General features: G+C 39.7%; 1 protein-coding gene across 1 annotated transcript; it reads left to right on the top strand.

Moving 5' to 3' along the window:
• The first annotated feature begins 80098 nt into the window (after positions 1–80098).
• CCDC68 (coiled-coil domain containing 68) lies at positions 80099–129885 on the top strand. Its single transcript, XM_042962100.1, has 12 exons — positions 80099–80215; positions 91515–91610; positions 94561–94691; positions 95798–95884; positions 99378–99518; positions 100725–100850; positions 102666–102794; positions 107894–107976; positions 115406–115511; positions 116823–116906; positions 126389–126465; positions 128771–129885. Exons 3-12 carry the CDS (start codon positions 94575–94577, stop codon positions 128826–128828), a joined length of 1008 nt encoding a protein of 335 aa, XP_042818034.1. The 5' UTR covers positions 80099–80215; positions 91515–91610; positions 94561–94574; the 3' UTR covers positions 128829–129885.
• Positions 129886–133592: the final 3707 nt, after the last annotated feature.

The raw sequence follows: 133592 nt of genomic DNA, 5'->3' as shown, positions 1-133592 counted from the left end.
TATTTTACCATCAAAAATGAAAGCAGAGGGTGGCTACTTACTGATGAAATGTACAAACACTGTCTGAAAAAAACAATGATTTTTGCAGCTGAGAAATCTAGATGGAAATGGGCAGCAGTTTGTTTCAGTGGCTGTGATTTTATAACCTAAAGCTGTGTTTTCTGGCAGGAAAATTCAGTGTCTGGATCAGAAGTGTGAAAACATGAGGTCCTCTGCAGGAAGTGGGGAAATGAAGCTGGTGATTCCCACAGCCTTTGAGGCCAGGCACCAAAACGATGGCTAGTTTAGGAAAAAGAAAAAAAAAAACAAAAAACAACCCTTAAGAACTAGTCTAAAAACCACACTGTCATTTGTCTCCTCACATATCTCGATGGTTTATCTCAAAGGGAAATAAGGGGGCTGTTTTGCTCCCTCCCCTCTGTGCCTACGAGGTTTAGGGGTTGGGAGGGTAGCCAGTGGTGGGCAGAAGGGGTGCCGATCTATTCAACACAGTACAATTCAGCTAGCTTCTGTCTGCGAGGCCAGGATCTCAGGCTTCCACGATCCAGCAAAAGAGACAATCTGGAAACAGACTAGACAACAATTTTGTTCTAGTCGAGAGTGAGCAAAATATCACGGAAGCACAAAGGAGGGAGTCCAAAGCCGTGTGCGGTGGGCTGTGAGGTTTCTCAGAGATGCTACTCGGTTTCCTTTTAAAGATATGTCCCCGAATTATTTATAGATAATATGACATGAGATCTGGGTCTTGCTTCGCAATGGTGTGAGAGGTGTGAGAGGGAAAATGGATGGAGTAAGTTGGCCCTGAGTTGATATTACCTGAAGCTGTGTTGGAGTACATGGTGTTCAATGATACACCCTGTCTACTTGGTATATTTGAAATTGTCCAAAATAAAGAGGTGTGCGTGTGTGTGTGCGTGTGTGCACATCTGTTGTGTGTATGCGTATATGTAGGTCGAGATAGAAAGAGAGAGATTGAGATCATAAGGCAAGGTAAAGGTGCCTGGGAGAGAGCAGTAGAGTAGCCAAGAGAGGACAGCTTGTTTCAAGGCATCAATTTGCAAACCGGAGGAGATTCGGTTCTTGCTTGGTGACCCCAGGGATGCGAAGGAGGCAGGCGAGGGAACAGGGGAAGCTCCTGGCACTGCCCCTGGCAATCTCCGAGAAGGTCTTTGAAGGGTGGAATGGAGTACAGCCGCTCTACTCACCAAGGCGGCCAGCACTGCCCACTCCGGTTCACCTGTAAGGTTGGCATACCTTGACTGTCCACTTCAGGGATCTCCTGCCTGGGACTTGGCAAAGACAGCTTGGACAATCGATGCCAAGCAGACCGGATGAATTCATTCCGCAGACACTATCTAGAGCGTTGGAGCCCGGAGGACGGCCTCCTCCTAGAAAGTCGCAGGCCCACCAGCTCCTGGGACAGTTTCCTTTGTCCTCTGTAGTGCCAGCACCCCTTGGTCAGTATGGCCAGGATCTGCCAGCCCTCAACTGTTTGTGGAGCACCGTGTTGGGTGTGTGCGGAGGGACGCAGTCATCACTGTCCCTGTCTCTGGGGACTTTAAAAGTTTGCTGGTGACCTTACCGTCCTGCATGGAGTGAGCGAAGAAGCCGATGGGCATGACCTCTCAGGGCGCAAATCATGTACTCATTTTCAAACGTAGCCAATTAGTCACAAAAGAAAGCCTGGTTTGAAACCGGTCCCTCTCCGTCCTTCCTCGGCTGGGTAATCTAATTTGAATGCAAGGAAGTCTGGCAGTTGCAAATGCTAGCTGGCAATAGAAGCGCATTTTCATTGACTTCCTGGGATTCTTTGCCTCCCTCAAATATTTTGGATACAGAGAACATGGCACAGATTCTTCAGTCGGTGCTAATGATGAGAACTGCATAATGGAGAGCGCGCCTCATCCAGACAGAGAGAAGTCGTGCAGATGAACGCAGCCCGCCCAAAATGGAGGCCGCTTGCAAGGCTGCCAGGCTGGCGACCACGGGCGGCAACGACTGTGACATCCAAGTGTCGCAGTCCCGTCAAAGTCGGCGGAGTCTGCCAATTGAAGACAATTAGCAAGCGCGACTTCTCAATTGTGTTGACAGATGAGGGAGAAAAATCAAATAGATGTGAGAGCTGTGTTTATCCTGCTGCAGTGTTTTGCAATATTATGTCTATTGATTTGCTTTTTGTTCCTGAGTTATTGGGTGGATGATGCTCTGCTCTGCCTGTCAACCCGGCGAGCTTGCTTTCACAGCTGCTTGTCAAGTGAGAATTTCTACACAAATCACCCCAACCCGTCTCACAGGGGACATTAGGCCAAAGATACTCTGTTATGATTTAATGGAAGGGGGGGGGGGGAACCAGCAACCCGTAGCATGTGGCTCAATTTTCTTTTTATAACAATTGGTTATAGCTTTTGAATTCTGTAATGCGGCGCCGCCCGCCGTAATTGGTTTTGCCAGTGTGCTTTGCAACCCGGGAAGGTAGGCTGGGCTGTGTGTGGCTGTTATTTGCTGTCACGGCTGACCCTCCTACTCCCATGTGATGTGAATTCCCATCGCTTCACCGTACGTTGTAGCACCGCTCAAATTAAGATACGATGGGTCAGTCCTCCGAAGGGTGTATCGTTCTTTCTAAAAGGCAAACCCCCCTGAGCCAGCTACGGTGGTTAAAGAAATAGAATTGTCTTTGTTGTTTTGACTTTCTCCCTCTTGTTGTACTCCCCCCTCACCCCCCACCCTTGCACACCTGGGCACAGAGAAGCTGGATGTGCGGCCAGGGTGGGATGCTGTCCCCAACTGGGTTGGTCTCCTTGAGCATGGCCCCCTGATCCCACATCATTTTTAATTTTAAACTTTGGTGTAAAAATGTATGGGAATCTTAGATGTATGGGATTCAAATGTATGGGATTCAAAGAGCCCTGTGGGATACCATAGAGGAAGCGGATTCAGGATAACTGGGGACTAACACTAACTGATAAAATCTTCACTCAGCCCTTTGCGTCCCTTGTGTTTGGCAAGAGGACCTTATATAAAGGCATGACATTCCTGGCAGGAGATTTGGAAGCCATGGCAAGAGCATAGAGAGAGGATTTGGGGTCCCAGGACTTGGGGGCATCCCCCAAATCAAATTTCATGCCCAGCTCCCCTCTTTCACATGGGGTCCCAGACGTGCAATTCATCAGAATTACGAAACAAATCTTTACTCCCTGCCTCTGTATGCATGAATCTGAGTCAAAGCGTTCCACACATGGGAACCGTTGGGGAGTCTCTGGGGTGTTCAGCATCCTCGTCCCTGCACCCAGACTTCAAAGCACCCTCTCTGTGGAATGGGTGTTAAGCTGGGTGGAGGGGCTCTAGAAGGAAAAAGCACATACATCTTGTCTATAAAAAAAAAAATCTGCAATGTCGGCATATGTTTCATGTGTACAGATTTCTTCTCGGTATCATACATCGAGGCCCCTGTGTCCGACTCACTCGCTGGTACAGAGTTAGGTGCATTTAGGGAGATGTATTGCTTTCCCGCAAACAACACAGGGACTGTTAAGCAAACAGCAGGAAGACGGCTCAATTTTAAATAAAATTTACAGGCCCAGAATGAATGCCCCTCCCTAAATAACTAACTTACTACCAGAGAATTTCTTAGGCACTGGGGATTAGAAACGCCGATTCTAAAGTTAATTACAATACATAAACATGTATTTAAGAAGATACTTATTTGACATTATTTTGGAACTTGACTGGAAATTGCTTTCTAAGGACAGAAGCTCCTTCTACAGGGTCTCATATGACTTAGTACACAATGAAAAGGCGTGTATCACACAGCAAGTGGGACTCTTTCACGGCCACGCATTCTGTAAAAAAAAAAAAAAATCGGCTCTTCCAACTCTTTGTTCTGTCTCATGTGCCGATATTTCCTCTCTCCAGAGTCTTCTTCTCCTGCTACCTAAAATGTCATAAACATCATCATGGGAGAGAATGTGGTCTAGTGCAGTTTTATTAAAAAGTCTCACACTTTTTGCAGCCAAATCGTCACCAACATATGCTGTTCCCAGCCTATCCTCTGTTTCAACAGGTTCACAGGGAGTAACATCAGTAGCATTGAACACTTCACAACTTTTCAAATGCTTTTTCATTCCTTTAGACAAATATCCATTCAGTGCCAGCTATGTGCACGGGATGCTATAAATGTTCAAATAGATCCCAACGACAAATCCCTGTCCTCAAAATGCTGACCATCTAGTTGCCGTTGTACGTGCACAGAAACCCGGAAAACATCTCCGGCTGTGCTCTGACAAAAGGCAGGCATTTCGAGAACTGCCATGGGGAAGAGGCTAATTCACGGCAAGGAGGATGCCTGCCATGTCTACAGATTTGGAAGCTTGTGAAGTCTGGCCACATTTAATCCTCCTGGCAAGTCGGTGAAATAGCTGGTGTTTTTACAGAAGTAGAAACAGAAACTTGTGCAAGCTAAATGATTTGTCCAAGACTGGTAAGTGGCAGACCCCAAACCCCATAAAGACCACTTGGGATAACGAAAAGGCAAGACTATGGGGTCTAATTTCTTCCAGCTGAGCAGTCTCTGCTGCTTCTAAAAGAGAACAATGAGAACAATAAAACTACTTCATAGGCTTAGTGTGAGACATAGGGGAGGGGCATTGTTATTTCCCCAAATCTAAGATATAACTTACTGTAAATGGCAATATTATTTAATGTTTCACTAAAAAGAGAAAAATATTGCCAATTAATCTACAATCTTTCTTATTACTTAGAATATTTATTTATTTATTTACTTATTTATTTATTTATTTATTCAAAGAGCTCTTTCAAACTTATTTAGATATAGGCTTTCTTTTTAAAAATCAAACACGGGGCGCCTGCATGGCTCAGTCGGTTAAGCGTCTGACTCTGGATTTTGGCTCAGGTCATGATCTTGCGGTTTGCGGGATCGAGCCCCACATTGGGCTTTGCGCTGACAGCACCGAGCTTACTTGGGATTCTCTCTCTCTCTCTCTCTCTCTCTCTGCCCCTCCCCTGCTTCAACTCTTTCTCTCTCAAAATAAATAAATAAATGTTAAAAATCAAATATGACTCTTGGGCATACATGAAAGGGGAAATATGAGAGAAATAAATGAGCTACATATTTCTAGACTTCTTCACATCTGACCTTCCCGTAGTTAAGGATAAGCAGAGAGATTCTGGAAATACAGAGGCACTAAGAGGTTGATTCAGTGGTACTCTGAATCAGAGATCTTGATATCTATGCTTTTCCTACAATATCCTTCTCCGGGCCTGCAGGAGCAATGCTGATGCAGCCTATGTCCTATAAGAGCGAATGACTCTTATATCTGGGATTTCAGCCGTGATGCTCTCACTCAAGGGCAAGCTTAGACGCTGGGCATCAGGTTTTCAAACACCAGCTGAAATAGTCATCCATGTTCAAATGGTCCTTAAGTGTTTTGCTGACTAAAGTGTCAACAAAGGGTTGGAGTTGTCTAGTCATTCCTTCAAGGGGCTCCTGGGTGGCTCAGTTGGTTAAGCAACCGACTTCGGCTCAGGACATGATCTCACTGTCTGTGAGTTCCAGCCCCGCATCAGGCTCTACGCTTATAGCTCACAGCCTGGAGTCTGCTTCAGACTCTGTGTCTCCCTCTCTCTCTCTGCCCCTCTCCTGCTTATGTTCTCTCCTCTCTCAAAAATAAAGAAATAAAACATATTAACAAAAGAATAATAACTGAACAATGATAATTGTGTCATGACTGCTGGCTGGCCAGCAGTGATGATCAGACACAGTGAATTGTGAGGAGCATCCCAATTTTGGGGCATTAATATGTGAATAATATTGTATGTTTCAGAATCCATGAGATACAGATCTATAGAGTACAGTGCTGTCACCAAAACTTAGTGATTTTAAAATAATGGTTCTTTCTCCTCTGTTTTAAATGTTTATTTTATTTTTGAGAGAGAGAGAGAGAGCAAGTGCAAGCAAAGCAGGGGAGGGGCAGAGAGAGGGAGAGAGAGAATCCCAAGCAGGCTCTGTGCTGACAGCAGCAAGTCTGACGTGGGGCTCGAACACACAAACCTTGAGCCCCATGACCTGAGCCGAAGTCCAACACTCAACCGAGCCACACAGGTGCCCCTCTTTATTCTTTTTTTGCATACATGATAGCTATCAAAATGGTGGAGGAGGAGGAAGAGTAGAGAGATCGAAATTGCTTCATGGGAGAAATGCCCTCAACTGGAAAAAAAGGATAAGCAAAGAGATTCTGGAAATAGTGTCACTAACAGATCACTTAACCTCCACCCTTCATAATCACCTCCAGCTCAGCCAAACACAATGGGTTTGCTATACAAATACGACTTTAAGAAAAATTCTTAGCACCCCCCCCCTTCCATTTATATTGCCAACTATAGCTCTAAGAATCCTACTAAAATTTGTAAAAGTAAGAATATGTATGGCCAAAGTATATATTGGGGGAGGGTTAGTGAGTGGGTAATGATTGGGAGAACCGAGAAATTGGCTTGAGCTGCAGGACTGGGAATCAGGCTGACCTTGGTCCTAAATCTGGCTCTTGTCCTTAGTAATCGTGTGATCTTGGGATCATCTCTTTATCTTACTGTACCTCAGTTTCCTCTTTTACAAAATAGAACATTTACCCATCTTTGAGGAGTATTACATTTAAAGAGAACGTGAAATAATGTATCTAAAATGTTTAAAACAGTGATTAGTTCATAAAAGCACTCATTCCTCTATGATGTAATCCTAATTAAGGTTCTAGTGGCAAGTGTTGGGTCTATATAAGGTCTTGGCATAGTGAAAGCTGCCTGCCTTCAGGTATCAGCTTCAACGTGTACTAGCTGTATGACTTTTGACAAATTACTTAATCTCTCTGTGCTTCAATTTACTCATCTGGAAAATAGAGTTACTGAAAAAACCTATTCCAAAGTAAAAGACTAAATGAGTATATTGTTTTTAATAATGTAGACATAGGAAGAAATAGTAAGTACCAAATAAATGCTAGATATTACCATCTATCATAGAGGTACATCCTGTTTGCAGGGGATTTCCGGAAATGGTAATAGGTTAACCCAATCACTTAATCGATATTATAAAATACATTATGTAACATGGTAAAAGGCTAGGCAACAGAGCAGGGAATTCAAGGCTTTTGGGGAATTCTTTGTGCAGAGAGGGTTATATAAGTGATTACCTGCTCCACCCATGGGTCAAACTAGCCTTGAACCTTAATCAGCTTTTATAGCTAGTTTGATGGGTCTCTCAAGGGCCATGTACAAGTGTTAGAGCTAACACCGGATTTTTAACCTGACTTAGAACAGGATTTGCTACAGGACCTCTCTTTAAAGTTATAAATGAGAGTTTTGGATGCAAGAACCTCTCCCTCAGTCTCACTATGCTCAGACCACACATGTTTCCTGCAGTCAAGAAGACAAGAAAACAGGATCTTCCCCAACAATCAAAATCAATCTGGAGACTTCCCTCTTCTTCTGTGCTGGGCAGCAACTCAGATCTCCATAATATAGCACTAAACCTTTATTAGCTTTTCTAAAATCCTAAACTGAAAACCAGGGAATTGTATTGCCCTCTGCTGTGGTGCAAAATTAAAATATGGCTCAGAACAGTTGCCATGCCACATTTACCAAAATGTTGCATGCTCAGTCATTTTCAATGAGTCATTTATTTAATTCATCAATATTTTTTCCCCTTCAGTTTGGGTGAAAAGAAGCTAATCAGTGATGTGGCTCAGATGTTCTGATCCTCCAATATATTTTGTTGGTTGCACTCCAGAGTCACATTTGAATTTAAAAAAACCACACACACAAAACAGAGCAAGTCACTTCTTTTTAAGTAGTGTTTGTTCTTTTTTGCATTCAGTCTGCTTCTTTCAGGAAGTACAGATCTAAAGGATTTAATTTTACCATCTTCAATTCCCCACGAAGACAAATGAAAATAGTAATTTCTCTAAACAACAAAACCGTTTCAGGAAATGGAGAAAGGATAACCTTTAAAGTCAAGTTTTAATTTTTTTTTTTTTTTTTTTTTTTTTTTTTTTTATCAGAAGGCCTTCCATCTGGCTTCTAGCTACCTTGGCAGTTTCTAGCATCCTGGAAACACTGGCCCTTCAGTCAGTAAGTCGTTATTTTTAGGACCTTGACCCTTTGCACGTTCTGTACCCTCAGAGGGAGGACCTTTCACTTCCTGTCTTCCTGGAAAACTCCCAGTCATCTTTCAAGATGCAAATAAGATGCCACCTTCTCTTCAGAACCGTAACCACCCTCAATCCTCTCTTCTCCAGGGCCCACTTAGCTTCTCCTCTGTGCTGCTTGGTCATCGGGCATCTATACCTCTGGTAGAGTGCTCAGCCCGTTGCATCCAACCCCTGATTCATTTACTCTTCAAGTGTACGATCTTTTATGGCTTGGATTATAATTTTTTTGTCTTTTCCTCCTGATTTTTGAGAACACAGCACTCACCAAGGGCACTCGGTAAGTACTTGTTGAATGAATGGTTACAAAAAGGCTTCCAGGTAGATTTATGGTGTTGCATAGAGAAATGGACAATTATGAAATTTGCAACCGTGACGAAGAGCCACGGCACACTGAAGGCATACTCACAAACACCGAGTGTGCCAGTGCTGATGTATTACCTCTTAGCTCAAAATATGCCCTTCTTAGCCTGCTGCTCTGTAATAACGGAGGCGGCCTTTGTGAATACTTCTTTGCCAACTGGCACAGTATTAAATGTTGTCGTTCTAGAGGGTGTTGGAGGGACACTGGAGGAGATACGGATTTCTCTTCCGTGTTCTGGTGTGCTTCACCCGCCAGGTTCCTACAGAGCACAATTTCTCTGGTACCTACCTGCTCCCGTCTCGGAAGGCTGCTGTAGGTCCCAGTTCCGAAAGCTCAATGGGATCGACAGCAGCCAGCAGCTTCCCCGGAACCTCCTCGGAAGGCTTCAGAGTGGAGTGCTGCCAGGAAGGCACGGGCCCATGAATACGCTCTCCCACTCCTCTCCTGGGTGACCTGGCAGTGAGTTCTGAGGCACAGCACCTGCCTGTGGATGGCTTTCCCCAGCATCCCAGAGGACAGATCTCCTGCATGTCCTGACTGCATGACCCCTCAGCTGCTTCTTGCTGTCCAGTGAGCTACAGTCATGCCTTTTTTAATGAAGTCTATATCTCAGCTCTGTTTAGGGAGGAAGATCTCTCTTTGGTGTTCTATTTTGGTCCGAGGCCTAGAGGCTGCTCCTCATATCTGCTATTCTATATTTTTGTGTTGTTTTCTTTAACTAACCCAGTACTTGTTACTCCAGCCCTAAGTTAATTGTTCTTTCTATTGTCATCTATATAATCTGTTCAAGTTACTATGTGGCTTTTGTTTCTTGAGGGGGCCTCCACTGATACATCAAGTGCTAAATGAACAAAGGTGAAAGGAGAATTGTTTATTTTGGAACATTGGATTCAATGTCAGAATACAGTGAAGTCTGTAGAGCTATCTATCTCTACATTTGACATTTCATGTTAATTATACTAAATTTTAAATATTGAATTTGGACGCAGCCTCTGCTCACACTTAACGCCAGTACAGGAACAATAGAAAAAACATGAATTTACGCATTCTCCATTTTGAATTCAGATGGGGGATAACTCAGAAATCCCCTTAACAAAAATTTCTTCTCACTATGACAAATGAATAGCATGATCATATCTGCAAAGATAAAAATTTTAAAGTATCATTCTGTACTCAGATATATACACCATTTTCCACATGGTAGGCCCTTATTAAATGTTGATGATGCTATAACTGATGGGGTGAATTCAACTAAATCTTTCAGTTTATTAAAAGAGTTTCCCTAATATCTTCTTCTAAGATACACCCAGCCTTCCCAGCTGGATTTACTACACCTATACAGAAGTCAAATTTCCAGTATCTCTAAAAATAACTCAGTCTTAGTTAACTAGTTCAAATTAGTGGAGTGCCTGTTACCTTTGTTGTTGCGGATGCTATTCTTAACAGTGCTTATATGGTGATTTTACGAATGCATTGCATGATTAAATATTTTTAAAATGTTGGTGAAATAACACACAGAAGAAAAACTAGTGGGAGTCACCTCCACACTATAGCCTCTTCTGAGAAATCAGAGTCACATTAGAAAACTAAATACCACTTAGATTACATTACTGAGCTTGGATTTCATATCTGAATCAATTAGTTGCATTAGTGAAGACATCCACCATTATTAAAACCTGCTTAAGGATCTCATTCACTGCCAACTGCTACTTTCAGACTTCCAAGGGAGATGCCCACGTGATTGAGAGCAATTTACCCTTATATTAGTTTGGATGATAGCATGTGTTTGTAATGGCCCATTCTGTTTGACTAAGGCATCATTCGTGGGCTTTTCTCCTTCATGTATAATTCTCTTGGCTATGAAATTTAACATGGGTCTGCTTATTGATGAGATGGACCCCTCACTCTTATCTTAGATACAGTGATAGCATGCTTTGTGCCAATTTTCATTGTCTTCACTTTTCTAAACCTTTTCCAGCTAAATAGCGTATTTTAGGCTGACTGCCCAAACTTAGAGCATGTGTGCACTCTGTCTGTCTGTCTGTCTGTAATCTGACTATTTACAGTAGTTTTATAATATCTAGAATGTGAATGAGCCAACTTTTCTGTAAAGGTCCAGATAGTCAATATTTTAAAATTTGAGCACCATACAATCTGTTATAACTACTCAGTCCTGCCGTTATCGTGTAAATGCAGTCATAGACAATATGTTAGCCAATGAACGTGGCTGTATTCCAACAAAATTTTATTTACAAAAGCAGGCAGCAGGACAGATTTTGGTCCATAGGCTTGCTGATCCCTTATCTAAACAACAGTCTTCAATTTGGGGGATACACAAAGACTTTCCAGAGGGTGCCCAGGCATGGATAGCTTTAAGGGAATTGTTTTCCCAGTTATGATCTTCAGTCATATTTTCCCCTGCAATAAATCTGCCTGAGGTCTGTGGTGGGTCAATGCTCCGTCCCAGCCTCCTTTTTAAAAATTGTTCCATTTTACCAAAGAAATCACACCTTTCATCATTCTTGCCCCACAATGTAAAATCCTCAAGGGCATAAAAATCATTGCAAAGGATATAAAAACACTTGTCACATAAAACAAAGAGTTCCTTAGGAAACGACTCACTCCTAAGGGACAGTTCTTTGAGATCCAAGCCAAAAAAAAAAAAAAAAAAGAAAGAAAAAAGAAAAACTACTGTAAGAAATCTTGAAGGATGCTGTACCTTATTTCCTCAAGGTGAAAAACTCAGAGCAAAATTATTATTATCTCATTATCTCATTATATATCTCATTATCTATCTATCATCTATCTATCATCTATTCTATCAATCATTTATCTATCATTTATCTACCCATATAGATATAATTAAAAATAGAATTCAGAAACGAAAAGATTGCCATGAGGACATTCACTAGCATGTTCATTTGAATTAAAAAAAAAATAAAGTCAGATTTTATTTTTCTAGCATAGAATAAGTTTGATTTCTTTGAGAATGAGGACTGACTCGGGGCGCCTGGGTGGCTCGGTCGGTTGAGCGGCCGACTTCGGCTCAGGTCACGATCTCGCGGTCCGTGGGTTCGAGCCCCGCGTCGGGCTCTGTGCTGATAGCTCAGAGCCTGGAGCCTGTTTCGGATTCTGTGTTTCCTTCTCTCTGACCCTCCCCCATTCATGCTCTGTCTCAAAAATAAATAAATGTTAAAAAAAATTAAAAAAAAAAAAAGAGAGAATGAGGACTGACTCAGCCCTCCTGGTTATGTGACAATTTTCCACAAATTAAGTGAGCTAAATTTGCAATTCAATATATTTTGACAGGTCAAAATATACTGATAAAAGTATATTCAAAACACTTACAGTATATGTAATATACAGCAAAACACAGTTTTGGAGCTATAAATATACAATTAAATTTGTGTATGTATATTTAAATGTTTAAGGGGATGCATAATTCAAAAATGTATCAGGCATATAAACAAAAATTTTAAATTTCTGGACTAGAAAAATCTTTGACAAGTAATCATTCAGTACTTCATCAGGCTCATATTTTAGTCTTGAAGCTTATTGAAGTCTTATATTGCTATGTAATTTTTCATGTATGTTGGGTATTTCTCCTAAATGGATTAGAAGCTTCTTAAGGGCAGTGTCTACAGCAATTCTCCGCACCTCCCGCCGCTTTGAGTACATGTATGTATATATGAAAAGTGGTCCATTTGCTGGGTTAATCTGATTTGACTGTAGCCTATCCATATGGGAAGGTACTGTCCTTGGCTTTTCAAAAAAGACTGATAAGGTGCAAGAATGTGTTAAGATGCACAGATCAATCATTGAGCAAACATTTAACAAAATCCTGGTGCTAAGGAATTTAGCTGGAATCAGAGTTTGATGGTAAGAAAAAATATACTTTGACTCTGCCTTCGAGTTTGCCTTTACTGGATGGAGACAGACATTAATGAAATGATCCAACAAGTAAATACAACTGTGATAATGTAAATATTTGTTCCTCAGAGAGGTTTATCAACTAGGAATAGAATGACTTGTATCTTTTTTCAAGTTATATGCAATACTTTGAACAAATCTGAAGTATTCAGAGAACAAAGTAACAAAGTCCATTTTGGGAATTTTAAATTAATTTTTACTCTCTGTTTTCAGAAGATGATATTCTGCCACTTTGTTTTCATTGTTTTTCCTTTGTTAATGCATTGTCACAATTCAAATTTTTAAAAGTCACTTGAGACTTCATTTTCACTCTCTCCTTTCGTTTGGTTACTGACATCATGGCTTTTGGTCCTGAAATCCCTCATCTTCCCCATTTTTCTACCCATCACCATACAATCTCTAGCATCTTTTACTTTCCATTTATCTTTCTTCTCTGTCCTCTTTTTCACCTCTCCCTTCTCTCAGGGGAAATTTCCTCCCTTCTAAAGGAGCTCTTGTATGTTCACTCCATGTTCCATCATTGTTCCTTCTTCTTGGGGACTTTCCCCATCAAATTATCTCCTCTCTGGCTAGCGTCTTCATCATCCTCCTTCTCTTGTCTCTTTCACTCTTTTGTTGAAACCACTTCTCTACCACTTTCTTGAACTGTGATCTTGTCTCTTCGTTTCCATCTAGTAACAAGTATCTATAGTGCCCATGACCACCACGATCAATCTGGTATCTGGTCCCAAACTTCACTGAAATGGTTTCCAGAAGTCCCCAGTGTTCTCTTGTCCCACGGATCTAGTAATCTTTGTCCATATCCCTTCCAACACTTTTGAAGCATTTGATAGTCTCACCTCCTTTATGAAAGTCTTTTCTCTTGTCATGGTAATTATGCTCCACTAGCCTAGTTGATCAACAAGACTTTGAACACCTCATTCTCTTTACTCCGTCTTCTGACATCTGTCTTAGTGTCTTGCCTTTTGCTCAACTTCTCCACTTCAACTAAGCCTTGACTATAAATGATAGAATTTTCTATCCATATTAGAAACGAACAAACGAAAATCAGCAGCAGCAGCAACAGCAACAACAACAAAACCCACACCAAAACCCCAACATCTTGAGAAAGCTCAGAGTAGTCCTTATTTTCAATTCATGATAAAATATTTAAATAAGTGTAAACCAGAATCTAAGCTCCTCACTCTTCTGAAAATGACCACAGCATATTTTTAAAGTTTATTTTCTCCACTCAAGTAATCTGCCGTTCCTTGGAGTTCCAGTTTCCTTTGGAAGAATTGTGAGGCAGAGATAGGAGAGGGATATAAAAATCACAGGACTCGCAGTGTGCTTAGAATTTGGGACGGATGATTTATTTAGTTCTGAGATCAAGATAGATATTATAATATGGTGCAAATTAGAATGAAGATACTAAATAATTTACGCTAATGCTCTCAGTTATAAAGATAACTGCCTCACTTTGCAACTGATATAAATTAAGGGAATATATTTAAATGTATATTTTAATCAATCAAGAAGGCTCGTCTGCCAGCCGGTGTCAGATGCTAATGCGCGCTCTCAATGAAACGGTCTGTTTATTAACTAATTAAGTGCCAACTGAGGCTTCACTGAATTCAGACACGGAAATGCTGGCAATGGACTGTTCTGGTCATCGGGTATGCTTCACCTTATGAAGTCCAGCCTCCCGTTCACCGTGAAGCATAGTTTGTTGCTAAATGACCTAAGCTGCCATTTCTCCAAAATGTGAGGTCCCTGCTGGGATTAAGAGAAACGAAGTGTCAGAATGAGAACAGCAGAAAGTGGCAGTAAGGACAACCTGTCCGTGTACTGACATCCGTGCTTCCCCGCTTTGCTGCCCGGCTGCCCAGCACATAGTAGGTTGCTCGGCGAAGGCCTGTGGAACTGAACTGAATGAAGCTAAATGTGCTATTAGATATGCGGATGAGCTGGAAGAAAGGCGTCCTTTCAGGGAATCTTGGGGACTTGATAAAAAGCATATCCAGACAACTGTGAGCATCAAAAGATGTCGAGTAATAAGAGAGCTGGAGAAGTACAGGTATAGGTAGTGAATGTCGGAGTTAAAAACAGAACCAACAAATGAGGGTACATTAACAGCTCCGGGAGCATAAAACATGGAAGAAAAGGCTTTTGAAAGGAAAGCCAGAAGAATGAGATGAACTGCAAATTCACAATCAGTACCATTTCCTTACTAATCAAAATCCATTTTTTCAGCTTTTGATTTTTTTTTTTTTTTTCTGCGCTGGCATTTTTCTCACACATCATGGGCATAGAAAAGAAAATCAGCCGGGAAAACGGCAACTCTGCCACAGCGCCGATGAGTTGCTGTCAAACTTCTCTCATTTTCAGGTTCCTTCTTGTTTTTAAATTTGCCTGCTTTATTTTTTGAAATTAAACAGGAAAACCTGAGGGTGATTCATCCTGAATCTAGCCTGCTCAAATAATGTCTTTACTAAAGAAAATTCTCCTATCCAAATTTCATCCTCAAGTGAATTGCCCTTTTCATGATATGTTAATTTTTTATTTATTTATTTATTTATTTATTTATTTTTTGCATCTTGAGGACTCACAAAACACTTTAAAAATGAAGATTAGTGCATGGACTAGAACGCCGTGATGTGAAACGTCGCAGTTGCTGAATCTAAAGCAACTGTAAATATCGTTTCGATTGAAAGTCGTTAATATCTTTTTCGACTATAAATTTGAAAACGAACTTGAAGCAGAAAACCTTAAGTGGCAGATACTCTACAGAATTCTTAGTATCTATAATTTTTGAAGTTCTATTTTTGTCTTTTTATCTAGCAACGTTTTGATTCTCTACACATCTTGAAAAAGCTTCCACAAAAGGATCACACCAAACCGGGGAGCTTACGTAGGAGGACAGCCTTTTTGCATGGACTCTGGGTGTAGGGGAATGATTTAATGGTCTTCTTTTCACTAGACCATTTGCCCTACTTTTTCTTCAGGAGTCTGGTTTGAATGATGCATATCTCCAGAATCCTAAAATGGCTGCTGATTTGGTTTTTTATATTACAGGGTTAAAAAAATTTTTTTATTCAGTGAGAATCATAAAAAATAGGACAAAGTGACAGTGCCTGAGACAAGGTCCTTAATTCTTCTAAACTTAGGTAAATACCCAACAGGAGTTTGGATTTGTGCTGCTAGTGAAGTTAACCAGGAGTTATTTCCTATGCGAAAGACCCACCCCTGGATTCCTGAAAGTCTAAGTGAATTACGCACTTCAGTTAAGATGCTCTGTACTCAAATTTACTTCTCTAGATAAATGGGTGATAAAACCCCTCTCCCCAAACCCACATTTCAGCTCTGGAAAACCACGGACTTTCCAGGAGATGTAAACTCTTCCTTTGTGTCGTGTTGGTATCAGCAGGGATGATGATATTTATGTTGACCAGAGGAGGAATTTCAGCAATGCATAATCGCACGTAGCCAGATTAAGATCAGCTACACTTCCACCAAGAGATCCTGTGACGGTCACACCAGCCAGAACCACAGTAGTTTTGCTTCGGGGATTGAGTCCCAGGGCATTGCTATTAGTTATTCAACTTCTCCTCGTCCCACTCCAAGAACGCTGAAACGATTGGTATCTCTTGGCAGGCTATAGATTGCACCAATGATGGCCAATAGCATATTGCTGATGAAGTGCCAGCCAATAAGGAGCTGAGTTCCAATTACATTGGAAGTTTTTCTCTCTTTTCTTTCGATTTCAGGTTTTTTCTCCCACGAATAAAATTGTGTAAGGTTGGAAAGGAAGGTTTGGTAAGAGTTAGGAAATCACGGTCATTTTAATTTTAGTTATATGACATCAAAACTTTATGTCACATTTATTTAGTTTTCCATTCTAACCTTGTTGTAACCTGTTATTGCCCATTTATCAAGTTAATATAACATCATATCATTGATATATTGAATAAAATATTAATATATTGGGTACCTTGAGTTGCATTAGATACTTCACGTTCAAATGTTTCCTCTTGAAGGTAATAAACACTTCCTTTTATTTTGAACTTTAGGAAGAGGGGAATATATCTAGTAAGTTCTTCCTATTTATAAAATCTAGTGGGAGGTATTATAGAGCCATATTGGGGAAAATGCAGTTGAGAGTTGGAAGTGTCTTTAGAAATTGGATCTCTAATCTTCTAATTTTATAGATGAAGAAACTGAGGCCAAAGGAGGGCAAGTAATTTGCTAAAGATCACACCATCTAATTAGAGGTAAAGCAGGAATTTGAACCTAATCTCCAAGTCCTTGAACAGTATATGTCCCTTTGGTCTCATTGTCTCCTGTATTGGTTATTTGAGTATACACGGGATCCTTTACTACCTTAGTCCCATGATATGAGAAAGTATTCAAATGAATGAGGTCCGCTTTGAGCTGCAGTTCCCCTTTCTACAGTTGTATTTAAGATCGGCACTTTATTTTGCCCTGAAATAAAAAGAACAAATGTACAATATTACATGATAACATTTCTAAAGCTCCATGAATCACTGGAAATGATATAGACGCGACAACATCGATATCGTCTACGCCAATTATCGCGCCTCTCTTATGGGATAATTAGGAGATGTTCACTGAAATATGCTTTTCATTTCCATTCACGGGTAATGACCATGCACTCCTTCAGAGATTTATTTTCCCTCCATCTCTGCTTCTAAGCTAAGCACTTATTCTGAACTCATGCAAATGAAAGGTGTATATTCCATGCAAGAGAGTATGTGTGTGTTTGTGTAATTAAGACGTACATATTAACTTTTTAGCTGACACAAGAAGACACAGCTTCAAAATATTGGAAATTTGCTCCAGATAGAACACATCTTCATGTCCTCCATGCTATATAAAACAAGCGATATTTACAGGAATAATTCTCTATGTAATTACACAATTATTAAAAACATAGTAGTGAAGTAGGAGCTTTTAACAAGTCATTCAAATTAGTGCTATTTCATACTAATCACTATCTACTTGAATGTGTATTGCTTGGATGTGACTGTAGAAAGCTCATTAAATAAATTTTCTTTAAAATTTAATTACTAGGAACTTCTTCAGATAATAATGATTATGGGTATAATTAGGATCTTTGTTCCTCTTTGTTGTTAGACTAAAAGGTACAAAGACTCAGAGAAAAAGAGATCGAAATTGCGTCTCCAACACTCAGAGAGTAGTTGTCACAGGCATTGGAGAATATTAAAGAGCCCAATCCCATAGAAGAGCGTCAAGATCGAAGTATGGAAATTGTAATTTGGCATTTGGTTATTTAATCTTTCATCTTCCTCAATTGCCTGGGTTGTTGTGTTCGGGAACTATCAGTGAGAAACAATGAAAGGCCATTTCCTTTTATGTCTGACTGTAGAAGATGTTAGAAATGTATAATGGCTTCACTGATACGGACCGTAGACCCAGATCCTGGACTTCGGTCATTGAATAAGCTTACATGGGAGGTGCTGTGTTTCCCTTGCCATGCTGAATAAAGCTAGCATATATGCTTACTGGAGTGGATGGATGCCTTCTGATCCTTGTAATTCCAAAAAGGGCATCGGCACCGGTACTTGTGAAGTTTTTCAGACTCTCTTTCCAAAATGGTGATTGAATTTTTGCATAAGCTGAAGGTATTTCCTAAGATTACTTCATTTAGAAAGGATATACACTTTGAGAAGAACTGCTACCTATAATTTCTGGATTCAAATGCTATAACAATTCCCCTGACTCCCTAGTTAAAGGCAGTTCAAAAGCAGTATTTTAGTACCTAGAAACATTCTCTGCTATGAAGCTCTGAGCTAAGAAATGAATTGTGAGTATTTTGTCAAAGACTTCTGACAAATGTAAAAAGTGAATATGCTTTGGCTCATCTAAACCTGACACAAATTTGGGGCACCTGGGTGACTCAGTTGGTTAAGTGTCCGACTTCAGCTCAGGTCAGGATCCCAAGGGTTCGTGGGTTTGAGCCCTGCATAGGGTTCTGCACTGACAGCTCAGAGCCTGGAGCCTACTTTGGATTCTGTGTCTCCCTCTCTCTCTCCACCTCTCCCTACCTTGTGCTCTCTCTCTTTCAAAAATAAATAAAGAAAACAAACCTGACATAAATTATATTTGTAAAGTATTCAACAGAAGAGGTTAGAAAATACTATAGTTAAGAAAGCCACTTACAAGAGTGAAGAGGAACGCCAGACTCTTGTTCTTACATTAGTACTAGAGTACAGGATGGAAGGGGTTCCACACATTAGCAAAAACTATGACTTCAGGTAGCAACCTTCTGACCTGGAGCCTTCACATTATCAGTCAGTGAGAGCTTTGTGTGTAAGCTGTTGTGTTGGGCATCCCATAAGGCATCCTAAACCTCCTTGCCATCAGAAGGGTATTGAGAATCAAAAGTATCACCTAGCATATCAATGCATGTCCAGAAAAATAAAATTGACTGTGTGAGAGGGAAACAAAATGATATTTACATTGTTTTTGGGTTGCTTTTGGCATTGAGAGTTACATAGGGTCCCTGAAATGTAGGTTGAATAACATCCCCTTGTTTTCACTTAAATGAGAGAGGCATATGGAGACATATGGGGAAGAGGAGGAGGAGGGGGAGGAGGAGGAGAGGGAGGAGGGGGAGGAGGAGGGGGAGGAGATGGAGAAGTACCACTATCACTACCAAACAGTAACAATCAAAACAACCACAACTGCAACTCAGAAAGTTGGGGCGGGGCTGTGAGTGATTTTTTTGTTTGTTTTCCCTGTTTTTGTTTTTTTTTTTAAAGCCATTTTCTATCAAGGATGCTGGAATTTCCTTCACAGGAGATAGAAGACATGGACATGACTGTCTTTTCTTGGGCTCCTTTAGGTTTCTACAGTTTCCACAAACACAGAAATCTTCTGTCCCATCCCAACACTCAGTCAGTATGAAATGTATAACTGCTACATTTATTGATTAAATTTTAAGTTTGCCCCAGCGGAGATTTTTTAGGCCATGCTCAGCAAAGGACAGAAATTAGAGGCACATTTGACACCCGGGAACCCTGAAGTTCCTTTTGTCAAAAGGAAAGAAATGAGATCATGAAAACGTCCAGCCAGAAGTTTCTCTGTCCATGTTTGTGGCCAGGATACTACTAAGCCTGGCTTACTGACATATCAAGAACTCTAGCTCTGTGTCAATGTTTCAAGTCTCATATATGATCACTTGAGTATGTTTCTTGCTTCAGCAAGAAGGTCTATGTAAGATATGGCTTTGATAGGCAGTTCAAGTCTGATGTTTATGGGAGGAATAAGTGACTACTTACATCTCTGGGCATTTTAAAGAAGTTTGGGACAAGCGACACCATCATTAGTCTAAATTTTTTAGATTCCAATTCACCATGATGAAGCTAATACCCTTTCTCATACTCAGACATTCACATATAAATAACGTTTCATTCTTTTTAGATGTCTGCTTGTTGTTATTGTTGTTGTTATTGTTAAGGCAGACTATTAAATATGCAGTGGGATATTTGCACCAATAGTTGTATGTTAAAAGATTAGGTAGATTACCAAAATAAAAGTTTTGAAGCTACAATCTTGTAAATGGAAGAAAGTGGGTGTGATTATCTCTAAAATTCCTGAGTCCAATATTTCTTGATTTGATAACCTTGGGCCTACTGCCTCAGACTGGCATGTCCTAGGGGAAGAACACTACACTGAGGGTAGCTATATAAGAATAGTAAATAAGAGTTGGTAACAGCAAGGACAGGGATGCTTTATGCAAAAATTAGGTGAGCATCCAGTGGCTAACAGATATACCAAGGTGGGGGGCAGGGATTTGTCTCTTCTGTCTTCAGTTCTCCAGAATGAGGTTCTCAGCAGATGTGTCTGTCTCTAGAGTCTCACCTTTCCAGTGAGCCCCAGACGAATACATCCTTCTGCTTCCTGGTTTCCCCAAAGCCAACGTGTCTCTACTTGAACTCAACATTGTTTGAGCCCTCAGATGTTTTACTCTCCTGTTTCCAATCTTGGTTCTTGCAACAGTGAGCTGACAGGTTTTCCCTTTTCTGGTCTTGTCTTCATCAGATGCACCCACCCCTCTAAATCTGCATGAGCTTCAGAATACAAAACTGGCCGTGGTATTCTTCTCTTTAAAATTTTTCATGGCTCTCCTTTGCTTCCAGAATAAAGCCTAAGCACTTTGGAATGGTATTAAAGGCTCTTCATAATATGTCCTTCATTGGCCTTTCTGGGTTTATCAAGGGCACCTTCCAGAATGAGTCACCTTTTCACAATGGAAGCTTTATAAAGTCTAGAACTTCACCTGTTTTATGATCTGATGTAGCCTGATTCATAGAAACCACTCAGTAAGTATTTGTTGAATAACAAACTGAGTGAATAAATGCATGAGTATCACTCTGCACCTGTTTTTATTTTCTATTGATATTGGCTGATTTGTTCTCAGAATGCACCATACTGTCGTCACCTTCAAATCTTTGTTCATACAATTCCCTCTTCTTGGAACATTGACTCTGCCTCTCTCTCTCTTCCTAGCTAATCATTCTCATCTACAAGACTTAGATCAAAAGGTTTTTTAAATGAAGACTTCCCTGAACCTCCAGGTAAGGCTAACCATCTTCCTGCATGTACAGAACATTCTGTACAAACTCCTAGCCAGCTCTTACTCCAACTAATCTTGAAGTTTAGTATTTATGTCTCTGTCTACCCCATTAAACAACAGGTTCCTTGAAACCATGCCTATCACAGAGTCTTGCACGTAGCTGGTGCTCAAAAACTACTCGATGAACTGATCTGTACTGTGATTAATTCTCATGCGTTCAGGTCGGTGCCAGATCCTCTGGAAAACCTTTCATGTTGACCATGTTGTATGTTGATCCAGCTAGAATTCCTACAATGCAGAGTCCCCAGATCATCATCTTCCAAGTTCATCATACATTGTTTTTTGTTGTTGTTGTTGTTTTGTTTTACCTGCTTTAATAAAATATAACTGACATACATATTATGACAGACATATTATTCTGCAGGCTGTACATATTGAATGTGTACCATTTGGTAAGTTTTGACATATTTGTATACCCTGGAAACCATTACCACAATCAACATAATGAGTATATCATCCATAACTTCCAAAAGTTTCTTTGTGTCCCTTTGCCTCTCTTTGTATCCCCTTCCCCAAACAACTACAGCTTTTTTTTGTCACTACATATCAGTTTATATTCACTAAAACTTTATACAAATGGAATCATAAGTACATTCTCTTTTTTGTCTTCCTTCTTTCACAAAGCTGCAGGCTCCATGCACAGCATGCTTGGGATTTTCTCTCTCTCTCTCTCTCTCTGCTTCTGCCCCTCTCCCCCACTTACACTCTCTCTGTCTCTCTAAAAAAAATTTTAATTAAAAAATAGGTTGTTTTCTTATCATTCAATTTTGAGAATTCTTTATATATTCTAGATATGAGTCTTTTAGCAAATATATGATTTGCAAATATTTTCTCCTACTCTGTGATTTGTCTTTTCATTTGCTTAATGAAAAGCAGAAATCTTCAGTTTTGACAGTCTGACTTATCAATTTGTTCTTTTATTATCCATGCTTTAGGTGTCAAATCTATTATATCTTTGCCTAACCCAAGGTCACAAAGATTTCTTCCTATGTTTTCTTTTATTTATTTTTTAAATGTTTATTCTTTTTGAAAGAGAGAGACAGAGTGCGAGCAGGGGAGGGACAGAGAGAGAGGGAGACACAGAATCCAAAGCAAGCTCCAGGCTCCAAGCTGTCAGCACAAAGCCTGATATGGGGCTCAAACCCACAAACTGTGAGATCATGACCTGAGCTGAAGTCGGACGCTTAACCTACTGAGCTACCCAGGTGCCCCCCAATCAGGTCTTACATTTAGGTTTTATCATGCATTTTGAATTAATTTTTATATTGGTACTAGGTAAAGATTGAAATGAAGGGTTTTGGGTTTTTTTTGTTTTGTTTTGTTTGCATCTTGGAAATCCTTTTTTTTTTTTTTTTTTTTTTTACCATTTGTTGCAATGACTATTCTTTCTCCACCGACTGCTTTTACATCTTTGTGGAAAAACAATTGTCCACATATCATATAACTATTAGCCTTCTTGTGGGCTCAGTATTCTGTTCCATCAATCTATTTATCTCTATATCTCTATTTATCTCTATTATCTCTTTTAATGTATTGTTTTAAGTTTTTGTTTTTACAACAGAACTGTAAGCTTACAGAGTTGGCAATGTTTTATTCTATCTCACCTACCTGGAAATAAGTTACCATGCACACCAAATTCTTAGTTGGTTCTCTTTTCTCTTGTGATTTCATCTGATTTATGTTATCCCAATAAACTTAGAAACACTGCAGTTTTTTCCAGTCTTTTTGGAGCTTGTTCTTGCCATTGCCAGAATTCTCTGAGCATTTTTGAAGTATGACAGTTCTCCCACAACTTTAGTTAATCATAATAAAGTGTTCACGTGTTGAAAAGCTGGCCATTGTATATGTCGGGCAGCATGCTTTCCCATCAAAGGAGAAGAAAGAGAAAGAAAAAAGCCACACACATTAGTGCACAATGCTGCAGAAGGTATTTTCCTGAACTCCAGACAATGGACGCTAATGGATCATTTGTGCAGTGCGCTACAGCCTTTTGAATTCACAACAAGAGAAATCATCTCTGATGATGCTTTGCTCAGCCAAGTTCTCCAATCAGCCAAATTACGAAAACTGAAACTTTAAGGAACGAGGCCATCTTTGGAGGGACAGAAAGTCTGTTTGGCAGCCTGACTACAGAATAGCATGTGAAACAAACTGGAAAGTTGTCTAGAAAGGTACAAATGTGTATAGGGTCCAGTATTCTGTGTGTTAATATTGTCTAGTCCTTTCTTTATCCTTAAACAAACCGTCTTAATGCTTCCTTTGTGATGCAGGATTAGTGGGTTTCCGCAAGAATCCATCCCTACCCATCAGTTCAGATTCCAGATAAAGCACATGACATGTGAAGGTTTCCAGAAACTTGCAGGTGTTACAGCATCTTTTCATTGTCCTAGTCAGACCCTCCTGCCACTGAATTGAAATCACTGTAACCAATTCAAGTAAGTGGATTAGGAACAGAAGATTCTTCTTCTCATTAAAGCCCAATAGAAATGTAACAGCTGGGACACTAGCTTTGTTCAAAACTAGGCGAGGATTGGTGAACCAGGGTCTTCCATAAATCAAGCTACCCCACAGATGCGTGGTGAACACTTTTGGAAGCTCCTTGATGGGCGTACCTTGCAGGTGGCTGGTGGAGTAGAAAGGCCTGTCCTGATTATTCTGCTCATTGATGAAATGAGTCTCCCTTGCTACTACATATTGCAGGAAGAGGGAGCAATCATATCACGGATGCCATGTCATTGCAGTGTGGAAAACTGCTTTCTGAAATCTCTTCTCACACTAAAAACTTTAGATGTTTTAAAAGCATGGACTTCTCATCAAAACACAAACACAAATTCTGTAACGTTTTCTTGCACCTAATTCTAAACTATGGTCATTGAAAAATTAATTAACCTATTTTTAAATGGTTTTTTTTTTGGTGTAAACTCTCCAAAAGTGTGATATTGAGAACACTAACAAATTCTCTTAGTGTAATACTGAGAAAATTTTAAATCTGAGAACATTTAAAACCAAGGAACAAAATCTGTCTTGAGATGCTGATTTTATATTGCTTTCATGTTCAGCAATGGATAATTCACCCATTCAACAAATATTAAGTGAACACCTATCTATCATGAACCATTGTTTAGGCACTAAGAATGCAGTAATGGATGAAACTTCATGAAGAAGTTTCCTGTTCTTATTCCATAAGAGGAAACCTGAGGAGGTCAGAGTTAGTTTGTTGATATTCTGGTCATGACTCTATGATATGACTGAAAAGTTTTGATGGTGTCTACAATTGTGAAGGGTATATTGATGCCTTTGTGGCCTTAAACTCTAAGCTCCACAAGGGCAGGCTCAGAACATTTTCACAGTTGGATATCCGATTGTGGTCTTTATCATACACTACAGTGCTCAATGAATATTGGATGAGTAAAATTAGGAAAATATAAATATTTCCTGAAGTCATGAAAAATAAGGGAAGAAGTTGAGGATTCATAGAAGTTCAACATTTTGGTATTTGTAGGCTAGACAAATGTCAGAAAGTCTTTAATTTATCCTTATTACATTTGCTTTTAATTTGCTGGTGAAAATCTTAGACATAAAACCAACATTTGTCCATAGCAATAAAATGATGGCTCTTTATTGTTGAGTACCTGCCTTAATAATATATTTTTATTAAAGTACCTTTATCAGAGGTGACTTTGACCATAATTACTGTTGTTGCCCAGGCTAATGGTATTTGTAAAACCCAGCATACGAAACTCAGGCCATGTTTTAGATGGTGTGTTAGGAGAGAAAAAGCCAAAGCTCTTACTTGAACATTTTTCATCTGGAGATGAATCATAGGCAATTAACAGGAACAATTCTAATTAACTGACATAATTAAAAAACTAATAATGTTTAACATTATTGTTTTATACAATGACATTAGCTTTAACAGCCTAGCAACACATCAAGGCCTCATTTCCATAGTCACAGAATATATTATTTATTCTAGGTTTCTCTGGTAACCAGTTTGACAATAGTAACAGCAATGTGGGTTCCTAAATTGTTTTGCCATACAGCTTCATAATTTATGCCATTGCCAGTAATTGTAATGTCTGTATAATTTCCTTTTAATTATCAACTAATGAAATTTACATTCATTTGGGTAAAACAAATATTCACATTCAACTTCCAATCACCTGTCCATGTTTCCATTTAATTTACTCAAGTTTGGTGTCTTTTATTTATATTTTTAATATCAAACTGTGAGAGGAATATTAACATTTATTTTCTGATTAGTGTTTAGGGAAATATTGATTATGTGGTTCTTTTCCCTTCTTTGCCTTTAAATTTTCAGTCTGTGAATTTTTAATCCTAGAAGATACATCCTTCCGAGTTCTTTCACATTAAACTCCAAGGAGTTTAAGTGGAATTAATTTAGTAAACTTTAATTGCAGAATAATCTCTGCCTGTTCCCTTATCTCTTGATTTATTATAGGCATTTATTTCTACTTTGAAAAATTCTCATCAGTTTCCCAGGGAATTAATTTAGATTTCTAAAAAGAAAAAAAAAACAAATTGCATCTAAATTCAAATTAAGATGCTAATTACAATAATTATTTCATCACATTATATAGAAACTTTGTTCATATGAGTATAGCAATTTTGAGGCAAAAAGAGTAATTTTTCTACAATTCTAATTCTTGCAATTTTTGAACAGATGAGTTCCCTAGTTTAATTAGTTGTATACAAAGACACTGCCCCTTAAAAGAAGTTATGCTTAATGCCAATCAACTGCTAATTTGAAAAACTGATAGTAAATAGTCTTTATAAGTGAGATGATTGTCAATATTCATCCACCAAGGTGAGATTAGTTTGTGATTACTAAACTATGGGGGTCGGTCATTAACAGGCGTGAATGGTGTGCTTTGGACCAAGGAGAGCCACGTTCATGAACTGCACTTATCCAAATGGGGAAAAAATTATTCAAAAAGTAATTGTAACTTTTTATTATTATTAAAAAGGAGAACACATTAGGAAAAGCATTAGTTTATTCTGCACCTGGGCCCAGATCATCTGGGACAGCTCCCCATGTGCCTGCCCAGTCACTGGATGTCCACAGGCTGCACACTCAGGATTTAATTTTAGAGAAGAGACTAGTGGGAGTGTTGATGAAAGGGAATGTGCACCCCAGTGTCTGCGGAAGGGAGAACTTGCCCATTCTGGATTGTTCTTTTGATTGGTGCAAAATATCAAGGTCCTTGACTCTGTATTTTCCAGATAAACTCAGATTATTTCTCCTTGTCCCTCCTGAGGTAAAGGTAGACTTGTGCCTACCCATAAGGAATATACATGCCTCCAGAGTAGAGTTGGTGGATGTGCATTCTTTTATTTATTTATTTATTTATTTATTGGTAGACTGGAGACAAATGGGTTGTATCTTAAAATATTCGTACAATGTACCAATTATGGTATTCCTCACTTGACCTTTCCTGGAAAGGAAAATCAGATGTTGGACTTGAAAGTTGATCTATGCTAGGATTATGAAGCATATTTTATTAGGGAGACCATTAGATTTGGACCCAGAATAAACAGGCCAGCCACTCACTGTTTATGGAAGCTTGGAAAGGAGACTTTACTTCTCTGATCCTTGGTTTTTTTTATTTTGTAAAATGGGGATGGATAATACTACTACTACTTTGGAATTTATTTGAGCATTAAATAAAATAATAGAGGCCAAAGTCATTTATAAACTATAAAATGCTATGTAACTGCAAGACCCTGTTGTAATTATTCTATTCTGGTCTCTGGTTAAAAAAGGAACTAACCTGAATGCAATTTCCATCTTGTAGAAAGTTTGCATCTGTAAATAGGCCCTTAAAGTGCATATTTTTATAGAGTGAATCTATGATAGGCCTTTGAATAGTGAAGGCTGTTTTATAAATATAAATTACCTGTTACTAATTCATTTTTCTCTAATTTAAATTTTTCACATTGACTATTTTGCTTCCAAAATTGTACACACTTTTAGTAGTCACTGATAGATCCTAACAATCATATTATTAAATACTGAATTTCTTTCTACTCAAACTGATTTTGCTAGAGGCTGAGACTATACTCTTGCCATTTAAATAGTGATTAATAAATAGTTACATATTACTCCTTGAGGTCACTAAAATAGGATATGTAAGGAGTCCCAAGGTAATTTTTAGATAAATCTTCTGTGGCTCAGATTGGGAATTTATTTCTTGATCATTCCCTTAAAAAAATTTCCTTCCAATCTAGACAAGGGAAACATAATTCATTTAACATATAAAATGAACCTCTACTTGTTAAAACTGGAGCAGAGATAATGAATAAAATATCAATGTCTTAATGATTATGTGACTAACTGTTTTAATATTTAGAATGTCCATGACAAATTACATTGGTCAACGTGTTACTTGTGTCATATTCTTGTTTTTATAAGAAGGCCTGGACTGTGGTAGAAAATAACACTACAATTGGCGCCTCCTTTTGTTATCCATAGTTTGCAATGCTCTCCAACACAAGGACATCAGCCATAACAAAACTGTCGCTTGACTGTTTGAAAGGGGCTTGGGTGACAAAGGTATCTTATATGGAATTCTTCCCCCAGAATGAAATTGCAAGGCAGTGAAAAATGAATAATAGAAGTAATAGGCATGAACGGAAAATTCCAGAAGAGTTGGTTTGGGGCAGAAACATCAGTGTTGCTATTGCAGCGTCTTCATGGAAGCAGTACTTGCTGAAAAGAACAGGATGCCAGGATGGGACTCTTGCTGCCACTCCTGGCTTACTTCTGTGACCTTAAGCAGTTTGCTTTCTCTGAATCTTAGTTTCTTTCCTGTAAACGAGACTAACTGTAGCACCCACTTCCTCAGATCGTATTTTATATGATTATTTTTTTATCTATGTTATTGTCAGCTATTATTTTCATCTTCTAGACAAGTAAACTGAGGCACAGTGAGGCTAAGTTACTCACCTACTAATATTTCTGGGATTTAAAACAATTTCTTAAACCCCATGCTACCTTGCTTTGCAGTAACACTCTGTATACAGACCATCTCTGAAAACAAAAAGTGTGTTTCAAATTTTAACACAGATGGTAAATGTATCCCCAAGTTATCACTGAGACTTGAATATCTGGAATTCATGAGTGAAACTCAGCAATGAGGCAGCTTTCAATTTAGTTGAGAAGAAAAAACAGGTTTAATACGTGGAGTACACAAGTTGAATTGTAATCGATGCTTTAAATATGAGTTTAAAACAATGACAACAGAAAATGTCAAAAGATAGTTCTTGATTAATTGCCAATTAAGCGGTCTAGCTAATAATGACTACAGTAGCAACTCTTTAGAGAAACCAGGAGAAAGACATTTTATTCTGCCTGCTTGAGAAGTACACTGTAGTGCCCAAGACATTGTTCCAGCTTCTGCAATGTTCAGCCATGAGTAGTAGAAGAAGTAATATGCCTGAAAGAAGTCATGAGGTCCAGGGCTGGTAGGGCAGGACATAGTATCAAGTTACCTTCTATCTTGTTCTATCTGTGGCTTTTATACTGCAGTGATTCTTACGGCTTAAAGTGGCTGCTGGAGCTCTGGCTATGATGCTCACATTCCAGCCATTAGGAAGGCAAAGAGAGGCAAGGAGAGAAGGGGATCTGCTTCCTACCTTTAAGGATGCTCCCTGGAAGGTGAACATTCAGTTTCTGCCTCTATCATAATGGCCAGAACTTAGCTGCCTGACTCAACTGATTGCAAGAGAGGCTGGGAAATAGAGTCTTTGTATTTTTTTAAACAATTTTTTAATGTTTATTTATTTTTGAGAGAGAGAGAGAGAAAGAGAGAGAGAGAGAATCCCAAGTAGGCTCCACAGTGCCAGCACAGAGCCTGATGGGGGGCTCAAACTTACAAACTGTGAGATCATAACCTGAGCGGAAGTCAAGAGTCGTATACTTAATGGACTGAGCCACCCAGGTGCCCCAAGTCTTTATCTTTCTTTGTTCCCCCCGGGTGGCTATATGATCAGATAACGTATTTCTGTACTGAAGAAGGTGGAGAAGACAATTGGCCGTGACTGCCATATAACTTCATAAATAATCATTTATGGGCACCAGCCCATGCATTTTTTTTTTTGACAGACTGGCCCACATCCTGGGTGGTAAGAAAATGGATGAAAACTATGGTCATTTTCACACTCCTGTTACAACCTTTTTTTTGTCTTGGCTGAGTGGCCAAATGGCTCAGTGAAGCTAAGTTAACCTTACCGTGTGGTCACTTCCCTGCATACTTGTAGACATCAGTCACTTGCAGTAAGGTTCTAGATGAGATGAACCAATGCAATAACCCCAAATAAGCTTTGCAACCATACACTGTGATCCTCATTTTACTGAGGCAACTGTGGAACAGGGAATTTTCCACCTCATTTTCAAAAATTGAACATGACCCCACAGTCCTCCTGAGAAAGCTTTACATTTCTAAAAAGGAACAGGAAAGATGTGCATGACTTTGCAATGTATTTGCAAAGGGCACAACACAGGCCACACTTAGTCCTGTGCTTAAATAAGAGGCTGATTATGTTCACAGACAGTTGGACTAAAATGGAGTCCCAGATCCAAACCTGTGGTTGTTGTTTTGTTTTATTGGTGTTCTATAGGATCTAGAAAATTTATTTAAACTGTCATTTTCCTTTTTTGCAAATGAGAGACCAAAATTAGTACCCTATTCCTTTCCTCACAAGGGAGAAAGCTAATTAGAATAAAGCTGGGGCAATTATTTGAGCTCTGTGGAGAAAAGTATAAGCAATTTCCTATAGATTCCTGCAGGGAAGATCATCATTATATATATATATATATATATATATATTTAATCTAGAAAGCTCTTCCAATCCATCCCTGCCATCTCATTCTTCAGGATAACTTCAGGATAACTTCTTCAGTTAAATATGGATGCACTTCTTCCTTCTCAGGCACTTGGGTGATTTCTGACCCTTTTAGGACGTATTTGTAGCTTTAACAGGCTTTCAAGATTTTATCTTGCTCAGTAGTTACTTGAACCTTGCTTTTCCCTATTACCTATTGAATGGTGTCAGTGCTTTAGTAGGATTCAGGCTTTGCGAACAAAAACAATCTGGTTGAAACTCCACCTCTGATACTTGCTAGTGTTGTAAACTTTAGTAGTTCAACCTTTTAAACTCCAATTTTCTCAAAAGTAAAGTAAATAAAATGAATACCTGTTTCATAGAACTCTTATGAGAATTAATTAAGATGTGTGATGTATGTGTAGTATGTTAATAGATCCAGGTATAGATAAGATCCTAGTGAATGCATACTGTCATCACTTTAGTAAAATCATCAAAGATAGGAATTTTCTTCATTGCTATGTCCTCTGAGACTTAAATATTCGTTGGAGAAGTGGTTAGTAACAATATTCAGCATTCCTTGTGTAGAACGAGTGGTAATTATAAGATCATGTGGTTTGAAAACGGCAGGGCTAGAATCTGAATCCAGGTCGTCTGACTCCAGGCTTCCTGGAGGTAGTCCCTTCTCTCTCCTCCAGACCATGCAGACACCTGAAAAGTGTACACAGATAACTCCAAGGACTCTCAAGAGTTTCGTCTCTGCTGATGCTTGGAATGGACAAGTCGTCTATGAGATCTCAGGAATGATTCTAACCTCTGACAGACTCCAAACACTGGGATCTCCCACTTGATCTTCACCCAACTTTTCGCCTTTGGGGAACTGGGAGGTGGTGCTGGGCATCCCCAGAGCAGGGCTATACTTTCCACCACACAATGGAACTAGTACATGGTGCCCTGCATTGCTGCACATCACCATTGCTGCCCTGGCCTTGACTCTACACACACACACACACACACACACACACACTTATTCACATAGTGGGCTCCTCCCTCTGTGACATTTCATGGCCTTCATTCCTGGCTGACTCTGTAGGGAGCTAGGGCAGAGGAGTGGGGACGGAGGGTTTCTGAGGGACGGAGAAATCTTAAGAGAGCTTACCAGCCGCATAAGTCACCTATACAAAATTTGTTGGCGACAGTACATGATGAGGCATGCCTGTAGCCTGAATTTGCAAAAACCTACCAGAATTCCTACAGACACTTGAGTATCACATCTTCCTCTGAGTATTTTCTATCTTCACAGAGAGAAACCAAGGCAGTTGCTGATGTCCTCATTTTGCTGTGGGCCCAAACTGCTTTGAAATTCCGTGTGGCCAGGCACAAAGTTTTAAAAATCAAATGGGGCAAGATGCATTTTAGAGTTGGTTTCTCAATTTTAGAAGAATGATTTGAGACCACTGGAGGTTAACTTTGGGAAATAAGATGGGAAATCAGGCTGGATAGCAATATTTAAAATTAAAAATAACCAATGAGAACAAAACCATGCCATTTTCCTGTGATGCTCAAAAGATTTCTTTGAGGGCAGTTTTCAAAGATAAGTTAGAAAAATATGTTTCTGGCAATGACAACACCACAGGAATAAACGTGTGTCTAATTTACTAAAGTGCCTAATTTGAAAGGGGTCAAACAAAACTGAATATACAAAATCTGAAGTTTGTTAAAAAATTGAAAGCTTTTTTAAAGCTGTGTTTCATTTTCTTTAACCCTTCGCTTTTTCAAATCAGTGGATGACTCTCTTCTCTGAGCTAAGGCTAATTTGGGGATTTTTGAAAATAATTAGCAAAGCAAAAATGTCACACCAGGAGATGGAGATCAGAGAGCTTTCCTACTCTGCTGTAAGTGTCTATCTCTAGAGGGCTAAACACCACTTAGGTACTATCCAAACTCGTTCAAGTCTCTGGCTTAAAATAATCTTTTCCCCAAAATCCAAGCAATTTGATGGGAATGGGGAGGTAGGACATAAAGCAAACTGCTTTAAATTTTTTTTTAATGTTTATTTATTTTTGAGAGAGAGAGAGTGTGTGTGTGTGTGTGTGTATGTGTGTGTGTGAGTGAGAGAGGGCAGAGAAAGAGGGAGACACATAATCCAAAGCAGGCTCCAGGCTCTGAGCTGTCCACATAGAGCCTGATATGGGGCTTGAACTCACGAACCATGAGACAGTGACCTGAGCCAAAGTTGGACGCTTAACCGACTGGGCCACCCAGGCACCCCCAAAGCAAGCTTCTTTAGATAAAGGTGTTTTTCTGACCCTTTTTATTACCTCCCTAAAGCAGAAATGATTGACTTTTGTGAAAGCCAGAAACCCATTACATTATATAACATAAGGTCAACAGGCCCTTCTACAACCCAAAGTAAATGAGCATAATGTTGGATAAGAAATACTTCTAAAGGACCTTTGCAATCATCATGCACTTTGTTACAACATCCAATATTTGTCTTTGGGAAAACTGTCGAATTTTTTTAGTGTCACTTTCTACAATACTACAGTTTGTTGATTAGGTTTGATTTCTGTAAGAGAGGAAAACATCATTAGTTGTACATTGAGTGGGTTTCAAGCCTAGAGAGGGAAATCTGACCAGATTTCAGTGTTTCTCAAACTTTACTGTGCACAGAAGTCGTCTGAGGGTCTTGTTGAAATGGAGCTTCCAGCTCAGTTGGTTTGGCCAGAGTCTAAGGTTTTAATTTCTAACAAGATCACACAAGATGCTGATGCTGCTGGTCTGAGGGCCGTGCTTTGAGTGGCAAAAATCTCTGGATGTATTTCTTTCTGCAGAGTCCTTATTAAAAAGAAATAAAGATTAAGAGACGCAACTTCCCAATTACAACCTAAGCACATGCTCGCCTTGATTCATGATGTTGTGAAGAGTCAAGTTCTGGAAGTCATTAGAGAACTCTGCAGCAGTGTGCGCCTTCCCCTGTGTACACAGGGTGTGATCAATGAGTGGTGGGTTGGTCCCGGTGTGGTCTGATTGGTGACCACGATGGGGAGCGAGTCTTTGTAGTTATTTCAGGTGGGGGTGTATTCAGTTTTTAAAATAATAAGGATCAGAGCATGTGGTGTTGAGAATCCTAACACTCAGGGGCATCTGGTACCTTCGGGTGAGCACATAAATCTTCAACTGGAGAAAGAAAAGGGACTTTTGAGTTTCATTAAGAAATTTGTTAAAAGCAAGAATCCTGCCAGATATTTTGCTTTGATGTTACTTCTTCAACAAAAAGTAGGGACTTACGCAGATGAAGATCAAGGTGGAAACAAAAGCAACACAAAACATGAAAACAAAGAACTCTCCCTAGAGACGCCACCAGGATTTTCTGTTTGCTGTTAACACTTATTCTGAAACACTCTGTGTTTGAGTGTGATATGTAAGGCCTAGACCTTAGTGCCTAAATGTGTTCTTTTCATATCAGGTGTATTAATGTAACTAATCTTTGATCGTTATCACAAGAATGGTAGATACAGGCTACTATAGCTAAATACTCTGGAAACCCAGATGGTAAGAAAATGTGCTGTTCATACTCTGCTATATAGAGTCAGATCAGAGTGATGGTTTGAGTGTGTTTAGAGAAAAGCAAAGTCATGTACCAATTTGTAATAAGAATAAGGATTTAAAAAATTCTTTTTAATATTTATTTACTTCTGAGAGAGAGAGAGAGAGAGAGAGAGAGTGAGTAAGCGGTGACGGACAGAGAGAAGGAGACACAGAATCCGAAGCAGGCTCCAGGCTCCAAGCCGTCAGCACAGAGCCCGACACGGGGCCGAACCCACGAACCGTGAGATCATGATGTGAGTGAAGTCGAGCACTTAACAGATTGACCCACCCAGGCGCCCCAAGAATAAAGACTTTTTAGTCAATGTGGAACTGAAAGTTATTGCAAATTTCTACTTACACATACGTTTTAAAGATGTTCACATTGACAAAGAACTTGAGTCGCGTTCTGCACATTCTTTGAAGGATGGATCCAATCTCTTATAAACCTCATAGATGAGCCGATTTCTGTTTTGTTGGAACCCCAGTCCTACATGTATTTTGAGAACACGAGTCCCATTTTTCTTTGTATTTGGGAAATGTTAACAGAAAGTATGCTTGTCACAAGGATTCACAATGCACTCTAATCAAGTAAAGGCTCTGAGACATCTCATGATGTAAGGACTCCTATTTAACCTTATTTCTTACCCTGGTAAATTATTAACATCCTATACAACATGATACTTCTTTTGAAAAAGGAGATCCGGATAACCTTTTATATATCAGTGGTGATTTTTGTGTTATAAAATACCTATGACTTCTGTTTTGTTTGACTCTGGCCATGTTACATTAATTGTATAAAGATTGCAGACAATTTCAGTAAAATGGAAAGGCTATTAGAAAATTCTATGCAATTCCAAATTAATGCCAAATTTATAATACAGTGGTAATTTCCAATGTCTGGTATATGGTTATAAAACTGATCTCTTGTGGATATCACATTTGCTTCTTTAGATAGGAACCCCTAAGATGAAGTTTTAGAGTGAAGAGTCAGGAGCCTAATACAATCCTTCCTATAAAGATGCAATAGATACCCTTTTATGGGCTGCTTGAAAAAATGTCTATGGAGTAGCAATTACTATATGCCTTGAATTATACCAGGTGCTTTGGAAATCATAAAGGGCAAATTTTCTAGTCTTTGAGAATGGGCAACATAATTGAAGAGGCAAGACGAGCCTCCTTTGAAAAGTTAAATAAAAATGAAAACCATACATATGTATTTTGTTTTGCTTTTGTTTTTGTTTTTTTTTTAAGTGAAGTGTAATTGATATACAGTGTTATATCAGTCTCAGGCCATATATATTTAATGCCACATGCACAGTACAGATATGTTGGACAGTGAATATTTAGAGCAGAAGGAGGTTGCATGCTCCTGGAGGTGAGACATTTTATGTCTCATTCCTTTGCTCACCCTCAGAACCTACCACAGAGTTCTGTTGAGCTGCATTGGATTATATTGGTTGGCCTGAGTAGTCAACGCATTATGAAGCACTGGGAGGATGGACAGTAGTCTCATCTGCTAGCTATGTGGGCTCAAAAGTCTTTCCTTTATTTAGGTTATACAAGTGGCCTCATGGCAAAGGAATTGACACAAAGGCAAGTAAAAAAGTCAGAAGAAATCATATGAGAGGATCTCCAAGCTCAGCCTTGTGAGGCCACAGCATTCAACAGACAAGCTTATCCTGCAGAAGACTTGGGACACTCTTATGAAGGGTGCCTTACCTCCTGTTATATGGAAATAATTCCCAATGGCAACAGGAGGTAGTGCCCAGTAAATAATTCCCCTTTGTGAAGACTGGTAGAAAAACTCACACATGGCTCTTTTTCCCCTCTTCCTCAAATAAATAGTATGCACAAATCCATTTCCGGAATTGTCGGTCATGTCAACCTTAAAAGGTACTCTGCGTCCCATAGTGTAGGGCCTACAGCCCTCACACATTCACCACAGATGTACCTGTCTTGATGGATGTTTTTCATTTTCTCTGACTGGTAACAGGAACCTCTTTCCTTTGTTTCTGTAGATTTAAAATTATTTTTTTAATTTTTACATTCACTATGTTTGTTTCTGCAACTTGGGACTAATTCCAGAAGGAATCTACTGACAAGGAGAGTAAGAGAGAATATGAAGAATCATTTGAGCCCAAGTCAACAACATCTAGTCACCTGATGTCTATAAACTGATTAAAATAGTCTGTTACTCGAGGAAAAATTGGTTTCTGCCAACCTTCTTTTGCCCCTTATCCTCATGCAGGTGTTCAAATCCCATCATATCCATGTATCCATTGTGATGCCTTGACTATGTTTGCTCAACTCTTGGAAGGATAATGGATTGCAGAGAAGAATCTGATGAATGGGTGATGTGGAATGAAAGAGAGTAGAGAGTATCAGATTTGATGGGATTGCTGTGATGGAAGGGATTTAGGGGAACATGGTGCTTCCCGTTTGGGTTCCATTGACTCCTAGCCTCTGGAAACCTCACTATGCCTATGATGGGCTGTGGGCCCTTTGTCAAGCCACTTAATCTCTCTGTGCTTCTCATTCGTGATGGTGAACTTGGAAGGAAGCTGTTTACTACTCTGTAACAGGCTTTGAGATCCCTGCATGCAGTAAATTACTTGATATTAACAATAATTGCCTACGTATTTTTCCAAACCATTTACATGAAGGATCTTTGCAATATGAGGTTGAGCGATAACATGTTAATAGCCAATCAATGTTGAACAGTATACTTTGCCTGCTCGAAGCAAACACATTCCCCTTGATATTTTTTTGTTTTCTGACTCAGGCTTACAGCTGTCTTGGCATTAGGAAACTAAAATCCTCTTAATACAAACTTTTCTCTACATTTACATCGTGCCACAGTGCTTTGGAAACCATGCATGTACCTCCCTGAAAAGTGATGGACTTTCCTGCATAAGTTGTGTTTGCTTGTGTTGAGACACTATTGAAATTTTTGTGAACAAAGAAAGCTCTGTGCTGACATATAGCTTAAAGGAATGGCATTAAGCATGAGACAATTTACAGGACTCTACCAAAATGAAAGGTGGTATGAACTAAATTTCAACCAAGAACAACATAAACAAACGTAACCCGTATAGGATATATAAACCAGAGGGGCAGCAGAGAGTGACTACGAATGAAAGTGACCTCATCCTGTCTTCTGAACTGTGTTGAAGGACACATGGTGGATGAAAGTGAGGTAGAGTCTGCTGGAAAGGTACTTTTTTGGCAAAATTTACAATTTCTCCCTTTTGGCCAATAAATTAGACAATCCAAGGGCTTTATTATAAAACTATCAAGTGCAAAATCCTGAGGCATAAAAGAAGCACAAATTACAGCCTTTTACCTGAAGAAGCTTACAATTTAGTTGATGAAATAAGACAATCACTCCAAACGGACCCCCTACTTAAGTTCTCCTATGTGTTGTGAATCAGTGGAGTTCGCAAAGACGTGCATCTTAAATAACTGCAGACCCAGCTGGAAGAGTCTACTCAAAGCCTGAGTTTCCAGGAGGCGGAATATTATCCTCAGGAGTTCAGAGACTTTGTCTGGTTCATCACTGTCACCCAAGCATCCGGAAGAGTTCCTGCCATGTAACAGACAATAAGTAAATATTTGTTGAACAAATGGATTAATGAATAAAAGTAAAAGGGAATGGTATGAGTAGAGCAAAATGAATTGGTGTCTGTGTTCAGATGACAAGGACTTCCTTTTTCATTAGCTGGAATAGGCTGGGCTATCACAACGGAAAACTTAACAGCAAAGAAAACCTACAGGGATTTTTTTGTTGTTTCACAAAGTCCAGGGCTGTCCAGTGCCAGCAAGGACCCAGGTCACTCCACGTTTCTGTTTGCCATCCTGAGTATGTAATCTTTGTCATTAATGTCATCTCATGGTCACAGGATGACCTCGCAGGTATAAATATCACATCTGTGGTTTGGGTAGGGAAAAGGGGGATAGGACAATGGAATGAGGGGGAAAGACGGAACTACAAAGGACTTTTTCTCTTTGATGGAGGCTTTGTCTTTTATTTTTCTCAGTTTCTCTTTCTTTAAGCATGCTCGCAAGCCATTTTCTGGTCCAGAACCATGTTAGAAGGCTATGTCTAACTGCAAGAAAGGCGGAGAGCAAATTTTTAGGTTGCTAATCGCCAGAGCACAGGAAGATATGACAGAAAGAGATTGAGAAAGAAGAATGAGTGAGCCATCTATAGTGCCTACAACACCGCTTCTATGTGACTCACTCATGTCCACAGGATTGGAAGCTTAGAAGCCGCGTGGGAGCCACATGGGAGTCTATATCTTGAACTACCACTAGGTGATGTAGAACTGGTTAACTGCCCCAAACTTCCTAGGGTTCTAGAGTCAGAGGGAGTAAAGTGAGTTTCTGAGGGTTGCTACAACTGCAACATTTATGAGGGCTGCCCAGCTGCTGCCTGGTGACTCTGAAAACGACCAGAAATCTGGCCTCTGTGCAGAGGGTACACTGTGCAGCTATAGAAAGGGTGAAAAATCTAAATGACCCATAAAGCTGTTTAAAAATTTATATTCATTGCAATTCAAACGTGATATAGTCTTTGGTTTATGTAACCTATTTAATAATTTTCTTAAATCCCTCCATGTCTACCAAGAGAAAAAATTTAACTTTATATCTGCAATTAACTGTGTCTTGGCATCTTTAGGATCAGACCATCATTATTAGATAGTTTGGCCTCTTGAGTAAATGCTTGGTCATTAGATTTCTACACCCTTTCCATAGTCATGTAGTGTCTGTAGATGTTCACAGATCTATATAGGTGACCATCTGGTCTGCACCTTGGACTGGTTTCTATTTGGGTACCCTACTTTCATCTGGTCTCTTGAAGCATCATGATGGCACCCATTGTTCTAGCTTCTGATTCCTGCCTTTTCTCCCAATTGCCAGATCCTTGCACACAAAAGCTTCTTGTCCTGACCCAGACTCATGTTGGCCTACTATCTTTATAAGTCCTTGTAAGTCTTGATAACAGGCACAGGGAACTTTCTGGGCCTCTCTCAAGCAGGTTTAATTCTTAGTTCACTAGGGGCCAAGAACATTCCTCAGACTTATCTATCAAACTACTTTCTTTGGCCACTATGTGAAATCCTTCAAACCTAATTTGAAGATCTCTTCCAAAGATCCCTGCTTTCAGGATTCCAGTCAGCCTACCTATTATTTTCCCTTCTCCAGTACCCTAAGTCATTTGATCACACCCACCACATCACTCCCACCTCTGCCTTACAGTAGAACTTCACTCTTTAGGTCAACAGGCCTCCTTCGGAGCTCGGGGAATACAAAAACAATCATCTACTTAAGCCAAGACTACATTTCAAGACTATTTTCTTTTTAAAAATAATTTAAGTTAAGTAAAATTAACATACAATGTTATATTAGTTCCAGGCATACAATATAGCGATTCAACAATTCTATACATTACTCAGTGCTCATCATGAAAAGTGTACTCTTAATCCCTATCACCTATTTCACCCTCAAAACTATTTTTTAATGGAGACTCAGAAAAACCACGCTTTGAATGTCAAAAGCTGACTTTTCCTTAAGTTGTTATTATTTTTTTAAGTACCCAGCACAGAGCCCAATACAGGGCTTGAACTCGTGACCCTGAGATCAACCGACTGGGCCACCAAGGTGCCCCCTTAAGTTATTTTTATTGAAATATAACTGACATCCAGTTAAGAACACCCATCATATATATATATATATATATATATATATATATATATATATCAGTTCAGTGATGAATGAACTTGATTTGTATTTCCAAGAGTGCAAGGAAAGACCCTAGGAGTGAAGGTAGGAAACTTCTGAGGAGTCTGGGAAAAGATAGACCTGTTATCCAGTAATTTTCTATGAAACTAATAAACTTGGGAAATCCACTTAATATATGGGCTAGACGTGTTGTCTTAGACATGGTCTTTATGGCACCCTCTTGGGTCTGAATCCCTCAACTATCTCCTGCTTGGCTTCCACAGCCTCAGGCTGGTCAAAGTCCCCTCACATCCAGGTCTGGATCCTATCTTTTACAATTTCTCTTTAACTGAAAATTCTTAATCCATAAACAAGCAGTTAGGCTAAATTGATTTACATTAAGGTACAGATGAAACTGCTTGGGGTTACTTACATGTTCAAAGATTGCTGGTCACTAAGTATTAAATCTAATTTGCAGAAAGATTATGAGAGATAGTTTGGGGCCTGGGCCTTCTCACAAATTACCCATGGCTGTTCCAAGCCACACAGCTTCCCACTGTGTGAATATTTCTCTGTGTTCCTCTTAATTTTATTGTCCACCTGGGAGCAAATGGGAAGTTGGCTTTGTAACTTTTTTCTTATACCTCTTTTTCATTCTTGTGGGCATCCCTGCAAATGAGTCATTTCATGAGTAAAGTGTGTGAACCTCAAATAACTAAAATGGTGAATTCATACCCATGAATACTTCAAAGCCACCCAAAGTTATTGTAATCATAACCACTCAATATCACAAAGGCTAACAGTATGGACTTTAATGGATCCATGTTTCAGTTCAACCCTGTAACTCCCACACCCACTTTTGGCTTTTACCATTTTTTGAGTACTTAATTTGAGCCAGACACTATGTCAGGAACTTTTACATCTGTGGCATGTTTTTCCCAGAATTCCATAACCAGTAAGAGTAAATGTTCTTCTAGAATCTGAATCACAATAAACCCTTACCCTATTTGATAGCTCGAGAGCTAGTCTTTTACTCAGTATTTCTGGAAGCTCCCAGGGAATACTGAAAACCCTTCCTCCATGTCCATTAATCCATTTTTCTCCACAATCTTACAATCTTGGCTACTCGCTGGTTTCTGGCCCCATCTCTAATCTTACACTGAACCCCTGCTCATGAGCCAGCTTGTCAGCTCAATGGATTTGAAGCCCGGCTTCTCTATTTCACCTCACCCCACGTGTGGGCCTCATCCCCCTCAAAAGTAGTAGCAGAGATTACATTTTTATAAACATTTAAGAATTAAGAAAAGAGTCACAACCACTATTAGATCTTGTACAGATCTATCGTGGAAGGAGCCTGAAGAGTACTCATCTATCCTTCTCATAGTCTATGCCCAACAGGAGGGCTCACAGAGATGTTTATCCTTACAGTAATCTAGGGACAATTAGCAAGAGGTATAATGGATTGTTGGTGAAGATGACCATCACTGATCCTTTGCATTCCTCTATGTCCATGTACTTCTCCGATCAAGAGCTAGACTGTTTTCATTCTCCTTAAACCTGGGTTGGTCTTGTAACTTGCTTTGACTAATAGAATGTAGCAGAAGTGACAATTCTCTAGTTCTGGACTAAGAACCTAAAAGGTCCTACAGTGTTCATCTTTGTCTCTTGTAAGCCCTTACCGTATAGAGAGTTCAGGTAGCTTTTTGGAGAAAAGGTCATGAAGGGAAAGAGAGAGATTAGGTGTTCTTAATGTCAGATGGCTAGTCAATGGTGGATTTGGGATTAGGATTTTGTAGGTCTCTGAGGCTTGTACATTTAATCCCTACTAGCTTTGTGGTAGTGTACAATTATTTAACCCCTTTTAAGACTCAGTTTCCTCTTTTAATGTAATGGGATAGTTATCAATTCAGAGACTGCTCAAAGAATTAACAAAAATAATGTCATAAAATATTCAACCACATACATATGCGTGTGCACGCATGCACGTACACACACACACACACACACACACATGAAATGTACACAAAACTGAATGGCCACCATATTAACATAATGAAAATCAAAGATTTGCACTGATACCAAAACTAGGTTAGGTAGTCTCTTGGGTGAGCACTATGGTTATTTTATCTTAGTTGCAAAGTGATACAGAATTTCATTGCAGTCAAGATGCATGGCAAAAATTACTTTCTCCAAGATCGACAGTGTACTGTTTGCGGGTCCTCAGAGCTGCCGCAGTGGTCACGTGTGTAGGTAATAAGGTTTGGTTAAATGAAGGTCAAATCGGAACTTCTGGAAATACTGCAGGCCCTCCCTAAGTCCACCCTCATACGCACAGGAGTTTTCTGCATTCGTTAGGATGCATCATGCTGGGACCTCTCCCCTGGGCCAGCTGTACTCCTCAATCCTGGAGTTACACAGGGCACTGTAGATCGAAGCTTTCTGTATAATTCGAGGACAAGCAAAGCCCCCGCTTGGAATTCTACACTTGGGCCCTGCAGGGAAGTTCAGCCAGGGCCACAAAATTAAAACAAAAGCCACGTTTCGAAATTCAGTTTATTTTCTAAAAAGGTAGACTGACAGTGTCTTGTATATTGAGATGTGCTAGTGATTTCTTTTTTAAACAAAACACAAACCAGGGGAAAACTGAAAGCTAGGATTTACAACGTTACATATAATTACAGAGTAATGAGGCTGATAGGCCACATGTGGCTCTCATTCTCCATAACTTATACACATAGATGTAACTTTCTGTTGCCAGAAATCTTTCTTGCCTATGCACTGTTTAAATACACAAGGGTTGTAAACTGTCCAAAGAACTAGACATTCAACTTCTTAGCAAGAAAACTCTGGTAGGTAAGTATATTTCTAAACACATGTATGCCATGTTTTATAATTTTTTTCTCGGAAATATTAAAAATAATTATCATTTTAGAAGGTTTAGAAATATAGGAAAGCAAAAAGGGAAAATGAAGAGACCCAAAAGTCTACAATTTTTACATGACCAGTGTTTTGATCTATTATTTTTTTTAGTCTTTCTCTTATAAATTTATTAACACTGTATATTTTAGGAGCAAATATGTTACATGTTTTTAAGAGCCTGGAACAATGAACATAATAAAGTGAACATTTTATCATATTATTTACCGTTCTTCACCAGTTGGATCAATCAACATATAGTCTAAATAAACTGACTTCTAAACCAAGAAAACAAAATTCATACTTCCATGTGCAGTGTTAAAGAAGATTTACTATTCTTAAATCTACAAGACTAAATATTCCATTTAATTTCATTGAAAAAATAAAAGTTGATGCCTCTTTAATTTTTAGAAAACATTTCTCGGATTACTGGAGATTTAAAGTTTTTTTCATGTGCTGATTGGCCAATTATATATTTTCTTTCACAAACTAACTGGTCCTGTGCTTTCTGTAGTTCAGTGGGGAGGAGAATGGAAGGTTTTATTTGCTTCTTACTGGGTTGGTGGGGTCTATTTCTGTAAAAAAAAAATAACAAACCTTTGTCTGTCACTTATTGCAAATATTTTTCTCAGTTTGATGTTTGGCTTTCTTATGGTCATTTTTAGTGGCAGACCTTTAATGTGTTCAAATCTCAGGGACTTGGAAAGAACCACAAATGTGAGTGCATAAGTAAATAAATCTTTCTAATCGGGACATTCCTAAAATAGTTTGGACCTGGGAGTGCCTATGTTTGTGTATACAGGTGGCAGCTCGCTGGGGCTGGCTCAGCCGGGCTCCTGAGTCCTCTAAGGACCGGAGCCTGGTGGCCAGCTTTAAAGTGCATTTGTTGCGATCACTTTGAGGAAATGTTCCGGGCAGGTAAGGCGCTCTTTCTGGTGTTCTGATGGATAACTTTGCAAAGGACCCAGTCGGAGAGTGAGTTGCTTAAAATAAAACGGAAGAACACTTTTAAGAGATGGAGCATCTGTGATAAATGCGTTTTTTTGTGTGTCAGCACGAGTGGCGATGCTTGCCTGGGTTGGTTGAACAGCGTTTCTATAGCAGTCGAAAATTCATTTCATTTCATTATCGGAACTGTTCAAGCACCCCGGTTTGGATCAGGAAACAGCTTCTTAAACCTGCAGGAAGCTCATTTACCCCTGCTGAGGCTCCAGCTCCCTTTCTTATGGGAAGGTAGAGGCGGCTGGCTTACAATTCCTGGCAGATATATGTACATATATATTTCCTGGTCATATATACAAATATAATTCATATTGAAGGAATATGAACATTTCTCAGGACCTCCATCTCTAGCAGCCTTAATATTATCCTTTTTCTGTTTGATTTGGGTCTGTTTCGGGGCTACTTTCCCAATCCTCTCATCTGTTAAAAATGCCGCTCTCAGTGCATTAATACGCAGAGAAGTGCTTCTGAGGTGGTGCACAGTGGAACAAAGAGCAGGGCATCAATTCTCTCAACAGCCAGCAATAAGGCAAGTCGAAGTATTTTTCAAACAACAAACACTGATTGAGAAAACTTTTAAAGAATCCCAGATGGCATTTACGGATTCAGAACTAAATTAATGGAGGGGAAAAAAATCCATATAATTTGAAGGCATTACAACGAAAGCCATCAGACTTCTACCTGTTTCCCAACCGCGACACTTCCAGACTCAAAAACCGTAACTGCGAGCGCGTTCCTGGATCCTCTGTGTCAGGGAAGGAGCCAGAAGCCAGTAGGCACCGGGAAGAGGCCAAGGGGTTCTGAGACACAGGGAAGGGACACACTGTTGGGGGTGGGGATATGGTGATTGAGGTGACCCGCAGATTCAGGTGATGCTTGGGGCAGTTTGGTGTGCACAGAGTAGAATGGCGAGAAGTGGGTGACAGCCGAGGAAAGTCAACTAGTGGGTACCAGCATCCCAGAAATTGGAGAAGAGGTGCCACAGAGACATCCAGAAGGGTAGTCTCTGTGTCAGGGTAAGGGAGTTTTGAAAGTAACCCCAGAGGGGACTCAACACGGGCCTCCATCCCTGGGTCACTGGTAGGAATAAGCCACGATCCTCGCCTTGGGATGGGTACTGGGCAGGGTCCTGAAGCATGCACCCAGGCTCACGAAAACGTCTCCCACCAGAGATGGCTCTCAGAGAGCACAGCAGCCCCACGGCTATGCAGAAGGGTCTGCTGGCAGCCCCCTCCGTGTGTCTTGGGGTTTGGCTCTTTCTTCACCCTACTAAATACACCTTACTAAATATAGGATTGGTTTCATACCTCTAGGGTGCTACCTCTGCAGGAGAGGAAGAGACCAGTTGGGCTAAGGGCAAATCCAGGTAATAATAATGTGGTCAAGTTGTGCTATTTTTAGGGAGTTAAAATTGAACATTCTAAATAGTATTTTACTAATTTTCAATGTCTGGCAGATTGTGTGTGTTGTTTTTTTTTGTTTTTTTGTTTTTTCTTTTGAATTGAACTTTCATGTAAGCTGATTAAATATTTCCCATGGAAAAGGCCAAATTGGGAATTTGCAGACAAGGTAAGAAATAGAGGGGTAAGAATTAGAAGCCCAGTGTGTACTGGAAGAATTTTAGCATTAAGATTATTAGTTTAAAATTTTTTTTAAGTTTATTTATATTTTGAAAGAGAGAGAGAGAAACAGAGTGCAAGCTGGGGAGGGGCAGAGAGAGAGGGAGACACAAAATCTAAAGCAGGCTTCAGGCTCTGAGCTGCTAGCACAGAGCTCAATGCAGGGCTCAAACTCACAGACCAGGAGTTCATGAGCTGAGCCGAAGTTGGACGCTTAATCAACCGAGCCACCCAGGTGCCCCAACATTCTTAATTTTATTTTATTTTTTTTTCAACGTTTTTTATTTATTTTTGGGACAGAGAGAGACAGAGCATGAACGGGGGAGGGGCAGAGAGAGAGGGAGACACAGAATCGGAAACAGGCTCCAGGCTCCGAGCCATCAGCCCAGAGCCTGACGCGGGGCTCGAACTCACGGACCGCGAGATCGTGACCTGGCTGAAGTCGGACGCTTAACCGACTGCGCCACCCAGGCGCCCCCAACATTCTTAATTTTAAAGGCTTTGCTATATTGATTTTTCACCCCAGTCCATTTCTTTCCTTCAGGGGCTCTGCCTGTCATGACACTGTGCATACAGTGAGAGCTATATTGATGCATGCTGCTGGACTGGAAACATCTCAGAAAATGAAGGAAACTGGTATTGTGGATAAGCCACTAAACAGGTTCTGGACTGGAAACAGCCGGGCTCTGCTTTGTGCGATAAATGAGTGGGGCTGAGCCAAAGTCAACACCATGGCCAGATGCCCTTGGTTGAGCCCTTGCATAGAAGAGTCATTATGTGAAAAATTTCATGTGAATTGTTTCTTTTACAAAAGCCCTATGAGATCAGTAGTATTTTGGGGGGATACCCACTTAACTGATGAGGAAACTAAGTCTCAGAGTAAATGAAAACATCCTCAGGACCGTAGAAATAAATGGTAGAACTTGCACACAGATTTCTCAGACTTGGAAGCGTACAATGCTATCTAGAGTAGAATGTCTTCTTGGTCTCATAGTACTTGTCTTATGGAGTATCAGGCAGAGCCTAATTGATTCACTGCTGTACTGAAAACACGGGATCACATATCTTGTCAACACAGGATGTTTTATTTGAATTCCCGACCTTCAACTGGTTCACCCTTCGCCTGTGTGAAATTAGTAAAATGGCGACATTAACATTTCTTTTAATGCTCTTTTTTAAAGAGTACATTTTTAAGCACGGAAATAATGCATTTAAATGTGCTCTACACAATGTGCGTTTGTTTATAATAGGCCAAGAAGATTGCAAATGCAAAAGTACAAATTGTTTTAGGCACAAGCAATTTTTGTACTTATAGTACTTATCACAGCCTAAAATACACATTTTAGCGTATACGTGCTGAGAAATGTGTTTTTAAATGTTGAGTTGTAATATAGACATTTCAAAAAAATTCTCATTAATTGCAAATATGTCCTAGTTATTACCTATTTCTTAAATTAGAACAATATCTACCTCATCTTAATGACCAATATAGAACAATTCACACATATGTAATTTCTGAGTAGGAAGCACAAAATGGTAGGTCTCTTAACTCAAAAGACAAATGCCTTTATTTTATGTATTTGAACAATTGCACTTGTTGTTTGATTTGATAATAAATAAAGGGAGAGATAGGGAGACAGAAAAATAGGAGGTAAAATGGCAGGAAGGAAATAGAAGTAGAATTAATGGAGGGAGTTGGGAGAATAACATTATTTATCCATATGAAAAATAAAAATGAATGATTTTTGGCAGATGTATTTCATCAAGATAAGACTGTGCCTTTTTTACTCATTTATATTAAACTTAAATGCCAGAAAAATGTTATTATTTTGCCTACTCTTATTTATTAAAACCATTTAAAAAAACCTAGTTCCCAGACATCCATCTCTCACATCAAGAAATAAGCTAATTTGCTCTCTTTCTTTCTTTTTTCCCCAAATATGCCAAAAGAAATTAGATAAGTGAATGTAATATAATGTAATTTATTATATATTTTCTTCACAACATAAGAATACCTAAACATATTAGAAAAAACTTTGAATAAAGAAAAATAGAGGAGAAAAGTCAATATTTTCATCACGCGAAGTAAACAAATCTTACCATTTTAGTGAATTCCCTTCCTTCCAGTCTTTTTTTCTCCCCATACCTACCTATGGGTTTAAACCAACATTTTTGCAAATGCAAAAACTATCCAGAGTTCCGTAAATATTTGGAATATCATTATTATTTTCTCCCAGATTGAAAGAAGCAACAAAATGCTTCAGGAACTGTAGCTCATGCATCTTGCTTCGGTTCCAATAGAAATGATGTTTTTAGTCTGAACTGAGTTAATTTCAACCTTGCATCCCTCCCTGCTTTTGATGTATCCAACCATATGTGCGTTGGAGCAGAGCTTCCATCCCGTTTCCCTAGTCTCTCTCCCAAGTGCATTGTAATGATGACGGAACCATGAAAGCAGCATCAATGAAGAAATTGCACAATTCAGAGTGTCAGTGCAGAATAAATCTGATGAACTGAATGTCTCAGTGGGTATCCATTGGTTCCAAAATTAGCACATAATACATGGGTAAGAATTTTCTTCCCTGGAGATAGTAGCCGCTAATATGTCTGTTTGGATTCCATTAGCTTCATTTAAAGTGTAAGTTGCTCTCTGCACTACTTAGTCTTTTACCAGAGATTGATGAGAGAACAGTCCGTGTCATCCAAATGAAGGGCAGTGTCGATCATCCTGTGGGAAGTTCAGGTTCTGCAGGAGCAGCCTTTGCATGTGAATGTGTACTGTGTGCTTTGCTCCCACGTTAAGTTTGTGCTGTGTGGCTGCGTGAATGTGGAGTCCGGAAACCTCAGACACTGAGTTCTGACAGTCACTCAATAGCCTGATTCTTATTCTGTCGTCTCCAGTTGAGGCATGAGAGAAGTTACTCTAAATTTGAGAATGGAGGAGATTTTATGTTAATTATAACCGATGTGGTTTACAGACTTACGCATTATAGACTCCAACAAATTATGCATGCTTGTTCAGAGGTTAGCATTTGGTGCCTCCGTACATGGGTGGCCAAGCCTATGCAGAGGAAATGATAGGAGATTTTGTAGCTTTGGCAACTTTATCCCACAGAGTCAGGAATTTCTTCCTCATGAAAATAGTTCTGCCCTGATGTTTCCTAGGACTTTTTGTTTTGGGAAGGTGCTGTGGCCTTCATCTTCCCAAAGGCTTTGCCACCCAGGGCAGAACATTTTCCAATGTTTATCTCTGGGTAGGCTGGGTGTTATTGTGTATCTGCATATAATTCCCAAGAGGCTGACCTACTTTCAGCTAATCAGAGGACTAGATTTTGCTGGCTTCTTTAGGCTCGATTTTCTCTGCCTGAGTTGTCTTACAGTTAGTGTCAACATCTTTGATGTGTGCACACATGTACATTTTTTAATAATAGTATGCAACTCTCCTGATTAATTTCTGTATTTTGTTATTGCCTTGAAATACAGACCTGTAAAGCATGAAAATGGCATTACTTGCTTACCTTGGTTGATAATACGAAATTTTATGTTTATTTGCTCTTCCCTTTCCCTTTCCTTTCAGTGGGATCTTTCCTCTTGGCCACAAATAAGCCAACTACAGTTCATTCTTTGATGTTGTTCTCTTTAGGTGATCACTTGCTTCTACAGCAGTTACTACTACTATTTTGCTTGCTACCAGTGAATCCGGGTAGTTCTGAGACAGTCTCTTCCTGTAGCAGGAAGTATTGCACGTCCGATAGCTCCTACATATTCTTCCTCGATTCTCCAGTCTTCTCTTTATGGTCTGGATGAGAGGATGGCAAACTTCTTCAGTATGGGACCAGATCGTGTATATTTCAGGCTTTTCTGGCTATGCGGTCTCTGTAGTAAATACTCAATTTGTCCACTGCGGTACAAAAGCACCATGGACAATATTTAAGCAAATGAGTGTAGGTATGGTCCAATAAAGTTTTATTTATGAAAGGAGGCAGCAGGTCAGATTTAGTCTGGGGGGTGGTCACAGTTTACCACACCCCATTCTAGGGTATCATCTCGCTGTTATCCCCTAACACTTTTGGTACATTAAAATTTTATAAGCATTTACATGCATGGTTACATTAATTATTTTTTAAAAAAATTTTTAAATGTTTATTTTGAGAGAGAGAGAAGGAGAGCGAGAGAGAGCGTGAGCAAGTGAGGAGCAGAGAGAGAGGGGGGGAGAGAAAGAATGCTAAGCAAGCTCCATGCTCACAGCCCCGATCCCATTACGGTGAAATCATGACTTGAGCCGAAATCGAGAGTAACACACTTAACCAACTGAGCCACCCAGGTGCCCCAGTTATGTTAATTTTTAGCTATAAGTAAAAGCTCACGATGATGATGATGATGGTGATGAAGACATTTCTTGAACACTTAATATGTCTTAGGCACTGTGTTAAGCATAGTATATGAATTATCTCATTTAATTTGCTCTATTGCCCTAGGAGATTGATCCTAATACTAGTTGCATTTTAGAGATGAGGAAACTGAGGAACAGAGAGGCTAAGAATCTTGCTCAAGATCTCCCATTAAAAGGAACCCAAGTGCTCTACCTCCAACCCCACTCCTATAACCACGGCTCTGTGTTGCCTCCCATACACTAGGACGTATGATTCCAGGTGTGAATGGCACCACAGTCAAAATGGCCATTCAAATATGTTTTACCTAGCTATAACCAAAAAAATAACAACAGTGCCATTGTTAATCACCCATTCTTCTATGATAGTCAAGGTTAAGCATAACTACTTCAGAAACCACTATCCAGCATTAGCCAAGGCAACTTCCTTTGCTTTCTTGCTACCTTTTGATTATCTACAGAGAATTGAAGCGGAGATTTAACTGTTAGTAGAGAACATATATATTATATGGTGCACTGAAATAATTGCTGAATTTTCTATTCTCGTGATTAACTTCAGCAGCAAATCGGGCAACTTCTAGCTTTGGGCAGAAATTTGGGGCTGGAGCAGCACATCCTCAAGGGTTTACTCTGACTGAAATCTGTAAATAGCATATGTCCTCACTTTGCTTCATAGAATGTAGATGAAAGATCAATTACCCATCTTCCATCTTCTAGTGAACCCCTTAGCCTCTGTGATAAATGAATACATATTTACCAAAATTTTTAGTCCATCCAAGAAAACCACAAAAAAACTTTCTCTTGAGTTAAATAGTTCAAGAGCAGCCTGTGTATGCAAATGCCCTCTGAACTTTTGAAGGAATATTTTTATGCCAAAATGAATGAAAATTTTAATGTTCTCTGAGCACCTATTATATAAAAAGATGTATTCATTATTAATATGTAATAATCACTGTTAAATGGGAAATAAATAGGATATCTATAATACAATTAAAAAATTGTCAACAACCTTTAAAAAAAACCTGATTATAAAAAATATTCGTTCTAGAAAATCTGAAAAAAGGAAAAGAAGAAAAAAATTTTTAATCTTCTTTAATTCTCCATTCAAAGAGAACCGTGCTGCCAATTTGAGGTATTTCATATTTTCCTGTGACTACTCTACATGTAAATCATATTTAAAAAGTGGATCAAAAGATATGCTTTTCTCTATATACACTCTAACTGTAGATCATTATTGGGATAATACAGCGTATGACTTTACGTCTTTCTTTTGCCATTCAACATTATAGAGGGAGCATTTTCCATACCATGAAATGTCACGCAAAAGTATCACTTAAATTGCACATTATATTCTAATTCACGCTCACCAAGTAACAGAATTCCTTTCTCACAATTATCTGGCACTCACTCAGAATCTTCATCATTTAAGGGATGAGGAAAGTTGAGACCTTTCCATTAAAATGGTTAAAATTAAAACTTTGTGGGTTTAATTTTGGTTTTCTGGAAAATTCACTTATGCAAAAACTTATAATGGTAAATAAATGAGCTGTTAATGAATGCACATCATGTCTAGTCCAAAAACGTCTATCTACATGACAGAATGTAATCACTATTCCTTTAAATTGTTGCCGAGAGGTAGAAGCTATGGTATCAATAAAGCTGCGTTTGTAAATGAAAATCCAAAGGACTGCAGGTATGTCAGCCAAAAAAGTAAACTGATTACTTTTTATATCAATTTATATAATTAATATGGATAATTACTGTAATTCAGATATTCAAGAACTTTTTTTTAAATAACATTTTTCATCTTACCACTGCCTTCCCCTTCAAAATGCGCACGCTCACACAGCACATACACAACAAACACACACAACAAACACATACACGTGCTCATAAACACACATCCAATTCCCGGATCAGTCAATCAATTTTCCATTTTGCTATACAGTTTAATCATAAGATCTAGTGACAGATATTTTTCATATCTTGTCATATCTAACTTGTAGAATCATGTACATATGGTGGATTTTGGTGCAGAATCATGACCAGATTTTTTTCTAAGGCATCAATCAAAACATTTTGATCTTTCATTTAATATAAGCAATAAAACCCCTCATTTTACCTTTTTTTGTAACTTTGTAAAACATGTGATTGGGGGTGGGGGTGGGTTTCACTGTATCAAAAAACATCTTGAATCTCTCTGCCTTTTTTTCCCTCCTTCTCAAAGGTTCTTCAACTTGGAACTCAGCTCAAACGCTGAGTCTACGTAAAATTCAATTTAGTTGTTAATCCCATAAGGGGATACAATAGCTGTTACACATTTTGGCAGACTCAAAAATCTACAAATTTTTACTTTTAATAATGTTTTCCCTGTCTCTAATTTCCTGTGTAAGAAAACATTCTCTTGGACGATTACCCCCATAATGGCCTTGCCAGAATCAGTTTCAACTTGAGCTGTCTCAAAGAGTTCAGTAGCAGTCAGATTTTTTTCCCCTACATTTTTGTTTTGTTGCACAAGAAAACTAAGTTTCTTTTTTCATTGCCTTCTCAAATGCTTTCACACTTATTGTTCAATGCACATGGGGCATATATAGATTAGTCTTAGTATAAATTATTAGGACCATATTCAGACTGTATCCAACTTCTAAATGGGTTAAATTCTAAAAATCCTTTTATTAATCACTTGAAGTATGTCACACGTCTCCCCAGTGAAATAATGGTAGCATTAAAAGGGAGATGCCAAGAAAAGTTTAAAATAATGTAAACTGTAATACAACAGTACAAAGCACTCGAAGCAATAGTTTAATGACACCTAGTCACCAATGATAATAAGAAATTCATTCCAAATTCCATTACAGATACCAAGAACACATCTCTCCACATTCATGGGTTTCTCTGCAAGGGACATAAGGAATGGCATGTGGGATTAGAAATGAATGGGTGATATAGGCAGGAATGATCCCTATGCCAATATCTTGTTAACACTCTACAGTTTCAAAAGAAAACACATTTCTCCAGATCAATCATACTCCATGGGGTCCAAACTGAGAAAAAAAAAAAAAAAGGATAAACGTATCCGGAAGAAATGGGAGCTCTGGTCTTCAATATATTTAGCGGCCTGGTGTTTGTCTATCAGATTCTTTTTTTTTTTTTTTCTTTTTTTTTACAGACCAGAAAGTAAATTATTTTTAATAACTTAAAATGTAATGAAATTCAATTTGCACAGCACTGGGGGCTCAGAAGCTACTCTCAGGTCATCATTTGTAAGAATTTCATAAGGAAAAGGGACCAGCAAAGTTGACTGCAAGGAAGCTGGTGAAAGCATCCCCACTTAGTGAATACGTCACCACTGAAGGACAAAATGGCAACTTCATGGCACATGAACAGCCAGTCCATTTCCTGTACCCAGTTCACGTTCATTCATCAGTTGTCCCCTTGTTGCCTTCTGAGCCTGAAAAAGGTTTCAGGATCTTTTCCTAACAATCGTGCCACTTTCTTTTCATAAGAAGAATACATCAAATATTAATCAATGTAATCTATCCCATTATCACACCAAACAAGAAAAACCACATGATCACAACAAGAGATTACAAAAAAGCATTAGACAAAATTTACTCACAAGAACTCTGCAATCTAGAGATAGAATGGTGTTTCCTCAACTTGATATTGGGCTACACGTGCTTTTGTTTGTTTTTTAATGTTTATTTTGAGAGAGAGAGAGAGAGAGAGAGAGAGAGACAGGGAACAAGCAGAAAGCAAGCAGGGGAGGGGCAGAGAAGGAGGGAGACACAGAATCCGATGCAGGCTTCAGGCTCTGAGCTGTCAGCACAGAGCCTGACGCAGGGCTCGAACTCACAAACTGCGAGATCATGACCTGAGCCAAAGTTGGATGCTTAACCGACTGAGTCACCCAGGCCCCCCATTGTTGTTGTTGTTGTTGTTGTTGTTGTTGTTGTTTAGGTAATCTCTACACCCAATGTGGGTCTTGAACTCACAACCCCTATATCGAGAGTCGCATGCCGCACCAACTGAGCCACTCACATGCCCCCTAGGCTATACAAGTTTAATAGGACAGTGCTGAGAACCCACTCAAGGTCAGGAATAGGACCTGTTTCCATCAACCAGACAGAAAAGAAATCTTATGGTTCACAGAGCATTGGATAAGAGCTTGCTTGCTCAAAGTGATAATCTTCCTCACACTGATGAAGCACATCTATAGCAGCACTATAGGTAACATTGTGTTTAGAGATGAAAGACTAGAACCTTCTTTCAAGTAAAACACAAGGATGTCCACTTTCACTACTTCAACATTGTTTTAAAGGTTCTAGCCAGCACAATACAACAAGAAAAACAAAACGTATCCAGATTTGAAAGACAACCTTATATGCAGAATAACTTGTGCATCTATGTAGAAAATTCTACGGAATTTATGAAACAAAAGACACTAAAACTAGTAAGTAGGTTCTGTAAGAAGGCAGGGCACAAAACCAATATAAGAGTTAATTCTATTTTGATATGCTAGTAATGAAAAAGCAAAAATTGAAATTAAAATAGCATTACCATATCTTTTTATGAGCAATTTAAGAAGACCTAAAAAAAATGGAGAAATATATCATGTTCATTGGTTGGGGGATGCAACAATGTTAAGATTGCAACTCACCCTAACTTCATCCAAAGATTCAGTGCAATGCCAACCAAAATCCCAACAACGTTTTTTAGGAGGAACGGGCAAGTCAATTTTGAAAAATGGAAATGCAAAGGGTCTAGAATACTTAAAACAATTTTGAAAAGGAAGAGCAAATTTGGAGAACTAACACCACCTGATTTCAAGAATTACTTGTACACCCAAAGTATAGGGTTATGCCTTTTACTACTCCTAGCTCTCAAGGTGAGAAAATCCTAAACAAAATAATACACTGTACGACAAATTTCCTGGAATATTCCACCCAATATCTTTTCCTTACCAATCAAGGGGAGATAAAAACATAGAATTTTAAGGTGTCTCCTAAACACTATTGGCTGAATAAGTTTGGACAAGTCACAACTTGTCAGTCCTTGATTTTCCCAGCTGTAGAGATGAAAAGATTATACAGAATGATCTCGAAGGTCTCATTCAATTCTATGCAGACACATATGTTCCCAGACCTTAGCGGATTTGCAATCTGGGAGGAGGGGAAGACTAACCATCCTGAAAAAACAGCAAGCATTACTCAAAAAAAAAATACAATTAAGTGTTCAATTACGTGGTACAGATTCTGAGTGTTCTTAGAATTTGATGTGCAGTAATTTCTGAGGTTGGAGAAACCAGTCAAGGCTTCCTGAAGAAGTGGTGGTTTCATCTGGGTCTCAGACATGACTTATTAGCATTTTAATTCCAAAATCCATTGGGGAAGTGGCTAATTTTCAGGGCAGGAACTGTGTCTTCTTAATAGTGCTTTTTCTCCCTAGAGCTCCTTGTCTACACCATTGGATTTAGCTCCAAATCCAGTCTATCTTGTCCTGTTTACTGTGGACTCATGCATGCTAGTCCAACTATGTTGTAAGTTCTTTGAGAGCTTGGCCTCTACATTTCTTTTTTTAATATTTATTTATTTAAAGACTGTGGGGATGGAGCAGAGAGAGAGAGAGAGAGAGAATCCCAAGCAGGCTCCACACTCAGCACACAGCCCAATGAGGGGCTGAGGGGCTCCATACCACAACCATGAGATCATGACCTAAGCCAAAATCAAGAGTCAGATGTGTAACTGAGTTATCCAGGCGCCTCTACTCTACATTTCTGTGTCTAGACTCAGTGATTCTATGGTTCAACACCAAAGCAAATCATACTCTTTACATTTACTCTTTTACAAAGTCAGTCCTTTCTAAACTCTTTTCATAGAATTGAGTTCAACCTAAAGTATGTGACAAAGGCAGGTTTCCGAGGAAAGGAAATTATCGAAGAGAAACCCAGGGAAAATGGGAGGAGAGGACAGCAATGGTAGATGCTCTTATGGCATAGATATACCACACTTTTGGGGCCATGGGCCGAAAAATATGAACCCCAGGTTTTTTGGTTGTTTTGTTTTATCTTAATTGTGTTTATCTCTACCACCTTCTGCCCTGTTTGCTTGCTGTCTTTTAAAATCCTTCCTCCCCTCTTCATAATTTGTGTATCCTATGCTGAGATCATTAGAGAATTACAGTCTAGTGGTTACTGTGTCTGCATCTCTCCCTCAGCCTCCATTATGGATCTGGGCATAGAGTGATGCTTTATAAACTTCTGTTTCTTCATCTACTTATCCTTTAAATTTGATTTTCCTTACATAATCAAAATGTTAGTTGCCTTATTAAATTAGTGTAGTATCAAATTTCAGAGCACAGTTGATTCTGATGCAGCAATTGACTAAGGCTGAAGGTACCATTGAATCTAGACCTCCCTGAATAGTATAGAGATTTGGGACATGATGGCTCAGGGAATTGACCTTGGAGCTTGAGTATGGCATACAATTAGGTCCTGTGCAGAGTATGGGCTAGGAAGGGTGTGGTAGATGGTCTTCATGGCCCCAAATACATTCCATCCCTTTTTGAACTTGTGCCCTTTGCCCAGCCGTTCTGCAGTTTTAGTAAAGAGGTGAGCTCTATCTCCCCTCCCCTTAAGATTGGGCTGACATTGTGACTTGCTTTGGCCAATTAAACACAGCAGAGGTAACGGTGCGCCAGTTCCCAGTCTAGGCCTCAGGAGACCTGGCATATTTCCACTTGCTCTGCTCTTGTTCCTCTGCTGTGGCCATGAGAACATGCCTGGGTGAGCTTGCTGAACTCTGAGATATGGGAACTGGGCTGAGCTGTCCCATCGGCCCAGCCAAAGCCAAACTAAACCCACAACTCCAACTGTGTGTTGTAAACTCAGCCAAGATCAGCTGAGTCTAGCCCATGTCAACCGAACCCTACAAACATGTGAGCCCCCAGATGCTCATTGTTTTATGCCACTAAGGTTTGAGGCTGTGTGTTATGCAGCATTACGGTGGTGATAGGTAACAAATACAGAGGACTTCACTACAACCAAGAGACTAGTGTTCGGCTGTAGTTCTTTGTAGTTCCCTTGACACACCAGAAATGGGGCTGTCCGGCTTCCATTCCTCAGACTTGTGGGTCCTTGCTGTTACTGAGAAGCAGAACTGGCCTCTTTTAGACTGATAAAATGAGAGGGGTTTTGGGGCGCCTGGGTGGCTCAGTCGGTTAAGCGTCTGATTTCGGCTCAGGTCATGATCTCACGGTTCGTGGGTTCTGAGCTGTCAGCTCAGAGCCTGGAGCCTGCTTCCGATTCTGTGTCTCCCTCTCTCTGCCCCTTCCTTGATAACTCTCTCTCTCTCTCTCTCTCTCAAAAATAAATAAACATTAAAAATTTTTTTAAAAAATAAGAGAGCTTTGGGGGCAAGGTGAGAGGGACAAAGGTAGAGATACTGTACTTCCTGCTCAAAAGCAAGGTCTTTTTAAGGGCTCAAATCATAAATTAGAAAAAACAAAAACAAAAACAAAAACTAAAAGAGATATGAGTATATTTGTAAGTAGACTGTACAAGTTATACTATGCTTTCAGGTAACTTGGGGGAAATAAAAACAAATCACCTAAATGTACTGTAATTCCTATCTGAGATATGGTGACATTGGTATCTACTAAAATATCTTGAAAAGATGGACTGATCCAATCACTTACACAACAAATATTTACTCAGCAACCACTTTATGTCAGACACTATTTCGCATATTGGAACTACATCAGTGGACAAAACATAAAAACTCCCTGTACTTGTTGAGCTTCTGTTCTCGTGGAGCGGAAGGTGCAATAATCAACAGACATAATAAGTGACTTACAGGATATGCTGAAAGGGGATACTGGGATACGTGCCATTGGAAAAAGAGAGAAAAACAGAGTAAGGTAAGGGGCGTTGGAAGTGCCACAGGGAGGGTTGGGGGGCAGTTACAGTATAAGGTGAGACTTAAGGGTGAGAGACAGATGAGGTGGGAGGAGAGCTAAGGAAGAGAGTCCGAGCAGAGTCAGCTGCTACAGCAAAGGCCTGACCTGGGCTCTTGCCTCTTGCATAAAGAGAAGCAAGAGGCCAGTGTGGCTGAAGAACAAGCTGGACGTTGGGGAACCTTAAGAAGAGGTCAGAGAGGTAGTAGGAGGCCACACTATTAAAGCTGCGAAGGCCATTAGGAGAACTTGGCTGGGTCCTTGGGAGCAAATGGCAGCCCTTGGAGGGTCGCGAGCAGGAAGATGTTCATAATCTTCTCAGCTGTCAGCCGGGCGAGGCCAGATGCCATGGGGAGCGCTGGAGACCAGTTAGGAGCCTATCGCAGGAATCCCGGTGACGGCCTGGCACAGTGCTTCCAGATAGCGTGGGAAGAAGGGAGTGGATTAAAGGTAGGGCCCAAAGGATTTGTTGGTGGATGGGATGTAGTGCATTAGAGAAGGAGGAGTCAGGATGACAGCAAGGCTTTAGGCCTGAGAAACTACAAGGGCGGGGTTTCCTTTCCTTGAGGTGGGAAGACCGTGAGAGGAACAGGGTTTATTTAAAGCAAAGACAAGGAGTTAGTTCCATTTTGGAATGTTGGGCTGAGCCGTCTGCTAGCCATTCAAGTAGAGATGTCCTGTACCAAGTAAAACTAGGATCTGACTTTCTGGATTCGGCGGAAAAACTAGATTCTCCTCTCAAATTACTTAAGCGAACATGGAAACCCATAGATTTCTGATGTTCTAGAAGGATGGTGATTATCAACATCTGTTTGCTTTTGTTTGCCTTTGAAATTACATCTCCATTTTATTGACCCAGACTTCTGCGTATATGGTGTAATTGTTCCTCATCATGATGGATTTTGTTATTTATTTCCAAATTATGAATTTTTTTTGGTGACACAAATGACCAACCAGTACCACAAAATCTTGCAAAGCATCCCCTATATCATTCCAACTGCAAACCAACAACAGAGTTGAAGAAAACGGCTCACTGTCAAATTGGACATTTAGGGTCTTAATTTTAGATATACTGAAATTTATATCCTCTATCCAACAAACATTTATTGAGTAAATACTGTGAGACTGGCAATGTGCAAAGTACCAGAGGGTCCAGAGATTTTTTTAAATGCCATTTCTTGCATTTAGGAGTCTCAGACAGATGGGGCAGAGGTGGGGGTGACGGAGGCAGTTAAGGGGTTACCGAATAGACTGTAATATTCAATATAATATAACCAAATGCTATAAATATTAGTCTGAACAAGTTGTTTGGGGAGCGCTGGAGGGAAGTATTATCTCTCCCTTTTCCCCATGCAGATTCCATCTCCAGTGTTTCGGACAATTCCTCGATTTACTAGTTCTTAGATTCAACACTTCCTTACTTCTAACTCAGCAAGAGGTGCTGGTTGGGCTCAGAAACAATGGGCAGAAATGGATTAATTAGATCAAATATGCACAGCTTCTGGGTTATCCTTCCAGATAACAGTATTTTAACCCTTAAAAAGTGAATTTGAATTCACTCCATTTTGAATTCTGGCAGTGGGCAATGTTTTATCGGGCGGGAGTGGGGAGGGACGGGGCTTCTCAGATCCCACTCTGGTGTGGCTCCAGCACAAGGGACACATGGCTTAGGGTCCTTTTGCTTTCTTTTTTGAAAGCCAAGCTACCTCAAGTATCATATAAATTCAATAAAGAGCTTGAAATCACCCCCTCCCCCCACCCCATGTTATGCTTTACATATGCTTTAGATCCAGTCCGGATCATTTGCATATGATAAACTTAGAGTTCCCTCTGTTCATAGGAAGAACTGGGTTCTGCCTTCAAACCTCAACTCCACAGCTTGAGACCAAGTGCCCTGGGTGAGTCACTCATTTTATGCGCTGATTTCTTAATATATACAAAGGGGTTTATAATTGTCATAGGGTTGTTGTGAGAATTATAAGAGATAATCAGGTAAAGCTTTGCACAAAGTAGGTGCTCAGTAAACGTTACACACTTCTATCTTCTGACTTTGATTCTTGACTTTACAATTCAAATTCTGATGAATCTAGAGTCAAAGCCGATAGTGTCAGACAAGAGGGCTTATAGGACAGGGTGGAAGGTCCCCACAAATCCTACATTCTTTGATCCAAAGTACATATGCTACATCAGGGAGCTGGATGTCTAGAAATTTTATGAAATGTCCACTAGGTGGCAACATGTTGTCATATTTACTGTCCTCACTGCATAAATTTCTAACAGAAATCCTGCGAGACCATTATATTCACCTTATATAATTAAGAATTATGTTGCCACAAACCAAAATGGCCTGGCTACAGTCATTATTTGAAGGAAAAACGCTCCATCAGTGGCTTCTTGTTTTAAAAAGAACCTATTTTTAATTCATGTTTGAATTGGTTATCCTTGTATCATAAGAGCAATACAATGTTAACTTCTTACACTCTAGGATTTTCCCATTTCCTATTCTTAGGCGCTTATTTATTTGATTTTTAAGCGTTCTAACTTGTTGGTTGCCTGACAAAGAATGACAAATTTGGATGTCTCCATGATTCAAAAAATTTCATTTGCATGCCCTTCTGTTTATCTGCCATGACATTAAAAACTCAGGGAGACAAAGGGAAAAAGTTGTTCTTCTCGTGGATTTTATGTTCTTAGATCAAAGTACTGATGCAGGCACAAAAAGTCAGGAATACCACATGGGATTGACTGGGTGATAAAACCGGCTGGCATTGTCCACAAATATCAAAGTAATCTCTCTAAAATGAGCTCCAACTTTACTTTCTTCTTCTATTTCTTTATAGTGGGTTTAGCTGGGGAGGCACAGGAAAGGAAGGAGGGAGGAAGAAGTTGGTGAATCTGACCTAAATGAGGCTTTGGAAGCAGCTGTCAATGAGAGAGGGAGGGGTGAACAAAAACGAGAGTTTGTGAATGAGGGATAAAACATTCCCAGTGATGAGAATTAGCACTAAAGAACTCCATCCTGAAGAAGGACTTAGGTTTATATGTGAAACAAAATTATACAACCAAACCATGATAAGGAGACAATGCAGGAAATATTTGCACCGATGGAATGTTATATTACTTCGTATAATACATATTTGAATACATTACTGGGAATCGTTTGAGAGTAACATAACACATTGGATTGCTTACATATGTTTACTGTAAAGCATTTTATGGATGCAAAATAGTTGATATTAACAAATGGCATTCCTGAGCAAGGGCTGCCTGTGGGCATTGCTTCTGAAATCCTACTGCCTGGATAAAATGGTCATATACTCTTGATCCATACCTATGCTAAGTCTTCTCTTTTTAATTGAAATAGTCATTAATTATCTGACTATAGCCTCAAGGAAATTAACTTCTGGTCTATTATCAAATTAGCATTCTCAAACTCATATTTTTAAGCAACCCTTTAAAATTACTTTTGCTGTTGTTAGTGATGGTGCCATGGCCCATGGTGGAAAAGGAGGTATATTGATTACAATACATATTATTGAGGAAAAGTCACCCAGCATAAGCCTCCAATTATACTAAAAGGCATTTGTGGTAATATATTAATATTTTCAAGTGTTGCAGAGTAGGGTTTTACCAGTTTGCCTGGCAAAGAATACACTGACAATGCATGAATGGTTTAGAATTCTTTAAAGTTGTAATTGCTGAGAGCTGGAAATTTAGCCTTAGCAAGAACACAGCATATCATTGTTTAACGAACAATGAAATATCAAGACATCAGGAAATAAGTATTTACTTCCTTATACAGGCTCTAGGAATTCAGTGGTGATCCAAATAGACATATCTGCCCTCATAATTGCTCGTAGTGTCTAATAGGAAGACAGACAATGACTACACAAGTGTAATTTTAATACATGTAGCATTGATGGGAAAGCAGGCTAGTAAATCTGAAATAAAAGGAGAGAGTTTTCCCAGAGTACACACTGGAATTTAAGTCTACTAAATGAAGGACTTGGATAGTAAAATAAAAACCAACCAGCCAACCAACCAACCAACAAAAACCCCACAAAACACACATTGTTTAATTACTGATTAACGACCTTTTAAATAATCATTAAATCTGTTGCACTACCAATTTGTTGGTATCCTTCAAGTTAGCACGGAATCCACAAAAGACTATTGATCTGATCCCCACCTGACCGACTCATGGAATTAAACCTCTAGCGTCCATTCTATTGGCAAACTATGAGTAATGCTCAGCACCTCTGGATACTGGCAGCTGGTGAGGGAACTGTCTAGAACCTCCAGACACTTCTTCTGCCAGTGACTTGCATGCTTATTAAATATTAATTATACATTTTTTCCAAACTCATTTATGCTAGTTCTATTCTACATGTTGGTTTTATTTAAATACTTTTATACACTGATGTAGTGCAAAACAGATGAGTAGTTGTTTTTATGAAAAATAAGCTGAATGCTTTGAAAAGACGCAGGTGAGTTGCTAAATAAAAAAAAAAAGGTGTAGGTAAGAAAACTTTTGCTCTCAAAAAAGTCATAGGTAAGAAAACTAATGGATTAGCAGCAATAGGAAAAGCCTCCACTGAGATTGTTTCACAAGTGTTTTTAAGTCCTTGTTTTCTTAACTCTCTCTTTTTTTCTTTTTCTTTTTTTTTTTTTTTTTCGTAAGTAGGCTCCACACCCAGCACAGAGCCCAGTGCAGGGCCTGAACTTACAACCCTGAGATCAAGACCTGAGCTGAGATCAAGAGTTGGGTGCTGAACCGAATGAGCTGCCCAGGCACCCCTAAGTCCTTGCTTTTCTTTAAAAGATCCGAACTTGCACATTTTAGACTTGTACATTTGAGTGTGTTTATTTAGAATCAAGGTGCCCCAAATGATTCATCAGAGGTCAGCCACTTACCAAAGACTTGAGCCTTGCCTCAAAATAATGGTGAAAAAATATACACTTCACGTTTTAAGTTAAAGTAAAATGTTTCAAGAATCTACCTATCCTTTTTTATGATGATACCACTTTAACAAACCTGTCGGACTCCACTACAACTTTGTTCACCAAAAAAATTCTTTAAAGAGTAGTCATACATTTTCTGCTTCCATTTCTTTACCCTTCTTACTCCTTAACTCCTTGAATCAAGACTTCAGTGTTCTCTAATCATTCCCCTGACAACCTAATCTCCACAGCAAGTGGCGCTCTTGTATGGCGTGTCTTCTCTTCACCCCTCCTACTTCCTCCCCATTTTGTGTCTAGTCCAAGTTCAGGCCCCTCCATTTTGCAGAAGCCCCCCATGTAGCCCACTGCCTCCAGTCTGCAATATACATTGATGCCAGATTAATCTTCCTAAAGTACAGTCCTGTTCAGGTTGTTCAATTCCTACTTTAAAGATCTGTGGGGCCTTGGCAGGAGTTGGTTTAATAAAGTGGGGTGGTGAGCAAGGGGGAGGGTGATGGGAATAGGATCACAGAGGGGTTCCAGAGCCAAGTTGAATGAATCATGTAGACTAAATCAGCTAAGTTAACGACAACAACAACAACAACAACAACAACAAGAAATTCTGGGTGTTTTTGACAACAATACTGTTGTCAAGGGGGAGCTAGGAAAATTGTGCTATGTGTGAATACCAAAGGGTGAGATTGAAGGGAAAAATCATAAAGGGAAATAGGATTAGAAGAGTGTTTGAATATAGTCTCAGTAACAACAAGGCCCTGAATGGCAAAAAGGAGTGTGAGGGTTGGCTTTCTCTGAGCTACTTGGTGCGTGACTTGGGATTGGGGTTGAGTCTCAAAGCTGAGACACCTTCTTGAGGCTTTTGCCTATCACTGGGCTGTCTGTCCCCCCATTCTTGATTGGACTGCTGACCAAGATGCTCTTCTCAACACTGGCCACTAATACATAAAGATCATGGACAGTAAACTCCCTCTTGGAACTTTGAACCTTGAGTGGAGAGAACCAAAACATCTGTAGATGCCTCACTAACGTCAGCACCTTGGAAGGACTTCTACTGGGTCTTTGTCCTTGTTCCCTAGTAGAGCTCTCTGGGTTTCTCTTCTTCCTGAGACCTGCTTGTTTAGCTTTTCCTTTGATTCTGTGATCTCTTTCCAGCTCATTAATTAGCTCTGTTTGGGGCACAGTTCTGTTGCGTGCCAGCTGAGAGCACCGACTGATTCTCCAGCTTAAGGAACTATCCTGGCTCAAGACAATGGGGACTTACTGTCAGAACATTCAATGGCCACCTACGATCTGGCAAATTAAGTGTACCTTCCTCACCATGGAGTTTCAGGCCTCCCAAAGTATAACAGCAATCTACTTCCCCAGTTTTAATTCCTACTGTTTCCCTACTTACATCCTGCTCTCTCGTCAATAGATTATCATCTGGGGTAAATCATTATAGTAAAGGCTGACAGTGAATCATGCCTCCTGCTCTCCATGCCTCTGTGGAGTCCCTCCCGCCTTGCATCTGGGCTCGATCTTGTGACTTCCTTTGGTGAAGGGGACATTAGTACATATGACAGAAGCAGAAGCTTGAGTAACTGCTTGTACACTGGGGCCTGCCCTCTTAGAACATTGCTGCCACCATGTGACGAAATCTGGTCGAGACTTTTTGAGGGTGAAAGCCGACCACGAGAGGGGCCAGCTTTCCCAGGCCTCAGCAAGCCTCCAGCTGTAGCCTAATGAGCAACCCAAAGAATCAAATCATGAGAACCAGCCACTGTTATTTTAACCTACTAAATGTTAGGATACTTTGTTAGACAACCGAGACAGAAATCGTTCCCCTCGCCTTCATCAGAGCCCTAAGTTCATTAGGCACATGTTTTATCTTCCAAGCTGTCTTCCAGGCACTGGTTGGCCCACCTGTTTAACTGCCACAAAACATGGGTCTGGGCAGCATCCTGCCAGCTTCCGACAGCTGTTTCCCCAGTGTTCTTCCAGAACCCACCGACAGCCACCTTGCCACTCTGCTAGCCCCTGCCTGCTGTCTGGGCATGAAGTCAATGCCACATGTTTTCATTTTTTGTTATGGCAACACCTGTGTAACCAATCTCTGTCTCTTGCAAAATATCACAGTCATATTTTTTTTAGTTTTTGTTAATGTGTATTTATTTTTGAGAGGGAGAGAGAGGCAGTGTGAGTGGGGGAGGGGCAGAGAGAGAGAGGGAGACACAGAATCTGAAGCAGGCTCCAGGCTCCCAGCTGTCAGCACAGAGCCCGAAGCGGGGCTCGAACTCAGGAACCGTGAGATCATGACCTGAGCTGAAGTCGGATGCTTAACCGACTGAGCCATCCAGGTGCCCCTCACATATTTTTTAATGGAATACAACTATTGAAAAGAATGACCCTAAATGCCCCCTCCTTCATGAACACTTCCTCATGGACCGGAGATAGTTTCTCCTTTTTTGGAGGTTCTCACAGTACTTTGAACCTGTCTCATGGTACTTAAGATTTGCAATATCTTCTCCTCTGCCTTTCCATTGTCTTGTGGGTAGCCTATTTTGGCAGATGTTAGAGCACTCATCTCTGCGATCTCTATGCTTTATTCCCCAAAATATGGTCCCCAGGCCAGAAGCAGTGACATCACCTGGGAATTTGTTAAAAATGCCAAACCTCTGGCCCCACCCCCAAAGTACTGAATCAGAATCTTCATTTCACCAACACTTCCAGAGGATTTGAATGCATATGGAAGTTTGAAAAGCAGGGGCACCTGGGTGACTCAGTGAGTTAAGCTTCTGCCTTTAGCTCAGGCCATGATCTCATGGTTCGTGAATTCAAGCCCTGCCTCGGGCTCTGTGCTGACAGCTCAGAGCCTGGAGCCTGCTTTGGATTCTGTGGTCCCCCTCTCTCTGTGCCCTTCTCCTGCTTACACTCTGTTTCTCTCTCTCTCTCTCTCTCTCTCTCTCTCTCAAAAATAAACATAAAAAAGAAGTTTGAAAAGCATTACTTTAATGCAGTATTATGCAGCGTCACATTAATATAATTTGGGGACTTTAAAAATATATATCCCCAGTGCTTGGGTACCACACCAGATGAATCAAATTGATCTACAGTCTGGGTTGAGACCCACTATTCTGATGTAGAATTGCCAGATGTAGCAAACAGAAATGCAGAACACCCTGTGAAATTAGAATTTCAGACCAACAGCAAAGAATTTTTTCATATGAGTGTGTTGAAAGTGTGAAAAAGTTCTTTGCTGGTCTGAAATTCTAATTTCACTGAGCATCCTTGATTTTATCTGGAAGCCCCTCTTGAATGTTAGTCCAGAGCAGTGAGTGTTTTCAAACATTAGAGTCACTTGAAGGGATTCATCAACACGAAGTCCTAGGCCCCAATGCTCAAAATTCCTGAGTTAGCGGACCTAGGATGAGGCACCAGAATTTGTATTTCTGACAAGTTTTCTGGGTGAAACTGTTGCTCTGGGACCCACATTTGAGAACCATTGGTCTAGCATTAGACTTGTCTGAATGTGTGTCTTAAATGTGTACAAATCAGTGCCTGGAAGAAAATCTCTGAGTAGAGACCATGGTTATCTGCATCAGCAATAGTGAACATGAAAAAAAAAAAAAAAAACACCCTTATAATGGAGGTGGGGATTTTATGCAGGTCAAGTGCATGGGTAAGAAAATAAGTTCCTCACTGGACATAATGAGCTTCAGGTACTTCAGGGCCCCTATGTGTACCCTTCCTCCAGGGATAGTTGGAAGCTTGGCTTATCTCTAAGAATAAGGCTCTAAACCAAACCTGTCTCACAGAAACACAATGACATTAGTTTTAAAATGTTAGGAGTTCTGTAAAAATACTTAAAGAAAGAGATGAGTTCATTTTAGTAACATATTTAACTCAATATATCCAAAAATCTCATTTTAATCTGTAACCATTACAAACAATTATCAGTGAGACCATTTACATGATTTTTTTCACACTAAGTCTTTGAAATCTGGTGTATACTTTATGCTTGTATCACATTTCAGTTCAGGCTGGCCACATCCCAAATGCTCGGTAGGCACATGTGGCTAGTGGCTGCCCCGTTGAAGAGTACTGCTCAGAGTTCTTGTCTGACCCTGAACTTGAGGACACGGCCCAACTTTAGACTGATCACCTGGTTCAAACACCTCACTATTCTCTAACCACAGGCTTGGGCTAGTCCTCAGGCCAGTTGCACCCTGTGATTTCGCCTTTTCCTGAATTCCTAGCCTTGCCCTTCCCCTCCTTATTCCTGAGCCCTTGCTCAAGAGGAGCCACATGAATGGAAATCTCAATGCCAAAAATAACTAGCTAGGCTTAAAGGGACCCTGTTGCTCATCCAACGTAATGTTAAGGGCTTGAAATGTTGCCTGAGTTCGTTGAACCTTGGCTTTGGACAGGTTTTTCCATCACACAGGTGGCTTAACCAAAGTCTGAGTCCAAGAAGCCCTGTTGAGGCCTTGTTTAATCTAGTTTTAAAATCATAAGTGCCAGAGAGACTAGCATTTTTCTAGTACAGCTTGAATCATATAGCTCTCATTTGCAAGGAAATTGGCTTCAGATAAATAACTCAATTAAAATAGAAGAAAAATCACCAAAAAGTAATAGACCAAACATCTTAAGTTCTTGGGTAAAAAATAAACAGGGTATAATTGAAGCCATCATTTATATTTTTTCATGGGTTGGTGGCATATTTATCTCATATTTGAAACTCTTTTAGCTATCAAGGTGTCAAAGAGTTTATTAATTTTACATTTAAAAGTCAAAAAAAGTATTTGTCAAACATTTTATTTTAGGAGACAGAAATATGTACAGATTGTCTATATATTATTTCTATTTTCATAGCTAAGGAGGTCCAAATAAGTCTCCACTGTAGGCCTGAGGCTCTGTGGGAACCAAAACTTGCCTGCATTAATAGAGAAACAAAGAGGCACATAGGGGATTCTAAAATCATGATCACTGCTGTGATCTGGAATTATGTTTGAGGTCCTGAGACACGGGTTAAATTTAACTTCAATCATTAACTAGATGAATTTTCGGCTAAGATTTCAGCTGTAAACAATCTGACAGGGTGATTGGCAGCCTCTCATTATAGAGGCGTAGTGATTAATTAACACAGAGCTTAATTAATTTTGTAAGGCAAGAAACAGTATTTCTTTGCAATGAAAATCAATATTTGAATATTTGGAGTTCCTTCTCTGAGTTAATTTCACTCAGATATTTAGCTCACTTTAAATTCTCAGTTCCTGGTTAATATTATATGCTCCCAACTGTTTAGGTAGTTGGGAATATTTATGATATTCTACCTGAAGCTATTTTTGGAAGAATGTGAGGTATCAATACATACATTCTTTTCTTCTTGTTTCAATGTCAAAAGCATATTTCTACTATTGTACTCATCAGGATGTTAAGCTACATTGTTGAAGACAAAGCTGAATATAAAACTGTGGAAAAGTATCTTTCCTCCTGCTTTGCTTTTAGTGGGAAATATCTGAATGTCATGTTCAATGCACATTTAAGTCATTTTGCCATTGTCAAAGCCTGAAGAAACATTTCCTTACATATTAGAGTCTTAGGGACTCCATAGAAAGGAGTTCATTCCTTTGTCAAATGACTTAGCAGTAATCTCCATTCTTCAAAGAAACCAAGAAAAAGGAATTTCTTTCGGCCTGGAAAAATAATTTCCTAGGAGGGTCTGAAGAGAGCCCAGAGGTTGGAAACTGGAAGGGCTTGGATTCTGCCTCTGGCTCAGAGAGAGAGATGTGTCCATCAAGAAGCTCAAGATGAAGACTGAGCTACATGGCGGTCTTACAGACCATCAAAAGACTGGGCTCAGAACAACAAAAGACGAGCCTTGCTTCCCTGAGGAGGACAGTGGTGTATGTGGCATTGACCAGCTGTATTGCCCAGAGACACACAGAGAGATGAGACAGGATGGGAGGTGGGCCCCATGAGAAAGGCGTTCTAGGACATTCCCGGAAAGGAGGCAAGAACTTACCACAAGGCCAGAAGCCCAGGGAACACTCAGCAGTATCTTCTTTCTCCTTCTTCCACACGAAGCGCTGGAGCCAGCCTGAGGGACCCTAGGAGGACAGAGTGAAGCAAGCAGAAAGGCCCTGACTCTGCTCCGAAATGGCCAGAGAGGACCATGGGAAACAATGATTAGGAAACAGATCCCAGGACTGACGGAGCAACCGGCTACACCTAAAACCCATGACACTGGAACTTCACATCTGTGAGAACTATATTTTACTTTAGCTTGCAGAAAAATCTCTTGCCAAAGTAATTTAAGAGTTGTTTGGTTAAGCTAGGTTTTTAAATAAACATCACTCCTTGAGAGTCTCTTTAAAGTCTTAGGGGAGCAGGGTCTCCTTAGGAGCCAAGCGTGGGCGTGCCAATGGGCCTCCAAGCCCAGGGAGAATCAGTGATGCAGGACAGAAGGAGATGAGGTACTGGAGGGAGAATTTCATTGTCAGCCGGGGACACCTGAGGCCTGGATGCCTGTCTGCTTCAGTCACTGAGGCCGGCTGAAATGCCACTCCCCAGGCATCTGTGACCACCTGATACCATACATACAAATCGTGTGCACACAGAGGGAATATTTCTTTGCCAGTAAAGATAAGCTGCGACCTTTGGTCACTGTTTTTAGGAAAAAGACACGTATTAGATTTTTTTTCCGGAATTTATCCTGATTCCCATGTTGGAACTGTCCTGAATATCTTATTTTAATTTTAATTTTTTATTTCACGGTTCCACATCATGGAAACATACGTACATAAGCTTTGAAGGGTTCTGTACCAGTCATAGTGATTCTTAGGTGAAGTTGACTTTTGATTGAATCCCTTCCATTTTCATGGCATCATGAAATTTACAAAGAAAGCTGACACTTCACAGCTATGTAAATCCAGTTTTTCTCCCAGCTGGGCCGTTTTTTTGTTTTTTGTTTTTTTCCCTCAGTCTTTGCTACAATCTCCTCCTGTTTCTGTCATCTCAGTATTTCTTCTCTGGACGCACTCCCTTGATACGTCAGCCAGTTCTATATTTTTCCTGTGCCTTTAATAATTCATATATATTTATTTTTCTATATTTATAACCAGTTTTGAATTCTAGACTCATATTTTCAACTACCTAATTGTCATCTCCCTCCATGGGGTATCTAACAGACATTTTAGTCATAAAATTTTGGAAAAAAAATCACTCAATTTTTCCCTCAAAAATTTGCTCTTTCTTCCATTATCCCAATTTCACAAATCAGTTTACTCAACAAATATTATTGAGTACGTCTTATATGCCAGATATTGCCTCAGATTCATCTGTGAACACGAGAGAGATGAAAAAAAAATAAGCAGCAAACAAAATACCTAAAGAAATCACCAGTGTGTTAGAGGGTAATAAGTGCTTTGTAAAAATAAAAAAAGGAAATTAGATCAGGGCGCATGGGAAAGAGTCTTGCATCATTCCATGAGGTAGCCAGGGAGATATCACTGAGAAGGTGGTGTTCCAACCAAGACTAAAAGTTGATGAGGAAGTTCAGCATTGAGAACCTGTTTAAGAGAGAGTGAGAAGAGAAACTGGAGATAATAACTCTTTTTAGGAGTTTTGCTATATGTTGGTACAAAGGAATGGAATATAATTGGCAAAGGAAGTGGAATCAAGAGGGTTTTTTTGTTTTATTTTTATTATGGGTGTTATTTGAAGTACAACAAACATATGAATGCACAAATATTCTAAGTGTAGACTGTGAACTGTTTTCACAAGGTGAACACCATTCAAATCAGAAAATAGAAAACAGAAAACACCATTCAAATCACAAGAGATGCCCTTGTGCCCCAGCCCCGCACAATGCACCCAAGAGTAATTGCTGTGTTGGCTTCTTTTATTATTATTCCTATTCCTATTATTATTATTATTTTAGAGACAGAGAGTGTGTGAGCAGGGGAGAGGGGCAGAGAGCAAGAGAATCAATGCAGGGCTCAATCCCAAGACCCAGGGATCATGACCTGAGCTGAAATCAAGAGTCAGACATTCAACCCTGGTAACCCTGTGTTGACTTCAGATTACATCAAGTCATTTTCCAGTTTTTGAACTTTATGTAAATGAATCATTTGGTGTGGACACTTTTGTGATTGACTTCTTTCTCTAAATAAGGCTTGTGAGATTTATCCAGACTACTGTATACAGGAGGAATTTATTCTCATTCATTCATTTATTCTCCTTTCTGCACAGCATTTACACCATACAGTATACCAGTCTATGACTTGCTTTTCATTCTCTTAATGATATAATTTGATGAAAAGACTTTGTTAACTTTAAAGTAGTGACATCTATTAATCTTGTTCTTTACAGCGTGTGATTGGGTGTCCTGTTTAAGAAAGTTTGCCAATGCCAAAGTTATAAAGGTACTCTCTTATGGTAACTTCCAGAAGCTTTGTTACTTTGTCTTTTAAATTTAGATCTATAATTCACCGGAATTGATTTTATGTATATGATGTGATTAGGGTACAAGATTTATTATTGGCACTGTTATTGAAAAGAACCTGTTTTTCGGGAACCCTCTTGCACTGTTGGTGGGAATGCAAATCGGTGCAGCCACTCTGGAAAACAGTGTGGAGGTTCCTCAAAAAAATTAAAAATAGACCTACCCTATGACCCAGCAGTAGCACTGCTAGGAATTTACCCAAGGGATACAGGAGTACTGATGCATAGGGGCACTTGTACCCCAATGTTTATAGCAGCACTCTCAACAATAGCCAAATTATGGAAAGAGCCGAAATGTCCATCAACTGATGAATGAATTAAAAAACTGTGGTTTATATACAGAATGGAGTACTACGTGGCAATGAGAAAGAATGAAATATGGCCCTTTGTAGCAACATGGATGGAATTGGAGGGTGTTATGCTAAGTGAAATAAGCCATACAGAGAAAGACAGATACCATATGGTTTCATTCTTAGGTGGATCCTGAGAAACTTAACAGAAACCCATGGGGGAGGGGAAGGAAAAAAAAAAAAGGAGGTTAGAGTGGGAGAGAGCCAAAGCATAAGAGACTCTTAAACACTGAGAAGAAACTGAGGGTTGATGGGGGGTAGGAGGGAGGGGAGGGTGGGTGATGGGTATTGAGGAGGGCACCTTTTGGGATGAGCACTGGGTGTTGTATGGAAACCAAGTTGACAATAAACTTCATATATTGAAAAAAAAAAAGAAAAGAAAAGAACCTGTTTTTAAATTTTTTTTCACTTCCTAAATTATGTGACTGGATGTATGTCATGCATCTCTGGACTTCTATTCAGTTTATGTTATTGTCTATCTTTGGGACACTGACAAGGTAATTATTATTAGATTTTTACTAAGTATTGATATTTGGTTTGCAGTTCCTCCAAAATAGTTCATTTTTGTTCATGTTTGCCTTGACTATTTTTGGACTTCTACATTTCCATATAAATTTCATAAATAACCTGTCAACTTAAATTTTAAAATATGATTTCGGTTGTGATTTCATGAAATCTAGAGAGATCACCATGAGGACAATGACATCTTTATGATACACCCTCAGCTTTGCAAATAAAGCTTCCTGGAGTATATGAACATAGCACAGTCCACATCGTATAGCCCACACTACAAACCTGCTTTAGTTGGGCTCAGTCTGTGTTTTCCGTTTGCTGTGCAGAGGACTTGCATTTTTTTGTTTGTTTGATTTATCCCTAGTGTTTTGTGTTCATTGGTGCTATTGTAAATGATATCGTTCTAAAAGGTTAGCTTCTATCATCTGCTCCTCTGTTGAAATAGAACTGATTGATTTTTTTCATGTATTGACCACATAAGTACAGCAAAACAATGAATTCACTTATTAATTCTAAGAGTTCTTGTGGACATTCTATATACACAGACATGTTACCTATAAGTAAGGACGTAATTTTTCCTTTTTCATCTTTATATATTTTATTTCCCTTTCTTGCCTTATTTCCCTGGATGGAATCCCCAGTATGATATTGTACAAAAACTGGGATGGACGTGCCCTTATCTCACATCTGATCTCACATAAGTAGCTTGCAATTTTCCACCTTAAGTGTGATGTTTTCTATAAAAGTTCTGTGGATATTCTTCCATTGAATTAAGGAAGGGTTTCTTCTTAGTTGCTAAGAGTTTTGTTTTTAAAATTGTGAACAGGTGTTGAATTTTAACAAGTTATTTTTCTCTGTTTTTAAAATTATCAGTTATTTTTCTTCTTTGGTTCCTTAACATTGAGACTTATGTTGAAAATTTTTTAATTATTTATTTATTTTGAGAGCGAGCGAGAGCATTTGGGGTAGGGGCAGAGAGAGAGGGAGACTTCCAAGCAGGCTCCGTGCTGACACAGCACAAGAGTCCGATGTGGGGCTTGAACTCACGGGCCACAAGATCCTGACCTGAGCTGAAATCAAGAGTCAGACGCTTAACCGACTGAGCCACCCAGGTGTCCCTATGTTGAATAATTTTTAACAGTTCAACCAATCTTGAAATTCTGGAATGAAGCCCAACTTGGTTGGGATGCTTTTTTTGCTTTGCTGGATTCAATTTGATGTATTTGTTTGAGAGATTTACATACATGATCATGAAAGGCCCTGACTGGTCACTCTCCTCGCTTGTGGTAGTCTTGTTACATTTTCCCTGCCTGAGTGCCAGCTCATCTCCTGGCAGTAGCCGGCATAACATCTAGTTACGCTGAGATAGCCAGCTATCGGACCATGCTACATTTTATTGACAGGGCCTGCTTTTCTCTTTGTAGTCCCCCCATTTTGGCCAAGGATAAACAATGTGAGACCACAGGGCATTCATCTTGGATATGCAGCTTTTTTAACTTAGCCATGGTTTTGCTGATCAGGAGGCTGTCCAGAATATGTTGCCTATAGCTGGAGAAAGGTTAGTATTTCCTGCTCTTTTTGGTCCAAGGCCAGCTGTTCAAACCTTTGAGGGAGCATTTTAAGAATATGGAAAAGGTACATCCACCAACCACAACCCGGGTGATTATCAGAAACGTCTGGCCATCTGTTCTTGTATTAGACTCAAAAGCAGGGACCTAGATCATCCCAGGATTTAAAAATATGTCCCAAAGTTTGGCTTGTCTTTCCTAGAAACCTGGGTGGTTTTCTCATCCTTACAAAACAGAAGGAAATTGTGGGGAATCAGCTTAGGAATTCCCTGAGCTTGGATGGTTTAACAAGGCATGAGGAATTAGAAAGCCACAGGATGAACACATACAAGATTAGGTAAAACAGATTAGGTAAGCAGGGCAAAGGCCCTCAGTATAGGACAAAGGTATAGGAATAGGAAATCTCAGGACAGAAGCATCCAAAATGAGGTAAACAAGATTAGGTATTCAGGGCGGAAACACCCCCTAACTTAGTACAATAGCTTTCACAGGAAGGAACAGAATAAGTAAACAGGTAAACAGGGCTATAGACCGAAGTTGCCCAGAGTGGAGCTAATTAGCAAAAGAAAGGTGCCTTGTTGACCCTGAGGTACATGTCTGTCTTTCTTGTCTCCTAGACCAGTTCAAGTAAACAGAGGTGGTGCCTCATGTTTGCTGTAAACAACCTTCTGCCCAGCACCAGAATTTTGTTTTGTATTAACCCAAACCCCTAAAACCACATATCTTCAAAACCCCCTTTCCCTCACACCCATGAGTTCATGTTCACGGTTTCATTGTTTCTTTGTGCATGTCCATCACCTTTGTAAGTCTTCCGATCCTAATAAAAACACAGCAAGGACCCTTACTTGGGTCTCTTGTCTCCTCCCGGACATTAGCCTCTCTAGCATTTCAATCCTGTGTCCAGTCTCTTGCTGGACAAGAGAGAACTCCAGGCCCAGAGTCTATGACAGGAAATGACACTTCTTACTCCAGCTACTGCTGAGGCAGAGAGAACCAAGCTCATCACAGAAAAAAAAAGATGTAACAATCAGAATTTATTAAGTCCAAAGGAACATACCCAACTGTGTGCTTTGAAAGAGAATTTTTAAAAGAAAATGAAAGAACATCTAGTTACGCTGAGACAGCGGTAATAATTGTAAATAATGATATCCTTCGGCTGAACCCCATTGCCTCATCCATTACCAGTTCATTATGGCTGGAGGCTTTTCTGATTGGCTGGTGCCACTCCTCAATCGGCACATATTTTGAACATTACCCTTGGTTATGTTATGGTTTCTGTGTCCATTATGACAAAGGAGTCTTAGAAAAAGATTCACCTGTTTAGACAGACTTGTATATACAAGCCGATGCTGATTTATTGTTCATAAACATTTGTGAAGGGTTTTACTTATGAACTCATAACAATACCCGGAGCTTCATTTCCTACAGTGATTTTTTCCTTCTTTTCTTAGAAGAGATGGACAAGAAAAATATATTACCTGAACCTTTTGTGTTTTACACATGATTTGCTCCCACCTCTCTGTTATGTCTCCTATTAGTCTCTTGTGGTCCAGCTGGACTGGTCTGCTTAGTAGCTCACAAATCTGCCTGAACATGTACTCTCTTTGTGCTGCTGCTTGTGTCTGAGTTCAAAAGGCTCCCATGCTCTCTCATATAACATGGTATTTATACTTACAACCCAGTTCCAATCCTACTCCTATTGAGGATTTCCCTAGGGCACTGACTGAAGTCAGTACTCTCTCTCTCTCTCTCTCTCTCTCTCTCTCTCTCTCTCAGTCTTTTAGTACTGGTTAGGTCTCCTACTGGTCAGTGATAGTTTGTTGTTTGGAAATATTTTAATTTTCTATGTAATTGTATGTGTAGTTATTTTCCATGCGCATATGTGACTTACCCACTTAAAGTACAAATTCAATGAAATTTAAAATTATAAAAGTTGGGGGGCCTGGGTGGCTCAGTTGGTTAAGCATCAGGCTTCGGCTCAGGTCATGATCTCACAATTCTTGAGTTCGAGCCCCATGTCAGGCTCTCTGCTGTCAGCACAGAGCCGCCTTCATATCCTCTGCTCCCCTCTCTCTCTGCCCCACCCCCCTCAAAAATAAATAAACATTAAAAAAAAAACTTTTAAAATGATAAAAATTGACCCCAGCACTTAGGACAGCAGCTTGCATAGAGTAGATGGATTGCTGTCCCAAGCTGGTGAGACACATTTAGGTACAGTGCATTTTCCCTGGATCAGAATTCAGTCTGCGAGACTCCCAGTGGCCTACAGAGTTCAATTCTGTCAGGACCAAATGCCTTAATTTCTACATTTACATTCTCTTCTCCACTCAACAAGTCCCAGAAAGCTCAAGAAGGCTATAGGTATGGGGGAGAAAAAAACATTTGGAAAATCGCCCACCATCAGGTACTCACCCCTTAGGGTGGCATTGTGGGGGTGCCATGGGAAGGGGAGAGAAAGGAGGAGAAAGGCAAGCAGGGCATCACTAAAAAGGAATGGGAGCATGACGCCTTCATAATTTTGCCCAGCATTTTGATTTTGTGCCATACAAGATAAAATATTTAATAACAAAACTTGAAATATAAAAGTGATTTAGCAGTACAGCGTGGCGGGCAGAATGATGGCCCCTCAGAGAAGTCCGTGTCCTGACCTCTGGGACCTGTGCATCCCTGCATATGTAATCTCCCATAGCACAATGGACTTTGCAGCTATGATTACCATGAAGATCTTAAAATGGGAGAGATTATCCTGGATTATCCAGCTGAATGCAATGAAATCACAAGGGTTTTTGCAAGTGAAAGAGGGAGAGTCAGAGAGAAATGTTGCTGGTTTTGAAATTGGAGAAAGGGGCCAGAAACCAAAACACACAGGCAGCCTCTAGAAAGGATGGAAGATGCAAGAGAACAGATCTTCCCCTAAAGCCTCCGAAAGGAGCGCAGCCTGCCGATGTATTGATTTTAGCTCAGTGAGCACCAGGTCAGACTTCTGACCCACAGACTGTTGGATAATAAATGCACATTTAAATTTTTTTTTAGTGTTTACTTTTATTTTTGAGAAAGACAGAGACAGAGCGCAAGCAGGGGAAGGGCAGAGAGAGAGAGGGAGACACAGAATTGGAAGCAGGTTCCAGGCTCCCAGCTGTCAGCACAGAGCCCGACGCGGGGCTTGAACTCATGAACCAGGAGACCATGACCTGGGTTGAAGTCGGACTCTTAACCGACTGAAGCACCCAGGTGCCCACAACCAAGATTGTGGTCATTTGTTACAGCCATGGGAAACGAATACAATAACATGCAACATAGGGAGCATTTTGTGGGAAGATCTACGGGGGTGCTCAAAGTCGGTGGGGGATCTCAAGGGAAGGTTTCCCTATACATAAGGAATAAAGTGAGCAGGAATTTCCAGGCAAAGAGGAGGGGAAAGGGCATTCTAGTCTGTGGGGTGAGGGTGTGTGTGTGGGGGGGGAACTAGAGCAAAAAGGAATAAAGTGAGATACAAGAGTGGGTTTGGAACACCATAAGCCATCGCACCTCGCTGGCAAGCAGTGCGGCAATGTAGCAAGAGAGGGAGCAGGAAAGATGGAGGTGAGGACTTCTCTGCCCTGGGGAGGGTTAGGCTCCAAGCCCGAGGTCACGAGGGGACAGCAAAGTTTTCTAATGAATGGTGGTGGTGTGTGTGTGTAATGTGTGTGTTTGGGGGTGGGGGGGGGGTGGAGGGGACAGAAATGACATGGTAGGGCTTGCATTTTAAAATATATTATATAGGGGCACCTGGGTGGCTCAGTCGGTTGGGCGGCCGACTTCGGCTCAGGTCATGATCTCACGGTCCGTGAGTTCAAGCCCCGCATCGGGCTCTGTGCTGACAGCTCAGAGCCTGGAGCCTGTTTCAGATTCTGTGTCTCCCTCTCTGTGTCTTCTCTCTCTGACCCTCCCCTGTTCATGCTCTGTCTCTCCCTGTCTCAAAAATAAATAAAAAACGTTAAAAAAAATTTTTTAATAAAAAAATAAAATATATATAAAATTTCCTTTTAGCAAATAACCCCCAACAGAAACAAACAACAGTGGTTCCAAATATGAGCCCCAGTCTGAATGCCACGAGGCACAGGCTCTGAATGTGGGTTCTTGATTTACAGTCAGACCCTCTTTTAACCCAGACAACAATGTGTCATGTGCTCTGGGAGGCAAGACGGCATCTGGTACTTTCTTTCTCCTCCCAAATCCTTCCATTTTGGTGAATGCCCTACACAGGGTCCTAATATTTATTCAGTGAGGGTGGTTTGAGGTGCTTTAGTCCCTACCCAGCCAAACCAATCCAAGCCTTTCCAAAAAACATATAATACTAAAATACCAATACTTTTGTTTTTTTTAATGTGGATAAGGGTAGGTAACATGTGAAGAAAAGCAGACTCAGAAAATTTGGTTACTTAAAATGATTTATGTATATTCTGTCATCAAAATAGCAATCAAATGCTATAGCTATAAGAGAAATCCATAAACATTGAGCCCCCTTCCCTCAATTTCCATCCTGTAAGACATACCACTAGAGTTTTAAATTTAAGGGCGGTTTATGGATTCTCTTGAGCAGCACTATGTAGTTTACTAATATTTTATAGTTCCACGTTCTCGTTAATCCTGAGTGGTTCCCCGCTCTCCTCCCCACAGAGTTATTAAAATTATTTAGGTAATAGTACATTTGCAGAACAATGAAATGCAGTCAGTACTCGATACGGATTAGAATTATTACTTTCAGGGACGGCTGGGTGGCTCAGTCGGTTAAGTGTCCGACTTCCGATTCTGCTCAAGTCACGATCCCGCAGTTCAAGAGTCCCAGCCCTGCGTCAGGCTCTGTGCTGACAGCTCAGAGCCTGGAGCCTGCTTCCCATTCTGTCTCCACCTCTCTCTCTGCCCCTCCCCTGCTCACGCTCTGTCTCTGTCTCTCAAAAATAAATAAACATTGAAAAAAAATGTTTTTAAAATTACTACTTTCAGTTAAAATCCTCTCCCTCCAGGAAAGTGCACAGATATCTCACCTTCACCACCAATCTTGTCAATTTCTCTGGGTTATGCTAGGACTTATATACAATATGGAAAAGCTTTAGTTTTCCAAAATGGACAAATACCTAAGTATATTCTTTTTAGTAACTTTGTCAAAAATGCTTAAAAAGTAGAAAATCTCTTCCCTCAGTGGAGCTGGATTACTCACTGGTCAATCCATCCTGTGCTTCCCTGGCAAACCCAGGACTAATGGGGTAGATTCCTCTCTCCAAGAAAGGTTAAAGGCGGAAAGAGAGGTGAGGGTCACAGAAGGCAGGCCAGCATCAAATGCTGAAGGAGATTCCAGCTCAGAAAGAGGAAATGTCATGTTTACAGGACCAGCTTGCAAATGCAAACATGAGCAATCTAAAGCAATGTAACAAAGGATCTTTGGCAGCTGGATTTCTTCAATGTTTAAAGCAGTTATAAATACCCATGGCTAATTTTGGAACATGGTTTGTCTGTGAATATACATATATCTATTTAATAGAAACACAAGGATTAGTTAACCAAAATTTACCTAAAGAAACCTCAACTTTAACTTCTCCGGATGGATCCCAATCCACAAGTTCACCTGTTAGGAAAACAAACAAACAAACAAACAAACAAACCAAGAAGCATTTCTTTTGCCTTTCTTTTACCAGGCTGGAAACCAGTAATCATAGGATTCCCAGGAAGATTCAGAAAAGCCCTTCGATATTAGGGGATTGGGGCTTCAGTTTTCTACATTTGTTAAATGTGAGAGGGGTGGAGCCAATAACTAGTGAGGTTTTTATCCCCAGCCCTAAATGTTTATGAACTTTCAAAGGGACACAGGAGCCAGCCTCAAAGAGCTCCCAGTATTCAAAGCAGGAACACTTTGATCAACATAATAAATAATATAGTATTTCATTATAGCACAAAGTATAAAGTGAACATACATGAGTCCATGCTGATATAAATATATGATTGACTAGATTAATAAATGGGACAGGAGGAATAAATCCTCCTTACTGAATAATTCCAGTAATATAGGTAGATACGCTTTCCCACCCTCTAGGTGGAGTTTGATTTCCCCACCCTCCTCTCTTGATATGGGCTGAACTTAGTGACTCCCATCCAAAGAAAAGAGTATGGAAAAAGAAAAACAGTAACTGTGCAGTGGAGAGAGCTCTCAGACACTACTTTAACCAAGTGATAAATGTTAACTCACCTTGCTATGGTGTATCCCGACAGAAGGCGGTGATGAGAAAGGCACTTGCCCACTGTGGTCTTCCTCCACCACACCCATAACCACACTTTAATCATGAGGAAAACATCACACAAAACGAAATGAGAGCTATCCACAATATAGCTTAGCAGAATCCTTTAAAACCGTCAAGAAAAACAAGACGCAGAAACTGTTAACACACCAAGACAAGACGCTAAATGCGGGGTGCAATCCTGGTTGGGGGATCCTGAAACAGACAGGAAAACTTGCAAAATCTGTGTAAGACGGAGTTCAGTTCATAGCAACAGGCCAATGTTAATTTCATAGTTTTGACAAATGTACCCTGCACCCGTGTAACATACACACACGTGGGGTGTGAATATCAAGGGGGCACGGGCTGAGGGGTTTAGGGAAGTCTGTCCTAGCTCTGCAACTTTTTCTTAAATCTAAAATTACTCCACAATCAAAAGTTTTATGATAAACCACGAAGACAAAAGTTTACGAACTGAGAGTGCAAACAGAACCTTCCTCAAAAGCAGTAGCGATACCCCCTTCACATCACTCTACGGAGAGGCGTGCAGGGTTCGGGACCTGGGGAGGCGGGGAGGTGGGGGGTGCGGGGAGCGCACACCCGGGTGCGCAGAGCAGGGCCGGTGCCCCGGGGCGCGGCGGGAGCCCAGGCTCCTCCCCGGAGTCTCCCCGGCGCCGAACTCTGCCCCGGACGCGCCCTGCGGGGCGGAGCCCAATCTAGACGCCTAGGAGCCACCGGCGCCCCACGGAGCCGACCCAGGCCAGAGGCGGGAGAGCAGCGCCGGGACCCCGCACTGGCTCAGCGCGCTCCCTGGGAGGCGAGCCCCGGCGGTCGGCGATCTCAGCCCCTGTGGAGCGCGCCAGGCCACTCCCCGCCACCCCCTCCCAGGTGAGTGGGCGCCCGGGGCCCTCCGAGCAGCTCAGTGCACCCCGGGCACACACCGGTCTTGGTGAGGAGGATATTCCTTTCTGTAAACCTCTCTGTGTCCTGGGTTCTGATTCCTTGGCTGAGAAGTTTCTGCTCTGGAAGAGAAAGAGTTGCCTTCCCCCACCTCCACCCCACCCCCCACCCCCCCCCCCCCCGCCCCGGGAGAAAGAACAACCCTCCTTAGCCCGGTGCACACCTGGTTATTTATTTAGGTCAGTGTTTTAGGTTAGACCTCCTTTGCCAGGAGGTCTCCACGACTGGGAGGACCGGAAGACTTGCTGTCGCCTTGGAACGCCCGCATGGTTGCTTTGACAGGTCACCTGGGCCCACAACGTTTAAGAGCACAGATGAATGAATAAAGGTGGTTGTCTTACCCTTCGTTCATTCGTGCTGGCTTCTGTAGCCGCCGGTGTAGCAAAAAGAGAACTGCCCACTGGTTGACAGTTTGCTACCATCGTGGGATGGTGGAGCTGGAAGTTACAGAGCGCTGGGTAGTTGTGCAAAGGAGCAGTATTATCTTACTGAAGAATAGCGCGGCGTAGTGCAAAAGTAGTTTTTGGATTGGGTGAGGACATGGCTGTAAGCTTTTCAGCCTTCTTCAGAAGGCGGGCGGGGGGGGGGGGATAGACATATGTAAGGTCAGAAGAAGCGTTTAGCCCCAAACGTGACTGGGCTGTGTCTGATTACCCTTATACTATCGTTGTTATTATAGGAATCAAAACTCTCTTTACTTTCTTGGTATCCATAGACCAAATGAAGCATCAAAGGGAATTCTTCTGCATTTGCAATAGGGAAAAGATAATCTGTCCTTTTGATTTTGCCTAATGCTATTAAATCTTCAGTTCTGCAGAAGCCTGGTTTTTCAGAAATATGATCTGAGCCAGAGTCTCAGGTACCCTGGCAGACACAATTGGTGCTATTGTTTCCTTTACTGGCCTGTCTCCCTCTCCCTCTCTCACAGCCCCACCCCTCCCCAACACTGAGAGTTTGAGAGTGAAGGTCCCTGACACAGAGGAATTTGTGCCTAAGGCAGGGAATACCCTGGTGGCTGCTCAGCTACTTAGAGAAAGAATGAAAACAGCTTACACGTCCTGAGACTCTGGCAAATTTCATAAGGTTCCTGTCTTTGTGATTTGCTAAGTAAATTTGATAGATAAACTTGCACTAACTAAAAAGAGACTTTTGAAGTAAATACCGACACTATTTCAGTTATATCATTCACCTTTATGATTTGGTGAATTAATAATAACAGTCATGTTATTTGTTAGCCGATTGATTTACAATGTGCTGGACAGCGGGCTTGAGTTGCCATCCAAATCCTGACTGACGCTGAAAAATTAGGTGTATATTTATTTGTTTGGAATAATGACTGAAAAAGGAAGGGGTGGAAGGTTTTGAAGGGAATCTAAAAGTATTTTAAAGGAGTGGTTTCAAATCTTTTGAACTGGGATATTTACAGAAAAATTATAGGCCATTTATCAATAGAAAAGTTCATAATGGCAGAATGTTATTATCAATTTAATAACATGTTCAAGTGAATTTGCATTTTAAGAAGCGTGAAAACAGTCATCTACATGGGTTTGTAGAAAACAAAAGCAAGAGTGTGAGCACATTCAGTGTTAGACAATAATTGGTGCATATGTGGGCCCACTCACGCATTTCTTGAGCACCTGTTGAGTAGGCCACCGTGTTCGGAGTTCAAGTCAGGAGGGGGCGGTGGATACAGCTTTGTGTAAGTAAGAAATAAGTCACATTCCTGTCCTCGTGGAATTTATACAATGCTGGAGTCCTCCAGGATACCTGAAGCTCATAGATAAGAACCGTATCAATGATCATCCATCAATTTTGACAGTAACTGAAACTAGATCATCTTCAAATCACACACTCTGTACGGATTTCAATAGTCAACTCTCAAAATTGTAAAGGAACTTATATTTTATTCAGGTCAGTGTTTTTCTCTTTTGCTTAGGTTGGGGAAGAACTTGGAAATCACGTGTTCTGGGTTTAATATTAAGAAAAATTGAGATATTAAGCCTGAAATAGCTAACTATCAATTTCATGCCAGTTAAATAAAAACCAAACTTTCACTGTGGATGCCAGTAATTTAGCATATAAATCAATGAATGAGAAACTTCAAATTGAGAAGCTTCTATCTTATCAGATTATTTTGTCCTATAAATTAGAAAAATATGACTGCAATTATATTTTACCCCAGAGGAAAAGACTTATTTTACCCAAGGTATTTTCGCTTGTTGTTGTTGTTGCTGTTTTTTTTTTTTTTAAAACAGCTTATTGGAGGCATACTTTACATACCGTAAAATATATCCAAGTGTGTAATCCAATGATTTTTAGTAAATTTATAGAATTGTGACCAGAGGCCAATCCATCACTGCCATCCAATTTTAGAACATTCTCATTATCCCTGAAAGACTCCACCTGCCTATTTGTTATGACTGTCCTCAACCCCATTCCCAGACAACCACTGATCTATTTTCTCTCTCTTTTGATTTGACTTTCTGGACATTTCACACAAATGGGATGACAAAATATATATAGTCTTTAGCATCTAGTTTCCTTCACGTAGAACAGTGTTTTTGAGGTTCATACATGAGGTGTAGCATGTATCAGTAGTTGGTTCCTTTTTATTGCTAACTAATACTCATTCCGTGGTGTAGCTAGCCCACATTTTGTTCACCAGCGGGTAGATATTTCTGCATTTACCTTTAAGTGGTAAGACAGATACTGTGGCCCAGCTTCCATGGTAGCATAATGTGAAATAATTGTAGGATCCAACCTCTTATTTATACTTATGAAAAATGTATTCATGGTATGGAATACACCAATAGTTTCTGTGTTTGCCATAACTGTGATCTTTCTATGACGCTCCCACAAAAAGAGTAAATAGTCAACCCTGTGCAAGGAACACAAAGCATGAGTCATTTGGTATTCTAGGTTGGACTCGGAAGATGTTTCACTCTTTTTTTTAAATTTTTTTTAATGTTTATTTATTTTTTTAGAGAGAAAGACAGAGGGTGAGCAGGGGAGGGGGAGAGAGAGAGGGAGACACAGAATCCAAAGCAGCTCCAGGCTCTGAGCTGTCAGCCCATGAACCGTGAGATTATGACCTGAGGCAAAGTCGGACATTTAACCAACTTGAGCCACGCAGGCGCAGGAAGATGTTTCACTCTTGACATTAATATTTGCGAAGAGACTACATCTCCTTTGCTACCTGCTCTTCACAAATGATGCATTTAGAGTGGGCGAATTTTGATGATTGTTTTACTTAACAGTGATAACTGAAGTACTCTCAAAAATATGAGTGCTTCCTAATAACATATTTTAATGGCACACTTAACGTAAAGCATATCAGAAATTTTTAGCACTGCAAAAGCATTGACCTTTGGTTTCCCTCTCTTAGGAATCGGGAACCTTGAACAGCCGCTCAGTCAGAACCCCCACTCACCCTGCTTTGTGCGGACTACTACAGCAAATGCATTCTTAGGTTACACTTGACAATTTATGCTTAAAGATCCTCTTAGAAGGATTTCTCCGGTTGAGTAGAAACCCTTCTATTCAAAGTTGGCAGATTCTGTGAAACTCAAGAGAAGACAATATGTCTCTTCGTGCGTGGAAGTTACTGCTGACATTACACTTTCCTATTGGGGAAAAAAGAGCATTAATATAATTTAAAGGTTGATTTTATTGACGACTTGGAATGCAAAGGATTTTATTTTTAAAATTCCAAAATTTGAAAGCAAGATAGTTTAGATTAAATAATGTAGTTTTCCAAAGCTGAATGTGCTGAATAGAACTCGTTTTTTTTTTTTTCTTCTTCTTCTTTCTGCTTGAAATACTGGAACAACTTACTGAAATCCCTTGGGTGAGAACACTGTGGTGTTGATGATCTGTGATTGGATGAATTAATCAGTCTCCACTGGTAATGCCTTTTTTTTTTTTTTTAACTTGGTAAGGTTCAAAAACTTCTAGAAGAAGTGCATTTTTCTAGACTTCCACGGACAGTGTCATTCCAAATGTCTTCTAAGAGTCATATACCATTTACAAGAACCTGTCATTGCCCTTCCCACTTTTATATGCTCTGAAATTGGTGGGGACATGCACGCATTCTTTCTTTTTAATGTTTATTTATTTTTTTGAGAGAGAAAGAGAGAGCAATCAAGCAGGGGAGGGTCAGAGAGAGAATCCCAAGCAGGCTCCACACTGTCAGCACAGAGCCTGACGTGGGGCTCGATACTACGAACTGTGAGATCATGACCTGAGCCAAAATCAAGAGTTGGACGCTTAACCAACTGAGCCACCCAGTTGCCCTAGTAGTTCATTCTTCCCTATTGATGACTGAGATTCAACCTGTGGATGAATATTTGAATTTTTCCCAGTGTTTGGCAAATAGAAACATTTGTGCTTTATGGAACATAGAGCTTCATTTAACTTGGGTTGATACCTAGAAGTGGGATTGCTGGGTTGTACAGTGTGTGCATAGCTTTATAAGAAACAGCCTGAGGGCTCTCCAACATGGCTGCCCCTTTTGCATACCTGTCAGCAACAGACAGGAGTTCCAGCTGTTCTACATCCTCATTCAAACCTGGTATTTTCTGTCTTGCCCCCTCAGCAGATAATTTTTTCAATGAAGGAAATTATGTTGAAGCGAAACTATTCCAAGATGAGTTTCAGAAGCTAAAGACATGCAGTAGATTCCTGAGCCCTCCACTCTTCAAATATTTTATAAAGCCACAACAGAAATTTTCCGAAAGGGCACCTTCCTTGTAAATTTACCCATGACTCAGATATAGATCATTAATGTGTGCTGCTTTTCATTTTCTCTTCACTGATAAGTCGTAAGTGGCTTCTGAGTTGTTAACTGAGGTCAGAGCAGAAAGAATAGTTGACTGATTGGGGGTGGGTGGTGGAGAGTGGATAGTGAGGGGACAGCTGAGCTTAGACATTGACACTTCCAAGTGATGTCCTGTAATCAAATGTCCTCAATAAGCTGCGGTCCGAACCCACCGTTTTTTACACCATGAAGCCATACTGCTTCGGTTTGTGGAATAAATCTACTGAGACAGAAACATCTGCTCATGTTTCAAAAGGACACACTGGGGAGCTCACAGCAGGAGTAAATTGACTGTTACTTAGTGACCTGACTACTATACTAACTTGGGCCTAAGAAATTAGACTTAGAAACCCATTCAGAATTCAGCAGAAAGCAAGGTAGTAAATTAGAAAGAGCCAGCAGACTTATGGCTTGCGATCCACGACCATCATGCACTAGCTGTCTTTGCTTAATCTTGTTCAGCCTCATTTCCTCATCTGTAAAATGGGAATAATGACACCAACCTCTCAGGGTGTTTATGAGGATTATTAAAGGCAGCAAACTCTAGCTTGAATATAGTAGGCACTCAGCAGGCTCTGGTCTCTTTTCCCTAGTCTTCTCCAAATTGGAATGGATTCATGTGATTTGTACCTTTTGTGGTTTAGCTGCTATACTGGGCACTAGGTGAAATCCTCAGCTGTTTTCAAAATTTCAAATTATGCCAATGAACTATGAAGATAGATTATTTCATTACAAAGATACCTGGATTTAAGGTCACTTCATCTGGGCTCAAGTGGAGAGGTCAGTTTATGACCCTGAAAAACTGATATCACTTTTCTGTGACTTGGTTGCATTATACCTATGTATATGGGTGGATTTAAATATAGCCACAGATATACAGATAATAGATATAGCACAGTATATTGTAATGATCAATTTTGACAATATAGGGAAAATGATTTTTAGTAAATGGCACAGTGTCTGTCAATTGCACTTATTTGTATATTTTATTTGTGCCAATGTTTCGATCCTTTTAAAAAATGAAATAGCTTTTATTTCATATCTAAGAGCTTTCTATAGCATGGGTCATGATGTAGATACATGTTTGTATACATATGAGTGTCACAAATGAGTAAAATTAATTCTGCTTAAAAAATCTTAGATTATTACTTGAAAACAATGTTATTATTACTTGAGCTCAGTGTTAACATGCATGGCTTTTGAAATACTCTTTGTTATGTTCAGGTAAACTGCACAGTCACCTGAGATTTAGCCAGCTGACACTGGATGTCACCATTGTGCTGTGTAATGTAGTTGCAGAACAGGTGTGCTGTTTAATATTCAGCACACGGTCAGTCTCGCCAAGGGCTTGGAGATATGTTAGCTTTTTTCCCTCACATAACCTAATTACCCTTGTTCACTTTTATTGCAACTTGCCTTTTCAGTTTCTAATATCTAAGCTCCAAACAATAGTGACCAAGAATGATGAAACAATATTCAATATTGTTAGCTCAGAACCGAGAAACTGACAACTCAGAAACTGTGCTAAAACCAGTCGGGGCTCCTGGTTGCAAACCAGTCAGTTAAGCGAATTGATTCTAGACAACTTAAGTTGAAAAGGAGCTTACTGGTTTGGAAATGGAAGAATCCAGTGTGCTGGTACTTGATCAAAGATCAGTCTGTCACGAGAGTAAGATAGAGTCCTGGCATCACCACTGGTCCCTAGATACCACCACTGGTGTTGCTGCCATCTGGACACAAAGCCCCGCTCTATGCCAGGCTCCTTCCCTTCCCAGGAGAATTATGGGGCTTTCACTGCCTCCAGCTTCAACATGCCAAGGGCCAATCCCTGAGTGCTGTTTCCAGATGGGAGCACTCAAGTGGCTCACTTTCTCCAGCCCCAGGGAGTGAGGAAGAACAAGTAAGGGATCTTTCCTGCAAAGACTCATACAGGTGTGATTCCACATAATCTGGGGAGGAGATTCAAGTGCTGGACAGTCAAAACACGCACGTATCCACCATGGTGCCTTTCAGGTAACGCCCATAGAAGTGAGTTGAGAATACCGCTGTGCAGTCAGCTGAATTTTACTGTCCCTTCTGTGCACGGACCTGGAGTCAGTTGCATATGCCTTGTGGCACACTTTCTCCCGCACTTTGCTACACCCTGCCTTTCCTTCAACCTTGAGAGAGCCATACCAGCCAGGAGTAGACCTGTTTGAAGTAGCTAAGGAGACACCTCCTCTAGTCAACTGGAAGTCTTAACAAGTTTCAGTCTTAAAAAAAAAAAAAATCCCTGCTACATTGAAAGAAAAGAAAAAGAAGTGGCAGGCTACATTGCATACCTTGTTGTTCCAAGAACATTATTCCAAGCAACTTCCAGCCTTTCTCTTGCTCCCCGCTTTGCCTGGCATCCTCTTCTCCCAGGTGGCCACACAAATTCAGTCTTTTTAGTCAAGTCTTTTGCTTGAATGCCGCCTCTTCAGATGGGCCTTCCTTCACCACTGACCCAAAACAGCACCTCCTTTTATTTTGTTACCCTTCGCGACTTTTCTCCATCACTCTTGTCACCCGCCTCTCGCTACATTCCCTGTGTATTCACTGGTTTGTTCAATGTCTGTCTCCTCTCCGTACTGAAAGTCCCGAGAAGGCAGGGTGTCTGGTGCACTTCTGTGGCCACAGCACCCGACACAGCTGTATTCTAATGAATATTCAATATATGAATTAATCAATCAAAGGTTACCTTTGTTAGCATCTCTAGAATATAAACAGTTCCCGTATTCATTTCCTGGGACTGCTCTGACAGAGTACCACAAGCTAAGTGGCTTAAACGTAGTAATTTCTTGTCTCACTGTTGTGGAAGCTGGAAGCCCAAGGTCAAGGTGTTGGTCGGGGTGGGGTCTTCCGAGGCTGTGAGGAAGAGTCTGTTCCATGTTTTTCCTCCAGCTTCTGGTGGTTTGCTTGCAATTTTAAGGTATTCTTTGGCAGGTAGAAGCATCACCTTGTTCTCTATCTTCAACTTTATGTGGCATTCTCCTGTGTACCTCTGTGTCCAAATTTTTATAAAAACACCAGTCATGATGGATGAAGGGCCCAGCCTACTCCAGTGTGACTTCGTTTAATTAATTACATCGGTAATAATCTTATTTCCTAATAAGGTTACATTCTCAGATACTGGGGGTCAAGACTTCAACATAGGAATGGGGAGGGAGCAAAATTCAGCTCCACAACAGGGCCTTTGATGTGTTTATTGTATAATGGATAAGCCATTCTTATGTCATTAAATAGAGAAGTAGGTTTAGTTACATTATCCTGGGCGCCCATGGATGTGTTGGTTGATCACACAGATTACAATTAATGCTTATGAATTGCTTTATACACTGTAAACTACTCATTATATGTTAGCTTAATCAGGTGATGAATTATTGATGTGTTATTGAGAAAGAACCAATACCGTGGATTTGCCAGTCTTAAAATCCCAGAAGCAGATTTTCCTTTATAGCCCGCTCAGTCTGCAGACTGTTTGAAATATTACCTGGTTCTTCTTCTCTACTACTCAGATTGCTTACCAGCAGTCATTGTGGATAATGGATACATATTTTATTTACTCATTGGACAAACACATACAAATCATTTATTATGTGCTAGGTGCTGTTTTAAGTGCTTGGAAAATGTTAATTCACAACCTCATATTGTTTATTATTTCTATCATTATTCATTATTAATTTTATCTGAATTTTACTAAGGAACCCGAGGCACAAAGAAGTTAAGAAACTTGCCCAAGGTCACACAGCTGCTGAGTGCCGAGTTGTAGAATGTTCTTTCTTCACAGAAAGCCTCGTAGAACAATTCAGTGTGTGACAGAACAAAGCAGAACTGCTTTGGTTCACGTGGAGGTGGCAAAGCCCTGTCTACTTAGCACCACTCCTTCCTCCTGGGAGCCCTGCTCAAAAAGCCCTGATCTAGAAACTAACACCTTTTGGCACGATGCCAATTGGAAGCTCTCTTCAGTCACTCTAGCATAAAACAAATAAAATTCTTTTCTCGCTTTAATTAACTGATTGTGTTTTGTTTTGAAAATTTTATCTGCCTAATCTACTCCTGGCAGAAATCAAATGCTAAGATGGATTTTCCCCAGGATGGTAATGCCATATGGCAATTTGGACTTTGCTGGATTAAGCTCCCCTTGGACTTCTTTATACAAATCAAGGGCGCAAAAATTTCCTGAATCAAAGAGAGAACATTTGAATAGAGTTGGATATAAACTTTGCAACCAGATAAGCATGAACTGCCCCTCTGTTATAGGCTGCACATCTTCTGTGGTTATTAATAATATAAAATAATAGGAGTGACCATATTAACCATTACTGTCCATTAGTGCCTTGTGCAACCAACAAACTGAAAAAAAAAAAAAAAACCCTCAGGGACACCTGGATGGCTCAGTCATTAAGCCACTGACTTCAGTTCAGGTCATGATCTTGTGGTTCAGGAGCTCCAGACCCGCGTCAGGCTCTGTACTGACAGCTCAGAGCCTGGAGCCTGCTTCAGGTTCTGTGGCTCCCTCTCTCTCTGCCCCTCCCCTGCTCACACTCTGTCTCTCTCTCTCTCTCTCTCTCTCTCAAAAATAAATAAAACATTTTAAAAAAATGCTCAGAGGGGTGCCTGGGTGGCTCACTTGGTTAAGCAACTGACTCTTGATCTCTGCTCAGGTGATGATCTCATAGTTTGTGAGTTCGAGCCCCGTGTCAGGCTCTGTGCTGCCTGGAATTCTCTCTCCCTCTCTTTCTGCCCCTACTCCACTCGTGCTCTCACTCTCTCAAAATAAATAAATAAACTTTTAAAAAATTACAAAGGTAGGTGTTTTACCTCTATTTTACAGATACAGGTAAGTCGAGGCTAAAATTTTATGTAACTTGTTTAAGATAGCCCAACCAGTGAGTGGAGGAGATACGATAATTTGAGAAATATCAATGATTAAGGAGCATAATTCCTTGATATTAAGAATAAAAGGCATGAGGGGCGCCTGGGTGGCTCAGTCGGTTGAGCGTCCGACTTCAGCTCAGGTCACAATCTCGCGGTCCGTGAGTTCGAGCCCCGCGTTGGGCTCTGGGCTGATGGCTCAGAGCCTGGAGCCTGCTTCCGATTCTGTGTCTCCCTCTCTCTCTGCCCCTCCCCTGTTCATGCTCTGTCTCTCTCTGTCTCAAAAATAAATAAAATGTTAAAAAATTAAAAAAAAAAAAAGAATAAAAGGCATGAAAGAGAGTGTATTTAGGATATATAACATGAGGCCCAATGTGATTTTCAAATTATGAAAGACTGTGAGAATCCATCAGAACCCTTTCTGAAGAGTGGTTAATTCCTGTTCTGAAATGCCCCTTATCATTTGTTAATGTACACAGTGTGTAATGCACTAAAAAGAAAAAAAAGAATGCAAATCAATCAACTGGGACCATAGATCAAGGGGGACTGAACTGGAGAACAAAACAGAACTCAGGCCCAACTGATTATTCTGCTTGCCTATATTTTCCCACAGGTTGTGCTACACCCTAACCCAGGGGGCAGCAAACTTTTGCTGTAAAGGACCAGATCGTAAATATTTGAGATGTTGCTTGCCACATATTTTCCCTGTCAGAACCACTCGACTCCACTGTGAAAGCAAAAGCACAGACACTATGTAAATGAATGGCTGTGTTTATCGTAAACCTTCATTGTGGACACGAAATCCGCACTTGATATAGTTTTCATGCGTCACAAAATGTTGTTCTTGTTTTGATTTTTGGTGTGTGTGTGTGTGTGTGTGTGTGTGTGTGTGTGTGTTGGACCATTAAAAGCTGTAAGAACCATTGTTAGTTCCTAGGCTTTGCAAGTAGGTGGGAAGCCAGACTGGGCTCACATGGTTTGCTGACCGTGCCTTTCTAGTTTATAGACACACTATTTATTGTCTCTGTAGATGTTGCTTTTATTTCAAGTTTCATTTAAATGCTGTTTGGGGACCAAGAACTTCATCCCAGAAGAGATGTCAGAGGACTAAGTACCAGAGGCACCTCCACTCACAGACTGCAAACAAGACTTGCTGAATTGCAGCTGCCAAATCAACTTCAGGCAAAACAAATAGAAGCCATTGTGGCTAAGAGGATTTATGATAAAATGGAAAATTCTTGGCATACTCTGTCAATTTCATTGAAGATTAAAGGATAAACACAGGACTTTGAGTTATCCCAGAAGCTATCTGGTTTTAAAATGATGCTAGCAAAAAATATGAAAATTCTTTGTGTGCTTTAACAGCACAGGTCATTGATAAATTTTAAATATTTTTGGTGTTTTTCCTTTTGGGATGAGCACTGGGTGTTGTATGGAAACCAATTTGACAGTAAATTTCATATATTAAAAAATAAAAAAAATAAAAAATTTTGGTGTTTTTTTTTTTCTCACTAGGGAAGCCAGGCTTAATGTGATGGAAACACCCTTGAACTTGGTGTCCAGAAGACAAAGGCTTGAGTTACAGCTCTGTTAGTTTTACTGTGACCTTGGGTAAGTTACCACCTACGGGAGTCTTGGCTTCCTTATCAGCAAAGTGATATGAATAATCCTACCTCACAGGGCATTTCGTTTTACTTATTTTATTTTTTTTTGTTCTTTACTATTTATTATGAAAATTTCAAACAGAAATAGAGGAGTGTGCCCTTGCCTGCTTCAACAACTCCCTGCATTTTGCCAAACTTCTTTCATCTTTACCCCACCAGATTTTTTTCTCTACTAGAGCATTTTACAGCAATTGCAAATGTAATATTATTTTACCTGCAAATATTTCAGTCTCTATGACTAACAGAAAAGATCTTTCAAAAGACCTATCATAATTCTAATATCATACCTAGCAAAACTAGTGATTCTTTAACATCATCTATTATCCAGTCAGTGTTAAAATCCTCCCAGTCATCTCAAAAATGACTTTATGTAACTGGTTTATTTGAATCAAGAGCCAAAGAAGATCCAGATATTGCATTTGGTCACATGTTTCTTAAGAGCCTTAATTTATAGCAATTTTCCTTCTCTTCTCCCCCATCTTCCTTTATGTAATTTGTGGAAGGAACTAGTTATTTTCCTGTAAAATTTCACATAATTGGGATTTGGCCGATCGCAACCTTCACCTTTGTAGAGTCATTGAACATTTCCCTCTTATTCAGATACTCACTGTCCTTAGATATAGAGGCTTGATCAGATTCAAGTTCACTTTTTTTTTTAAGCATACTTTGTGGGTGATGCTTTCTACTTATGATTGTACCACATCTAGAGGACAAAGTACCTGGTTGTCTCTTTCTACTTATGTTAAGATTGATTAGTGTGGTACCCCAGGTTAATGCATTCTTCATCAACCTCTCACCTAATGATTTTAGGACTGGTTGATATTTATTGTTTAGATCCATTACCTCCTAAGAGATTGCAAAATGTAGTCTTCTAATTCCATCAGTCCATTTGGATTTATTAGTAGAAATTCTTTTTTTTTTAGTTTTTATTTATTTATTTTGAGAGAGAGGGAGAGAGAGAGAATCCCAAGCAGGCCCCACACCAGTAGCTCAGAGCCCAACACAGGGCTCGAACCCATGAACCGTGAGATCATGACCTGAGCCAAAACCAAGAGTCAGACGCTTAACCGACTGAGCCACACAGGGGCCCTTCAAAATTTTTTATATGTTTCAATCTTTCTTTTATTCATTCCTCTGTCAGCTTGATTTTTGTGTCTTATGTGAGTAGTATTTGATCACTTTCTGCCTTCTGGTATAGCAAGACATCTCGAAATCACTTTGTACGTTTCTTGTCCAAAGTTTAATCGTTCAAGAGGCTGTGGTTTCTTTTTGTAGAAAATGGTACTGGGAACACAGTCTGGGCACTGGGAGTATTAATTGCTTGTATTTCTAAATTTTGGAGTGTCCAAACCTGGAATATACATTTTTAAAGGAAGATAAATCATTATTTTATACACATAATTTCAGTTTGGATTATAAGGTTTTTACAGAACATTTTTTGTTATAATTGTAGGGTTTTTTTCTCTTATGCTCAAAATCTTAGTTCCTAATGATGTTAAGACAATGGCTTTGTGGCTTTATTCTACATTATGCATCTATGTGCATATACTCGTTTCAAAATTGCAACTCCGATATTTCCACTAACAATATTATTAGTGAGTGTAGTTTAAGATTGTTTTGCAATTTTCTTTTTTTTGAGATTGAGAAAGCAGGGGAGGGGCAGAGAGAGAGAGAGAGAGAGAGAGAGAGAGAGAGAGAGAATCCCAAGCAGGCTCCACACTGCCAGAACAGAGCCCAATGCAGGGCTTGAACTCATGAACCATGAGATCATGACCTGAGCTGAAACCAAGAGTCAGATGCTTAACTGACTGAGCCACCCAGGCACCCCAATTGTTTTGCAATTCTTTCTATTCTTAGGGCATAGCTCACCTGGGATAAATAGTCCCTGGGTTTGTTTTAAAGTCACTTCAAATAATTCATGTGGATATGTCACCAACCTGATATACAGATATATTCATTTGTTTTATTTCTTATCTTGAACGATTTCATCTTCTTTTTAATTTAGTTTTATTTTATAATTAGGTAGAATAATTACATTGTTCAATGTCAAAACTTAAATCACAGGTTTTCCCTTTCTATCCACCTCTCCCTTCTTTTAGAAATTTGATGCTATGTATCCTTTATATTTCCTTTTCTGAACCATGCTTTTTTATTGAATAATGCATCCTGGGGAAGACTCCATTGCAGTAGCTAGTTTATTCAACTGGTCCTCTTTTCGTGGGTATTTGGGCTTTTCCCAATAATTTTCTGTTATAAATAGTTCTCCCATAGATGACCTTTACAGCTATTGAGAGATAAATAAAGTATAATGTATATTGTATATAAGTGATATATACATGAATATATTTGTATCTAAGTGACATATGTATGTATGTATATACACATATATCACTTATATACATATGTGTATATAGATGTATATATCATTAATATAGATATATGTGTATATATGTAAATATCACTTACATATATTTATACAGGTACATATCACTTATATATGTGATATATACATATGATTTTGTTATAATATATGATTTTAGTTCTACAGTAATTTATTAAGCACTTAACAATGTGCTAGAATATAAAGATGAATAAGTTGTGGTCCCTACTCATGAGGTCGTACAGTCCAATGTGATGTAGAATTAAAAAAAAAAACACTTTACATTTTTCCTTCTCAGATAATTTGATTTTTACACTTCTAATCAGTGAATGCTTCAGCTGGTATTGTTTTTATATTAATTCCTAGATTTATGGATATATACAGATATCAATAATTTATAAGATTTTGTACTATATTTCATTACAGTGCTAATATAGACCTTCTTTTAGTTTATGAACCGTATTATATCATATCACCAAAGAAGTTAGTTTTGTCTAACTGATTTATGTTTTCCTAGAGCCAGAATTCACAATGACAACAGTAACCGTAACCACAGAGGTCCCCCCAAGGGGTAAAATAGAAGATAATTCTGCCTTGTATGAGTCCACATCAGCTCAGATTATTGAAGAGACTGAATATGTGAAAAAGGTATGCAGGTGCTGGAAATCATATCAGCATATGATTTTTTTAAATGAAACCTAATTTGGATTGGTGGGCTTTGTTTCTCCCTCCATAGAACAGGTGAGGACACATTGGGCAAAGGACAATCTTGATAGTTGAAATTTCAACACGTTTGGTAAACTTCTCTTGAGGATATGAACCTCTGCTCCCACATGTGGAGTAAAATTGAATAATGGGCCAAAAGGGTTCAGAATACCTGTCAGCACTTAATTTGCCCCACACTATTCACCTCTGCACTTCTTACTGTTTTATATCATTTCTCAGATGTTTCATGAGTGCTGATACTATGTTCCCAAGTAGATGTTTATGTGTCTTGCTGAGCCTCTGTCTCTCCTGACCTGGTTCCTTTTCACAGCTCAGGGTTGTTGTCCCCAATGACTACATGTTGGCATGTTACTTCATTAAAAATGTGAAATCTTATGAGAATCCAATGATAATGACTGACAAAACTATATATTTTTTATGAACTGTTTCTTAGAACAGATGGAAAAATTTGGAAATAGACAGTTTGTAACTTATTCAGATCAATTAATTCATCTTTGAGTGTCTTGCAATTCCATAGGTCAATAAGACATGGAACTTATATTTCATGCATAAATTTGTATGATCTTCTCTTAGTAATTATTCTGTAGTAATTACTAAATAGTAATTATTCTCCAGTAATTACTAGCTAGTAATTACTACAAAATAATTACTAAGCTGTAATTATTTTGTAGTGATTACTAAATAGTAATTGTTTTATAGTAATTACTAAATAGTAAATTAGTACTAAATTACTACATAGGAAAAATAGAACTAAATAGTATTAAATACTAATTACTATACAGTAATTATTTTATAGTATAATATTCAACTAGGCTATATTTTAGGTTTGACTGAGAAAGAATTATAAAGACCAAATGCTCATTTTCTGCAATCTAAACAATATTAGCCTAAATGCAAGTCAGGTTGGTGGTAGTTATTTTTGTCTTACTTTCTAGATAAATCAGGTATACTGTAGCTGGTATAAAGAAAGAAGTGTTTGGCATTAAATGCCTTTGAAAAAAAAAATAGAATATTTTTTTTTCTCCTAGATCCGAACTACTTTGGAAAAGATCCGAAATCAAATTTTTAAAGACGAAGTAGGACGTAACAGTACAAATCACAAACTAGAAACAAAGGTAATGAATTTACTCACATGTACCACTTTATTCCTTCAGTAAATAAACATAAAACAGTATAAACTTAATTTAAATAACTTTTTAAGATAATTATTAAATTATTCTTTGAAGCTTTGAATGTTGAGCGTTAAATATTTTGTCGGTATCTGAAGATGTTAATAGGCATTTGTATGAAATATTTAACCACAGATGTTATTAGTAGCCTCAGATTGCAATGACTGGACCTTTCTTGAATATTCTAAATGGGGCTTACTTGTCTAAAGTATATGAGGAGATGTCAGCCCAGTCAGGATATATGGCAGCAACATTTCCAAAAAAACTGATAGAGGTACAAGCTTTTAGGTTCACCTCAGTCACACCAGTGGACACAGAGTTGAAGCTATTAGGCCATTTGGTCGAGTGATTAGACAATTGATAAGCTTAAATGCACCCTTTCTCTTGTGGCTGGCTTTATATACCTAACATTAAGCAATCTATATTAGCCTTGTTTGGATTATGCCAGGTTAGAGCTCATATGAGCCAAGTGCACCTTGTCAATGTCAGTGTTGCTCACTATGTAGTATGGCCACAGAGAAAGCAGAACACAGGATATGAGGCATAAACATAGTTCCCTTCATCATTCTCCACCTCCCAAACTAACACAACCAGCCCCAAATGTTTTCTTAAAGTAAGTGCTCAGAACTGGAAAAAAAGGTTAATGTTTGTGAATGATGGGACAGATAAAAAATTCCATTTTGGTTATATTGAGTTGTTTATTAGACCTCTAAGTGGAGGTTTCTGTTGGGTGCTGAGTATCTGATTCTGGGTTTCAAGGTAGAGGTCTGGGCTAGAAGGTCTAGGCCATAGGGCAGAGACTTTGGGAATAAGGATGGCATTTAAAGTTTTGATGTTGGAGGAGATCACCAAGTATGTGAGTGTAGATAGGAATAACAGAAAATTTGACCACTGAGTTCCGAGATACCCAACACTTAAGAAGGAGAAGAAGGAGAAGCATCACATCAGGCTGGGAAAGAAGCTAATAAATTAGAAGAAAAAACAGGAAAGGGCGGAGGCACTGAAGACAAGTGAAAAAAAGGTTTCAGAAAGTGGGGAGCGGCCACTATGTCAAATGGTGCCTATGAGCTAAGTAAATTTAGGCCTGAACCTTGACCATTGGATATAACAATGGGGAGGTTGTTGGTGACCTTGATAGGAGTAGTTTCTTAGGAATGGACATGAATTGTGTTGCCAATGTGTCTGCCCTGGTCATCTCAAATCTCAGATGGTCAGCAGACAAGTACCAGCATCTAAGTAGCTGCTGCCCCACCGCCCCCTACCCCCTGCCCCTTGCAATATCTGAACAGTGTCCCTGTAGGAATCTAGCCATAATGATCTAGGGCTGTGTTGCTCTTAAGGTGAGGGCTGTAGTCCCAGCAGCAGCAGCAGTATCAGGAAGCTCCTTAGAATTTTTTTTAAATGTTTATTTAGTTTTGAGAGAGAGAAAAAGGGGGGAAGAGGCAGAAAGAGAGGGAGACACAGAATCTGAAGCAGGCTCCAGACTCTGAGCTATCAGCACAGAGCCTGACATGGGGCTCGAACTCACGAACCGTGAGATCATGACCTGAGCTTGGAACCTTAAGGGATTGAACCACTCAGGTGCCCCTGGTGAGCTCCTTAGAAAGGCAGCATCTGGAGCTCCACCCCAGATCTCTTGAATTCGAATCTGCATTTTAACCAGATCTCTCACCAGGTGATTCATATGCACATTAAAGTTTGAGATGCACTGATCCATGACCTTTGTAGGTATCTACTGCTGCCCACAATCTACCTTCTACTAGAGTCTTCCCAGCAAGTATTCTTTAACAAAGTAAAAACCAAAATAACTCCTACTCTATATAGAGAGAGTAAGAGTATAGAGTAGGGTCTGGAATAGAAAAAAAACCATGACAGAATTATGGTGACTATATTTCTGTTTTGTATCTTTGCGTGTGTGTTTTAAAACACTATATTCTTTTTGTTGTTGTTGTTGATTTATTTATTTAGAGAGAGACAGAGATAGCATGAGTGGTGGGGTCGGGGGGAACAGAAAGAGAGGGAGACTGAGAATCCCAAGCAGGCTCCTCACTGTCAGCAGAGAGCCTGACGTGGGGCTTGAACTCATGAAACCATGGGATCATGACCCATGAGTCTGACCCATGGGATCACAACCCAAGAGTCACCCGACTGAGTCACTCAACCGACTGAGCCACCCAGGTACCCCCCCCCTTCTTTTTTGTTTTTTTATTTCTGTTAATGTAGCCCATATTTTGTATTGGAAAGAATATTGGCTTTGTTAAACAAGCTTGGATTCTCATTCTGGTTCTGGTATTTATTTTAGGTATAACCTTGGACTTCTTAGTGAAACTCTCATCTGGACATAGTGGACGTAGTGCCTTCTAGCGTTTTAAGCATTCAGACAAAGGGGTATTTACAAAACATCTAAAAGATTACCTGGCACATGATAGATGCTTACTAAAAATAGAAGTTATTATTTTTTAATTATATAATTGTAGGCTATGGAGAATTGTATAATTCCTTGGTGCATCTTGAAATAATTTGGAAGAGCAGAAAGCATAGGATAGATACGCAAGAAGCTGTATCATGGGCTCTCCCACTTACTTACTATGTAAACTTGGGCTCAGTACCTCATTTTTCATATCTGCAACATTGATGTAATTGAGTTAGATGGTTTCATATTCCCTTTCCACTTCCACATGTCTTGATTCCAGATGAGATTTATTTTATGTTCTAAGTGTATTTTCAGTAGGCTAGAGTTTACTTGGAGTCACACAGGCAGTAACATTCAGTCCCGACATCTCTGGAAATGTACTATGTGGTGATTGCAGTAGGCATCATTGAACATTGAATATTATGTATTGTAACTCTTAAGTCTGATTGTGTTAGTTTGTAATACAATATAAGCAAAATGCATTTATGTCTACGACTTAGATTAAAAAAGAGAAAAAGACAACTGGCCTTGTAGATACCATTTAGCTCTTAAAAAATGACTTAATGGTATATTTAAAACAGTAGGAATGGGGTGCCTGGGTGGCTCAGTCAGTTGTCTGGCTCTTGATCTCACGGTTTGTGAGTTCAAGCCCCACATCGGGCTCTGCACTGACAGTGCAGGCTTGGGATTCTGCCCCTCCTTGCCTCTATCTGTCTGTCTGTCCGTCTCTCTCAAAATAAATAAATAAACTTTCAAAAAAGAATTTAAAACTGTAGGAAATATAAAAGGTACAAAAGATGTACGTCTACCTCCTTTTAATCTAAGAATCTAATCAAATTTGAGCAAATATAGAGGCCAGCCACTTCAATTAGAATTCTTCATTGGTATTCGAAAGTCAAAGGATTTATTTTGTGCCAACCTGGATCTTTTTTTGGCATATGGAATAGTGAGCGACAATTGTTGCTGTCAAAGTTTGTAGAGGAAAGAAATAGTAAGGTTTCTGATTTTCATGTTTATTCATTTCAGCACTGCCCAAACATTCACAGCGGCTCTGGTTCTGAAATGGATCCCTCGTATTGCAGTTTGCATCTGCTCGTGGAAAGGATGAAAGGAAAAGACCTGAAGCTCTTAGAAATGAACAAAGAGAATGAAGTCTTGAAAATCAAGGTATGGTTGCTGGGAGAAATTTCTAAATTTTTGTAGTGTTAGGCCTTTGAGACAGTAGGTTTCATGGATGTGTGAGAGCGGACAGACATCCTTATGTATCCGTAGACCCAGAAGTATGCTCAGCTAATGTAGAGAAACACTTTTCCATTTCATAAATCCCACGGGTTTATTTTGGAGACTGTTTTTACTATTGAAAATCAGATCTCACAAAAATCCAACGGGTATAAATTCCAGCCGTGCAAGATGAGTCTGTTCTAGAGACCTGCTGTACAATACTGTACTTGTAGTTAATATGGTGTCGTTACCCTTAAATAGGTCTCATGTGAAGTGTTCGTACTAAATAAATTTTTAAAGGCTTTCATGTTTAATAAATATTAATTAGAGCACTCAGAGTCAAAGGTCTCTCTATTTTACTTGATTAATCCATTGTTGAATGCTTTATTTATTTATTTATTTGCTTGTTTGTTTGTTTTGGTTTATTATGTATGCAGTCCTTGCAATGACGGTAAATCTTTGTGGCCATCCCTGTTTATTTCTTTAAGTTAAATCCTTGAGAGATGCATGACACTTCAGCTTTATTGCCCTTCATACTTCCTTCTTGTCCCACCGCTATTTTAGGAAAATGCATATTTTAGTACTGTTGTGGGCATCGATGATAAAACACCTGTAAATAAGTGTATAAGCTGATAAGGCACCGTGGAACTCTTGGAAGGGTGCAGTCTCTAAATGCTGGACATGGGCTGTGGAGCTTTGCTTTGGCCTGGCCAGTGCAAATCCTTCTGCATGACAGTTTCCCTAAATAGGCTGCTTCTCATTTTACATTTTCCTCTTACCAGATAATAGTGTCTTTACTCCTATCCATTGTCTAGGAGGGTGCAAATGGTACAGTTACAACCTTTTTTTTAAAGTTTATTTATTTATTTATTTATTTAGAGAGAGAGAGAGCATGTGTGAGCATGGGAGGGGCAGAGAGAGAGGAGAGAGAGAATCCAAGCAGGCTTCATGCTCAGTGTGGAGCCCAACTCAGGGCTCCATCTCATGACTCCGAGATCATGACCTGAACCGAAACCAAAAGTCGGATGCTTAACCGACTGAGTCACCCAGGCGCCCCCAGCCTTTCTGCTTTTAATTGCCTGCCAAACTGTTCTGCCTTTAACCCTTTTTATTGTAAATGTCAAAACATAACACAGTGACCTCTTTTCCTAGCTGGAAGCTTCCAGAGAAGCAGGAGCGGCGGCTCTGAGAAACGTGGCACAGAGGTTATTTGAAATCTACCAAACACAGTCGGAAGAAGTTAGAAAGAAACATGAGGATGATAAACACTTCCTCAAGGTACTGAGTTAGCAGCTGGTTCACTGGAGAATTAACACCCCTGTGTGTGTGTGTGTGTGTGTGTGTGTGTGCGTGTGTGTGGTGTCGGTTCATGCCTCTCTTTTTGGGGGGTTAGACATGAAGTAAGCAATGGCCTCGTGACTTTGGCAAGCCTTGGGCAGGATGCCCATCTTCTGTGCTGGTCTCCCCACACCCTTGCTTAGCCTGGTACCTGCATGTTGTTGAGCTGTTATGTTGCCACCCTTGCCCAGAGCCTTCTGGAGCACAGGTGGGAGGAGGCTGTGCCACCCTGCCTGGAAATCAGGGCTGTGCCAGGTAACACTGGCCAGGGACTCCTCTCGTGGTTCTGCTTTTGACTAACTAGATGACCTAGAAAGAGTCATTCTGCCTCTCTGCAGTTGGGTTTCCTTGTCTCCACAATGAACGAGTTGGGCTAGATCAATGGTTTCAAAATGGTTTTGACCCTAGAATACATTCTTCAAATTAAAAAAAAATAAACAAAAAATTTATGTATGTGTACATTTATATTTTAAAATATGTATTTCATATTTTATTTTTTTTAAGAATTTTAATGTTTATTTTGACAGAGAGAGAGAGCACATGTGAGTGGGGAGGGACAGAGAGAGGATCTCAAGCAGGTTCCACATTGTCAGCATAGATCCCGATGTGGGGCTTGAACTAACAAAACATGAGATCATGACCTCAACTGAAGTTGGACACTTAACCAACTGAGCCACCCAGGCACCCCTACATATTTCATATTTTAATATAGAGCTTATATAAATTAAAATATTTTAAAAGCATACATATGTATATGTGTATATATGTGTGTATATATATCATAGACCCCCCCCCCACACACACACATGCATACTTTTATATTTGTTTGTTTTTAAATCTGAAGTATATATTCTAGGACCAATGAACCTTTATCTGAAGAATGTATTCTAGGACTGGAAAAGGAACAAACAGTGACTCTGTGTGTGTGTGGTGTGTGTGTGTGTGTGTGTGTGTGTGTGTGTGTGCATGTGTGGAAAAGGAACAAACAGTGACTCTGTGTGTGTGTGTGTGTGTGTGTGTGTGTGTGTGTGCATGTCTGTAGGAGTCAGCTGAGACACTGGCAAGTGAGCCAGATGAAGCCTTCACATCTATGATCTCTAACATAACCCCTGCTGTCAGCCTGGGGAATAACCCCCAACACAGTGGGGAATCACTGTTCTGCTTTTATGACACTTTCTGATTAAAAATAAAACATTTTTTACTTGAACATACATGATTTTTTTAAGTTTACTTATTTATTTTGAGAGAGAGCACGAGCAGGAGACAGGCAGAGAGGGGGGAGAGAGACAGAATTCCAAGCAGGCTCTGCATTGCCCGACACAGAGCCCGACACAGGGCTCGAATCCACGAACTATGAGATCATGACCTGAGCCAAAAAACCAGGAGTCGGACGCTCAACTGACTGAGCCACCCAGATGTCCCTGTAAGATTTATTTTTGTTGTAGATAAGTTTCATTGAGGAAAAGTCAAAAATTTCACTTTTCTTACATTAGTATCTCTCTTTTTTATACCAGTTCTGGTAGCATGCTTTATGGTAACAAATGTAAACATTCTAGTATATTATTAAGTCTACATTGGTTTAGTGTTGTTGTAGCCCATCAGGTTTATTTGGAAGGAAAACACTAAATTCAAAACACTAATTTGAATCACGTGTGCATTATTAAATTTTGGGGACTACTCAAAATTATACAGGGAGATAATATCTGTATAAATTTAATAAAAACAATCATTTGACAGTTGTTTTTCTGACCAAAGGTTAACAAACTTGAAAAGGAACAACAACTGAAACAACATGTTGAAAATCTGAATCAAGTTGCTGAAAAGCTTGAAGAAAAACATAATCAAATCACAGAGTTGGAGAACCTTGTACAGAGGATGGAAAAGGTAAGCCCATGGAGAATTAAAGGGATTCTTCCTGACAGGGCTGGGGAGAGAATGTAAGAAAATAACACTAAAATAAGTAAGACATTAGGTGAAAGTACGCTTTGCCACTACTGAGACTTTAGAAAGTACCCAATAACGTTGGTTTTTCCCCTTATACACTTAATATGATCTGTACTGTCATGGATTGACCTCTACAGATACTGCCCATATCACTGTTACTTTCTCTCTTGAGTGTATGTATGGCTTAGACAGGGGAAGCAGGCGAGGCTGGGAATGGAAGCAATGGAAATGATCGCAAAGTCCGCCTATTCCTAGTAATAATACAGAGGATCGCTATAGGCTAATTCTATGTATTAGACTCAGTGAAGTATCCATTTTTTGGCCATCTGAGTTCACTTTAGGATTGTAAAATTCTGTGGCTGTATTAGGACAGATAGAATTCACATTAAGAAAAGACATTCTGGGGCTCCTGACTGGCTCAGCCGGTTAAGCATCTGACTTCCACTGAGGTTGTGATCTCGAGGGTTCGGTTTGTGAGTTCTAGCTCCACATCTGGCTCTCTGCTGTTAAGGCAGAGCCCACTTCAGATCCTCTGTCTCCCTCTCTGCTGTCTCTCTCCCATGCTCTCTCTCTCTCAAAAGAAAAGAAAAGAAAAGAAAAGAAAAGAAAAGAAAAGACATTGTGTAGAAATTGGAACTTCCGTAAGAGACAACTTAGGGAAGAGTAGTGACAGAACAAAAATTATTAAAAATTTTATGCAGTATGCCTGTGAGTAGTAGCTGGCACTCTAAATATATACAAAAGGTGAGCACATAAACTTAAGTATGCATTCCTTAGAATTTAGAATACAAACCAAGGAATACTGGGTTTTTAGTAGCAAAACAAACCAATAGAAAATTGTGCTACCTGAAACTGAATTTGGGGTAGATAAGAATATAGGTTTTGGGGGCGCCTGGATGGCTCAGTTGGTAGGGCGTGCAACTCTTGATCTTGAGGTTGTAAGTTTGAGCCCCACACTGGGTGTAGAGATTACTTAAAAATAAAATCTCAAAAAAAAAAAAAAAAGAATATAGACTTTGACTTCTGGTAAATATTGCCCAATAAAGTTTTATATTTATTATAATGATTCCCTGGTTTGCCTCTTCTCTTCTCAGCCTTGTTCTGTTTTATGTCTGCTTGAGTTGATGTCACTTTTGAAATGTCACTTCAAAAGAATCACATTTCAATATTCAGGTGTCTGGCCAAAGGAAATTTGATTAATTTTTCTACGTATTTCCCAAGAATTTAATTTATAACACTGAGTTTGGTTGAACTTGTGAGTTCCTGTGAGGCAATCACAAAGAATTGAATAAATCCAAATTTAACTGAATCTGGTAATACTAATACGTAGCTCATCTGTGTTGTGGGGTGGGTTACGGAATGTTTTACCGTAGCCAGATACATTGGGCTAGAATGTCCTCAAGCAGCTGGTTTGCAGGCAGTGTGACAGTTTATAGTTATGATATTTTGAACAAACTAACATTTGGATGAATACTTTGTAGCGTTAGAATATTTATCCTGTAATAAATAGTTCAGCAAACTAATCACAAAGAATGTTTGCACTTAGGAAAGGAAGACAATTCTGGAATGCAAACAGAGCTGATTAACCAGCTTTCATTTAAATTTGGACTTGTGATCACCTCATACCCAGTAACACTGGGTCAGGTGTAGTGGCCAGCTGTCAGTCTCAGAAAATTAACAAAAGAACAGCAGAATATAATTCCAGAAAACCCCGTGAAATCTGTACTGGATGTGAGTTCATCTCAGAATTCTGGGTTATATTCACTTGACTGTTTATTCAGCAAACATATGAAGACTTAACATGTAACAGTCAGAGCTTGAGGCTGGATATCTATTTGTGAATGAACCAGACATAGTCTCTTTGTAGAGATTGCAGTGTAGTACATCTGTGTTGTGTGGGACTCAAGGAACTTCCCACATCTCTCTTCATTCATTCTCCTAGGGTTCCCCAGGGAGGCAGAAACCCCTATTGAAGGTAGGGGAATGTACTCCAGAATAAAGTTGATTAGGTTAGATACTGGCAGGCATTTTTGAGAAGTGATAGTCTAGCATTTATCTTGATATCGAACCATAATGGTGGTCTGTCTCTAGGTGCTCTGTGACAGAGTAAGTGGACAGGATGCCCATGGTTCATGGTCATGCAGTAGCCTTCTAGAATATTCTAGTTTAGTGATTTCCTAGAGTGGAGCCTATTGGAATCTCAGAGAGGTAGAGATAGTTGGGGATGGAGCAGAAGGGCAATGTGCAGGAGTTTTTAAAAAATATTTTTAGTTTCAAGGTGTGTTATATTTGTAAAACAAACAAGCGAATAAATAAAACTATAAGAAACAAAGCTTGGCACCATCTTGATTTAAGGTTACTGAGAAAACAGACTGTGATGAAGGGTTCCTTGGGGGGGGGTGGTATCAGAATGAGAGGAGATGGAACTCTAGACTTTTGTGTTAATAGGGAAAATACATGAGTTCGAAAAGAAAAAAGAAATGAAAATTAAAAATGAACACCCCCAACAAAGGTTGATAAATATTGCCCTGGTAGTGGGTGGCCCCTGGAGAAGGATTCATTTTCTACTCACTTGAACAAGCCACTGCTCCAGTAAGTAGCCATTAGTGGTATGAGGGCTGGTAATGAACACATTGCTTAAAACCTTCACCATCTGCCCCACTTTAATCAGGAATGCAGTGAGAATGAATTCCATAAACATAGTGATAAGCCAGCAAAAACGCCCAATAAGAACATTTTAATATGGCATATGTTCCTTTTGCTAGCAGTGCAATTCTGTTGCATCATATTTGTTTTCCAGTGTCATTGATTTAGCTCTATTAGAATTTTAGAGCTCAAAGGTGCTTTTGAGACCACCTAGTTCCTCATCACCATTTTATAAACGAGGACAGTGGGAGCAAGGAACGATTTCCACTGTCCTCCAGTTACCAGTTCAAAATGCTTTCCATTATGCCCCCGTCTTCTCTGGCGTCAGATAAAAATGATATACGCGGTTCCTAAATCATTTAGATGTTAACATATGGCAATTATTTGAATTGGTGTCTACTCCACTTTGATCAATAGGACGAGGGAACTCTGGAGCTCCCAAGAGGTACCGTTTTTTTGAGAAGAGTGGATTGTCCACTGGGTGGCGCTGTGAACTCCTTTCCTTTTCCAGAGGACACTCTGAGAAAAAGTGCTAACCAGTGCGGTATGATTTTCTGTGTTGTTAGAGAGGAAGCATTAAGAGCCCAAACTACATGCTGCAGCATTGGCCACTGCAGAACATTTAGTTGTCCAGTTGTCTTGTCTGCTTGAACTCTGGTTATGAAGATCCATTGAGAGTTAAGTCCTTTAGGATGTTTGTTAAACACCATTTTCCTCCCTACAAAATCAAAATATATTATCAGTGATGTGTTTCTTTAATGATCCAAGTATCCCAGTAAGATTATGAGGCATATTTGTGATCCCTCAAAAATAATTTAAACACAACTAGGTGACACAAGGGAAATTTCCATATGTGGCAGGAATGCTACAGGAAAAATCCAAAAAAGTTAATACAAATTTTAAAAATAATAGCACATAAGATATTAAGTGTTTGGCACCTTCAGATTATAAACTGAGGTCATAATATATGTCCGAGAAGCATGTGGACCTTTCACATATAATATCTCCAATTATCTCAACATTTCAATATAGGTAGTATTATCCCAATTTCAGGGAAGTTCAAAGAGTCATGACTGAAAAAAAAGAAACATGACTCAAACAAATATAAAATGAATATATGTCAGATGTTTTACTCAACTTATTCATTAATAAGGAACCAATAAAATGGTAAAGCTGGTTTAAAAGATTTTGAGAAACTGGCTATTAAAAGGCATTTTGAAAAAAGGAATATAGAATCGATGACTAGGTTAGACACAAGGCTGGTTAATATGCTTTGAGGCAATTAAACCATAACCTGTGGGCTTCTCTTTTCTACCAGGCAGAAATCTACAAATGAACGTGCAACTTCACAGAGTCGGGGCTCTAATCGAATCATAAACGATGAAGTCATAAACGCAGGGAAATTCTCCATGAGAATTGGGTCAGGTTATTAAACAATGACCCAATGAGACATTAAAATCATATATTGTTTTGATTTCCAAGTTTTGGCTAATTTTTCCTAACAGAGATCAGGCCCAGAAAGGTTAAAGCCTTGGCAAAAATTACATAGTCACAGTGTAACTAGGTCAGTCTGTGTCCAACAAGATACTTGCATTTTTGCTCTACAACATTGCCTTGTATTTTACCCGTGTAAATATTGCAGCCGGAATGCTTTTAAACAGCCTTGTAAAGTGTCAACCAATCTCTTTACCGTTCAATATAAAAAAGAACACAACCGTCCCAGTTTGATTTCTCATGGACTTGTTATATTCCTTTTGAGTGGAAAGAGTTTGGTTTAATAATAGCATTAAGGTATTTCTTTACATTTTTCTTTCTCAATGTCAACACTTCTCTTGTATTCTAACTAGAAAGTGACTTTATCACTTGTGGCCTTGATCCTTCACTAAAAATTCATTTGCTACTTTTCTACCTTCTGACAGATGCCCTGTGAGCAGGTAGGGCTATGAAGATAAGGTCAGTAGTGTCCTTGGATACCAACCACTCAGTCTCACGTAGGAGAAGCAGGTGGAACAGAGGGAGAGCCAATGCCAAGAGAGAGACGAGCTGGCAGTTTGCACTTGGGATGGGCTGGAGGGGGGCAGGAGTTTGAGCTGGGTACACTTCGGTTATGGACTGAAAGAGGAGCAAAAAGTCTCCAGGCAAGTGAGGAGAGTAAAGACAACCTGTCTTGACCTGTCACCGAGCTACTTGGAAACCACACAGGAAAATGTCTGGCCAGGTCTCCCTGGGGTGGGTTGTAACAGCTAAAATTGACTCTGTAGCTCAAAACATATTTCTAATAGTATAAGAAGCATCTTTTGTGAACAGTTTGCAAGAATGACTTAGCAAACACACACACACACACACACATACACACACACAGGGAAATAAAATTGTATCTTATTTTCTCGTAGGAAAAGAGAACACTGCTAGAAAAAAAACTGTCTTTGGAAAACAAGCTGCTACAACTCCAATCCAACGCTACATATGCTAAAAGGTTTGCAAATCCGCCTCCTATTAAAGCAGTTCCTGATCCCTTTCCCCTCTGCTGGTCCACTGGCCAGTGTACAGAAGGCTCCCACCTTCTAAGGAGACAGGAAGACTGAAAGCGCAGGATGAAGGGAGATTGCTTAATATTAACAGCCACGTGCCCCCCCACCCTGGGGAATCAGCAGCAGGGTTCCCTGGAGGTCCAGGGAGACTGGTGCAGGGTTAATCCTTCTGAAGAATGAAAGAGTCTGTTCCCTCCCTGTTTACCCTGGGTGTTAAAGAGGCTGCTGTTGAGGCTTTCATTCCCCCTGATGCTTCTGATTTTGTCAGTGGGTCTCTGCTATAGCCAGCATCAAGCAGGCTAGCCTACAAGTGGAATTGTAAGACTCTTTTGTGGTGCTCCCCAGCTTTGTAGAGAATGAAGGAACTACTCTGAAGGTATTCTCAGTTCTTTGGACTGACTTACAAATACTCCTAATTCACAAGCTGTTACAGGGTACAGCCCTTAGTATAGGGGTGACGTGGAGCATGTATATCACCCAGCTGCTGCATTATTTCACTGCTGTTAAAAAAATCCTCTGGAACATCATGTATGTGATAACTGATTACCTATAAAATTTCCTCACACTTTTTCCCTTCCCTTCCCTTCCCTTCCCTTCCCTTCCCTTCCCTTCCCTTCCCTTCCCTTCCCATCCCTCCCCTCCCCTCCCCTCCCTTCCCTCCCCTCCCCTCCCCTCCCCTCCCTTCCCTCCCCTCCCCTCCCCTCCCCTTCCCTCCCCTCCCTCCCCTCCCTCCCCTCCCTCCCCTCCCTTCCCTCCCCTCCCCTCCCCTCCCCTCCCCTCCCTTCCCTCCCCTCCCCTCCCTTCCCTCCCCTCCCCTCCCCTCCCTTCCCTTCTAATTCTAAACCTGCCACTGTCGTTATATGTTCTAATATAATGTTCAAAGTCAAGTCTATTTCAAGGTCTTATTTCACCCATCTGGACCTGTTGCTTCTTAGGATAGCAGGCATTTTTATGAACCTCAGAATGTACAAAGTTTTATTCTCATTTATTCAATAATATATACTCAAGGGGCGCCTGGGTGGCTCAGTCGGTTAAGCGTCCGACTTCGGCTCAGGTCATGATCTCACAGCTCGTGAGTTCGAGCCCCGCGTTGGGCTCTGTGCTGACAGCTCAGAGCCTGGAGCCTGCTTCACATTCTGTGTCTCCCTCTCTCTCTGCCCCTTCCCTGCTCATGCTGTGTCTCTCTCTCTGTCTCAAAAATAAATAAACATTAAAAAAATTAAAAAAAAAATAATATATACTCAAAGATCTCTCTCTTTCTCTCAGTCTTTGGTTTGTTGTTTTTTTTTTCTCTTTCTCTTTCCTTTCCAGTTAACTGTCTTTCTCTTCTCATCTTTCATAAACTTCTGCCTTCTGTCTGGCTCATATCCATGTATTGGACCACATATGCCGAAGTCCAGATCTGGGCTGACCCTGGCAATTGCACATACGTATTCAGAACATACTGGAATACCGCTAATATTAGTTTACACATATTCTTTGTGTACAGGCATAGAGCCCCAGCAGGGGACTTTCTAAGAGAGTGAAGTACAGCACTGTGCATCTCGTAGAGAATGAAGGAAATACTGTGGAAGACATCCATAGGTCTTCAGAATTACATATACTCATAATTCTAAGTAAATCTGTGGAGTATCTTTTTTTTTTTTTTTTTTCTGCGAGAGTTTTTCCGTGTAGCAGGACTGCTGGCTGGTGCTGTGTGCTTTCTATTAAGAGTTCAGACAACCTGAGATTGACATTTTTTCTTTAAAGATGATTTTTATTGACAATAGGGTTTTTGTCAGCCTTTGAGCCCAAAGTGTAGCCATTTTGAAAACCAAACTGAGCTATTCTTTCTGTTCTATTATATATGAGCAGGTGTTATAAGGAATTCTCAGAAAGCTCTTAGGGAGGTTTTAGAAATATCTTGAGGGAAATGGATGTTTTGTGTTTCTAGAGAGGTGTTTGAACATCCAAGCTCATGCAATTTTCATAGAGTGTAGGCATCACAAGTATTTATCTTCCTTATTACTTGTCTGTGTGTAGAGGTATTCACTATGCTAAATGACAAGAAAGTGAAATCAGTAGGTGTCAGATGCTTTTGGTTAAAGCAATAGAGACTTGGTTAAGCTACCACAAATAAGAGGATTTCTGTCAGGTGAAGATTGGATAGATACGGCCATAAAGAAGATGCATCTCTTGGGAAGACAGGAGGACCACACATCAGCACCAACTGTGTTTTTAAAAACCAGATTATTTTGTTGCTCCTATTCAGTCATGGGTGTTCTACAGTTTCATTCTTCCTCGCTCTTTGTTTTTCCTGTATGATTTATTAACTTTTCTCAGTGGTTTTCTCCAGCTGGCTTATATTCTCTGTAGTTTCCTTTCACATTGCAGAGGAAAGAGTCTGCTGGCCTAATACTACTTCCTGTTGGGCAGATCGCTCATGTTAACCATCCCCTGTGTTGTCATCTAACCAATGGCTTTTTAAAAATTTTTTTTTACATTTATTTATTTTTGAGAAAGAGTGAGACAAAGCGTGAGTGGGGGAGGGGCAGAGAGAGAAGGAGACACAGAATCCGAAGCAGGCTCCAGGCTCTGAGCAAGCGGTCAGCGCAGAGCCCGATGCAGGGCTTGAACCCACAAACTGTGAGATCATGACCTGAGCGGAAGTCGGAAGCTCAACCGACCGAGCCACCCAGGTGCCCCTAACCAATGGCCTTTTGGCAGGCACCAACTCCCAGGCCTACCGGTGGTCTTCCCTTACCCCCAAAATAGCCTGTGGTAGCTCCTCTGAGCAGGGGGGTATGGGTGATTAAATTTTCCTTAGGCAGGATGGGTTTGATGGGTGCCATGACTTTCTGCCATTTTGATGAAAAGATTCATTATGTTCTAACTTGGTATTTTTAATATTAAAAAGCATCTCAGGGTGCCTGGGTAGCTTAGTCTGTTAAGCGTCCCAATTCAGCTCGGGTTGTGATCTTGCAGTTTGTGGGTTCGAGCCCCGCGTCAAGCTATGTGCCGACAGCTCAGAACCTGGAGCCTTCTTCAGATTCTGTGTCTCCCTCTCTCTCTGCCCCTCTCCCACTTATGCTCGCTCGCTCTCTCTCTAAAATGAATAAATGTTAAAAAACTTTTTTTAATAAAAAAATTTTTTAAAAGCATCTCTAAAGAAGATGACTTTTAGGTATTTATAATTCAGGAGAAAGTGACAGTTTTTTTGTATATGGATATGAACATATAATTATAATACCTTATGCTAACCCTTGCAGTTACTTTTAATGAGAGTTAAGAGATTTGGCAGAAGCATCTCATTAAAAACAAGGTTGAGTCCATATTTCTACTACCATCACTAATAAACCACCACATGTATTGTGTTTTGCTGTTGACAGATAGAATAACCCCAGGTACCTTATTTAATTTAATCCATTCTTAGCTTTTTAGGGAGAGAGCAGAGTTTCTAACTGAAGCGATTACACAGCCTCTAGGGAGCTTGGGTTCTAGAATTCTTAGAGCAGTCTGTTCTCATTTTGCTATAGAGGATATTTGACCTTCTTTCATTTCTGGAGACCTCTGGAGACTTTCCCTTGAACTGGTTTCCTAATTCCCCTGTGTGTCTATGAGCAGAAGGCAGTTTTCCAACCTGTCCCTCTGCCTTGTGATATAACAAAGGTCCATTTTAGAGTTATCCTTTTGAGAAACACAGGAGCTGTACCTCAGAAAAATCCTCTACAAAAGAATAACATGATGTCAGAAAACAATTCAGTCAAAGCCATTGTAAGTTTGGAGTAGAGGGCAATGCAGTTGAATAATGTTGCCCTCTGATGGTGTAAGTTAACCCTAAGATAGGTTTTAAAGTATCCTGATGAATGGACACACTGGAGACAATTCTCCATTAATTAAATTTCCTTTGGCCAAGTGATTGGCAGACATTGGTCATCAAAGCGATTGAGGGTTCGCTTCTCGCCAAGTACTTATGCTATAATGGTACCATATTACTAAAGGCTAAGCCATTCATTTTTACATTTCTGCAAGTTAAAGATAGGATTGGTGCTCTGAATGCAGAGAGGATTCCCAATTCCCCTCCTCAAAAGGATAAGGCCAAGCTTTTCCTCTCTTGTTGATGGGGCATTTTTTTGTCTGCTCCCATTGGCATTTCCAGGCTGCAGATTTTTTCAGCTCCGAGTCTGGGATATATGAGGCAAAAAGAAAACCCAAAGAACTCAACATTGTGTTGTTCCTTGGATTCTCAGGTCTTGAGCTGATCTGCCTTCTTCTCCACCTTCCAGAGTCGTCTTGTGTTTTTGGTTGTACTCAGTGGGAAGAGTAGGGAAAAATACACCTGCATCTTCCCAGTGTAAGTTTTTCAAAGGTATTTTAATTTCAGCGTTTACTTTATATTTATATTGAGACACTGGGAGGCAGAGCGTGAATCAGATATTTGTTAGGGCTTGGTATCCTTTTCTAGACCTGGCCTTTGTAATATTTTCTTCCTGCTGTTTTGCATTAGTACCTCTTTATTAAGGTTGAGTGCTTTCACTGAAAGATAAAGAGCGGAGATTAAAGGGAGCTCAAATGGCAGCTGATTTCAGTATATTCCCGCACTTGAAGACCTTAAGTGGGTGACTAGGTTTCATATTTGGACATATTTGGACAATCCTAAGAGAGAATTTCTCCGATTTATATTAGTCCCTGTTCTATGTATTAATACAGATAAGCCTGAAATGAAAGCCCTATGTTTTCAAGAATGCTGCTAGAAATATTTTCTTCCACTTGAGACCTCTTTCAGGTTTTTATTGATCTACAGTGACTTCTATGGTAACACCGTCATGGAATAGGTGGAGAAATTTCCTGAGCTTCATATTTTGAGGAGCGTAAGGTCCACCCCGCCCCGTCTTCTAAAACCATTGTTTTTTCCCCTTTGGTCTGAGTTCTGGGTCATCGAAGGACACAATGAGACCATTTTGAATACTGGTCTTCAACATTTTTACAAGTTTATATATTTTTTTTTAATTTTCTTATGGGTTTGTGAACAGTTTATAAATATTCAAAGCCAGCCTGCCTCTGTAAGGAATCCTGAGTTCTTTCTCGCTATTTCCCAGGACGTCCTGAGTGACTCCTCCTTCCTTCTTCTTCTCTCTGTTTTCCCTCTTCACCGGAGCAGTTTTGAGTCTTAGCACCAGCTGTTGGGCAGACCTTTGTCTGCCTTCTCTGCCCCATATGTCCTAAACTCCTCTTTTTTGGGCAGTGCCTCTTCAAGTCCCTTTCTAATTTTTCTACTGGGGTATCTGTCTTGTTTATGGGTAGATGTGGTCCTTATAGATCCCGAGTACATGCCTTTATTAGTCATTTCAGTTCAATATTCTGAGGCTATCCTCTACCCTCTCATTTGATGACTAGAAGATTTTCATTTTCGTCTAGTCAAAATTAACTTTGTGGCTAATACTGTCTTGAGTGCTATTTTAAAAAACCTTTGCCTATTGCAGATTCATGAAGGTGTTCTTCTATATTATATTCTAAAGGTCTTTGGGGTCTCCAGCTTATTTACAATCTACATGGAATTTCTTTTTCTTATGAGGTGAGGTCGGGATTAATTTTCTTTTTTTTTTTTTAATATGAATGTAGAGTTGTCTCAGAACAACTGAAGTTGTCTCTTCGTTTGTTGAAAAGACCATCCTTTTTATAAAATTCTGCAGAATCATCTTTGATATAAGTCAAGTCTATTGGCCTATCTCTGTAACATATATGTATATGTAAAATAAAAATGGCATGGATCTAGCATAATTTGTTTTATTAGTCTTCTGTTGATGAACATTTAGCGTTCCAATTTTTATGCTGTGAACAATAATGAACTACATTTTACATATATTTTGTGTAATTGCATGGTATTTTTATAGCATATATTATTTAATTCCATAGGATAAGTACAGAGTAACGGCTAACATTATATAATATTGGTACTTACGCAAGAACTTCTGTAGTTTTATAGAAATTAATTTTTTCTACAGTGAAACAAACTATTTTTAAAGCTCTCTCATGCAAAAGCAAAACAGGGGAACAATGAAAAGACTGTCTTAAATATTACAAGTTGCCTGCAAGTTACTTGGCTTTGAGAGAGTATATTATACAGTAGGAGATAGCGAGCCAACCTCAGTGGTTCATGGGCAGGCAGACTCCTTGGCAACAACCTGGAGCCTATTGAAAAAGCAGAATCCCAAGCCCAACCCCAGCCTGCTGGATCAGATGTGCATTTTAACAAGATTCCCTCATGATTTAACAAGATCCTCCAATGCATATTAAGTTTGAGAAGCAATGTTTTAGTACATGATGTGAAACAAAATGAAACTCTCTTTTTTTTTCAAATGAGAATGTGTTCTGTAGTGTCACATGAATGTCCATGACCTTTGCAATGTTTGTAGAGGCTATAAAAATCAGAATTGCAATCTCATTGGTGGTGGCTACTAACTATAAAACCTTAATAGCTACAAAAATTAATATATTACTGTGTAAAAGCTTATTTTCCCAAGCATATTCACTTACCTCTTTAAGTATATTCCTTTAAAGTAATGAAAGTAGGGATTATTCCATCTGCTATGGACTGTCACAGTGCTTCCAAGCTTGGTGACCTGGCCACAATGCATGCTGCCTCAAAACTAAAATAATATTGGCAAGAAGAAAATATTGGCAAGTCAAAAGCTGTATAATCAGTTCCAGTTACCTAAATGGAGTTTTGGAAAAGTATGAATAATCTAAATTCAAACATCATCCATCTTTTTTTCACAATGGTTGATGTGGACTCAAAATATTAGCTGGAATTTAATTTCCTTTTTTTATGCTCTACTTATAGGTGGTAGAATACCCAAAGTAGGAAGCCGAAATAATAATAGTAATAATGATAATGATAATAAAAGACAAACACAGTCAATCCACAACACACACCAACTGTGTATCATTAGAAATTGGTTTCTCATTGTATATAAAGTCTGCATTCCTGGCCCCCCATATTCTAGCCCCGCTATCCTTACATAATTATCTGTGCATCCCACTGAGTTCTAGATCTGTGGGTGCTCATAGGCACGACAGGTTAGATACGTGAGTGCTTCATCTGGCTCAATACAGGTTGACTCAACTACCTTCTGGAGGGAGGGAAGTCACAGATGGCCAGGAGGGAGTTGACATGAATGGATATTCTCATTCAAGTTCGTGTCTGAGCTCATCAGAGACCGCTTTGTGGCTGTTTATCTTCAGTGTCTTGTGTGGCATATGGGGCCCCCAGCGTCTTTCCCACGTGATGCCCAGTAACAGGGTCGTGTGTGAGGACAGTCTGGCAGCTTAGCTGTAAAAATGAGCTGCTCCATGCCTCAGCAAATCTCTTTCTTTTTCCTTTTGCATTTCCAGTTGCCACGATCTTCAAATGGAGATTGCCCTTCTCCAGGAGCAGACCTCTCATCTGCAGTTTGTGATTCATTCCCAACATCAGAACCTGCGCAGCGTCATCCAGGAGGTCAGATTAATCAAGTGTGTTTCTCTGGTAGACGGGATGTTTACAGTGCGAAGACCGAATACAGGCAGCTTGTCTGGACCTTACAAGCAGTGAGATTCTTCTCCCCGCTGACATTTCCTTTTTATTCCCAGGCAGCATGACCCTGTGTTCAATGCCTTCTTTTGTCTCTATGTCAACACCTGTAGTGTTCTCAATGAAGATATTTGGGAAATTGTGTTTAACTGCTCTTTAGTTGTTTCCATGATTTTTTAAAAGGGGTTCTGAGCCGGAGAATGTACACTGTTTTTTTAGACGATTTTGGAGGTTAGAAGATTCAGCCCTTTCTGAGGACACGATGATGTGTTTTTATAACCTCATAAACAGCAAATTTACTTAGTAGGTGTGTGGGGACAGGGGTGTAGCCTGGCCATTCTTCTCTGGAAACGTCCTGGCAGGTGAAAGAGAAGAGGTAATTGCGGTAGCAGCCAGATGGACGGTGGATTGTGTACGCATCCAGTTTATTTCAAGATATCTATTGATCTGGTTTGAGGGCTCTGCTTTAGACTTAAAATTAGACCTTCCATCATTTTTTACTACCTAATATTTCCAAAAGGAATCCTTCCAAATACCTCTCATACCACCCCAACGCAAATAAAACATTTGGCTAGGACCTCACCAAAAGCGCAGAGAATTGAGTCATGGCACTTGAGAGCCCGGAGGGACTTAGAGGGTATCCCAGATTCTCATTTTCCAGATGAGAAAACTGAGGGTCAGAGTAGTTCAGTGACAGAAATGACAGTGGCGGAATCGGCCTTAGAACCCCTGGGTTTCTTCTCTTCCTGCTCTGTTCTGGTCTTCATACCCCACCTCCCCAGTTCCGCATTGTTTCTTGGCAGATGCTTTTCTTCCCAAGCAAAGCAGGCTCAGCTCGTGATGCCGCAGGCTGACCAGATCTCTGCCTCGGGGAGCTTCCCCGTGCCAGGCGGTGGCCCTGCGTGACGGCCACCCACCTCTGTACCCTCAGTAGGAAAACGTTATGCTGTGGAGACAGTGATGGCCAAAGCTGCTTCCCACAGGATGAGTGGCCGCTGGATTCGGTTTAAACAGGTTTTCCAAAGATGACAGTGTTTAATAGGACTGCCACGTGCTCTCCTCCCCAGGTGCCAATGTGCCCTGCTATTTCCTGCAACCTGCTGAGCCCGCTAATGCTTTGGGATTTAATTTTTTAACTTGATGGGCGCCAGTTGACCCTAAAAACCTGTGCAATTTCTGACTTAAGTAACTTCCCTGTTGTCTGACGAGATTCTTCCAATTGTGTTTCCTAATTCTTAGATGGAAGGATTAAAAACTAATTTGAAAGAACAAGATAAAATGATTGAAAATCTGAAAGAAAAAGTTAACATACTTGAAGCCCAGGTAAGGAGGGAATGTGATGTATATTTCAGTATGATTGATTGCGGGTGAGTGTGTGTGTGGGTTCTCGGTGTCTCCATGAGCCTGTGTGTGGATGTGTCGTGTGTGCTCGTGTGCCACTGTGACACAGTGAGTCTGTGTGTGCACGGGTGTGTGTGTCATTGTGCCTGAGTATCTCTGTGTGAGTGTACTTGTGTCTGTGTGTATATATGAGCGTCTTTTTGTGAGTGTGGGTAGATGTGTGTCTTCTGTGCATAAGAAATTATAGATTTGTGGGAGAGGTACTCTTAATAACATTAAAGTATTAAACATTATTTTATAACATTAAATACTATTAAATAACTGTGGAAAGCTCACCCAAATATTCCAGAATGCTTGCTATATTGGGGAGATACAAAATAACATGTGGACGTGAATTAGAAGCCTGGTCAAGACCACCTTGTGTGAATTCAGACCCAGCCAGGTAGCTGGCTTTGCTGTCTTTTATCTTTGTCTCTTTCCTGCCCTGAGATGTCCTTTTTTCTCCTCTTTTTTTAATTTTTTTTAATGTTTACTTACTTTTGAGAGAGAGAAACCGAGTGTGAGCAGGCAATGGGCAGAGAGAGGGAGACGCAGAATCCAAAGCGGGCTCCAGGCTGTCAGCGCAGAGCCTGAGGTGGGGCTCGAACTCACAAACCACAGGATCTTGACCTGAGCCAACGTCGGACGCTTAACTGACTGAGCCACCCAGGTGCTCCTCTCTTTCCTCCTCATTTATCTTTCACATCGATCGCGGCTTCCGCCCTTTGCATCAGGGCTCACCCACTTCAAGAAGCCTCTTGTAATTTTCTTATTTTTCAGTGTTTTGAAACCTGAACCCTAGCATAACGCTTCATAATTTACCATCAGAAACACGCTTTTCTTCCCGCCCACTCATCTACGCTTCACTAGGGAGGCCCTTTATAGACTTTTGGCTACAGACCCAGGCTCGGCCGTGCCCCACCTCCCAGCAAGTGCAGCAAAGCCCACACAGGGGTGGCTGGAGTGCCCAAGATGCCACAGCTGCGTCCACCTGGGCTCTCGCCGGTGCTCAGAGCCACCGCTTCCTTCTCTGTCAGAGACTCATCATTCGCCACCTGGACGGGTCAGCTTTTCTACTTCATTCTTCTGTGTTTCGACTTCCTGCCATGCACTCCTGTCCCGAGGAATACAGAGATGCTCTGACTTCCACTAGATTTCTTCTCCTCTCTGGGGGCTTTTCTCCCCCCACAGGGTAGCCCAGAGAAGAGCCGCACCACCATACTCCCACCACACTGCCACACCGTTTCTCGCACCATCGCGTTCTTTCTGCTTTCCCCAAACAAATCACAATAACGTGAAGAGCCGTAAATACGTTTACATCTTAACTTTTGTAACCATTGCCGTGTTTTGCCATGTCGACCTTCCCAGAGGACCACTGTTCTCTCTGTCCTGGAGGTTGGGGCCTCGAAGCCTCGGGCTTTTCTTAGATTTTCACCTTCTTTAGGTTACATGTGACTGGTTGATAAAAATACTTGCATCTCTGTGCAGTTGAAAAATGCGACGATTTTTCTGGAATAATTGGCTCAAAACTGGTTTCCTCTCCGGTGCCCAGTAACGGCTGGTCAGTTTCAAGGGGCCTCAGATGATGGGATTCATATTCCTTTGAGCCTCTTCCTCCCAAGAAAGGTATCTAAGGGTATTTCCTCACAGCTTTGTGTACTTTTGGCAAACATTTTGGCAAATGTTACTTGAGGGAATATTTTTTCTTTTATGATTTGTATGTAACTAATATATAGTCATTCGTTTCTATATAAATTAAGAAATATGGATAACCAAATATAATAAGAAAATTATGCAAACCTGCCACCCATGAGTCAGCACAGTTGTGTATATCTGTTTTTCTATGGGACTCATGTAGCTGGTACATATGTGTGCATAGGTATTAAACATATAGACTATTTATGGCATAATGTCTATATCACTGTATTTTTATTTATTTAATTTATTTAATTTATTTTAAATGTTTATTTATTTTCGAGAGAGAGAGAGGTAGACAGGGAGGGGTGGGGAGAGACGGGGACAGAGGATCCGAAGCAGGCTCTGTGCCGACAGCAGAGAGCCTGATGCAGGGAGGGCTCCAACTCATGAACTGTGAGATCATGATCCGAGCTGAAGTCGTACACGTAACCAACTGAGCCACCCAGGAGCCCCTATTTCATTGTATTTTTAAGCTTTTATTCATTTCACTCATTTGCTCACATCATCAATCTTGTAGTTAATTCTATAAGTACCTATTGAGTGGCTACTATGATGTAGATGCTAAGGTAGGGAAAACAATATTGAATAAAATAGACATAAGTGAGCCCTGCACTCTGGACTTTACTGCCTAGAGAGGGAGACAGACACATAAATGAACACGTAACTTGCAATATTTTGGAAGCATTCTGCCAGAATAGAACAAGGTATTCTGAGAGAGAACACCTGGATAGAAGATTTAGATTGGTGGGTGGGAGCAAGCTCTCTAAGAAAATGAGTTTTAATCTGAGCTTAGTGGAAAACTGGGTGGTAGGGCAGGTCAGGCAGAAGGACAGGGAGCCATTGTGATTGCTTCTAATCTGAGAGTAGTATGTAATAGCATGGAATGACATTGGAAAAGTAGGAAGAGACCATGCCAAGGAGTCTTTTTCTCTATATAGCAATATATCAAGAAGTCTATGCTTACCAAACAGATTTCATTTGTATTATCTTTAAATGGCCACTATATTGATCTACAGTAATTTAATTAACTCACTCCTTATTGTTGGACCTTAGATTGTTTTTCAGTATTACATTTGTGGGGTTTTTGTTGTTGTTGTTTTGTTTTGTTTTGTTTTGAATTTTTTTAATGTTTATTTTTGAGAGAGAGAGAGAGACAGAGCATGAGCAGGGAGGGGCAGAGAGAGAGGGAGACACAGAATCTGAAGCAGTCTCCAGGTTCCAAACTGTCAGCACAGAGCCCGATGTGGGGCTTGAACTCATGAACTGCGAAATCATGACCTGAGCAGAAGTCGGACGCTTAACCAACGGAGCCACCCAGGCACCCCTCAGTATTGCTTCTGTGAACAACACTGAATTCAACATCTTTATACAAAGATCACTAATCATTTATATATTTACTTCCTTCCTTAAGATACATTTTTAGAAGTGGAATTGGTAACTCAGAGTATATCCATTTTTAAGGTTTTTGATAATGTGTTCTCTGACTTTTAGGTTTCTGCAGGATCAGTCATCTCCCTCAGTGGCCACAGGCCCACCTGCAGCTGCCTCTGCTCTGGCAGTCAACAGTCCTTCAGTCCTCATATTTCCAATCTGCTGATAGTCTTTTTCCCCCCTCTCTATTACTAAGGGATTTTAATACATAGAAATCATTTGTTATTATTTTAATAAAATATAAGAAGGGGGAGATGATAAACACATGTTCTCAGATTCCCATTTTGGACTGGGAATCTCATTTAAATCCAAGTTTACATGTAATTCATAAAGTTTGGTGTGAGGTAGGGATCTAACTTTTTAGTTGTCTCACTTTACTGAGAAGTCTGGGCTTTTTTCATGCATTTGAAATGCCTTTTATCCTAAACTGAACTTTCATGTTGGAAATCTGTTCCAATGGTGTATCTGCCTGTTTTGGCTCCAGTGCCCTCTTGCTTTACTCACTGCACTTTGGTAATACATTTTAATTGGAGAGATTACCTGTCTCTGGGCTTTCACTGCATTGTGGTTCTGGATTCTGGGTCAGACGTAATGAAGTGCCAGCGGTCATCACAGGATCAAGGTATCAATGGTACTACCAGAACAATGTATTTGTTTCCAGTGTACTATGTTTCTATTTTCTCAAAAATTCAGCAAATAATTGCTGATTAGCCACTTGGCATGATATGAGAAAGCAACAGATTTGTTCCCCTCGTGGAAACTTCTTGGTTGGCCACAGACTCTTTGCAGTGATGTGAAAGCACCTCTCAATACTGTCTCAGATTCTCTGTAGATAGCTTGATTCAAGCCACTATATATTAATGTTTTCTTTTACAAAAAGGCTTCAAACTATGGCACTATTGGATGAATGCCTTTATATATTCTCAAAATTTATTATCTTCTGTAGATAAATCTTTTCCTTCACAGCAAGGAATTTTACAGTAACCACTTCAGCTTTATAAAGTCCAAACCACATGAATTTAATTTATCCATCAAATAGTTATGTGTCTTTATGATGTACCAGGAAATGTTTCAAATGTTGAGTATATGGGTAATGCACAGAACAGACTGTCCCTGACCTCATCTAGCTTATACTTTATTTGAAAATACAGATAATAACACATAAACAAGTAAATAAACAATTGGGGAGAATAAGTGTTCTGAAAAGTGTAGAATATGACAATATGTTAGAGAGTGATGGGAATCAGGAAAAGCATCTCTGGACCTGTGATATTTGACCACGTACTTGAATTTAGTGAGTGCTTGAGCCATGGTTAGCCTATTTCTGGTCTGGTCCTAGTCAGTGATTATTATGAAGTTCTTAACTGGGATGGTATACGCAGGGGTAGGCTGGCTTTCACTGCAAATTTAAGACCGCTGCCTATTTTAGAATCCATTATGTAACAGGATGAATTGATTCCATTTATAAAAAGTGGTCACCTGAGCTTGAACAACCTGTGTAAGCACATCACCAGTCTAAACCACACAGACAGCATAGTTTTCTCATCCATACCAAAAGCATTCATCTCTTTTTAGGCATGCTTACATGCTTCATTTTATTTAATCCTCAAAACTACTCTGGGAGAAAGTTATTACTACATTTCATAACTGGTTAAACTGAGATTCAGAGAAGTTAAGAAACTCGTTCAACATCACTTTGCTGCATTGGAGTCTTCTTGCCTTGGAAGCATCTGCTCCCCTCCCCCCATCACCACCACAAAATCTGTTTATCTGAGTGATTAAATTAAGTGTGTGCTCAGGGGGTGTGTATGTGCATGTGCTTATATTAATGTGTGAAATATATGTGTGTACATACATTATGTGTTTAGAAATGAAGTCATTAAATTTGCCAGACCTTTTACATTTATTTTAGTCATGGTCACATTTCCTATATTAAAATGATTTCCATTTTCCAGTTTTTTGAGTCATGGTAACAAATACTTTTTTTGGTAACAAATACTTTTTTCTATGACATTCTTTCTGTTCTAGCAGGGTATTTTTCCCCCCTCTCTGCAAGGGAGATATATACACTCATATAACTCTATTCTTTAAAAAAACAATCTTTGGGGTGTCTGAGTGGCTCAGTAAGTTAAGCATCAGACTCTTGATTTCGGCTCAGGTCATGATCTCATGGTTCATGGGATTGTACCCCCTCGTTGGGCTCTGTGCTTAAAGGACAGAGCCTGCATGGGATTCTCTCTCTCCCTCTCTCTGTCTCTCTGCTCCTTTCTGCTTGCGCTCTCTCTCTCTCTCTCTCTCTCTGTCTCTCTCTCAAAATAAATAAATAAATATTAAAAAGCTTTAAGGTTTAAAAATTTTTTTTAATATCACTGGAGAATTTCTGCTTAACTCTACCAAAATTATTTTTCTTTCTACTTTCGTATGATATCTTTATCATCTTAATCTTCAGCTCTGACATTCCTCTCACATTTCATGCATTTCATGCATTTTTAGCTTCCTCACTAATGACCTGCTGATAGGGAAATGTGTCTTCAGAAATTATACCATTTTCTAAACATTGAAGATTATCTTATTTTATATAACCATCATCATCCCTAACATTTAATTTAACAAGAATGTGTTGGTAGAAAGTATGCAAAAAATTAGGCTCTCTTGTAAAATCATGTCAAACTATCCTTGGATAGAGTCATAAAAAAGCAGACATATTCTGGTCATTGATTTGTAGTTTTGTAAAGTAACGATGTAATAAAACTCGTGGATATGGCTGTTCTAATTAAAGGAAAAACTATGAAAGCCCATGAATCAAAAATTATCTAAATCTAGCCAATGAAATAAATCAGCATGGAAGTTGAGATAAATGAAAATAAAGACAGTCTAATATGATAACTCCTATGCTTTTGTACTGTTTGGTACTCAGCAACTTGAGAAACTAGGAATTCGTTTTGGACAAAATCCCAGTAGCCTCTACATAATTGTCCAGCCTGGATTATTTTAGTATTTGTTGTCATCATGATGTGATTTGAATTGCTTCCTAACTTGCAGAGTATTGTATAGAGAGGAGTTTTTCTCAGCAACATACTTGGTCGATGATATGTGCCTACACTTGTTTGGAGTGTATATTAGCTTTACCTCCATTATACAAGGAACATCTTTATTATCAGTTTATTAAATCTGAAGTACATTTCCTACATGAGACTTTAGTTAAGTGCTTGACTCTTGAAACGTCACAGTGAATGATCAATGTGTGTGAAGACTTTTGTTCCATTTTTTAGTTATTACGCAGTACAGATGCTGAGGGATATGAAGGGGCAAAATCCACATCTTGTCTCAGCTTTCCTTCAATCATTCTTCATCTTTTTTAAAAATTATTTTAAATTTTATTGAAATCCAAGTTAGTTGGGGCACCTGGGTGGCTCAGTCGGTTAAGCGTCTGACTTCAGCTCAGGTCACGATCTCGCGGTCCATGAGTTCGAGCCCCGCGTCGGGCTCTGGGCTGATGGCTCAGAGCCTGGAGCCTGCTTCCGATTCTGTGTCTCCCTCTCTCTCTGCCCTTCCCCCGTTCATGCTCTGTCTCTCTCTGTCTCAAAAATAAAAATAAACGTTAAAAAAAAAAAAAAGAAATCCAAGTTAGTTAACATGTAGCGTAATAATGATTTCAGGAGTAGAATTTAGTGATTCATCACTTACATATAACACCCAGTGCTCATCCCAACAAGCGCCCTCCTTAATGCCCATCCCCCATCTAACCCATCCCCCCACCCACCACTCCTCCAGCAACCCTCCGTTTGTTCTCTGTGTAAGAGTTTCTTATGGTTTGCCTCCATGTTTTTATCTTAGTTTCTTCATCTTAGCAGCACATGAGAATTACCTATGGAGTCTTGAAAAGTCTTGAACCCAGACTGCAACAAAGTTAAACAGAATCTCTGGGATGAGACTCTAGATTCATTAGTTTTTAAATCTCTCCAGATAATTGCAATATACAACCAACACTGAAAACCAGCACTTTAGTCCAGTGGTTCTCAAACTTGAACAGATGGCAGAGTCATCTTAAAACACATAAACACTTAAAACTTTAAGAAGTGAGCTTCTTAAAACACATTCCTTGGCTACCCTGGGTTTCTCTGTAGGTCTTATTGGAGATTGAGGGTAGGTAGTTCTAGTAAGTTCTCAGGTGACGCTGATATTGCTGAGATCCCAAGATCACACTTTAAGAACCTTTTTCTCCCTTCTTTTCCACCTAGGCCATTTCATTTTGTCTTCAAGGTCCAGCTGAAATCTCCTTGTGTATGAAAATATCATAAATTATTCTGCTCACTGATTTCTGTTATACCTTTTACATAGTGATTAATTACCTACTGCCTCGGGAATCTCCTGAACTTTTTATTTTTTATTTTTTAATGTTTACATGTTTGTTTTATCACTTCCACCATGCTGTGTATGCTGTATACTGGAAAGGAAGATCCATACTTTCTTGTGCGTCTTCACATTCCCTCTGCCCATGGGTTGGTGCCATAGACATGGCAGAAACTAATTGGATAGATGGATGGATAGGTGGATGGATGCAGATTAATTATTGATTAATTTCCTGACGGTTTCCTTTCTTCTGTTTCATGTTTATCAGACATAAACATCCCTTCAGAAATCATTATTGAATCTCTGTGTCTCCTGGGGCTCACCATTTACTTATTTGTAATATAAGGAGGCTGAGCTAATTCTTCTGGTTACAGAAAAAGAACACCTTTCAGGGAAAAGAGCATAGGATTTGGAGTCACACAGGATTGCATAAAGCTTGCACATTTGAACAGAGTCCTGCATATACAATGTGTGGGTTATCAGAAACAAGTTACCTAAACAATTTGAGTTTTGCCAGCCTTATTTCTTTAATATGCATAAGAATAAAAGTTATCAAAGAATAGATATATGGAAAGCACCTGGAAAAAGTCTTGACATTTGCTAGGCATGCATAACTATTAAACCTCTTGCTTCCATGAAAATTCTAACATGTTTCCCCAAAACATGCATTTTCGTGTTGGCTTGCTCCAAACCGTCTGGTGGACTTTTAGGAAATACCTTTTAAACTTCAATATGACACTTTAACTCCTTAGTTTCCCAATAGGTATTGGAGCTGGTGTATTACTGTTCTTTTAAAGCTATAGCACCCCCTGTCAACCTCCCACTGAGCCACCCTTCAGTCCCAGACCCTACTATACTGGTGTATCCTTTAAACACCTCTGGCTTGCCAGTGCAGCCAACTGACAACCATGAGCATGATGCTTTGCTGTTTTAAGTCTCATTTTCCAGATCTGTTGAATGAATGTGCTTGGTGTGACTATGCTGTAGAGGAGACAGCGGCACTGCAGCAGAAGGACATGACTTTGAACCCTGGTTCTGCCAGGAACAAGACGTTGGGCACTTAAGCTCTTTGGACCTCAGTTTTTAGTTATAAAAATGGTACTTGGACTAGAAAATCTTAAGTCTTAAGAATCTGTGCCAGACACTGGGCACAGTACATATTGAATATCTCATTTCAGAACCTGCGAAGAAAAAAACGATGATTCCACTTTACAGATGAAGACATTGGGCTCAGAGAGGTTAGGCAAACTAAGTGAGGTCACAAAGCTGTCAAGTGGCTGTGCTAGGATTTGTACCTGAGAAATTAAACTGTTGCCTTCCTTATTATCAGCCATTGCATTATCTCCCAGAATTATAAGAGCGTTTCCAGATTTAAAATATTATGATCATATGAGATTTTTCTTCCAACAACTTCAACATGGTAGGCAAGACATGTATTATTTACCACTAGTATAGAGATCAAGAAACGGAGGCTTCAGTGAGAAAATTGAGGCTGAAAATGCCATGAACTATATGGTAAAGAACAGATGGTGCTTATTTTCATGGAGTTTATAATCAAGAAATTGCACAAGAAAGACAAACATGTAATAAATATTGTGGGTGTCTTTAACAAGGTTCTTTAATAAAGTTATTTTGTGAAGTTCTTTGCAACTCTTTCTACATAAAAGAAACTGTAAAATCAAACATAGTTCAGCTGTTGAATTTCAGAGGCTAATGTAGAATACTCTATTTTAATCCCTTGGAAAAGTATGTACTCTTCAAGATGTTTTTGTAATTTCAGAGATAATAGTGACTCTCAACCGGCTACATTCTGTGTTTTAATAGAGTGACTGAAACAACAAGCTTACTGCCAAGGAGTGATGTAGGTGGTGGGTTGATCAGAAGTATTAAGCATGTGGCTAATCAATGTGCTACCTATGTAATCATTTTTTTTTTCACTTTAGAATAAAGAACTAAAAACCAAGGTGGCACTTTGGTCTGAAACTCCTAGAACAACAGTATCCAAGGGTGTCTCTACAAGGTAAGTTTTTTCTTCCCCCACTGCCATCTGCCGTCACAGCTTTGTTGAACATTCATTCATGAATGTTGGCATCTATCCCACTTGAGAAATATTCCAATCTATTAATACTTATGTAATCACTTGTTTATTGTCTGTTTCCCAGTTCTTGAGAACTGGACCTGTGTTATTTGTTCAGCATTGAATCCTCAAAGCCTAACATATAAATACTGAATAAATGAATGAATAAATTTAGATATCTTTTCTTGCTTTGTGCCATAAAACAAGCCAGGTATCTGCTTCAACTCTTTCTACAAGCAGTACACATCATCTTCCCTATTGTCCTTGTTTTCTGTTACTCCTGTTTTCTGTAGCATTGATGAACACCTTAATTATAAATTGTATTTATGTAAATGTCCATGACTGTATCTCAAACCAGGTAGATTGTAAATGTCAAGAAGGCAGGAATGGTTCCTTGTATTTCACTTTATTTCCTGCATTGCTAAGGGCAAGAGTCTTCAATAACTACCTAATAATGACTGAATCAAGCAATGATAATGACCCACTACAGCAATCAAAACGATAGTTGAAACCATCAAAGTCACTTTCTAATGGTGACAGAATCTGAAGTGACAAGTTGTAAAAAAAAGAAAAAAAAAGACTTCTGGGCTCAAATCTTATTTCCATAATACTCTATGAAATTATCACTTAAAAGAAAACATAGTCTGTAATTACATGAATCATTTAAAAAGTGATTAAAAACTTCCTGTTCTAGCAGCTTTTGAATTTCCCAGTCTAATCCCTCTAGGGCAGAAGCCTGTTTTCTGAAACTCTCTTCTGTTCAGTGCCTGAGGTAGAAAATCAGGCCCGCTGTGATGAATATCAGTCCAAGAATTCAGGTGGGTCCATCTCCCTTGGCAGAACTCCCTGCAGCCTTGCTTCCCTTTGCTAATGATATATGTAATGAGAGATGAGATGAAGCCATTCTGAATAGATTCTTCTAAAATTGTCAGTCCCCCTGATGCGAAGTTATCCACTTTTTGGCCAGTAGCCCTGAAACTTCCAATAAAGAAATTAAGCCCCAGAAATATTACAGGAGGAAGTGAAATACCCACATTTCAGAAGCAGTGAGAGAAGTAGTCACTTCAGTGGGGGAAGAAATGAAGAGTCCAGAACAGAAGAGCAAGCATGACTTTCCAAGGAAAAGGAAGACAATTGATTTTTTTGTTCCCTTACCAGATACCAGTCCCCTTGGGGTGGTGAGGCATCAGCTGTTTTGACCCTGTAGGGAACGCAGACAGAGTGGAGTGAAGGAGAGGTCAACTGCTTGTCTCTTTATTGTAACTACTCCAGTATTGAATGCAGAGACTCTAGCCCGTACAGAGGGAATGTGCTGGAAAGAATGACTTCTATGGCCAATTCTTTAGTTGTAGTAAATTCATTGTTAAACATATTTTAGTTTTAAAGATTTCTTTTCTTTCTATGACTTGGTAGGTCTCATGTTTGCAAAATGAAATATGGCCAATTGGCTGCTTTGAGGACGTAAGTGGTAGTATGATGTGGTAATTCTGGGTTCACCCATATACAGCGGAATTATAACTCAAGGGAGAGATTGGAGTAGAAAAGTAGTTGTTCAGGGGGAAAATCATATGCATTTAAAAATTAATCCAGGCAAATCTCTTTAATTACCCACAAAATATAATTCTGTCTCTCTCAGTAAATATTAAAAAGCAAGGTGGTGTCTTTGAGCATTAAAACATATAGATGTTTCTTGAACACCAGAAAGGGTGTTTGCTGGAGATTCAGGATCATCTTCTTAGACAAAAACAGCAACAACAAAATGCACATACAAACGTGTGTGTGTGTGTGTGTGTGTGTGTGTATACACACATATATACATACATATATATTGTAAATACTGGAATCACACAGTGAGGGGAGAAGTTCAGACTTGAGAAGCCCACAGGACTCAAACATCCTGGCAGGAGGGTTGATTCGTGTTTCCTGTCTCCAGGTCACTCCAATGCATGCCTTCACTGCATGGAATGGCAGATATAGTCTCTAATTCTCTCACTTCCCCTCACTCTTCCTCACTCTTGTCCCTCTACAACTAGCTGAATTTACATAAGTTAGATGCTTCCACAGTGTGATTCTATCATGTCTCATGGGGAATTAGTCAACCAATTAACCACCAGATCTCTTAGATTAAAGCAATTAGTTCAGACTTGGTCGTATAGCGGTGGTGGAGATGGAAATGGTGGTGATACACCAATTATATCGCTAAAGTTTAATGTGCTCTCTATCAATAATTATTTGATCTTTTCTACAGTGAATTGAAGACTGAAGGCACTACGCCCTATCTGATGTTGATCAGGCTCCAGAAATGAGCTGACTAGCTGAAGATCTCAATAAGCAAGATCACTATGTGGGTCTTGTTTATTCCTTGAAACACAAACTAAATGTGCAAGTTAAAATGGCTCACTGGCAGTATTCAATGGGATTTATTATACGTCAACGGCTCTGCAGGAAGAGGACACTCCAGAAAATCAAACAAATGTATATTCAAGGCAAGGAACTCTTCCTTCAAAACTTACTGAATGGGTGAAGAGACCTGGGGCATTTGATGGAAGATGAATTTTGCTTTAAACTTCAAAAAGAATCTGAATATTTTTTGCAGATTTTTGCTGAAGGGAGTGGTTTAAGGTTGTCAACTATAACCTTCTGATAGTGGTTTTTATGTATATAAATGGAAGAGTGTATGTGCATGTGTGTGAATAAATGATATATTTTAAAGTTAACTTTGAATAACAAGAAATATCCTAACATGAATTTATAAATTCATCTCCTGACCTATCGTTAGTAGGAGAGTTATTCTCTATGGCATTATGGGCAGGAGAAGTAGGTTCTTTTTAGCTAATTCCCCAATCCACGCAGCCCTCCATTGCTAAGAATCACGGCATCTTACCGCACCTCTGGAAGCCATTGTTCTTCAGCTGGGATTGAGAATTGGTTGCGAGAGATAACCCACAAGTAAGCATGAAGAAATGTAGTTTGTGACTCTGACCTGGTGCCTAATTTTCTTTATAAGATTCATTGTATTAGCGAAGAAAATATTTGGGGGAAAGAATAGGAACACACTGCCGTCAGCTCACACCTTCACAAAAATACGTGTATTGTGGGTTAAGAGGAGCAGTGGCTACTGTCTATAGCTGGGAAGATTCTCCATCCATCGTATGTCCAGTGCCTTGGTGAAAGTGTGCTTGCATTTTGATACCGGCATTCATCACAGGTGAGTTTGTGCTTGCTATGAGGAAAACCAGACTCTAATTTGCAGAAGTGCAAACGGGCTAACAGGATAGAAGGCACTTGAACTAAATGAATAATGGGCAGACTTAGCCCTGCTGAAGGGTGAATTACTTGTAAGCCTTTTGATTATCCTCTCTGGTGTACGACTGTAAACATTTTCTCAGGAAAGCTGCTTCAAGCCTTTCAATGTGGAATGTGAAATATCAGTATTATCTATGAAATATTTAAAAATACATTCAAATGAGATTAAGTGACGCATTTATAAATTCATTGACGTACTGTAATCCTTGAAATGTTGCGTAACTATATGTGTGCATTTCGTGAATCATGTTTTTATTGCTTGGTGGTTTTTCAGATGTAGTTATTTAATAGCATTTATGACACGGCTCCGATGCCAGGAACAATTCTAAGTACTTTACCTGTATTAATTGCTTTAATCTACCCAAAAGACCTCAAAAGCAAGTCATACTATTATTACCATCTCACAGGGGTGGATGCTGTGAGGTCCGGTAATTTTCCCTGCTGCTACAATGGAGCGAGGATTTGGACCTCTTGATTTGGCTGTCAGTATTCCTTCTACCTGCTCGCTTGATGGTCTGAGATACTCCCACACTACAGAAATGCTTTTTCTTTTTGCTACTTTAATGAAACAGCTTCCTTGTTGGCTATCTGCACCATCCTGTGAGTGACAGAAAGAACCTTTACTCATAAAGTAAATATTTTCCTGCAATAAGTTGGCCTTTCACCTACTTGGACTACCCTCGTAAGAACGTAGTTCAGAACAACTTGCTAAAAATCTTCTAATTTTACATTTATTATCATGACCTTATACCACATGGAAGACTTTTTGGCAGTGTATTTTCAGGCACATTTGTGGGAGATTGGGATCATGAATTCTGCTTCAAGCATTTGCAGTGTAGTGTGTGAGTTCACTTTTCACCTGGTGATCACTTAGCTTCCTCTTACACCTCAATCACCAAGCTGGATGTTAATAAATGCGGGATTTTGGAATGGATCCATTGAACAGACCTAACAACCAGAATGATTCCCATTAGAATAATGTATTCTAAAGACAAAAATGGAAGACACTGCTGGATTTAATGTAGGTCTCACTCGCTCATTTTTGTTTTCTTTTTTGTTTATTTATTCTTTTTTTTAATATGAAATTTATTGTCAAATTGGTTTCCATACAACACCCAGTGCTCATCCCAACAGGTGCCCTCCTCAATACCCATCACCCACCCTCCACTCCCTCCCACCCCCCATCAACCCTCAGTTTGTTCTCAGTTTTAAGAGTCTCTTATGTTTTGGCTCCCTCCCTCTCTAACCTTTTTTTTTTCCCTCCCCCTCCCCCATGGTCTTCTGTTAAGTTTCTCAGGATCCACGTAAGAGTGAAAACATATGGTATCTCCTTTCTCTGGAGGACTTATTTCACTTAGCATAACATCTTTGAACACGGAAAGTACCACTGGACGTGATACGGATAGGAGGTGCTCATGTGCCCTCCATGTTCACCTTGGAATGTTCTTTGGATTTCCTGAGACTAAGATCAAGGAGTTTCAGCAGCATAAAAAGATCTGGACTCTTCCAATACAAAAATATCTTTTTAATAGCATCAGCAGTATCATTTACTTGTCATATATAGATTTTTCCTATATCTTTACTGTCTCAGCTTTTATCATTTGGAATGTTTTTGGAATAAATATTTCTGAGCCATAAAACAAACAATTACAATGGAGAATAAAAAGTATTAATCTGAAAGTAGTATCACACGAGAAATACAGGAAAAGAAATACCAGTTCAGTTGTAGCCTAAATAATTGTGCTTATAATTATACTAATTAATACATTAGATAAGAAGGCCTGAAGTGGACCTTGAAGTGAATATATGAAGGTAGAAATGAAAAGAAACAGTTTCACTTTGATTACATATATCATTACGAATTACCATTAGGAAATGTTCAAGCAACAACAAAGAGAAACGTTTAAATAATTGGTGTAATGCATCTATCTTTTGAATAATTGTCTACAATAAAGAAATTGATATCATATTTTGTTTATTTTTTGTTTTTATTTCTTTTTACATTAAAATTATGATGTATAAGTAGGGGTGCCTGGGTGGCTCAGATTAAGTGTTGACTTCAGCTCAGGTCATGATCCCATGGTTCTTGAGTCTGAGCCCCGCATCCAGCTCTGTGCTGACAGCTCAGAGCCTGGAGCCTGCTTTGGATTCTGTGTCTCCCTCCGTCTCTGCCCCTCTCCTGCTTGTGCTCTGCCTCTTTGTCTCTCAAAAACATTTTAAAAAAATAAATAAAATAAAATAATTATGCATAATTAAATTAAGCCACTTTTATTTGATTGTTCATGACAATAAAATCCATAATCAATGGATTGGTTTTGCTAGTGAACAGGTATTTAGATGACTCCCTGAATTTTTCTGCTAATTTTTTCTTGGATCCAAATTAATGAGAAAAAGTAATCTACTAATATTTTATTCTGAATATGAAAAAATAGTAACTTTATAAAATTAAGAACACACTTTTCAAATTCTTTCATATTTCTTTACTTTCTTTACCTCTCCTCTGAGCCTGAGGTAATCATAGAATCCTCATCAATATTGATGTAAGGACCCATTCCATCAAGAACTGAAAATTCCTTCAACTAATGTCATAATCATTTTAATTCCTCCCTTCCTCCTTTTTTGCTTCCTTCCATTTTTTGGGGGGGTGGGAAATCTTAAGATTCAGTAAAGATTTAGATAATCATATTTAATTGCTGTGTTATTATTAAAATATATACTTATAAGTGTTTAAAAATTGAAGTAGAATTACAGAAAATTGGTATTTATCCTAGGCATGCAAGGTTGATTTATCATTTGAAAATAAGTCAATGAGTGACACCTGGGTGGCTCAGTTGGTTGAGCTCCTGATTTTGGCTCAGGTCATGATCTCTTAGTTTGTGAGTTCAAGCTCCACATTGAACTCACTGCTGTCAGCACAGAGCCAGCTTCGGATCCTCTGCCCCCCTTGCTCTCTGCCCCTCCCCCTGCTCATTCTGTCTCTCTCTCCCAAAATATTTAAAAAAAAATCAATGTAAGTAACCATATACACATAATAAAGAAGAAAAATTATATAATTATTTTAATAGGTGAAGAAAAGTATCTGACAAAATTTAACACTCATTCATGATAAAAACTCAGCAAACTGGGAATAAGAAATTTTATCCTTCTGATAAACAGCATTTACAAAAAAGCCTTCAGTTCATATAACTAATGATGAAAGACTAATACTGAGATGCTTGCCCTCACCACTTTTCTTAAACATTGTACTCTAAGTCCTAGCCATTGGAATATGTCAAGAAAAAGAAAAAGGAAGAAAAGGCATACAAATTGGAAAGGAAAAGTAAAATGTCCATTGTTCATACAATTGTTAATGTAGAAAACTTTAATGAATCTATCAAACAGCTACTAGAACTAGTAAATAAAGTTAACAAGTTCACAGATTACAAAGCTGAAATTAGTGAAATTGAAATTAAACATATTAATATTTGATTTGCTATTGGTGAAAACATACACAAATATCTAAATGGATGGAAAGGAATATCCATAAATAGACCCATCTATGTGATTTTTTTTTATGTGATTGATTTTTGACAAAGCTGTCAAGGCTATAGAAAGGAGACAGGAAAGTCTTCTAAACGGCATTGAAAATACTGCAAGTTGTTGTGGTTTTTTTGTTGCTGTTGTTTATTTTTGAGAGAGAGAAAGACAGAGTGTGACAGGGGCAGAGACAGGAGAAGACACAGAATCCGAAGCAGACTCCAGGCTCTGAGCCATCAGCGCAGAGC

This window comes from Panthera tigris, chromosome D3 (genome assembly GCF_018350195.1).
Source record: "Panthera tigris isolate Pti1 chromosome D3, P.tigris_Pti1_mat1.1, whole genome shotgun sequence".
NCBI classification, from domain to species: domain Eukaryota; kingdom Metazoa; phylum Chordata; class Mammalia; order Carnivora; family Felidae; genus Panthera; species Panthera tigris.
Note: the sequence above shows the minus strand (reverse complement) of the source record. Positions and strands in the feature narration are given on the sequence as shown.

Coding starts and splice junctions, on each gene's coding strand:
- CCDC68 (XM_042962100.1), top strand. CDS start 94,575: ATGACAACAGTAACCGTAACCACAGAGGTCCCCCCAAGGGGTAAAATA. Junction 95,885..99,377: donor ATCACAAACTAGAAACAAAG/GTAATGAATTTA, acceptor TATTCATTTCAG/CACTGCCCAAACATTCACAG. Junction 102,795..107,893: donor TTGTACAGAGGATGGAAAAG/GTAAGCCCATGG, acceptor ATTTTCTCGTAG/GAAAAGAGAACACTGCTAGA.